The 144,179-nt window shown below is 39.3% G+C and overlaps 2 protein-coding genes across 2 annotated transcripts; one reads left to right on the top strand and one right to left on the bottom strand.

Annotated features, from left to right (window-relative positions):
• Positions 1 to 41,348: 41,348 nt before the first annotated feature.
• Positions 41,349 to 112,939, top strand: arhgef39 (Rho guanine nucleotide exchange factor (GEF) 39). The gene is made up of 11 exons (XM_053314198.1): positions 41,349 to 41,498; positions 45,031 to 45,125; positions 50,115 to 50,235; positions 56,572 to 56,690; positions 76,963 to 77,033; positions 86,371 to 86,499; positions 97,775 to 98,004; positions 108,904 to 108,992; positions 111,834 to 111,963; positions 112,598 to 112,695; positions 112,903 to 112,939. Exons 1-11 carry the CDS (start codon positions 41,349 to 41,351, stop codon positions 112,937 to 112,939), a joined length of 1,269 nt encoding a protein of 422 aa, XP_053170173.1.
• Positions 112,940 to 126,944: 14,005 nt separating this feature from the next.
• On the bottom strand, positions 126,945 to 134,713 carry rergla (RERG/RAS-like a). Its single transcript, XM_053314087.1, has 5 exons — positions 134,633 to 134,713; positions 134,451 to 134,507; positions 132,533 to 132,606; positions 130,844 to 130,992; positions 126,945 to 127,230 (listed from the first exon to the last, which is right to left on the bottom strand). The coding sequence occupies exons 1-5, from the start codon at positions 134,682 to 134,684 to the stop codon at positions 126,945 to 126,947; spliced, it is 618 nt and encodes a 205-aa protein (XP_053170062.1). The 5' UTR covers positions 134,685 to 134,713.
• Positions 134,714 to 144,179: the final 9,466 nt, after the last annotated feature.

Genomic DNA, 144,179 nt, shown 5'->3' with positions numbered 1-144,179 from the left:
TTGAATACTGTCTCAACTTGTTTTCTCCCAAGTTACCACATAAGTGCCAGATACAAACACAGAGGTAGGTGGTAATATTCACTACATTTACCTCATTACATGGATGTATTTATTTATTTTTATCATTATATTTTATTCGGTCTATTTTCTTTCTTTCTCAAACTTCAGAAGCTGGTCAACTCAAGAACCTAGGTGTGGTTTAACATTGGTAAAACATTTTTACTGGATGAACAGAGAAATATTCATTAATCTTAAAAAATCTAAATATTAGACTTCTATGTATCTGTCGATTTACTTTTCAAAGTAAATGGCATTATGTTTGTATGTATGTAAACTTTGGGCGCTATGTTTTAAAAGGGCTTTATCTCCCACATAGATCTTTCTATATTTATGTTAACCTACTAATAATTGAAGCAGAGATGTGGTGCTTTAAAGTCTGTGTAAAGTAAGAATAAATATGTGTTCTGAGTTTGACATACCACAGAAAAGTGCATTGTTAACCACCCTGACAAATTTTAATGAAAAGCGAAAAAATCGCCAAATATATGAAATTAGGCTTCAAAGTTGTGTAAAAAGCAACGGTGTGGGAGTGCCCGGCGAGTTCACTGAAACCCCGCCCCCTACCAAGTGTCACCTGTCAATCAAAGTCACCACCGCTACCAGAAACATGGACGCTACGTCTGAGAACTTTTAGCTGCTAACTCAGCGGCTAATTCGGGGGCTAAAAGCTGATTTATACTTCTGCGTCGAAGCAACGCTGTCGTTGTCCTTTTGAAGTTCTGCGTCGAGGGAACGTGTTGCTAGGGGTGACTGTGTGTGTGTGTGTGGTTTCAGAGGAGTCTCTATCTGTATCCTTGTTTATCTTCCGGTCACAGTAGCATGTAGCATTGCGCTATGTGCTCTAATAACAGAAAACACATATCTTTTGTTCATTATTAATAAATAAAGCAACTGCCAGAGGAACATTGATCATTACAGCTTTTAAAGAGTGACACTTCGGAAGCTGCTAAGTGAAGTCATGTCCTATTCTCTATCATATCAGTTCCTATGAGCCACACTGACTGGCCACTACATGAGTTATATTGAAAGGCCAATATCAGCACAGTGATAAATGGCTCCAACACTAGTTTGGATGGCCTGGCTGGCAGCTCATTTGGAAGAGGAGCTGCATACAAAGTTAAATCCCATCTGTCTCCAGCAGAGTTAAGAGTCAATGCTGCTGCCACAAACATTCATCCATGACATTTGCAGTCAGCTCTGAGACACAAATCATCCTGTGGGGAGTCTTATAATTAGGAGTGTTTTGCATGATTTAATCGATCAACACAAGAAAAAAAAAGAGAAATATCCACAAGGTATTAATTACTGGTCTGCACAATTTTCTGTATATCCGCAATTCACTCAAGTGGGACACATTTACACTCATAGTCTCTCTCTCCACAATGAAACATGACTGAGCATCCAGGGTGGTCCCGGCTTCTAACTATGCCCTGAGCCAATGCCATAGGCAAGGCGTTCCTCTGGCTCCTTTCTATACAACATCCCTCCAGCCAAGAACCAATGCCTTTTCAAGTGTGTTACACAAAGTGGAAATGTTGAATATGAGGAGGAAGGGGGACTGCACAAACACAGATACATGAATCAAAGGCCTGTTGGCGTCAGGGGAGGAGAATACACACCTTAATCAAGACAAGCTTGTATATTTTATTTATCGCCTATTTATTATTGAGTATATATCACTGTTAAATAATTCACAGACTTCTTCTTTCTTACCCGTAAGTTAGGTCTCAGTGCACAATACCTAGAGGGTAAATTTTCACATTCTTTTTTTTTTCCAAGTATCACTGCTAACATTTAGATCTCAACTTTCTTTTACTCCCCTCAAGGGACTTTGATTCATAATTCAGTCATTAATTCCTGCAAGGTGACAGAGGACTTCCACCAGTCTAGGTTTTGCTTTGGTAATGTAATTAGCCATTAAACAGACACTGAGACATTTTAAAGGTGACATGATCCGTCTATGTCAAACTTCATCACATCCACCCTTAAGGCTAACAATCAAACAGGGATATGTCCAAGTCAAATGATACACATTACCAGTGTAATCACAAGTGGTGTAGTGTTGGTGGTGCTGTCAATCAGCAGGCTGTAGTAAAGGATGTTATCAGGTGGAGCACGTGAGAAGTGAATAAACAAGCGCGGCTGGCCAAGCAGTCTGCCAGAGACGCTTTAATTAATACTGTGACATTGTATCATAAAAACCAGAAACCTAATCGTGATGGAATAAGTATAATGTAATTATCAGCCAGGTTATAAACAGCTTTAATTTCATGCTTTGAAGAAAATGAAATGGAAATGGCGTGGAGGGGAGGTGCATGAGTGAGTGTGTGTGTGTGCGTGCGTGTGTGTGTTAGTGTGTGTGTGTGTGAGGAGGTAGTTTACTGAGCTTGTCGCCACCCTCTGCCAGCGCCAAGAGACAGGAGCCAAATCCAATTTCTCCTCTCAGGTCACACGTCTGTCCACTCAGCCATCCTTCAAACTTCTCTCTGTCACCCTCCTCATCATCATCTTCACTGCAACATAATCCAGTGTGACTCTGAGGGGATCCAGGGTGGCCAGGAAGCCACCTGGCAGGCCAAAAAGTCCTGACAGTTTGTCACCTTCCCTTCCAGATGCTTGATGAATCCCACCTACACACTCACACAGAGGCGGTTGCATTCTAATTCACAGTACAAACTGAAACTAAATCCTTAATTACCTAAAGGAACACTGGGAGGTTTTAGGAGTTCTCACAGGTGAACTTAGACTGTAGTTGATGAGAACACTGTCATCAAAAGCCTATTTCACTTATGTTGCAGTTTTAGCAGGGCCTAAAAAAATCATGTTCATTTGGAGCCTTTTATACTGCAGTGTTTTTAAGTGTTTGAGTGTAGCCTACTGCATTTTTTGTGGCTCAGGAGGTAGAGCAGTCGTCCTTCAATTGGAAGATTGGCGGTTCGATTCCCGGTTCCTCCAGATCACATGTCGATGTGTCCTTGGGCAAGATACTTCACCCCCAATTACTCCTGTTGCTGCGCCAAAGAGAATGAGAATGAATGGTTAAATTCTCTCTAATGAGCAGGTTGGCACCCTGTGTGGTAGCTCTTGCCATCAGTGTATGAATGTGTGTGAATGAGATATAATGTAAAGCACTTTGAGTGGTCATAAAGACTAGAAAGGCGCTATATGAGTACAGACTATTTACCATTTACATATGTTGTATGCTAGTATGTCACCATAATTCAACTCAGTACACGCTAAATGTTATGTTAATATTAAGACTGTTATCTGAAAAACCAATTCACCATAGCTAACAGGCTGAGTCTGGTTTGGGACCTTTGTTGTTGCTTTCTCAGGATCTCATTTCCTCGTTTCATGTCCCTTTAAAAAGGTCATAACAGGGTGGAAGCAGAAATCTGAGACAAATATCTCAAAACTTGGACAAACCTATTTGTTATAAATATACAGAACCACATAGGGCAGAGGTCAGAGTGGATGGATGATTTTCTTATTCTTCTGCATTCAAAGATGTCAAAATATGACATTGATTCCATCAGCCCCTCTGCCAAGTTTGTCTCAAGATTAAATAGCTCAGTTTGTAAGTTATTCTTGATGTTTTTCCAGATAGGATGATCATGATCCCCAGTAGGTTTCTACATTTTAAATCACCCTTAACTAAAGTCTGCTTATATAGGGGCATATTTCAAAGATTAAGTATGAGGCCTCTGATGTGCTTTATTTTCACCCTTTCTCTAATTGAGAAAGTTCGTATCAGCTCAAGGTGTTTTTTCCACTTTACACCTGTTGTTATTTTCAATACAAGTTCTGAGTGGATTGTACATTGTACTGAAACGACAGATCCATACATCTTTCTGGATAACATTACAGACTGAAAAGCCATGTTTCACTATTCTCTTTGATTCAAAGTGTTATTGTGTTCTTAAAGTGTGTTTCAGTTGTACCTATAACCAAACCCAACAGTGATGTCACTATGTACTGACACACTCACTGCAGCAAGGAGAGCAGTTGCTTCTGATGAAGGTGTTAGATAGCAAAACACTTTGCTCATTTTGGAAGGCATTTTTTTGTTTCATTTGGAGGACTTGTTGCTCCCTTTTATTTAAAGTAGAAATACTGCAAATTCAATTCAACAAGGACATTGAAATCCTCCTTACTCACTGAGCCTTCAAACAAATGAGCAGCAACTAACAGCAATAGAAAAGAGTGAGATGAAAGCAGCACAAACAGCATTACTGATTGACTTGTGGGACGGTGGGAAGATAAAATTTATGAAGTAGGTTCACAGGTGTGAGAGGTGAAAACTAAACCACCTGAGATTCTACTGATCTGAAGGGTCCTTGAAGTACTCCTTAAGGAGCGCCAATAAAGGCAAGTGGGAGAGGACTACGCCAAGAAAAGACATGGCGGTCACATGGAGCCAAGAAGAGACTTCTCCTCTCAATAATGCACAAGCTGATGAGGTTTGATCATTGGAAAGTGAAGACTGAGAATGGTCTGAGCCTGCAGAAAAATATACACAGTGTTATAAGTTTGATGGTGTCTGGTCTGCAGTGACTATATTTGTATCAATGCTTCAAGTAGAAGTGCTTTGCTAAATGTCTACTTATCTGCCTCACTGTGGGAAAATTAAGTTTATGAAAATACAAAAAAACTATTCAGAACATGTCAAAGTGTAATTACAATCCAAACTCTACAACAGAGTCATTCATTTTACAGCTGCTTTTAAAGCAAGTATTTGAAAGACGGAGCAGTTAAAGTGAAAGTCTGCATCAGTATCAACAGTTAATAGAAAAGCTTCCAATGAAAAGAAGAGAGCAGAGAAGGCTATGCTTAGAGGGTGATAAACAGCACCAGGAAATAATTCTAGGCTTTCTCAACCTTCCACTATAAAATACCAAATGAATGGTGAGTCTTAATTACACCTGCAGTAATGGCCTACATATAGAGAAGACTGAATGAGCTCAGACCACACATAATGGTGAAGGACAAAGTCTTTTTTTTTCCTGTGTGGTGAAATCATAAAATGAAATTCCCAATGTCCATTTAAATGAAGCAGCTTATTATGTCCCAATTGCCAAAAGCTTGCTGATGATTAGAATGCCTCTAAAAATGGCAATTCCCTGCTTATGTTTATTTCAGCACAAACCCTTAAGTCTTATTTATACTTTGATTTTCTCTTTTTTCGCAGGCCTGCAATTTGCGTTTTATTGTGTCGTATTAATTTCCCCTGAAGTGACATTCTGATAGGAGCAGAACAGATGGAAATCCAGGATTGTCCTGGCAAAATTCATCATGAAAAATGCATCTGACACCTGTGTAATTTGCCTAATCATCTTTTCCTAATAAGCTCCCCCCATTAATTATGCACGACTTCCACAATGCAATCAAGATAAAAGTAAATCTGATGACTTAATACCCTTCAAAATAATTACCCCCTCCTCCCCCCTCACAGTGCTCCCCCAACCCCATCCCCCCTTCTCATCTCACCAGCCCACACCCATCTCTGGATTTTCTTTTGATATCTTCCTCCCCATCTCCTCCAGGATTTTAATTGGGATTAGAGAAGAGAAAATACCAAATGTGGCCTGTTGTTTGCTTCATTGGATTTCCCTGCAAACTTAAACTGAATGCACATTTGAACTTTTAACTATAACTTCTTATTTCCTTGCTGCATTGGAGGGTAAATATCCAATAAAATGGTATTCATGACAAAGGTATGAGTGAACAGTAAAATGCTGCTTGCACAAAACCAACCAGAGTTTGATTCAAAGTGACTAAAGAGAGCAGTTCTAAAACGCTCTGAGTAGTTTAAAAACATCAGCTCTTGTTGACCATATCACCAAGACTCCATCAGCAAACAGGATTCCAACGGTGTCATCACAGGCCTCAGTCACAAGTGGTCCTATATGGGGTGAGATGATAATCCCAAAAATCGTCTTTGATCTTTCTCCAGCCACACTGTTAATCCTAGTTAATGACCTTTGACCTCTTTCCAGTTCATATTTTGGATTTCTTTGAAATATTTGATGTTGTCTTTGGACAATGAGCCACAAGCCTTTATGTTGGTCTGAGGTCATTTACATTGCTTATTTGTCCTTATTATAGTGCTATATAAATAAAGTTTAATATTATTATTATAGCTTTGCATATGTAGAATCAGTATATTTGAGTTGTGCCTCCTCCTCTTGGCTGCAATCTATGTGTGGTCACAGGTAGCAGACCAAAGAAGATAATAGTTGAGCTAAAACATTTTTACTGAGCTCTACTGTCCAGAGGTTGTGTCTCCTCTGAAGGTTTCAGGTGTTTTCAGCTGGAGTATGATGAAGTTCAACTAGCAACACATGCCAAGAAGAGGAGTGTGGCAGAGCAATATTACGCTAAGAAGTTTCAGAAGCTTCCTGTAGACAATAACAAAGCAGATAACCATTCCATGTATAGAAATGTATAGTGCATTTAATGTGTGTTGTTCTGACATTTACTAAAGTCACTTGAAATAGAGGTAAACAGCTATAATATAGAGCTGTCTTTGTCTAATAATGGGTCAAAGAGCCAAAAAGACAATGAGGTTAAAATGAGGTTGATGGAAATATAGGCAAAATCAAAACAATGAGCTAAAAGAGGCTAAAAAGCGTTATTTCAACAGTTTCGGTAGAAGAAGGGGCTACTTTCACATTGCCAAGTAATTTGATCTATCATTAATGTTAGAATATTGATTTGTGCAGCATTAAGGCTGGAGCATTTTTGGGAATGAGGACTGACCTGTAAATAGAAACAACAACTGATATGAAAATCTTTCTAATCAGTTCAACCCAATTACTCTTAAATCCTGTCCATTGAAGATTGAAAAATAGACAGGAAAATAGTCATACGCAGCCAGCATGGCCCACATGGCTGCTCTCAGGATAACATTCTTACTTAAACACCTGCAGTTCACAAGTGATGCACTTCTGCTCTAAGTAGCTGTTCATGGGAGCTTTTACTTTGTTAATTTGGCAACTGCTGAAGTGTTAATCAATGCTGTTGCTGTGGCAACTGAGAAAACTGCAAAGTCCCCATTAACTGCGCTCTTTTGTTTCTAACACATACAAAGACAGAGACACAAATTGTGGAGAAACAAAGAACACAGTTTAGATCACCTGATATGTAGTTAAGACCACAAAGCAACATTTTCACATGTATTTTGGTCAGTGTGCTGACGTTCGGTGGGAGGTGTGCTACTGTGGGTCATTATTTACCTGCTGTACATTTAAACCTAGCATAGCTCCTAATCTTCCCCTGCTAGTTCCCAGGCAGCCATGTAACCATGGCGCTGTGTGACTGTCTGCTGGGACACAGGCCAGAACCAGCCTGCCAAGGGGCCCAATGCAATACACTGGATAACAAGGCTTCTGATCGGCCCCTGGACATCAAACATGAGATCATTGTCTTGCAATGTGATTCAGATTTGAAGGACAACTTTGCCTTGGTGGTCTTGGACACATTTGATCAGTAACTCTTACCAGGAAACACCACATTGACAACCCTGGCTGCAAAACCTTTGTGCATGTTTGGGACTATTTATATTTATATCAATATTATATCAAGCTTTTTCTGTGATGAGCATCAATAAAACAAGACTGTGTTCCACGCTCACACACAAGCATTTGAATGGTATTCTGAAACTAATATTGACGTACTTGTGAAGGCTAAGAGGTGCCAGGTTAAACTGTGAGTAGCCTGCTTCATGTTAAAGGCTGCTTCTGAGGTTTTTCCACTTTGATCTGTTTTTATTCTATTAATACATATTGTGGTCATATTTAAATCTTTCATAATGAACATCAGCAGCTTCTGTGCAAAATAAACTATAAAAGACTGAGACATAATGCTGTTGAAATTGTAAACATTAAGATATCTCATGCTGTTCATCTGTTTTGTAAATAGATATTTATTGTAGTCATGTTATAATATACATTTGTCATAGAATCGGTCTGCCTCCCCCAACCTATTAAATATGTTACAATTACAGTTTTTCTCTATTGCTTAAACACATTTCACGATACTGCCCTCACTTTTCACAAAACACTTTTCTAAAGCTACATACACTAAACCTCACAGTTTTTCAAAACCAACCCATCACACCAAAACAGTTGCTCATATGCTCAAAAGCAAACTCTGACACCAAAATACCACTCAAGGCCTGCAAAAATGTAAACACTACTGAGCATCATTAACCACATTACCAAAAAAAATTGAAAACACAATTTTCACAGTGTGAGACTGTTCTTTTTACAGTTTCACAACTGCCAGGATGCATTTGAGCAACCCTTATTTATTCTCAAATATGTTTTGGGCATTTACTATAGATTTGTGCATTTCATGGGAATAGTTACATAATGCAGAAAATGCAGTAATATCACAACTCAATGCAAAAATGAGTACTGTAAACTCCATGGAGGATCCATTACACACAATAGATACAGTACAGTAATAATTGAGAACACAATGTTCAGGGTGCGATTTCTTTTATTACAGTACGTTGAAAATTGACACAGTATGTTGTATGTTGACACCGAAATCATGGGGCGGCATCACGTCGTCGGGCTGGGTCGGGCCACAGGACCTCATCAACGGCACAGGCAATATTGTCCATAGCCAAACAACGTGGGAAGAATGCCCTGGCATGCCGCACCCAGCCTTGGAACGCCTCCACAGCCACATCATCACAGGCCAGGTCCATAGCCCTGAGAAGGTTCTCTCTGGTGTAAGGTTGGCGGTCATAGACCTTCCACCGCCATGATGAGAAGAACTCCTCTATTGGGTTTAGGAACAGAGAGTAGGGTGGCAGACACACATTAAATGAATTGCTGATTGATGTTAAACCACTCTCTGACCTGGATGCTGCGATGGGAGCTAACATTGTCCCAGAGGATGACGTATATGGGAAGATCAGCTGGCCCAGGAATCTGCTGGTCGTGGTGATCTGCTGGCCGAGCATTCAGGTGGTCATTGTCATGCAAAACATCTGAGCTCTCCTAGGAAGGTGAGGCGACGCTCAGTGTTGTAGGCACCAAGTTCAGCATGCCGGTGGAGAAGCCCTCTAGAACTCATGGCAGCGCAGAGAGTAATGTTTCCTCCACGTTGGCCGGGCACATCAACGATAGCTCTCCGTCCTATGATGTTACGGCCTCTCCTCCTCCTTTTTGTGAGGTTGAAGCCAGCCTCATCCACAAATATAAATTCATGGGGTCTGGCCATGGACTCCAACTGGAACATCCTCTGTGGAAACAAATAGCGTTTTCAGGTGTTCAGAAAGACAGTCAATACAGCACATTACAGTACGACAGTATAGTATTGTATGTAAAGTACTGTAGGCCATGGATTGTACTGTACTTACACATACTGGTGACGGAGGTGTTTTATTCTGTCAGAGTTGCGCTCAAAGGGTACCCTATAGGCCTTCATGCTTACTCTCTGGTGCTTGAGGACTCTGTCTATGGTTGTCAGGCTGACATTGTCAATGGTCGGAAAGTTCAAATTGTCACCAATGATCCTCTCCCGTATCTCCCGTAGTCTGATCACATTGTTCTCCCAAACCATATCCACAATGAGGACCTCTTGGGCTGGTGTGAATCTGGAAGCCCTCCCACCTGCAAATGGCAATCTTTCAACTCTAGAGAAACAAACATAGTCATTTGGTCAGAAATGGTCCTTGCAGTACACACTTTTACTGTAACCATGATTGCACTTGTCTGTATGTAGGTGCACTCCACTATACTACTGTATACTGTGAACATCTAGTGTAGAGACTAAAAAACTACTACATACAGTATCTGTTGTGTTCTCTGAAGGCCCAAATAATGGTGGCCACTGAGAATCTGCTGAGGTTTGGTTGGACTTGTTGTCCCGCTTCGGTCATTGTCATGCCGTGGACAATGACGTGGTCAATGACTGTTGCTCTCATTTCATCTGTAATGAAAATGCGTTGTCTTGCTTGCCCTCCTTCTCCTCTCCCTCCTTGGCCTGCTCCTCTTTGGACTGCTTCTCGCCCTCTTTGGCCCACTCCTCGGCCCGCTCCTCTCCCTCCTCGGCCCGCTCCTCGGCCCACTCCTCTCCCTCCTCGACTCCCTCCTCGACTCCCTCCTCGACCCGCTCCTCTCCCTCCTCTGCCTCCTCTGACACAAACTCCTCTTCTTCTGTCTTGGGCATCCATTTTTGTTTTTGAACCTTCAGCAAACTGCACTGACTTATATAGGTGTGGTCACATCATTTGCAATAGGTGTTTTCAATTATGAGTCGTTGTGTTTACTGATTGACACCAGGTATGTTCATTGTGTTCAAGTTTTGCTGATTGTGGGTAGCATTTTGCATCACATGAGCTTCACAATGCATATTGGAGCAGAGTTATATGCAAAATGTGTTTTAGCACGGCAAAATGTGTTTAGAGTTTTGAGAAAAAGGGGATGGGTTTTGTGAACAGTGTCTACAGGTGAATTGTGTTTGTGGTTGTGGCACGAGGGGGGTAGTTTTACTAAATGTGTTTAGGCAACTGGTCATTTGGTTTAGAGTACTGGGTTTTGTGTTTTGGCAATAGAGAAAAACTGTAAAGTAAACAGATAAGGTACATTCAAATATCATAAAATTAACACCACCACTGCAAAAATACAACATTACTCTTAAACATTACATCTCTGTTATCTAAAATTGTACTAATAAATTAGTAAGAGTAAGTAAATAACGTCATGATTTATTTTGTCTTATAATAACTGGTGAACTCTATTACTGGACCACACACCATTAGACAAACATGTCTTCACTAGATGTCTACCTGACAGTGCTAGAGCTAAATTTAAATCATTATTCCATCAGTCCTGAATTCAATGCCATGTCTCCATACAACAGAAGACTCTTATTGTAAAGGTTCCTGTCAAGCTTTTTTTGTTTCATGTTGTGTACCTACTTCCTCTTTTATTTTGTAATCCGTGTACCTTTGAGTTCCTGCCATTTTCCCCACACACCCGTACCTTGTTTAGTAATTAACCCTATCATACTTATATCCTTGTGTTACCTCCACTTTCTTGCCAGGTTGTCACTACTTTGTGTGTACATGTTTTCCAGACTTTTGTTCCTTGTGTTTGCCTGCCTGGTTTTTGTGCTCAATTCCTGAATGTGTTTAGCTTCCACTGCTAACTGCCTTTTTGTGTATGACCTGTGAGTACTCAAGTTAAAGTCTGTGTAAAGTAAGAATAAATATGTGTTCTGAGTTTGACATACCACAGAAAAGTGTGTTGTTAACCACTCTGCCAAATTTGAATGATCGCCAAATATATGAAATGAGGCTTCAAAGTTGTGTAAAAATTGGCCTCTGTCTCTGCTCCCAAACGCTGTGGGAGTGCCGGCCGAGTTCGCTGAAACCCTGCACTACGTTTGAGAGCTTTGTGCTGCTAACTCAGCTGCTACCTCGGTGGCTAACTCGGCTGCACCGTTAAAAGAGAATGAAACAAAAGAGGTTAGCTCCATGGTATAACTGCCAAACCTGCATATGAAAACATCTTTGGAAGGATATGGTATTCCACCAAACTGGAAGAATCTCTCTTAGTCTGGCAAGATAGTCTTAGCATAGGCTATATAGGAAGACTCTGTAATGCCAGAGTTTCACGAGCAAGGAACACATCACCAACGAGATACGTTTTAACAGATGTATTGACAGAATTTGAATGAATTGTGTATTCTTGATGCGGAGTGATTCTTGATACGGTGATTCTTGATGCGGTGTGGGGAGGTCGGACGAAGGATCCGCCGCTACACCCAGGCAGTGACGAACCCCTAGGAACCTGTGAGAGAGGAGAGAAGAACAGAAGAGAGGGCGGGGGGGAGGGAAACTCAAAAGCGAGAGTGAACGAGGGGGAAGCTGTTAGGTCTGTTTATATAGGAGCTGGAAGGGGTGTAATTGGTGTGTGTTCCCGCTCCTGAAACTGCTTATCAAGCTTCGATTCACGAGCAAGGAACACATCACCAATGAGATACGTTTTAACATATTTATTGACAGAATTTGAATGAATTGTGTATTCTTGATACGGTGATTCTTGATGCGGTGTGGGGAGGTCGGACGAAGGATCCGCCGCTGCACTCGGGCAGTGACGAACCCCCAAAAACCTCCAATTATTTGAGACGTGCTCGTGCGGATCTTAGATCGTTGAGTCTGAGCAGATATAGCGGTGATACGTTAATGAGGCGTTAATAGTGATAATTCGAAGATACAAGCAAGGCGGCACGGGTCGAAGTGCGATGGTGGCATGGCGAATTCTGAGCATCCAAGGAAACTGAAAAAATGCTAATATGAACATCGCTGAGCGAATTGTGTGTATGCAAGTGGTGACATCACTCAGGATCTCAAGGAGTATCGGATGACTGTACACCTGTTCGGCGCAAAGATTGTATAAAAGAAACGGACGTAACATCCGTGACGTCACCCATTGGTTTGTGGACTGCTGCTCGGAAGCCAATAGTATCGAATCTAGGTAGCGCCATCTTGAAAATACTTATATGGGCATGAGGCGGAGTCATGGACGGACGTATGGGCGGGACTAACGGCGGAGCGGGGAGGCTGCGATTGGTTGCGAGGGCTGGATCTCAAGGACATTGGTCAATCAACCTGTCAATCACAACGTAGCCACGTAGTCTGCTTTATCGTCAAATATAAAATCAGGAGGCCAAAATTTCACAAATGAACACCAGACTGCATTGAAGAAGGCTTTAAACTAGCGATTGAGACCATAAACACATTTTGAAAATGTTTACTGAGGTTAGAAATCAAGTGAGAAGTTGGTAAATTCTCCATTGACTTGTATAGAGACAGAAGTCCTTTTGACACCAAAACGATAATACTGACAAGTCTGAGTAGAATGAGTAGCGCAATATTACCTGGCCCCTGCCAGGGGGGGCTGTGGCCGTGGGGCTACAGGGCTCTGTGACGTCACGCGTGCCGATCCGGGCGATGATTGGCTTAGACGAAAACCCGGAAGGCGGGAGAGCCGGTGGCTATTGTTGACGCTGAGTAAACAATGAAGCTTTAGTTTAATGTGGCTGAGGTTGATAGGGAATGCATCCTATGCAGGAATCGTTGGCAGTTCGGTCGCTGATGTTGGGGTCCGTTTGTGGATGTAAAGGCGGCCGGATGGAGAGTGCGAGTTCGGTGTGGTGGAGAATTATCTGGACTGTTGAAGCGGCTGAGGAGGGGAGAGTTGAAGCTGCTGCTCCAGTGGCTTTGTCCGTTGCTTCCCTGGTTTTTTGCCCTCACTAGTGGAGGAGAGGAAGCCGCAGATCTACCGGGAGTGTCACATCAGGGGAGCGTGAGTTGAAGAGTCTGCGGGGCCGGCATTTGCCCCGCGGGACGCTTGGCTGCGGTCTGCTGCTGGGTGACAAGAGGAGAACCGGTGTTACAAATCAACTGGTTTTCACGTTAACTGGTTACCTTTGTTTGTAAACGTTGGGCCTCTGTCACTGCGACTGCAGATGTTCCAATCACGGAGAGAAAACGTAGCTGACCTCGCGAATGCCTGAATGTACTTCCATATATATATCTGATGATCTCTTGCTTCACCTGGTTAATCCAAGCATGATGCTTCATGTTGTGAAGTACAATTGTGGGATCTGAAATACTGGTCACCATATTCTGTATTCATCTCTAAATAAAAATAAATAAATAGAAAGTCACCGGACACGGGATTTGATACTGAGTGTGTCACCAACTGCAAAACACAACAGCGTAGTGTTTAACCATTACGCCACGCAACTACACGCCAACCAACTGTCACAAGGTCATATAACAACTGTTGAAGTAAAAATGATGTGTGCACAGCCACGATTTTCAAAACACCTTGGCCAAATTAACTTGTGACCACTGTTATTGCAATGACAGCCACCTTACAGGTCCAGCTTGTTGCACCATGGTTGCACCTCTGAAAAACATTTCGCGATAATCAAAGATCACGTCTGGTGAAGGTGGTCGGGGAAAAAAAGTAGAGCAGCCCTCAGAAATTCACAGAACACTGTGCATAGTGAATATTCTCACGTGATGCTAATCAGCCAATCAAATCTGTGTATTCAACCATGTGGAGAGACCTGACTGTCAGTGAGAAAAGACTTAATATGTGTTGAGATGCTTTGTTATAAAGTTATTAGATGTGAAATGATGTTTATGGTTTAAGTTTAATAGTAACAAAATGGATTCTTTTTTATTTTTCTAAAACTAAGCACTTTATTTAAGAAACAATCAAAAGTAATGCACTTTATTTTAAAATGCCATCTTTTATTTGATGTAAGAAAAGAAAATGTATTGATTTGAATCCTACAAGTTGAGCGTAAGTGTTATATGGGGTGCCGTTTGTAAAGCAGCTCACGCTGAAAATAACAGCAACATTTTGTCACATTTAGCTTCAAACAATGTTTAAAAAACTGGTGTGAATTTTTGAGTCAATTTTTTCCACATTTACAAAAATATTTGTCAATATTTTAAATATTTAAGTCCAACTGTTAAATGTTAAATTTAAATGTTAAATGTAAATCTAAATGTTAAATGTAAATCTAAATGTTAAATGTAAATCTAAATGTTAAATCTAAATCTAAATGTTAAATGTAAATCTAAATCTAAATGTTAAATCTAAATGTTAAATGTAAATCTAAATCTAAATGTTACATCTAAATGTTAAATCTAAATGTTACATCTAAATGTTAAATCTAAATCTAAATCTAAATGTTAAATCTAAATCTAAATCTAAATGTTAAATCTAAATCTAAATCTAAATGTTAAATCTAAATCTAAATGTTAAATCTAAATCTAAATGTTAAATCTAAATGTTTCGAGTGAAACTAAATATTTAGCTAATATGCAAATTCAAATGCCGGTAACAGGAAGTACCAAAATAAAAGCTCGAGGAGGTCAGAGTGTGTTTATAGTGGCAAATAATAAATAAATAAACCCCATCTTATCCGGGGAAATGGACTATTTGACATGGATTATCGTGATAATAACTACCTAAAATGACAAACACGGTTGGAGAAACTTTATTTGAAGACTACTGTGAGTTTTTAGTGTCACTTTTATGAAGGGTGCCGGACTTATGACCTGTAGCCACTACAGCCAGCCACAAGGGGGCTCACTATGACTGAGCTGTCATCTTACACCCTCGCTCCTCCACTGAGCACACTGTACTGTCGGCCATGATCGCGCCGCAAGCATGACTGATTCAGCCTTAGCTGAGAACATCGGCGACAGCAACTGCCACAGGGCCACCAAAACCTAAAGCATATTCAGTCATGTTTGCGGCACGATCATGGCCGACAGTACAGTGTACCGTCGGCAACCGCAGCGCCGCTCCTAGACAGGGACATCAGGCACCGGGATGCCTGCGACCCATGCGGTTTCTTACTCCAGCCACAGCATTTCGTTTAGACAGGGACATCAGGCACCGGTATGCCTGCGACCCATGCGGTTTCTTACTCCAGCCACAGCATTTCGTTTAGACCGGGACATCAGGCACTGGGATGCCTGCGACCCAATGCGGTTTTCTTTACTCCAGCCACAGTGTTCTGTTTAGACGGAACATCAGTCACAGTGATACCAGCAACCATGCCATTTCCTCAATACGACCGCAGCGCTTCGTTTAGACAGGGACATCAGGCACCGGGATGCCTGCGACCATGCTGTTTTCTAAATCCAACAGCAGCACTTCGCTTAGTCATCTACATCAGGCACCGGTATGCCTGCGACCTATGCGGTTTTCTTTACTCCAGCCACAGCATTTCGTTTAGACAGCATTTCGTTTAGACAGGGACATTAGGCACCGGGATGCCTGCGACCCATGTGGTTTTCTAACTCCAACCAGTGTTCCGCTTAGACGGGAACATCGGGCACAGTGATACCAGCAACCATGGCGTTTCCTCGCTACGACCCCAGCGCTTCGCTTAGACAGGGACATCAGGCACCGGGATGTCTGCGACCATGCTGTTTTCTAAATCCAACAGCAGCACTTCACTTAGTTGTGTACTTCAGGCATCGAGATGCCTGCGACCGATGCTGTTTCCTTAAATCCAACAGCAGCACAGCGCTTGTTTAGACAGAGACATCAGGCACTGGGATGCCTACGACCCATGCTATTTCCTTAAATCTAACAGCAGCACTTTGCTTAGTTATGGACATCAGGCACCGGGATGCCTGCAACCCATGCTGTTTATTTGTCCAACCACAGCACTTCGTTCCAACGGGAACATCGGGCACCGGGATGCCTACAACCCTTGCCGTCCCTTCATTCCAATCACAGCACTCAGCTTAGGCCAGAACATCAGCACCAGGATGCCAATGACCCCTGCTGTTTTTCACTACATCTGCATTACTTCAATTCGGCCAGGATGTTTGATGTCAGTGACCCCACCGTTTACTCAACCCAACCTTGGCTCGCCTAGTTCGACAGCAGGCAGCTTTTATCGTGGACATCCTGCTCTAGTTGCCACAGAAGCCTGCTCTAGTCAAGACTCCTGGCACCGAGAGCTGCCAGCACTCTGCATCAACCGAAACATCTGCCCCCGGGCTTCCAGCGCCCCACTGTCTCATCATCAAGGTACCAGGATAACCCATATTTGACTACACTGATCCCTGCAGCTCATTTCTCACGGGCAGTGACACCGGGATGTCATTGCCCCCAAGTGCTACTCCCGCAACTTCATCAGACAGAACCATGCATCGTTCTCCACCAAATGGCCAGCTGAGACCACCCCCTTTCACACGTTTAACGTAAACTACCTGTCGTTCTCTCTCGTCACTTCGACCATTTCATTATCAACGCCCCTTTCACATGTTTAACGTAACCTACACTTCATCCTATCTCATCACTTCTACCATTTCATTATCAATGCCCCTGTCACACGTTCAAAGTAACATATATATGTCGTCCTATTTCACCACCATAACTATTTCATTATCGACGCTCTATCGTATCGTCCTGTCGCTTCTGTCTTCCTTGTCACGGAACCAATCCTGTCTCGCCGAGCTTCGCTTGTGGTTCCATCTCCTCTCTAGCCGGAACGGTATCTCCTTCTTTTATGATGATCAGCTGACTAACTCCCTTGACATCCAGCTACACTGATGCCGCTCCTTCTGCTGATTTTGGGGGTTTCTACAACGGTAGATGGTTAGCATCAGAATGGCCCCCAAAACTCATGGACAATAGCCAGGTCGCTTCCTCCGCCTCTTCGAAATCTACCCCCGTAGTAGCCACCGCTGTTCTATGGGGACACGAATAGTCTAGTTAATCCATTCTTATACACTATGATAATCTCAGTCGTTGAAATCATTAACCAAGGTCGCTCCAACTCCTTTTCAATCACGCCATTCATGCGTCGCTCATGTGGCACTCCATCACTAACCAATATCCTCCGTGCGGCCTATGTCCCAGGCAACCATAATACCATCGCTGACTCTCATTTTATGTTCCAGAAGTTCAGAAACTGGCTCTGCACGCCAAACCGCTGCCGACTCCAGTTCCTCCATATTCTGCACTGACTTCAATCTGTAAATCCATCTTTAACACTACTGATCTTCGAATTCCAAACTACAATATTAACAGCTTATCTTCTACACTCTCCTCCTACTGGACAGCTTGGAATAAGTTCCAACACTTTCATGACCGACACAACATCATTTCTGTCGTCTGCTACATCACCTATGCTCATTCTGCCATGAACATAAAACACCTACTATCAAATCCTACCTCAGCGGTACTAGTTTTTCTCCAAACTAATCGCAGGTAATCCCAGTCCAGCCATAAACCATCCCCAAGTAAGTCACTTCTCGCTGGTCTCGTCAGCCAAGAACCAGCCAAACGGCTTTCTCTTACCGCCAATCTGCTGTCCACTTGCTTACACACCATTCGCTGAGGATACCAAACTCCTCACATCGCCCTGACCCTCAAAACGAGGTTCATATTCCATATTCCATATAGCATCTTCAGTTTCCTTGGATGCTCAGAATTCACTGTGTCACCATCACACTTCGACCCGTGCCGTCTTGCTTGTATCTTGGACTCTCACTATTAACGGTCATTAACGTATCACAGCTATATCTGCTCAGACTCAACGATCTAAGATCCACACGAGCACGTCTCAAAAAATTGGAGGTTTTTTGGGGGTTCGTCACTGCCCAGGCGCAGCGGCGGATCCTTCGTCCGACCTCCCCACACCGCATCAAGAATCGTTCCGCATCAAGAATACACAATTCATTCAAATTCTGTCAATAAAACTGTTAAAACGTATCTCGTTGGTGATGTGTTCCTTGCTCGTGAATCGAAGCTTGATAAGCGCAGTTTCGGAAGCGGGAACACACACCAATTACACCCCTTCCGGCTCCTATATAAACAGACCTAACAGCTTCCCCCTCGTTCACTCTCGCTTTCGAGTTTCCCTCCCCCCCGCCCTCTCTTCTGTTCTTCTCTCCTCTCTTATAGGTTCCTGGGGGTTCGTCACTGCCCGGGCGCAGCGGCGGATCCTTCGTCCGACCTCCCCACACCGCATCAAGAATCACCGTATCAAGAATCGTTCCGCATCAAGAATACACAATTCATTCAAATTCTGTCAATAAAACTGTTAAAACGTATCTCGTTGGTGATGTGTTCCTTGCTCGTGAAACATTGTTTGAAGCTAAATGTGACAAAATGTTGCTGTTATTTTCAGCGTGAGCTGCTTTACAAACGGCACCCCATAGTGTTATACTAATAAATGAATTGTACTGTATTTATGTGACAGTGTACAATCTAGCCACTAGACACAGATGCTGATGGAACTACAATGCTACTTCAAGCTACTGAACAATAACACACACACATGATGTTCTGGACCTTCACAAACTGGACCTCAGTGAATTTGAATTGAATACCTCTGGTCTAGTTGATTCCTACTGGATTCCCTCTATTACTCTCTGTAATTTACTGTCATTTTTCTCACACCTGAGTTTAGAAACTTAAATCTATTTAGTATTTTTTCATATCCTTTGTAAGTAACTAAAAAATAGTTTCATAACCAATTAGATTTACTTTCAATCTATTTATCTAACCCAATTGTGCCAATCATGCTACCTCATGGATATAAAAATGCTAATGTTATGTATGTGGGATATGAAAAATGCTACAAAGCTGTACAGAAAATGTCGAAGTTGTATGTGAAAAAAATCAATAGGACGTTTTAATGGGTTTTACGTGGGTAATGATAGAGGAGGTTAAGAGGCTAGGGCGCGGGTTAATGGCACTATCAGGACATAGACCAAGTTAAGTGCACAGGAAAGGTCTACCACCAGAGGTTAATTAACCTTTCTAAACCCAAGGTGTCTGAATGCACATACATATTGAATGGAAGCTGCCACAAAAAGCCTGTAGGTCACGACTAATACATTCCGCAAGTTACAATTAAAACATCATCAGACCAACGCCTGATCTCCATTTAAGAGCCATTTATGGAGCTGCAATTCAGGAGGCAATTTATTACAGTCAAAAGCCATTTGAATGGGGGGCAGTTAGGTTAGAAGACATGTAATTTCAGTCAATGCAAAAGCAGTGATTGGGAAAGAAAGGCCAGTGATGCAAGCAGTGAAGCATTCACTTCTTCCTTCTTTATGTTAGTGAATACAACAGTGAGAGAACATTCAGATAAGTTAGATGACAAGATCTTAAAAGTCCTCTGGCAGCTTTTCGACCTGTACATGTGAGGTTTGCTTGTTATTCATTAGAAAGGCATGTGTTAAATGTGCAACAGCAAAGATTTCATGCAGTAATATATTGACCATTAGATAAGTAACCAGCTTACACTTAGCTTTATGCAGAGAACTGATGTTCTGAACATCAGGTAGACCACAAACCACAGACCTGGACTCTGCAATCATGTATACACATACCTGCTTTTTCTGTTGGTATATGTGTATGGCAAAGATTCAAGCATTACTGTGACATGTGAGTGTCCGGATTAATGCAAGCATCATTACACACATGTGTCCTCATATTCAAATAATTGAATGCAGTAAAGAAAACTATTTGACCAGCAGGTCATAGGTGTAGAGCTTTCAGTTATTTCACATCATTTCCATCACTTTTCCATCTAATTTTCGATTTAATAAAACATTGTGATATGATTTTAAAAAACCCATTGTTTTCTCAGCTACTGTTTCTAAGATGAAGAATTCACTTTAAATTAATGCAAGACAGTTTTGTTGTGTAGTCTTAGCAGGAAGGGACATGTGTAGGTGTTTTAACAACCCAGAGTTGTAGTCCTACATACTACATGCTCTTCCATTACAACAGTTACCCACCCAAAACCCTATAGAAACAGTGTCTGCCCCGTGACCATTTAAATCAATTCAATCTGAAGTAAACTAAAGAGGAGTTATATATGAAAACTGGACTAGAACAACAAAGTTCAGATTCCTGGAGACACCATGGAGGTGGAGTTGCTGCCATGTTCAACTCAATTCTATGAATCAACCCTAGACCTAAACTTAATTATAGCTCATTTGAAAGTCTTAGTCTTTTAAACCCAACATGGAAATATGTATGCATGGCGGAAATTCATCCTGGTGACTATATTTTAGATTGCATGTGTCAATTCATGCATCAACTACATAAAACATCATAATTTTATGAATACATGGTTGAGGTCTTTAGGATGCAAATAGGAATACAAACTCTACACCATGTTTGAACTAGAAAGCATTTTGATTTGATTTAGCTGATGTACAGGGCTCAGTAAGACACATTAGAGGGCTGCACCATATGGAAAAATGATGGCATCTTGATATTGAAGCCAAATATCTCAGTATCAATACTATATGACTATGATTTCGCACTTGTTTGAAATTTAAAATGTAGCAACAGTGAAAACTAAGTATTCTTAAACAAAACAGCATAATAATAATGATAATACCAAAATTACAGTGCAGTTTCTCAGCATAATGGTTTATTAATAACCATAATAAGATGTATTTTAATAAAAAAATCTACATTTTTCTGCAACCTCTACTTTGCAACAATGCATTAACAATATTTTACATGTAACAACAGTGAAACTTAAGTCTTTGGCTGCATTAAAATAAATACATTGTACTTGGGCTGGACACACAATGATTGAGAGGTCTTTATGTCTAACAAATGTCTGGAGACATTTGATGACGTAAATATTGTTGCTTTATGTGATATTAATATGTTGCATGTTCATATCTAGATATAGATACAATAAGGATATATCGTTCAGCCCTACTACACATGATATACATCAACATGATGTATCATTAGTGTTCTCTAGTGCCACATATCACTTCATGTGTCCACGAAGTAATAGTTATCTCCTACATGCAATGTCCAATATTCATGAAAATCTATGCTGGTTGCTGGTAAATGTATTGCTGCATCATGTTGCTCTGTAATAATAGTGCTTCGATTGCACCCCAATGTGCACACAGGTGCAGGGGCCCGATCATTGCTGCTTGCAGCTTTAATTAGGGCCTATTCTATTACAAAGAATATTATTTAAAATAATATATTTTTAAAAGAGTGACTTAACAAAAGAGGAAAAATGTATGTATCAAATATATTCTGGGTGAGAAGAGCAGCTAAGAAGTTACAGTATGCTACACAGTACACAATGTGTAGTTAATAGTTGCAAAGATCACACATGTCACATAAAACAAGTGTTATTGCTTCAACTCGTTGACAGCTTACATGTGTGAGGACACGACAACTGGACGGTTCAGACACATGAGGTGCAATGAAGAATGAATAGCCATTTGGGGCATTTCATTGAATATTTAAAGGCACCTAAGGGGTGTTACAAGGGTTGGACTAGATGATTTCTAACATGCACCACATTTTGAGTTGACTGTGATTTATGAAGGGAAACTAGCATTGGTAACCACACTGTTATGATTTAGAAAATGTTTGTGTTTGTGGTTCATCTATACAAGACCTTTTTACCTGAATCCTCAACACAGTATAAATTAGCCGTGGGATTTAGGACATGCAAGTTTTGAGTCAAAGTCATAGCGCCAGCTACTGACTTATATTGCAAATATTGTCCAAACTTACATTACATTTCCATGGTGTTGTTCACAGATGATATATAGCACCATGACATGTTCTCTAGTGCTATATAAAGGACCCAGGAAGTGATATTTAACTACTGAATGCAATATCCATTATTAACTTGAAATTCATGTGAAGGGACCTCCACTAAATGTATTTCTACATACCACTTGTGTAGCACCTCCTATTAGCAGCAGAGAAGTGAAGCCTCATGTTGCAGTATTGCTTTGATTTACATGAAGTTTCAAATGTGTGGTCTACATTTGATACTCAGTAATATAATGTATTTAGTGCATGTTTTCAAGCACCATATGGTGGACACAGGAAGTGATAGTTACCTTCTACATGCAATGTCCCATATTCATTCAAATGTATATTCATGTCAGTTGCTCTCTGGTAAATAAGTTATTATTAATTTTATTTATTTATTTATTTTAATGTGCAATAATAAAAAACAAGGTTACAGTGCTGCAAGTCATTATTTGAATCATTTTTAAATAGTTTTTTTTACACAGAAATAGAGATGAGCAGCATGAGTGTGCACTGCTTTGCCATGTGTAATGGATCAGACACTGTCAGTTGTGATGGTCTGCATCAGTGTCCACTCCACGTTCTCCAATATTTTAGCTTAAATGTCAAAAATATATCAGAAATTACACTTTTTATTTTTTAAAACCCATCAGAAATGAACAAAAGTGTGTTCATTATCCACAATATTAAAGTAGAATGAGTCAATATATTTATGTCAGAAATAGATCAAAGGAACACCCCTTCCTACAAATATCTGAAGGCACAAACAAGGTTTAAACATTTAGGAGTATTCACTTAAAGCAGACCTGCTGCTGACTTCCTGTAAAGGAGCAAGTAGCAAAAAGCAAACCCCTACAAGATGAACCCAGCATAGTTTACACCAAAACCAGAAAAATAAGAGCTGCTGAGAGGTCAGATGGGCTTTTTCCAGAGCTGATTGATTTAATTCCATGTAGCAGTAAGCATACCTGTAGTTACAGATAGCTCCAACTAATTACATCCAGGCTCAGTAGCTAATACAACCCTAAAGCTATGGAGTAAGTCAAAATGAGATGCATGCACATGCCCAAAGTAACATTATCAAATGCAGCCTTCTCGTTCAACCTGCCAGTACAGCAGCTTCCATCATTCCCTCAGTGACTGGTATCCCTGTTGATGCCTCCTTGTGGGAGCGTTCCCTACAGGCAAACACTTCCAAAGGGAAGACACATTGGAAACATCTTGTTTCTAGGAAGCCTCTTTCAAAAGGAGCCACGTTGAATGGAGGATAACGGTTACTAAGATTACTTTTTTGAGTAATTAACACGTTAGGTCCACAGTTTAAGTACTCAGTCATTTAGTTACATTTTCAAAAAGGTAATCAGTTATATTTTAACCAACTACTGCTGTAACTTTTTGCCACAAGAAAAGAAAATGTGACACTAATTGACATCGTTTTTTGGCAGGCAGGCAGGCACCTGGCTACATGCCACGGTTCTATCACTGTGTGTGTACTGCAGCTCAGTGTGCAAGAAGGGACAGCATTCCTTTCAGTGAAATAATCACATTATTTTGATTTTATGGGAGGAAATAAGAGGAAGAACATTACAGTAACATGTTGTTGTGTTTGTAAAACCTATAGCCCATGTCGTTTAGAGAAGCCTTTTTAATACAATAATGCCATGTCATTCTTTCTATTAGTTTTACAGACTATGGGCCAGACGTGGCTGTGTGATGGTGGTACTGTCATTATATTTAAAGGAGGTCTGGACTAAAACAACATGGGAGAGGAATTACAAAGGGCTTTTCATTTTCAGTAACACAACAGTACTCTGAGTTACTGTTCTCAGAAAGTAATGTTGTAATGTAACTAGTTACTTTTTAATGGAAGTAACTTTCTAATGTAATTAGTTACTTTTAAATGTAACATTCCCCAACACTGATCAACATAAACCCCAAACACAGACAACAAAGCGATCCGCACTGGAGAGTGGTCCTTTTGGACTGTCTGACTGCTTACATACACACTCTCCTCTGCTTCCTTTCACACTCACTCACTCACACAAACACACACACATACCTTCCATACTCCATGATGTAATGAACCTGCAAGGCTTTCCCTTTTTTCCCACCCCACATACTGAGATCTTCTTTTTTCAGCTGCACTTTTGATTCACTTTCAGAGAGGAAGTTTTTAGAGTGAGCCCCACCCTCTCCTTGTAACATGTCTCACACACCCACCCCACCCTTTACCCCGCTTGTATTGAAACACAATGTTTGTGTACACACTGTACCTACTCTCTGGATGAGGCCTATTCCCTGGGCTCACTCTTTCCAAGTAATTGCCCTGTTTTTCAGCAACAGATTCCTGCGCCATACCAGTGCGCTGCTTTAATTTGCGGGTAAATAGGTTTTCTGCTGAGTTTAAAGGCACTGTGCCCATTGGGGGATTCAGCTTTGGGGAGATATTCTGAGGCTGAGAGAAATCTTTAGGAGAGTGAAGGGGGGGGGGGGCTCATGATGCAAAAAGGTAGTCAGTACTGACCTGACAAGGTTCCTCAACAACAGCTCACACTTTCACTTTGTTTTGTTGAAATTGTCAGAAATGCTTATCATTTTGACATTGGGCTGACAAAATCCTATTAATTACCAAAAAGTTATCTACAGCTGATACTAAATGGGTGGGAGTCATGACGCAAACAGATACACATATATGTAGTTTGGGTTCTTTTAGTGTTCAAACCCTGAAGGGGAAAAACCCTTCTGTTTGTACTGGTTTACTTTTAGTATCTGTTGTGTACCACAGCAGCTTAAATTCCTGTGAGCAAACTATAACATTTGGCCCTGGAAATGATGTACATGTGCTTCCCAAGAAATGTAAGCCAGATTGTGGCTTTGTAATTAAAGCCTTGTTGATTGTGGAGATGTTATCCTTAAAGAAAGTATCCCAGACTGTCAAACTCTGACTATTGCTGTGTTAAATGTTGCCTTTGGGATCTACAGAGACATCATATGTGAAATCTATCCAGATCGCAGATTTGAACAGACTCCGGGCTATGTTGTATGAGGACCTTCTCTTTATGAGTACTATAAATCTTTCTCTGCAAAAACAGTAATATACTAACTAAATAACTAACTAACTAAATAACTCAATCAATCAATCAATCAATCAATCAATCAATAAGGCCCTCTCTTGTGATAATCCTCCATATTCATATTTTGCTTAAATCCTGTCGGAATTGCAACTCACAAATATTGTGGGGAAAGTGTCTGATAATAGACCAGTCAGCCTCATTATGACAGTGCTCCAAGTATTAACAGCCTTATGCCTCTCACGCTGTTTGCTCTGTTGTATGCAACTAGTGATAATGCAATTCAGTTCATTAAGCAAGCAGGTGCATGGTTAGGCAAAGCAGATATAATCGAAGCTTGTGAAGTGCAGTTTCAGGAGCGGGAACACACCTCCTATAAACAAACCTAACCATCTTCGCCCTCGTTGGCTGTTTCCTGCATAGCATGCATTCCCTATCAACCTCAGCCACATTAAACTAAACCTTCATTGTTTATTCAGTGGCCGGATCTTCACGCATGACGTCACAGAGCCGTAGCCCCACAGCCACAGCCCCCCTGGCGGGGGCCAAGTGGTGTTCCGCTACTCATTCTACTCAGATTTCTCAGTATTTATACCAACGGCATGAGACATCAGTTCTACATCATACATTATCCATCTCCACTACTTTGTAGTAAAGAATTGATAATTAAGTCACTTCCTCTTTTTCTATTTACCAAGCTTCTCGTGCAGCTACTGTAACATCACTTTGCCATTGCACACCTTTACACGCACTTCCACATTACAAACACAGGGTTGCACATTGCTAGTACATCCCTGCCGTTTCCACACTCCAACTGCAGCATTTTGCTTAGACAGGGACATCGGGCACCACGATGCCTGCAGTCCCTGCCGTTTTCTTAAATCCAACAGCAGTGCAGCGCCTTGCTTAGACAGGGACATCAGGCACCGTGATGCCTGCAACCCATGCTGTTTATCTGTCCAACCACAGCATTTCATTCCAATGGGAACATCAGGCACCGGGATGCCCGTAACCCCTGCCGTCTCTTCACTACAATTACAGCACTTCGCTTAGACGTTGGCATAAGGATGCCAACAACCCCTGCCATACGGCCATACGGCCTCCCCACACCGCATCAAGAGCACAAACAATTCATTCAAATCTTGTTAATAAACTTGTCAAATGTATCTCATTGGTGGTGTGGCCCTTTCTCGTGAATGTCACCTTTAAGTTCATATTTCTCCATCATTCACAGTGTCACCATTTTGGTGTCAAATGGTGTAATAAAGTGTACTTTCAGTCAGTCCAACTTTCAGCTGTCGTAGTAGCCCCTGCACATTCTATACCCTTTCAGTAGCTTTTTGTTGGATTCTGCTGAATTACTGCACATTTCCATTTGTGTTGCACCTCTTAGTGTTCCTAGTGGTAGAGCACTAAAGAGCAGGACTGGGTGTCCCTCTGCTGAGAATACCCTGGGCCCTTTGACAAGGCCTGAATTTTAGGCATCACATTGGACAGCAACTTCATGCTAGCACCTGATCCACATTTGGGAAGCCATGAAAGGAGTGTTAGACGCAGTGTCTATTACTATACATGACTTGCTGTCTTTATTAGGTCTCCTAAACTTCAAATGAGAATGATTCACATTGATTCATTCATATCTATCATATATATCATATTCATGCTGGACCTGTCTTAGACTGTGGATACACTTCATGATCATGTTGCCTTAGATGAAGGAAAAAGATCTGAGCTATGATTTTGGTCATTGCTGTGCAGCAATTGGAATAACATATCTTTTTTTATAACACCATGTAGAAATGTCAGTCACTCTTAAATTTTTACAGATGTGGCTTCTTCCATTGTTGCTTCTTCATAGGCCAAACATCAGCAAACCATAGATCATTGTGGAACCCCCAAAACCAATGGGGTTAGGTATCTTGCCCAAGGACACATTGACATGTGGACTGGAGAAGCCAGGAATCTAACCGCCAATCTTCCAATTGGAAGGCGACCGCTCCACTGCCTGAGCCACAGCTGCCCAGTCTTTTGGTTCTTATGTAGATTTATTATTGTAAGTATTTTCCTCACTGCATTTTATGGTTTCCTCAGGTGTGGCAAATATACAACTAGCTCAGACTCTTTTGAGCCAAGTACAATCTCACCACTTCTGATTTAACCATAATCACTCATATGTATACCATCCACCTTAAACATTCAGAATCAGACAGGTGATTTTTGATCATAAATGCTGCATTTAAAAGTGGTTGGTTGGGGTTCATTGCTAACCTATGTTGTGTGACCTCTCCTGGGCTGCATGCTTACATCACTCTCAAAAGCAGTTGTTACAGCTGAGGTCTGCAGCATGCTTACTGCTACACATTGATAGTTCACACAACAGTAGGATGACCTCTTCAGGATGTATGCTTATATCATTATTCATTAATGAATTTCTGAGGTCTGCAGTATGCTTGCTGCTATACATAGATTTAATCCGTAGTCTAGCTGATGCTCAGCAGTTTTTGGGGGTTTTGCATTACACTCCCTGTTTTTAGCTAAGCATGCTGCTGGCTAATCCAGGGTACATCTTAGAGAGGAGCCTTCAGTGCCAAGTTAAACTGTAATTCCATTTGTTGCAATAAATGGTTGTTGAGTGTTCCTGACTGAAATGTATATCTGAAAGCTTGGTTTACAGAATTTCACCAAAATCGGTGTGCATGCTCTGTGTATGCACCCTTAAGTATTAACCACAATCAGAATAATATTTGTCCTTATTTTTTAGATATTTTCAAAGGGGAAAGTAGTCCCGATGAAAGCACATTGCTGTTGATGTTTGAAAATATAATTAAATAATAATTTCAATACTGGTTGCACCACAAACTACTCAAAATGTTATTCACCATCACTGTGTTAGAAAAACCTGGAAAAATGACAACAAAATGATTTGTTGGATGGATAATACCAGATTGGGGTGATTTATGTTGTTTGTTGTTGGTGTCATTTTTGTTTCTTTTGAAACATTCATTAGAGGTCATGGTGAACAGAAGTTCTGCCCCACTTTCAGGAGGTTTACAATTCACTAACCCTTATTCCACAATGTGTTAGTTTATGTATGTATTAAGTTGTGTTTAGATGTTAAGTAACAGAACACCATTTGCACATTGGAGGGTATAACTGTGATCATCCCTGACTGGCAATGTCAACATCTTTCAAACTCTATACCAGCAATTATTTTCCTGAACTTATCCTGAACCTTTGTTATAATGACACAATCTGTTCAACATAGCATACATTTTTGTTTTACTGTATTTACAAAGGTTTAATATGTTTGAGACAAATGTAAGACATTTTTTGCTCCTCAAAACACCCATATTATATTTTTATGATCACTATCAGTCACCACAAGTTACACCATTGATTTACCAAGATGATGATGGTCCGGGGGGCAGACACCCTCCCTACATTTAAGAGTAGGCTTAAAACTTTCCTTTTTGATAAAGCTTATAGTTAGGGCTCTTAGAGCTCTTAGCTTATGCTGCTATAGGCTTAGACTGCCTATAGCAGCATAAGCAGGTTATTGAATGCATACTATTAATGCATTCAATAACCTAAACTTCTTCCCCGGAGTTGTCTGTGCTTTCTCGTCGCACAGGTAATAGACGTCCGGATGACAGACTCCAGTTCCAGACCTTCTAGCTTCATTGTTGATTTTCATTGTTCTTCTCTCTTCTATCCTTCCTTTCTCTCCTCTCAACCCCAACCGGTCGAGGCTGATGTTCTCTCACATTGAGCCTGGTTCTACCTGAGGTTTCTTCCTGTTAAAAGGGAGTTTTCTTGCCACTGTTGCCAAGTGCTTGCTCATGTGGGAATGTTGGGTCTCTTTAAAATTAAAACCTGGACAGTTCGATTTAGAACCTCTAAAAGAAGCTCTATGTGTAAAGTGCCTTGAGATAACTCTGTTGTGATTTGGCGCTATACAAATAAAGATTTATTGATTGATTGATTGAGATGAGGATCTGTGCCTTTTCCTTCAGATATGTTTACCAGTTTTCCTCATCTTTGTAATACCTCTTTAGTGAGGATCCTCTTCTAAACCAGCACATGCAGTACAGCTGTGAGGCAATCAGAGGGTGGTAATTGCCTTCTAAATTACCAGGTTTCATTTGACAACCCCCACTTGAAAAGTAAAGTAAGTCCCTATTTTAAAAAAGTGATTCCCTTCCATGGCACCCTCAGTACTATTAATGTGCCTTAAGACACTGCTAAGGCTCTCAGAAATGATGTAATTATTAGCATACAGTGACAATGACACAAGAAATCAACATGGGACATCGGCCAAACTCATGATTGATTGCTGACTAATAATGACGATATTCTGTGATTATATCCTTAATCTGTCTTCTGAGCGTGAGTGCCATTCTAAAACAAATGTGCTTTATAAAACATAAGAAATAGAATCTTAAGTACAAAAACATTTGCCACACCTTGTAGAGTAGAGTGGGAAGAGAAGAGGGCCAAGGATTCTTGAGGAACAATAGTGGTTACCTGACATAACTTTGACACCTCTCCATGACACCCTGTAACCTCCTAGATATGTAGGAGTAAAACCAGCTGACCACACTCTCCATGATGCCAAAGAGTGTCTGAGGAGTCTGGTGGTTCAGTGTTGAAGTTAGCAGATCAAGCATAATGAGAACTGATGACCAATCAGTTGAATGAGGGTAGGAGGGAGAGGAAGTCGGCAGCTTGTGGTTCTCACTGGATCTGTGACAGCATAATACAGTATTCCTAGCAAGTATTGGAACAGGGAGAAGAGAAGTGTGAAATCAGCTGTGGTTTCTGGGCTAATCCAGGTTTCTGTGAGGGAGTGGTGAAGCCTGTGTGGCAAAGGCTTGGTGATGTCTACCTAGATGTCTGCCAGACTGGCAGTTCCATAAGCCGCCTGAGAAAGACGCGATGGGTGTGTTGACTCTGCAGGGGCCGCATGAACTGTACAGTTGGCATGAACTGGAAACACACATGGCCGAATGTTGATGTATTAACCATAATATGTTGTTGAATAATATGAATTGTTTCTATTTATTTATTTGATTTTACAGGCTTTGAGTTATTGTAAAGTGGTGTAAAAGATGTTTTAATCATAAGGTTTACAACTTACATACAAGTTAAATAAATATTTTGCAATATTGCAATATTTCTTTCAAAACCAAAACTGCCCAAATTATGATATAGCTAGAGGGAAACTCAGGAAATCAAAAATGATCATAAATAGCTGCATGTATTCATCATATATAGCAGAAAGCAGTTACTGTTTATTTGTTGCCTCATAAAATCATTCAGTACAACTTAACCAGTCGGAGGCCTTATCAACTCTTCACTAACAGCATTAAAAGAATACTGGTATTCATTGTAAGCCGCCTCATATGTAATAATTAAAACAAAGTGAGAGAGACATGGTCAGATGACCTGAGGCTTACAGATGATAGCTGTGAGTATGTTGGCTAAATCTCTAGGGCCTCTGATACCTTTATTGAAAAGCAATAGCTTTTTTTCTGAAGCATCAAATATGAAGTAATCTAACTGTCTGTTGTTAGATTCATTTGATGACAGCTGAATCATGGAATCTACAATAGATACATCAGGAGCAGTACTAATAATGTTTTTGGAGGAAATAAGCAATAACAGCATACTCAGGCTGCCTTTGTGGAGAATAAAATAAAAAGGGATTGGTTCTGAAAATAAAGAATATACCTCTGGAGAATAAACCAATTATAATGAGATAAAAGAATACTAAAAATAAGGTGGCTGTGAAGAGGATTGCTTCTTTTGTTTGTTCATCCTCAGTACTCATAGTGTGGCTTCAGTACATTATTCAAGGTTCATGTGAAAATGTCTGAAGCTCTACAATCAGAATCAGAAGCATGTTTATTGCCATGTATGTTTACATATGATTCAGTTTCAGTCTTAACCTGGAATAATGATTCTCCGTGGTGGTTGGTGAAAATGTAACCAACCCAGTATTGTTTTATACCAGCTAGAAGGTATCAGACAAATGCAAATAAATGTAATCCACACATGACTGTATTTATTTGCAGTCGTCAATTTGAACAAATCTACTCCAGTCAAATGTTTGAATATATTGACTTGCTATGATAGTTTCATTTAAAATGACTTTGTTGAAAACAAAAGACTTATATGTAGAATACAATTTGATTATATAGGCTAATTCAAATATTTCTGTGAAGGTTAATACTAAAAGAATTTTGTAAAAAATAGATAAATAAATAAATCTCAAGTAGTTGATCTCAACCCCAACCAGTCAAAGCAGATAGCCACCCACCTAGAGCCTGATTCTGCTCAACCTTCCTTCCCATTTAGGGGAGGTTTTCCTTCTCACAACATCTGTTGTAATTTGGGACTATATAAATGAAATTTATTTGACTTGATTCAAAGTTTTGATTTCAAATGGATTATAGAGAGATTTCATTGAATTATAGGAAGAGGCTGAAGACCTGAGTCTTGAGTAAATGTGTTTGTCATTAGGACATGGGATCAAAATGAAGACAGTAAAAGAAGTGCAAAAGAAATGGCCACAAGAACATATCAGCTACCTCTGTGCACACATGCAGCCCAGAGAAGCCTATTCTTTTGACAAAAATATAATACATTTTAGTCATTTGATTGTTGTTTGTTTTGGTAACACTTGATAATACAGCCAGTGATTCACAGTGTAATTACATTGTATGATGCAAGGCCTAATAAACTACTGTTACTAAAATGTAGGTATATAAGATCAGGAACACAGAAATACCAATTGGGAATTTTAGAAGGAATGGGAAATAAATAAACAGTATTTTTGTAAATACTGAGTACAGACAGAGGATTCTGTCCCTATACTGTAAGTGAACAGGCTGGGTCAGGGGTCACCACTATAACAACTACAGCAGTTTTCATAAGATGGACACCAGATTTTCTGTCGGGGGCAAACTTACCTACCTTTTTGTTGTATAAGTGCAGTACCTGTTCAAAATGTGCCTGTTTGGAATGGGATGATTGTTTGGCCTCCAGTCACTACTTTAATACATAGAAAAAGTAATACAGCTGATGTATGATGATGGTGTGAATGAGTATATACACCAATATACTAATTAGTACATATGCTCAACCATGTACAGTACCTGAATGCCTCACTGCTGATCTGCTAACATTAGTGCTGCTAACATTATGCTGTCTGTCTATACATGGGGCCAGACTGTTCATTCTTGATTAAAAGCTCTGTTTTCAGTGTGTACTCTTTTCTCTTTAGAGCACTTTACTCAGACTCTGGTCTGTACCTTACAAGCAGGAGTCAGTTAGCAGAGCTCTAAGGCTCCGCCCTGCTGCTGCACAGAGCGGAGTGACTCATTGATCACTGGGTGTAAAGTTGATTCATATTAAACATATTGAGTGTCCAAATTGCACCAAATTAGACACTCCCTTTTTCCCCAGCAATGCACCCACCAAGTGTGGAGTCAATATGATGAACTGTTTGAGAGATGTGTGAAGGACAAATATAAAGACAAGCAGACAGATAGATTCCTTTAAACCAGGTGCTGTTGGTGTTTTTTTTGTTTGACCCTAAACATTAAGTCTATTAGTATCTGTGGATCTTGTGAGTGGATTAATCCTTGATGTAGATTTGGATGACTTCCTCAGGCCACCATATCTGTCTTGGCAAAGGTCGAGGCTCACCTCTTCAGGCACCTTCATGTAGTTATTTGGTGCTAATTTAAAGGAGCAGGGCACAAAGACAGTGTACCATAATATCCTGGAGCCTTTCTTCAGACCTCAGACTTTGTGTGATAATTCAATACAAGCCCATTTTGCAGTTTGACGCTTGAGCGATAGCTTTTGAGTGAGTTAGTGTCCCTGACCGTCAATTAGGAGCAGACCTCATTGACACACATAAAAAAGCCTGCCATCCAGTGCTTTCAGTAATTGCGGGCATGACAGTTTATCATTATCCATGAAAACCAATGGGTTTTGCAAACACATGGTTGTTTTGATGGTCCTCCACCACTCGATTGTCACTCAATTTTGTGCAGCTGTTTGTTTCCATATGATTATTTTTTTCCCTCCCAAGGCCAAATGGTCATTTTGCTTTAATGAGCTCAACATTCTACCAAACACAAAGCAGCAGTGGAGTGTGTAGTGCCTGATTCTAAAGGCTGATTGAGTGTTTTAACCAGGGTCACTAAAGGTAGACAATGGGCAATTACAACTAATTGCTTTTGAACAATAATAAAAAAAAACCTGTTTTGTTTTGTATTTGTTCTCTTTAGATTTTTTGGTGATATTGTGTTTATTTAAAATGTTGGAATTTAATTTCCATGCTAATGCTTTACCCAGACTCCCTCAACCCAAGATTTAAACACCATTAAATATCTACAGCTGGGAAACTCTGAGGTTTGTTTAAGATAAGACTTATACTTATCTTCATTGAAAGAGCTTTGCCTTCTCATGACAAGAGTTCTCAAACAATTGCAGAAAAAACACATTACAAGCGCATTACAATTATGTCTTTCTGAGTAACCCAGAAGCCTGACTCAAGCGTCAACACTTGACGCCATGATTACCATTTGACAAAAACATTGTTAATTATAACTCAGAAGTTAAGTGAAGAGCTGGCGCTGAAGCATTAAAACATAAATGAAGCCTTTGCCCCCCTTCAGCAAAGGTAGATAATGGAATTCCACATCAATAAACACTTAAGAGATTTTTTCACATCAAGTGCTGGCTTCCCACAGAAAAAATACTATTTGACAGAAATATTTCCTTTGTACTGTATTCACTTAAGAGATTTCTGCCCAACAGTGCTCCTATTTATTTTGAAGTGACTTTTATTTGTTGTGGGGTTGTTGTTTTTTTGTTTAGTTTAGTTTTTTTCATTTAGAGCCAACTCATTTGATATCTCTTGGTCTTGCAACCTTGTTTCATATAACATCTTCCAGCTAAGGTAGCCTTGCCTCCTATGTGTTGAATAATTCATGATTTGCAATCCAATACTATTGGATTGGGGAGAGGGGGACTCAAAAGTTGAATTACAAAACATCACATTCTTTCATCTCATGAAGTTTTTTTGCAAAGTGCAGAGGTCAATTATGAGTCCTCTGGCAATAGCTGCTATGAATAATACACCGAAGGGCTCCAGAACCTTGGGAGAGTTCCTCCACTTGTGTAGATTATTGACGCTTTTACTTTTTTCTTCCTATCCTCAGGTTAAAAAATGGACCCTTTGTCTGTGGTCTCCTGCACTGTTCATGCCTCCATTGCCTCGAGGCAAAAGAGGCTTAATTTGCACCGGTCTGTTTTGGGGCCAATTATTATAATACCAAATGTACTGGAAACACAATAAAATTGAAAACAATAAAGAGCTGGACTACAAATATCATGCATTTTAATAATCCTCTCATTAAAGATGCATTTTATCTGTTCAGCAATTTGCAGACTTTTGCCTTACTCTCTTTAGACTCTCCACACATTACCTGCAGAACATGGACATCCTGCTCCTGGTGTGCAGAGAGCTGCTGGGAGGCATCATTTCTGCCTCAGTCTAAGTCTCCTTGCAGAAAATTCACAAGTAGAAAATAGCTTGTGAAAAGGAAATGTTTTTCAGAACTGACAAAAGCACATGATTAAGTAATGTGCAAATAGAAATGTTACATTTGATTACATTCCATTTTAATAACCCAGAGACCTTCTCTCAGTCTTTCTCTGGGTGATGAATGACGTGATAATATTCCATTCAAATTATTATTTTTCTCATAGCTGAAAGGTTAATCTGTATGTATTTAGATGAATATTTTCAGTGAAGGGTCTAAGACATATTTCATGTTAGCCATATCTTAAACATTCTGAGATTAATATAATAAGCATAGTATCGTGTTTTGTTTTGTTTTTTTAACAAATCCTTCAAATTAAATGACAAAAAACAATGTTAGTCCATCCCAAAATTATGGTTGATCTATTTGGTTGAGCCACTTTAATTGCCCATTTAATTAACTCCCTTAGTTTGTGTATTTTGTTGTGCATTTTGGTTAACCCATTTCTGTTGGTGTAACTCCCCTTTTTTGTATTTATCCTTCTCAGTTGCTGCAGGCTGGTGGTGGTGCTGGTGAGCTGGGTGTGACACACACACACACACACACACACACACACACACGCACACACACACACACACACACACACACACACACACACACACACACACACACACACACACACACACACACACACACGCACACACACACACACACACACACACACACACACACACACACACACACACACCCCTTTCTGTGTGCTGTGCTGTGTGTGTGACTGCCATGTGTGCTTGGGTGACCTTTGTTTATATTCTCTTTCCCACCAGTAGGCCTCAGCCCGATTAGGCTCCCTTCCCCTTTTTTTTTATATGAATGGTAATTTTTAAAAGAATATTTCTTTGTAATAAAGTGCACCCCTTTTTGTAACAACTTGGAACCAGGTCTCTTGCCTTTTGGGTGGGTGAGGGTTAGGAACCTGTGTGTCTTAATGGTGATATATAAAAGGTAAATCATTCTTTGGTTGAAATTCCTGTCTGGTAACCTGTTGGGCTTGTAAGGGTTACGCCCATCTAACCTTATTACTCTAAACCCTTGGAAGTGTAGACAGATGTAATAGCTCAAATTTACTTAGAGACCCTCCGCTCACCACAACCACACTGTAGTACTGTCTGATCTGATGTCTCTATCAGAATGAATTGGCTGATGACATTTTTCTGTGCCATACAAAACTGTTTAATGATGTGGAAATGCTATGGTTAACATCAGGTTAGGTTTACAGAAGGATCATGGCTTTGTTTAAAATAAAGTACTTAGTTAAGGTTAGGGGAACATTGTGGTTTATGTTCAAATTACCACTCATTTTTGGTTAAGAGACCTTTGTCATCACGGTTACAGTTATAGTCATGTGACTAAGGATGATCATGGTCTCCATTTAAGAAAACAAACAAAGCGTTGAAATGAACAGCAGTCACCTGTGTTTGATGACCTGCTACCTGTGCAGACTGTTTCAATATCAGTCAGTTATTATGGCTTCTATCACCACCATGTACCAACTCTACTGTAAGTACCATATCACTTGCATAAACAACTGATCATGTTATATTTTATATTCCACTGACAAGGCTTTGTGTCTTTGTATGTTACCTTGATGGTTGACTGTCACTGCAGCGGTAGTACTGCTGAAGTCTGGAGCTTGTATTTACCACTAAGAACAAGCCACAACATACTGTACACTAAATGTCTTCAGTTACTTCAACTAGGGAGCTAAAACACCTGACATATCCTGAACCCTGTCCTGCTTTCTGATCATCCACTTTATGTGTTCAGTAAATAGTTTTTAAACATTTTGTGCTCCATATGTTTTAAGATTTCACTGCATCTGCTCCATGAATTCACACCATTAACTGAAATACAATTCTTCTTTACTTTGGTCCTCACAATTCTTTTCAAGTCTTTTAAACATGCAAATTCCTCTCAACTGTTGGATACATTCAGTGGTTGACTTTTAGCTTTATACATAACTTGAACCATTTTAAAGTCAAATAATCTTGATCTTTTAGTTTAATAAACAAAACATTTGACTATTTTTGTAGTATCTTGTTTCAGTGTGGGATTCTTTAGATGCTCTCTGGACACTTGCCTCACAGACAGTAGACCTATGTTATTAGTCCAGCTTGTCTATTTTTAATATCATTCACTACTCTCCATGTGTTTTTAATATTACTTCTGTTGTCCTTCATATATAATCACTTTTGCTGTTTCTTACTCATCAGTTTGTTTTATGTCTTTATTTATCTATGTTCTTTTGTTCTGTATTTAAAAATTATTATTATATATTTTTATCATATTGTTTTATTTCATGCATTATTATGCTCTTAGTTAATCATGGTTTTTCAGCAAATTTCAGTTTCACTACTTTCTTCACAAACAGAAAATAACAGAAATGTCTCACAGGATTCTACATCCACATAGATCTTATTCCCTTCTTTAAAATAATTCATTCACCTTCTGTCTTGTGTCGTATGAATTAGTTAGTTATAACTTCCATTATTGATCTTGGTAAATAGTCAATTATGTAAATTATAGGTACTTACTACTACTTCCCTATCAATACTATTGTTGAATATGTTGTCAATGAATGAAACATTGTGTTGATATTCTATATGTTTTATATGTAGTTGTATATGTATTAAGTATAACTGCCTTTCCTTAAGGCATGTCTCAGGGAGGAGTTATCACAGTCTCAACAAAGGCAGTCATACTGTACATTATTTTTTAACATATTTCTAGTTATTCTGTATAATTGTGTTCATATTTTTATACCACCTGTCTTTTGTGGTAGTTGTATTTTTCTCACTTTGTATAGATGCTTGTTTTTTGTCTTACCTTCAGTTTTTTTATTATGTGCCACAATACCAAGACAAATCCCTTGTATGTGTAAACTTACTTGGCAATAAATCTGATTTTCAGATTGTGATCTGCAGCATGCTCCTTTATGTGTTCATACTCCTGCTCTCTCTCCTAGCATTTGTTGTCAGACAGGCTCATATTGTATATGACCCGCCTCTTGAAGCTTGTCAACCAATCAGGGATGTCAAATGACGAGCTGTGACTGTGACAGTATAATGTAAAATATTATTTTTCATGAAAAAGGGAAGAGAGAAACATGGGGCCTGACTGTGAGTTTATCTGACTGCAACACAGTTTAACTGGCAAATACAGTGTGTAGTAATCCTGACTTTAACCATACAGGTTGTTTGATGTTATTTTTGAAAGAAATATTAATATGCTTAGCCCCATATGTCTTTATTCCACACTATGCATTATTATTTCCAAACCTCAGAAGGTCATTGTGGAATAAAGTGTCAAACTGTATCACCTGATTTGATTTTATGAGTGTATGTGCTTTCAGATATTGAATGAAGTGAGATACCTCAGGCTGTTCAGTGTTTCATGTGCATGTAGAGATGACTCCTCCTGAGTTGTGTCCTGTCTTTGCAGCAGGACTTGGCCTCTATCAGCACTAGATGTCAGTGTTCTTGCTGCTCTGTGAACTGCAGCCTGGGATACGCTCCAGAAAAATGCATCTTATTTTTCACTTGGAAGTGGTCAGTCCTCATGGATTTTATGCTATAGCCTCTTGCTTCACGGCCTGATTACTGAGGGCATCACTTTTATCTCATAATGAGCTGCAAACTGCTGAGCAGCATTTTCTTCTCAAGGAGCCACTCTCATATCAACCAGTGCACCAGGTCTCATCACTTGTTGCCAGTTCTGTTATATGTTTAATTAAAAAAAGAAGTAACTTCACACATCTAGAGTAAAATGTATTGAAGATGTGAGAATACATTAGAGAAGGACACAGACAGAAAGAAAAAGAAAGAATGCTGATTTAATTGAAAGTTGGTTTAGGGATATGCACCACTTAGGTAGAATAAATGGTCTCTGTGTCAAAATCTAGTTTTGAAACTTCATTTCAGCTTTATTCTTGTATGTTGCATATGTCTATATCAATATGTGAAATCAAATGACCGAACAGTGTGATGGAAAAGTGATTTCCACAACACCAATTTTGATCACCTCTTGCAAATGTGTCATCAAGAAGAAGCAGGGCCCCAAAACGGGTTAATCCACATACCCATGGCATAAAAGTACACATTTATTTTCCCAATTGAATATTTGATTTTTGTTGTTTTTATGAAAAGGACATTTTGTTTTGTTGTTAAAATGAAAAATACATTTTATAGTTGAGTCATATATTCTATTTTTCTACTAGACACCACTGTATTGTTAAGTTGGTTGGTGGTAGATAGATTGATTTGTTGTGTAATAAACGAACCTTTGACTCATTGAAAACATTTTTGTGGACCTTCAAGATTTGTATTTGAGGAACACTGAAATAGGTGATAGGCTGCGTCTGCTTGAACCAATCAACATGGTACTTCAGGTTTTGGTTAATACTCACCCAGAGAATGAACTAATAACCCAGAGCATGTGCACCAATATATGTGAAATTCAGGTTTTTAGATAGGCCTACACATGTATGGCACCCTATGGGTGTGTGGCTCAAATTGCTTTGGTAAATATGTTTCCAATCATGGACTAAATTTACATACCAACATTTTTTGTTATTTGAAAAATGATTAATGAGTTAAGGCCAATATTTTCTAAGCCCAGCCCTTTGCAAAAATATTTTGATGATAACCATGATTTTTCAGCTGATCTCACTAATTTCAATTTATGCAAATCAACTTTTATGGTTTATTTTAAAGAGCATATTGAGCTGGGCTTATGTGTCATATTTCAAGTCATTTGGACTTATGGTGTGGGGGTGTGGCTTCTCCAGAACTGAATTTTTGGACTTTAATTAGTATGCCACCATCTGGCTGGTTGGACTTATATTTATTGTGAAGCACATGCACATCATTTCAAGTTCTTGTGTCAAGTTTCATGGTTTTCACCATGTAAAAATATAAGTTATGTTGTATTGGATTGCATAAGATTGCACAGGCGTTCCTAATTAAGTGCACTTCTCACTGGGTATATGGTGCAAAAAACAACAACTTCTAATTTGGGGTGGGGGTCCATGGTGGGGTTGGGCTGGACAATCTGGACTCAGCATTTCTAAACTCATAAAGCATTTGAAGCAGCAAAGTATTTTGCTCAAGGAAATGGAACATAGTTGAGAGTCTGTGACTCAGAGGGTTATACCAGATATCAATAAGCTATGATGAGTGGAGGCGGGCATGTCAAACGGATGTAACTGTTGCAGTCCAGGGAGGGATTTCCTGTTCCAGCCCGGAAGAAGGAAGCTCAACAAGAAAAGAGCGCCTTGATTAAAAGTGAGACGTTAGCTGAAGGTAAGCCTGTTACTATTCTAACACACCGTGTTAAACAGTGTCTGTATTACTACACTAACCTTACTGTAACAAACAACATCTGCTGCTGAAAACATAGAAGAGTTTTATTTAGTGAAGGAAGTTAAGCGACACAATTATGACGTTGACATTTATTGCTGCGACATTGTTAGATACACTGTTTTGCACAATAGTAGGTCTATATTATATGTTTAGTATTGTTTTAACGTTAGTAGAGCTACCGTAGTCTTATCATGAGCATGAGAACCGGGTCAGACTGATACATGTCAGTAACGTGATGTGGGAACGTCAGTAGTGTGTCTGTAGTCTAGCTAGTGTTTAGTATGTTCTACCTGAGACAGTCCTGTCATTATAAACTGCTAGCATCCTGACCTTCTTTACGTGAAATTAAATGTAGAAATAAACCTGATCGTTGTAAAACAACAGAATGTAAAACCACGCCTTAAATGTTGCTCACTCTTTTTAAACTGTCCTTGCAATCAGTCATCACTGAGCTGTTTAACCCTGACTGAAACATTTCAAACACTTGAAATATATATTACATGTTACCTTAAATTCTGTCAGACCTATCAATCAGTTAGAGAGTGACAGGAAGTTCCAAGTTTGTGATTCAAGTTAAATAATGAATTGTGTTGTTAGGAGTACAATCAGTAAGGTTAGTGGAAAAAAGTACTGATATCTTTGTAACATAATGAACTAATACTCTACTACAATACTGAAGTAAAAGAAGTCATTTTACAAACTTGCCCCATTCAATGTTATATTTCTATTCCTATTATTTGACTATTAATACTGATTCATTGTTGTCAGTATGTAAGCAGCATCAAGGTGGGGCTAAATTTAACAATGTATAAGTCTGCTACTTTAATCTCTAACAATGCATCTTATATAAAACTGATCATATGTTTTACATAGAAAATAGTTACCAGAAAAGTAACTAGTACCTATAGCTGTGCATTAAATGTAATGTTTAACGTTTTAATGTAGTGGAGAAGAAGCCTGAGGTAGCATGAAATAGAAATGCTCAAGTAAATAATAAATAATAATAATAACAACAACAACAACAATAATTATAATAACCAAGACTATAAATATACATGTTTCTTAATGTAATATGTTTGATTGTGTCTCTGCAGTTTTCTCATCGATACTCTGACAATGAGTTTCTCCCCCTGTCCATCCGAGCCCCTCGGGTGTAGCAGTATCCAGGAGCAGAGGGACCGCTGGGAGAGAAAACGCAGCCGAACAGCCAGAGAGTTGGTACAGACTGAACAACGTTACTGCCAACAGCTGGAGCTAGTCACCACTGTACGTACTGGATAGGTGTAGTTGTAATAAATGTGATAGACTGAAATGTCTCAATAGATTATTTAGATAACTAATGTACATGAAGGAAAGATAGCGCCATATTTCCAAAGAAGAGCAGACTGTGATTTGCACTTGTAAAACTGTAATTCACAATTTGTGAAAACGCATCTTAGAGTTTGTAATTGTAACTTTTGATCTCCAAACCTGCAAAAAAACAAATTGCAAGTAATTCACAACTTGTGAAAGCGCACCTAAGAGTTTTCACTTGTAACTTCTGATCTGCAAAACTGCACCAAAGGGTTTGCATTGAGTCTTCCTTTTTGCCCACTCATCTTTCTTTCTTTCTGCCATAGAAAAAAAGTGAAGAGGAAATACAAACTAGCACAGGCACAGCCCATTTTTAATTACTTCATTAAACAAATGAATGTATTATGTTGCATGCATTCTGGTCTTAGTGACAGCTCTTTATATTATTATCATATTTTCCTCCATCGGTTAGGGCCGCTCATTGGGTGCTAATCCCTTACAGTTCTACACGTTACATCATAATATGCTCTTCTTTGGATGTATGGCACTATCCTTTCTTTCAGTTCTACTGCTCTACTGTTACTGTTATATATAAACATTACATATCCGCCATTAGAGAGCAGTTCTACTGCTCTACTGTTACTAATGTGCACCGCGGATGTCGCGCGTGGCGCATGTGTCTTTGTTAGTTTCCCCCGGCGCAGTTGTCATTTTCTCTTCCTGCGCCCACGTTGTCTAAATAGCAAATGCACTTGCACCAGTCTGTGCGCCTATGGGTGTGTTGGTCTCAAAATGAGGTGTGGTCAGGCACATTGGTCAGGCTATTTTGAGGCAAAGGAAAGCGATTGCGCTACTGACCAAAAAAAACTGGCACATATGTTACTCTTATTTAAGGGGCGCATCATCAAGACTCCAATATGCTCCTTTATAGGCGGGTATATAGGCGCAGACACTGTGCTTGTTACCACACGGATGCGCAGCAGCACACAAAACAAAACATTACAAATAAAATCATCAGCTGATTTAATAAGCAGTGAGTGGCTGTGCGTAATGGTCCTGCGCTCTGTGCAGCATCTCAGAGGCTACAGACTTTCATAGGTTGTTATGACTGTCCACAACGGCGCTCTCCATTTTTTACAATTAATTAATTCTGATAAATATTATGACATGCATTTTTAATATGTTGATGTACATCATAATACGAATTCACATTGTGGTCCTTTTATTTGTAATGTTTTGCATGTTTGTGTGCTGCTGCGCGTCCATGTGTGTGTGTAACAAGCACAGTGTATGTGCGCACCCGCCTGTATAGGAGCATATTGGACTCTTGATGATGCGCCCCTTAAATAACAGTAACATATGTGCCAGTTTTTTTTGGTCAGTAGCGCAATCGCTTTCCTTTGCCTCAAAATAGCAACGCCTGACCAATGTGCCTGACCACACCTCATTTTGAGACCAACACACCCATAGGCGCACAGACTGGTGCAAGTGCATTTGCTATTTAGACAACGTGGGCGCAGGAAGAGAAAATGACAACTGCGCCGGGGGAAACTAACAAAGACACATGCGCCATCCGCTGTGCGCCGACCGCAAGATAGGGCCCAATGAAATTAATGAGCATTTAGAACAGGTATTGCTTGAGGATAAAAACTGTTTTTGCACCTGCTTGTCCGTGTTTTAACTGTCCTGTAACGTCTGCCTGAGGGCAGCAGTTCAAACAGAGTGTGACCCTAGTGGGAGGGGTCTATGAGACAGCAGGAGCTGTAGAGATCTTCCAGGGAGGGAAGAGGCCAGCTGATGATCTTCCTCTCTGCTACTGTGCAGCTAATAAAGCACACACAGATACAGAAGGTCAGAACGCTCTCTATGGAGCAGCTGTAGAAGGACACAAGCACTTCCTGAGAGAGATGGTACTTCCTGATGATCTTCAGGAAGTAGAGTCTTTGCTGTGCTTTCTTAACCACTACTGTAGTGTTAGCGCTCCAGGTCAGGTCTTCCTCTATCTGAGACTCTGCACTGCAATGTGAGCATGGACAGTTCTGCATCAATTCACAAATGTCAAAAACTAGATGTTGTAAATGTTAATGACATGATAGTGACAGAGTGTCATCTGTGAGGGCAGAGCAGCACCCACACACAGTTATCTGTCATTTATCCTAAAAACAACAACTAATGATTACAAGTATGTTTTGATTTAAGCTCTAAATAATTACCATTGCTAGATGAATGTAAAGTATATTGTAAACTTTTGTTATGCCCCCTAAGGGAGTCTGAGACACAACATGAATCTTGGACCCCATCTTCCCCAAGCCCAAGCACAGACACGCAGATTAAAGTTAGAGCAAATAACTTGAATTTATTTACAGAAGAGAATAATGAATAAATAACTAAGTTAAACAAAGTTACCTTCAGGGTGGAAAAAGGCCAAAATAATTAACACAACAAACTTAAAGACAGTGTAAAGTGAATTCAGAAATATTCTTCGAAACACATTAAATAGGTCATAAATGTATGACTTTAAGAATGAAGCACTATAACCTAACCCAAAACAAAAGAAACCAAATCACAGACTCTAACCTCCCTAACTAACAGAACCAGGAGAAAACTGAATAACAGAAGCATTCCACCCAAACTAAAACTACAGACTGGATGAACTCAGGAGTACTAACTACTGTGGCTGGTTGGAAGAAGGAGGAGATGAGGATTGAGCCCCTGCTGCCACACCGCTGCCATGTTGAGTCTTTTGTAGATTTTGGTCCCGGTGAGCCAGCCAATCTGACGCCAGCCTGGCCCAGTCCCCCAATCGGTGCGCCACATCTAATCACCAAGTCAACCAACTGTCCTCTGACTCTGGCTCAAACTCATTTGCATAAAAATGAGAAGAGAAAGAAGTCTTAAAACAAACTATGACTCCAGTCACTTTCTAAACCACACACTGCAGCATTCAACAACTTAAACCAATATGAGCTGAAGAAAACAACTCAGTGCTCATTCTGTTTCACATCAACAACTGCACATACTCAGCTTGTTGGACAGTGAGTTTCCCAGAGCTGACAAATGAGAGACATAATGTTAATAACACAGCAGAATACACACTTCCCCCTCACTGTGTTATTATCATACAGGCAGGACACTGTAAGATGCTTCCATATTCATTCATTCATTAATGCAGTTAACTTAAAACAAAAAGCAGCAGACCATTTATCTTATGTAAGTGAATGGTTTGGCCCCCTTCTCTATTCATTGAACTAATACATGTGTTTTCTGTTATTGTAACAACAATTCCCCTCTGTGATTGTACCTCATGCTCCAGTCATTGTGGGCTGTAGGGCAGAAACCATCAACCTCTGTCCCTGATGTGTTACTGCTGTTGGTATTTCGGTTGCCCTCAGTGTGGGAGAGTAATGGAGATGTTAATAGTACAGCACACATTTATCTTAATGATATATGCTCAGAAATAAGTAATCATGTAAGTTTGTGTCCTTGTGTGTTTTGTTTCTCATAGTACTTTGTGGAGATCTTGAAGGCCAAAGGAACCCTGAAACAGGACATTAGAGAAAGCATCTTCAGTTCAATTAAAGCCATTCATTCAGTAAACCAGTAAGTATCCTCTGAATAATTAAAATAATATCTTCACTTTGAAGAGGATGAGGAGAGACTATATAATGGGATGAGGATTAGTAGTTTGTTTCTTATATAAGAATGCAGTCAAGATACACTGTTAGTTTATTAAAGTGTAGTCCTTATCTTCACCGTTAACAGGAGTCAGTGATTATGTGCTGCAGTGTAGATGTTCTGTTTAGCTCATGGATACATTATTGTATATCTGCTATAATTATTCCAGGTGATATCGCCTGTGAACAGCATTATTGTTTCCATGGAAAATTCATGAATTCTCACTGCCTACCTGAACTGCTGTGTAGGATCTCAGGGGGCATAAGCGGCCAATTGGAGGTCAGAGCTGAGAGAAGCTGATCTCACTATTCCTGGATGTCAGATTGATGTGGCTGATGAGACTTGGTTAGGTAAAAAGAGGGTTGATGGATTCAGCCATTATGATTCAAAAATAGTTTGTTAGCAAAACTGATACTTTTTAAAAAAAGTTTAGGTCCAAGCTTTATATTTAGTCCTCTGTGGATTGTTTTCTAGCCAGTTACGGAAAAACAGTGTTTGGAGCAAATTTACAGCCTTATCACATCCACTGTTGTGTCACTCTCCTTTGTCTCTGCTGCATCACTGAGCTAGTATTTCAAACCACTCTGGCTCTGAGGCACTGTCTGGTCTCTCACTGAAAGTGGACATTAGGGTTGGGGGGCTGAAGTCACTGTTAGCAGGGATTCAGACTGAAAACAGCCCTCTGTTAAATCAATGCAAAGACTGATGTATTCAGGTACTGGTGGAACAATGGAATATGATCCAGGAAGTCTTGTTGGAGCTACAGAGTCATGAGTTTAAAGGCTTATCAGATGCTAAAAGACTGCAGGATGCTAGGCCATGACCTTACCTTAGTTTATTACAAGGCTGTAGATATTAAAAGAGTTACATGTAAGCAGCAACAGTTGTATGAACTTTGGATGTGCTGTATAAAAGGGCTCGGGCACTTTTCAGGTCCTAATAATGATTATGAAGTTTAACAAAATAATGTTAAGATTGAATTGAAATGTTCAAATCTATTAACAGAATGTAATAGTTTTGAAATGGGATGTAAAACTAGAAATGAAATATTGACTGTACAAAAGAAATACAGACTGCTATAGACAAAAAAGTGTATGAAATATACGAGCAGAAAGTAAATGTGATATGTGCTAAAATAATTACTTATGTAACAGTGGAGGTTGAATGCAATGAACTATGTAAAGTCCAGTTTGATTAAATATAAGAAAGTCACAAGTGCAGGAATGAAATGAGTCGTGAAATGTAAAGTGGCTCCATTTTGAAATGGAATGAAGCCCAACGACAGCAGACAACCCAAAACAGTAGTGGAATAAATAAAACTGATGGCCCTTAAATGATCTATAGTATTGGTGAGTTATCAAGGACACTTGATTTTTTGTGTTGAGAAATATTAAAAATCATTATAAGAAAACGTTAACATGGGGACAGTGAGAAAACTATGGGTCCTCCAATCAGTCACATGCAAAACTTCAAGTTCTATATTTTAAATTCAGCTAATCCCTGAGACACTTTTTTATTGAAATAACATTATCAAACAGTTACATAAAGTAACACAAATAACAACACTCTGATAAGTCAAGTAACACACAACTACACAGCAGTGATTGACAGTCTGAAAAAATCATTCATTCACAAGACTATGAAAATAAAATGCACATTTATTGCTAGAAATGTTGTCAAAACACATTTAAATGTTGAAACTATCTTAAAATATCAACTTTTTCACTGAGAATGGAATATCAGCTTCTTATTATTTGGGGACAGAGGTTTGACAGACATCTGACATGGACACGAGCCAATAGAAAAGAAACAAAAACAAAAGCAGGCATCTCATAAATTAAGAGTCAGTATTGAGAAACTAATACGTTTTGCAGTGTGGACCATCGTATGTAGCTATTACACATTTTGATATGAGAGTGGATTGGCACAGCTTGACAAGCAGTGCAGTGAGTGTGTGGGATACCTTTGATTGGGAATTCCATTTCCAGACTAAATAATGAGTGTGAGTTCCCTCAGGCCCTCATCCTCTGCAGAGTGACAGGCTTTCTTGTTGAGGGTGCTACAATGAAGATTGAAGTATGAATTACACAGCCTGATGTATTGGATAAATGGTTCCGCAGTTCCCATACATCTTCATTATGAGCCCCTTATTGAATCAATGGTTGAAACATAATGGCATGCACTCCATTTAAAAACCGCTCCGTGGAGAGACAGTGTGTTAGTGCTAGACTGATTTACCACTGCTAAGTGATCGATTCTATATTTTCCCATAGTGTTTTCACTCTCTTTGACTCTGACATTTGGTATATTGAATATCTGTGTGACAGTGCCAAGAATAATTGATAACAACAGTGGTGATAATTAGCTCTCATAGATGGATCTATGGGTGACTTTCTCATCCATCTGTCACACATGAAACAACAAGTATGATACTGTATAAATATCTTAATGTATTAAACAGGTTGCATATGATGAGTGGGCCTGGCTTCTATCAACCAGTGTCTGAGTCAGATGCTATGCTGGGAATGAAAAGACGCAAATGTATCTTTAGTAATAAGTATCAAATATCTGCTCAGATTCTAAATCTGGTTTCCGTTTTCTTTGATAAGATCGCTCCTGATTAAAATAGATTTGTTTTAATGCCAGTGGAATTTAGGCAATGTTCTTGTATTTAGACAATATGCAACATTTGATACTTTGGTTTCTTTTGCCAAAGAAAAAACAAAACAAACAAACAGTGAATTAGCTATAAACAGTCGGCTAATCTGCCTGCTAGCCAGACGGTGTAGCTGGTGTAGCTAGCTAGTTAGCTATCTGTTGTCACTAATAGTTAGCCACGCTGCTACTCAGTAAAATCATTTCAGTGATTTTAAAATTTGGTTTAGCAGGCAAACGTAATAAAATTATGCACATTAAAGTTCAGTTAACTTGACACAAGATACTGAATGTTTCTCTTGACATAAGATGGCAGAATATTCCATATATACTTTCCTATTTACTGAAAGACATATTAAATATTATATAATATATAATATTATATTATATAATATTCCATAAAAGTAGACACACAGTAACACACAGCTCTAAATCTAAGCCAGGTGATCCTTTCATTTGGTACACTAATTCTCATTACTTATATGAATTCATAAGTTAGGACTGCGGCTGTTACATTGCAATTTAATTATATTAATAATAGCGGTATCCCTTAGACTAATGTGTGGTGGTGTGGTGGAGTCTACCTTCAGGAAGTATTATTTTTCATGTCTTATATATAGTGGCACATGTCTGAAACCGTGCTGGTGTGGGGGAGCAGGGGGGGAGGGTTATAATGAGAAGAGGTGTAGAGGTGTATCAGACATGCAGTGACATGAATCACTGTGTCAACATGTGATCAACAAAATGCTGCTTTATTGCTTTGTTTCTTCTCATTGATTCATGAGTTTATTTATTTTTTATCATTAATTATTTGTTTATGTTTAGCAGATGCTCACACTATGGCCTAACAATTACTATCTCTCTGTTCAAGCCCCCCCGCAAATGAAGGCGCTTCAGCCTGAGTTGTTTGGTCGAGGTTGTATCCACCCCAGATGTCGCAACTGCTCGGAATTAATGTGGATTAATGTGACACACATGGAATGCTAATGTTATCTCCATCCTGCTGCTGATGGCCAGACAATTTAATTGCTGTGAAAAAAGTATAAAAAATGAAATCCATAATTTCATATTTATCATAATAGCCTCTGGCAGTAAGAGTGGAAAAAAAACGGAAACACAGCTTTTCCCGCCCTTTGCCCTCGTTAGAACTCTCTCGGCTGCTCCTGCATCTCCTTATTATGAACAGAGGCTACCTTGGTGTGCAACTTCATTAAAATCTATTTAAATCAACTTCAACGGCAAAGTGCTCCTTCTTACAGCATGTACGAACAAAAATCTCTGGCAACATCATTAGAGAGAAGGATTGTGTGTGTTTGTGTGTACGTGTGCATGTGTGGTACTTCCTCTAAGTTTGGATAACAAGCTCCTTCACAAGTGTCAACACCCCCAACCAATTGCGTCCGTGTTACTGTAATGTGCCTGACAGGCTGAACGACTGCTTTGCCTCTGCCTTGATCCACTTGTTTAGTTCCTGAGTTCAGCGGGCGTATTCTCACTACAAAGTGGCCCTTGGTGCCCTGAAGGTAGACCCCACCGTCTGGGCCCCAGTAAATACGTCACCCACTGGGAGAGGCCTTCAAATGACACCGCAGAGCCTCGACTGCTAAACCTCCCATTAACAGGGAAGCAATCCTCTGAACTTTGCTCAACCTCCGCACTTTCTCTAAACATGTGTGCCTTTGCTGAAAATGATGCTTCAGATGTGATCTCGCCTTATTTGAGCTCCTTCTTTCCACTGATGCAGAGCAGCAGTGCATTCTCAGGCAGTAATGTGCACTAACTCAAAGTCCAATGCGGTTTGACTGGAGGCTAAATGCGCACTAGGGGAGCACTTTGAAATGAATGTGTCAAAGGTCTATGATGCACAAAATATATGCAGCACTTATTGAAATAGTTACTTCCGCCATGTCCTGTGTTGGAGGTAAGGGTGTTGTTGTTACTCAGTAATGATGTGTGCCTGCTTGTTTGCATGCCCTAAAAAATGAGTGACAGTGACCTGATGAATTATGTTAGCTAGGGTGGTTCCATATACAAGTCTATAGTGGATTTGATTTAGGGCTGCACCATTTGTGGAAAATATCTAATTATGTCGAACATTCAACTGTGACTATTTTTAATATTTTAAACTACAGGCCAGTTTTTTTATTATTTATTATTCTATACCTAATTTTTGATTGTTTAGACTGAAATCTTAGAAAGTAGTTATATATTATTATTATTATTATATACAATTAACTTTTCTTTTTCTTTTTTTTTCAGATCTCTGCTGGTTCATTTGGAGAACGGTTACTTTGGCCGAGGCTTGGACCAGTTCTGTCCACATCTGCACCACTACAACACATATGTGGACAACATCTACAATGCTAGAAAAGTGCTCGGGGTAGGACTACACACCCAGTCATGTCTGTGTCCTACTGCACTCATGACAATTTTACAAGCTATTCATTACATTCGATTTTCATCACTCCTGTGGGGAAATTGACCTATGTACACCTGAGTTATTGGACTGAATACACAATAACAAATGCGCATGTGGTTATTGGATTCTTTGTTTCTGATATTCCACTGCTCAATTCCACCACTGTCAGTGCTGCCACTGCTGCCATGGCAATACCTTCATTGATAAATAACTTCTGATTTGATCCATGATAGACGTGACTTTTGTCTATGCAGTGAGCATGAAGCTTAATCTGGTAGCAGATGTGTGAAAATTGTTAAGTGTAAAGTTTTCTGTGGATGATTGTAACTGAACTTCTACATAATCCTCAGAGAAAAGAATAGAAAAAGAGTTGTTTGTATTCTCCTTCATTTGAGGAGGAAAAGTTAGTGTATTGATCAATGACTGAATATAAATATGGATGATATGTCTTCACTACCTAGCGCTATGTGAAGTGAAGCCAAAATATCTCCTTTCCGGGAGCTGCCATCTTGTTTGTGTGATGTCATTTGGAGCCAGATTCTGCACAGTAGTGTCGGGTAGAGTTCCTCAGCCATCCTGCCACCCGGTGGACAGGAGTGGCTGCCACAGCTGTTAATCATAAAGTCACCCACTTTTAAATAATCAGATAACTAATTTAAAGCAAACTTATCAGAACAATGAGCACTTTGAAAGTACATGTCCCATTTATTCTTGACGTATATTATTTATTTATGACCTATACTGAAGCCAGCCACTAGGAGGCGATCGAGATGTTTTGGCTTCACTTTTGGGGAGGTGTCATCACGTCCATCTTTATATACAGTTAATGGTATTGCTACAAGCTAAGCATGACAGGGAGCAGTGGAAACCTAGTGAATAAATCAGGACACATCTTATACCACCCAACTCCTACTATTGGCATCACACTAATGGTTAGAAACATCAAATTCATTTTCTTTTGCTGATTTTTCTGGAAATTCAGCTGTGGTGCAGTAGTTCAAGCTGATTTGTCTTGATGAAATTGATCGTAGTAAGTGTTATCTGCTGTGTGTTAACAGTTAAATTCATACCACAAGAGCTTAGTGCTGCTCTACACACCTTTTCAAAATGACTAACACGCACCAGCAGAGCTGAAGCTGACCAGGGAGGAAGAACGTGTGTGATGCAGGATGAGTTTGTCTCTCACAGAATGTTAAGCCTAAGCACCCGAAAACTATCTGTGCTTCACTTTGAAGACTAATGTTCAGGGCCTGAAATTCATTTTTTAAAATAGGGGAAAATTCCCCCCTTAAATGCTTCATATAGGGGGGATTTTACTTTGTTGGGGGGGACTATAGGTTGCACCTTGTCCTATTCTTACAGCAGATTGTATTTTGTCACTTTCCTTCAATTTAAGGAACTATAAGGAACTACTACTATTATATAGTAATTACGTAGTTATTTAGTAAACACTTTAGTAGTTTTATTCTCTGAACTACAGTCACCTGCAACTTCATTAGGAACACATGTGCAATATAATTCAATCCAATACAACAGCTCTGCTATAAATTCTGCTTTGTTTGGAGTTTATATATTTTCAGTTTTTGTTGACATTGTCAAAAAAATGATAATTCTACTTTGATTATTACTGAGTGGTGGTGTGACTCCTCATGTATGTTAATGGAGTGGACACAGTATTAGGAACACCTTTCAGTATAATTCACCCTAATACACCACAATCACTCAATAATGAACATAAAGCAGAATTGTCACCTTCTTGTCAAAAAATGTATAAACTTCATAAATGTAGAATTTATAGCAGAGCTGCTGTATTGGATTAAATTAGATTGGAAGCCAGTGAGTCTATTTTATATAGTTAACTTATTCTCTGAGCTATATTTTATAGTAATTACAAGTTATATAGGTAGTATTATACAGTTAAGTAGTTATATTCAGCTTCAGTAGCATCACGTTTTTGTTGAATCTGCCTCACTCTCTCTCTTCAGGTCTGTTGAATGAGAAACATCTGAATGACTTAAAGTTGACGTTTTGTAACATCAGCTGATAAAACGCGCAGCACCGCAACATTTTACACATAGCGCCGTTAATATCACCTGTTTAGATGGAGCCGTTCATTTACTCTGAGCCGGTTAGCCTGAATCTTGTTACTATAGTAACGTCACAGTTACCTGTCTGGGGATTAACGTTGTTAATGTTGACATCACATGGCGCTGTTTTCATTAGTTTTTCAGGCTCTGCTGTTTTTTTCTGAGCAGTATTACCTGCACATTTCTAGTGATAACAGAGATACAGGCAACAGGTAAAGTGAAAGAGAGGACGACAACCCCAAGCCCCCCCCCCCCCCGGAAAAAAAATTCCATATATGGTTGACCTTTTTTATTCACATGATTCTTTGTCAACATGATTTTCAGTAAACATGTGATTGGATGCTATAATGGACTTACAGGAAGTGGTTCTGGAATGGTTGCTAGATGTAAAGATAACATTGTCTTATTTAAGATTAAGGACAAGTCTGCAGAACATTGACTAATGGCAATGATTATGGACTGAGCACTGTTAGTTTGCATTGATTATCAGGTGATCAGTCTACTAAACAGTTGCTCACTTAATGAGAGCAACCTATACATGACATTTGTCTCATGTTTTCAAGATAAATTGATTATTAAATACTTCTGCATGAATGTTGTGTAGATCAGTTCTGACTAGAACATGCATTTCCTGTGGAAAATGTGCTGAATGCTGGGAGCTGAATTAAATGACAATGCATCGCAAACAATGCTACACATTTGTTCATCATCCCAGTCTGTAAAACTTTGCTTCATTTGGTATCATCAATATTACATTTAAGAGATATTGCAGCAGATAAGTAGTATGGATGACTGGCTGGAACCGCTGTGTCCGACTGTCTGACTTCAACCCTGATCACACCTGTAGCTCTCTGCACCTCCCGCTAGCATAACACAGAGAAGCTAACAGTGATATTAAGTTTAAGGAAACAAACACAGACCGCTGGTTAAAACATAAATCTACATCATCTGAGGCAGAATCTGCTCAGACAAAAACTAATGAAAACAGCGCCATGTGATGTCAACATTAACAACGTTAATCCCCAGACAGGTAACTGTGACGTTACTATAGTAACAAGTTTCAAGCTAACCGGCTCAGAGTATTTTAACACAGTGATATTAACGGCGCTATGTGTAAAATGTTGCGGTGCTGCGCGTTTTATCAGCTGATGTTACAAAACGTCAACTTTAAGTCACTCAGATGTTTCTCATTCAACAGACCTGAAGAGAGAGAGTGAGGCAGATTCAACAAAAACGTGATGCTACTGAAGCTGAATATAACTACTTAACTATAATACTACCTATATAACTTGTAATTAGGCTACTATAAAATATAGTTCAGATAATAAATTAACTACATAAGATAGACTCACTGGCTTCCAATCTAATTTAATCCAATACAGCAGCTCTGCTATAAATTCTACATTTATGAAGTTTATACATTTTTTGACAAGAAGGTGACAATTCTGCTTTATGTTCATTATTGAGTGATTGTGGTGTATTAGGGTGAATTATATTGAATGGTGTTCCTAATATTTTGTCCACTCCATTAACATAGGCTACATGAGGATGGCAACATATTAAGAACACCATTCAATGTAATGCACAGTACACCACCACCACTTAGTACAACCTCAGTAATAAACAAAGTAGAATTATCACTTTTTTGACAATGTCAACAAAAACTGAAAATATATAAACTAAAAAAAAAAAATGTATAGCAGAGCTGTTGTATTGGATTGAATTATATTGCACATGTGTTCCTAATGAAGTTGCAGGTGACTGTAGTTCAGAGAATAAAACTACTCAAGTGTTTACTAAATAACTTATAATTACTATAATATAGTTCAGAGAATACCTTAAATTGAAGGAAAGTGACAAAATACAATCTGCTGTAAGAATAGGACAAGGTGCGACCTACAGTCCCCCCTAACAAAGTAAAATCCCCCCTATATGAAGCATTTAAGGGGGGAATTCCCCCCATTTTAAAAAAGGAATTTCAGGCCTTGAATAATAAGCAAGACAGACTTTTATATTTAGACTTGTAATTGCATTGAATATTATGGCTGTACCACTGACATTCGTATAGTAATAAAGGAGCTGTAGTCACACAGTATGATGGTACACAATAAATATATAAAGCAGGTTTGTTCTTATCCAGGAAAATGTTTTTGTATAAATTGAGATCTGAAAAATCCTGTATAAGCCCTCACTTCAGAAATAAATAACTCCAAAAGTACAAAATGTATCATAACACAGTATGATAACCTTGATTCAAAGTTTGGTGAACATGTTTAAATGTGTCTGTCGGATAAGACATGTGTGAGCAGTTGAGTCTCAAAGTGACAAAGGTTCACACTCAGTTCATTACTATTATACATTTGAATCATTTAAAAATATATATAAAATCACTGAAACATGCTACAGTAAAGAAAAGCCATGCATACATCCTCTGAAAATGTATGTTTTGTTGCGTAAACGTTAGATGCCAAAAAGTGTTGAAATAAATAAAGAGTGAGGATAAGATAGTGTGAGCTGCACCTCTCACACTATAATAAGCTTTGAACAACAAAAATGTGAATACTGAAGCAAAAGTAAGTTTTGTAATTTAGATCACTACATGATTATTATTTACTTCTCAGTGTGTGTCTGGAGGGCATGCTCTATTACTAAAGGAGCTGGCCGTGAAACGAGTGAAAGCAATTAAAAGCCAAACAAATATGCTATCTGATGAAGTAAGCATTGTGTCCTGAAGTTATCCTGCACATTGTCATTAGTGAGTGTACTGCACTGTAAAATAACATAAAACGAGGTTTACAGTGAAAGGACCTGAAATGTGATTGTCACCTGTAGCCTGGAACCAGCAGCCAGCTCACTGACTTACTGCAGCAATATTTATTTCATTTCCATCCCACTGAGAGGAATCGATGTCAGTATACAGGGCTCTCAACATAACTTTATTCTGTTTTTTCTTCTAATGTTAGAGAATAGATGTGTTATTGTAGTGAAGGAACATGTCACCTAGTGCAACAGTGTGACTCATTGCTGTGTTTTAAATAGTTTTTGTCACAGAGGAATAATATATATCAGACTTTTTAGTCAAGTTCATTCATTGTTGGTTTGTGTTGGCTCATGAGTTTTGTTCACAATGAAAAAAAAGTTTTGTTACAATTTCAGATTTTTATTTTTGACCTTTTGCCTTTATTGGAGAGTCAGTGTAGATCAGGTATCCAAACTATTCCATGAAGCACCATGTAGCTGCAGGTTTTCATTCCAACCAAACAGGAACACACCATTCTTGACTCATTTAATCAGCTGATCTCAGCCTTCAGACAGATGATTGGTTGGAATAAGAACCTGCAGGCACACAGCCTTCGTTGGAATAGTTTGGCCATACTTGATGCAGACAGACAGGAAACATAGAGGGCTTCAACACTAAATCCAAACTGTCAACTCTTTAAGGTGTTTGACTTCCTCTACTACTACACCTCCTTAACTTAATAAGTGATTCCTCTCACATTGCCTCCATCATTCTACTGACTCACCACCTGTCTGCTAACCCTAGCTGCCACAGGCATAATGACCAGCTGAACCGCTGTATGTTAGCAGCACACACCACAGAGGGCATCTGAAGTCAAGTGGCATACACTGATGTTTTTAAAGCTATGAAAGAAGATAGAGCTGTTCTTAGGTCTATTTAAATATAGCAGCCATGTTTATTTTAATGATTGACGAGAGTGACAAGATAAGGCTTTTTGTCATCCAAGTGTTGACTCATACTCATACTGACATGATGTGCAAATGCATACTTAATGGCACCTACAGCCCCCCTCTCTCCCCCTCTGCCTCCTCATACCTCAGCCACTGCAGCTCAGCATAATGAGTGACAACAAGATGGTTTTGGAGGTTTGTCAGGGGGAATATGCATCTAGGACATGACATGAGATTCAGGGATCGTCACTGCTTGTGTCATGGATGTTGTGTCAGAGCACACGCATAGGTGTAAAGAGGGTTTTCATTTTGTAGTTTCATGATGTTAACAGTGGGAATATATTATCTGAAGCCTTCTTGGATAGGGAGGGTAGTTTTAATATTGCATGTGCTAATCAAAGATTTTTATCCCAATATAATCCCAAAAAAGTGGCTAACCCAGATAAAACCTCACTTTTCTGCTGTTATATAAGCATGTGTGACTCTGAGAGTAACTTAACAGTCTTGTCTGTTGTCCTAGATCCAGCTGAAGAAAAATAAGGCCTTCAGACGTTTCAAGACACTCCAGGAAGCTCGAGCAGAGTTCAACAACCTTAAGCTTGAGGACTTACTTCATCTTCCCATCCAGCGGATTGACCAGTAAGATTTCTGCCTTCTTCTGTTCAAATATAAAAAAAGTCAGGATTTACTTTTCTTTTTCTTAGACTACATCAACCTTATGTTTCACCAAAAGTTAGTTATTTTCACTGAGGAATAGTACCTGGCATTCATTAACAGAGTGGTACAGGGCCATTTGCTGTTCTGTGTCTGAGACATATGTGCACCTGTTGTGTTCTGTGTTGAAAGCAGGAATCTTTTTCTTGTTGCTGCTGTAGACAGATTCCTCTTACACAGGGAAGGATGGCTCTCTAGTGCATTATACCTTCCCAGTAAACATGGGGAGGTGGAGAACAGACATGAAACCATATGTTACATGTAGCACATGATGATGTACAGTCTGCTCAGAGCAACAGTAGAGTTAGTAAATTCAGAGCACTTAACATTGCCCTCACATGTCCTTTTACATGAATCCTACTGCTGAGGAGATCACACACTTTTGTAAGGATGGGAGCATGACAAAGATCCGTAGAAGATGAAAACATTAAAGTGATACATTGATGGAATATTAAATGGCTGGTGAAATGGTAAATGGACTGCATTTACACTTTTATCCTAAGCACTTTACAGTTTGCTGCTCATTCACCCACTCACACACTTCTGGCAGTTAGTTACCATGCAAGGTGTTGGTCTAACCATTGGGAGCAACTCAGGGTTGAGTGTCTGGCATCTGGCAAGAGGGTGAAATGACATGTGTACATGTAAAATAATGCATGTACATTTCCTTCCACAAAGTCATGTCACACTTCCCGTCCTTTAGATTTTTAGTAATTAATTACTGCTACTTTGTAGTTTTTTATTTTTGCTTCATGTTTTCATATTAATAGTTTTTCCAATGCTCAAAAGTCACAGGATCCCCCTTCATGTTTTTAATGCACCTTGAAATATGCATTATACTAAATGTATCAAGACAACAGGAAAACATGGAGGAATTTTCAAGTTTGATTTAACAATCAGCATCAACAGCAAATTAAAACTGAAATCAGAATATAGGAAACTGTCTTATTAAAATGCAATAAATCAAACCGTTTAGAGCAATTAGAAATGAAAGCGCGATGAATCTCTTTTTCTCTGTTTTTCTTTCTCTCTTTGAAATGAATAAAGTCTTTGGCCATTATTTTGAAATGTATGTTAATTGTCAACTGGCAAGTAATGTCTCCTTCCCAGCAGTGCTGTAAACCCTCTTTTGAATTAGAATGACCAGCTCTCTCCCCTTCAACCTAATCTCTACTTTATCTCTATTGTTCTTTCCACCTACAGACTGTATATATACAACACAGAGCACTTCAAAGGCACTCCCTAATAATCACAGATGATCATGAACTGATATCTGACAGTGTTCAATAGTGTACAATGCTTCCTGTAAATCTTTAAATGTCTTGATGCTCAACTTATATAAAATGTTTTTCCTCACAGTTTAGGTGTGTTTGTGGATGTTTTCTGGTGTTGTTCCATCATAGCAAGAGCACTGCTGTAGATGGGTCACACATTTCACGCTTGAGTTCTTTTTTTGCGGTTTAGTTGTTTTCTTTTCACCAATCACTCACTGCATTGCACAATCTATAGTCTCTGTGACAGATGTAATTATTATTATTTGATGTAGCGCCTGTAGAAGTACTCAGACTGTCCAGAAACTGTCAAAATCTCTTTTGTTAAGCACCCGTTTTTGTTGGCTGTAATTTCATGCGGTCTTGATCTTTCTTGTTAATTAGTGGAACAAGAGGAGAAATGGGCTGAAACGTGCTTTCCAATGCAGCAGATATCATGACACTGGTTTATCAAGCTGCTTGCTTGTATCTTAATTAGGCCCTTCTCATCTTCTCATCTCTCCAGATGTACAATCAAGCACTTGAAATGTTACATTCATCCATCACACAAGAGAGAAGTTTTCTGTAAGATGAGCTGATCCTTCACCTTAACATCTGAGACAGTTTACTGTACGTCTCATTTATGTTCAGTCTCCTCCAGCAAACACTCGCCTTCTCTTCATTTATCCTCCGTTGCCACATATTCTAGATCATTTGGAACTCTTTGTTATGCACCCTTTCTGTCCTGACACTGACATCTCAACTCAGGTTACTGACAACACCAGTTGTATTGTATATTGTATAATCTGTATACCTTCTTGCATGGACCTCATGGGAGTCATTTATATGTAAGGAAAGGATGAGGCCAGGGATTGCTGTAGTAGTAAAAATGATATTTGGCCACCATTATTAAACATAACTGATATATAAATGATCAACGTGAGCCTTTAAGGGAGAGGTGGAAAGATTCACCTGTAAAACATCAGAAAACTTCAGAAATGAAAAAATAAATCACTAAATAAAAAAAGGCTATGAACGCTGTATCAGGTGCAGCAAGCATTATCAAGCTACATGAATGAAATGGCCTGTTACTCCTTAGAACAGCAAAATTTGGTGTTTTTGCACACAACGCAGCACACACACACATGCATACACAAAACACGGTGGCGCTGAGTTAGGCAGTGGTTGTTGACATTTCTCTAGAGAGTTACAACCATCAGTAATTTAGTTGTTGTTATTATACTCATCTGTCTGAATAATGAATGTCTGAATATTATAATGTAACCAGAGCAGAGTGTTGAGCAGCAGTTGACAGTTCCTGCACACCACAGTGAAGGTAGAAGTTCTTCAGTGAATCAGGTCGTTGTTGCTGGAGAATCCACCATCAGCATTTTTGTCAGATCAAGCACACAACAACTGGCTCTTACAATGTGAAATCAAATGCAGGGCCTAAAATTCATTTTTTAAAATAGAGGGGAATTAAATGCTTCATATAGGGGGGATTTTACTTTGTTAGGGGGGACTGTAGGTCGCACCTTGTCCTATTCTTACAGCAGATTGAATTTTGTCACTTTCCTTCAATTTAAGGTATTCTCTGAACTATATTATAGTAATTATAAGTTATTTAGTAAACACTTGAGTAGTTTTATTCTCTGAACTACAGTCACCTGCAACTTCATTAGGAACACATGTGCAATATAATTCAATCCAATACAACAGCTCTGCTATACATTTTTTTTTTAGTTTATATATTTTCAGTTTTTGTTGACATTGTCAAAAAAGTGATAATTCTACTTTGATTATTACTGAGGTTGTACTAAGTGGTGGTGGTGTACTGTGCATTACATTGAATGGTGTTCTTAATATGTTGCCATCCTCATGTAGCCTATGTTAACGGAGTGGACAAAATATTAGGAACACCATTCAATATAATTCACCCTAATACACCACAATCACTCAATAATGAACATAAAGCAGAATTGTCACCTTCTTGTCAAAAAATGTATAAACTTCATAAATGTAGAATTTATAGCAGAGCTGCTGTATTGGATTAAATTAGATTGGAAGCCAGTGAGTCTATCTTATGTAGTTAATTTATTATCTGAACTATATTTTATAGTAGCCTAATTACAAGTTATATAGGTAGTATTATACAGTTAAGTAGTTATATTCAGCTTCAGTAGCATCATGTTTTTGTTGAATCTGCCTCACTCTCTCTCTTCAGGTCTGTTGAATGAGAAACATCTGAGTGACTTAAAGTTGACGTTTTGTAACATCAGCTGATAAAACGCGCAGCACCGCAACATTTTACACATAGCGCCGTTAATATCACTGTGTTAAAATACTCTGAGCCGGTTAGCTTGAAACTTGTTACTATAGTAACGTCACAGTTACCTGTCTGAGGATTAACGTTGTTAATGTTGACATCACATGGCGCTGTTTTCATTAGTTTTTGTCTGAGCAGGTTCTGCCTCAGATGATGTAGATTTATGTTTTAACCAGCGGTCTGTGTTTGTTTCCTTAAACTTAATATCACTGTTAGCTTCTCTGTGATTTTGCTTAAACTTAATATCACTGTTAGCTTCTCTGTGTTATGCTAGCGGGAGGTGCAGAGAGCTACAGGTGTGATCAGGGTTGAAGTCAGACAGTCGGACATAGCAGCAGGGGGGCATTATAGTTTAATTTAGGGCTGGGCAAGTACTCGACTTAATCTTGCTCATGTCAATTAATTGTGTTGTTCACTGTTGCCATGACAGTAAAGGTTGCATATCTTTAAGGTATTTAAAACTTGTCTCCAGTGATCATTTGAACCCAAACCATGATCTTTACATAGTTCTAATCAAGTAAACTAGACATTAACCACAGCAGCACACCTTAAAACATCATTACTTCCACTCCCTAAAGATCCTCATGTGTGAGGGCAGCAGTGGAAAATACTAAACTAAAGAAACTGTGAAAACACATCATTGTTCATCAAGGCTGGAGATAATCGTTCATTAATCGTAATCGGGGTTAAAAGTTCAATTAATCGTGATTTTGATTTTTGCCATAATCACCCAGCCCTTGTTTAAATACAGTGCATATTTTTTGAGACAGTCTCTCCTGGAAGGCAGTTATGTTGTTCCATAGATGGAACTATTACCACAGTGTGAAAAGCATGACTTCCAACAGCCACCTTTAGCATGTTCATGGATGGTGAATTTATTTTTATAACATCTTCCAACAAAAAGGCAATTTAATGCACTTCATATAAAACATAAAAGGCATCAAGACAAGATGTAAAAGAAGACTTTATAAATCACACATTCAACAAAACAGACAGCTTCATTTCCTGTTTCCAACCATGAGTCAAGACTGTTTTTTAATGCGAAATATGTCTGTGGATCATGCTGGGAATGATTTCTTTATAAGAGTCTTGTTTAGTTTTAATGTAACCCTCTATCCCACATATGAGTATGCTGACCACTGTTGTATTTAACTCTGACACATAATCAGTGGGTCTCATTCTCTCCAGCTCAACTCTCTCTCTCTCTCAGTGCATTTTTTAATGTGCACTTCCCATCATCGTCATTGATTCGTCTGTCGCTCTCAGTGAAACTCGGGAGACTCGAGGGATGTGTCTAATTGTACGATGATTTTAAGTGGAATGGTTAGATAATCGTCCATGGCTGGCGCCTTAACTTACTCTGCCTCCGTGGCTGGGAATAGCAGGAAATTGTTGTCACTTATCACCATTCAAGGATGATGGATGGCGAGCAGGGCCTGGAGTGTTGGATACTTATGTTGCAGCTGGGGGAGGAATAAAATCATTGCTTTTATTAAGTGCCATTCACTAGAGCCGGCTGGAGCAGTCATCGGCGTCCTCCCCACTGAGCTCACCATTATGACAGTGATGGGGTCTCGAGTTGATTGTGGCAGTGAATAGCATCCCTCTCTGCCTGTATTGGCCGTGTTTGTGTCAATAATAGAGATGTGGCTCTCATAGAGATGGCAGCAATTGGAGGCCTTGGGATGTATCTGCTCTAAGCTGAACAACATTTAGTGTAACAAGGGAATGGCCCAGTGGTGGACTCACTGTAGAGAACAAGCATGCTCTATGTAAAGATCCTACAACTCCCAGGGTCTCTGGGTCATTGCCATTCTTTGCTAAGCATGGAGAAGTTTGTTCCTGTGCACTGTACTGGCCATGCTTATTATTGTCTTTCACTTGTCGAGATGGGATTTCAAATTGACTGCTTTATGTGTTCACGTCGTTCCATCATCTCCTACAGCCTAACACAGTAGAGTTCTTCAACACAAGGTCAGAGATTTGATTCATTTCTTTGAAAGAATAGTGAGAGATGAAGCCTTTAAGTGGCTGCGCTGTGTGGGCTACAGGTACCAAGTTGTATTTCAGTTCATAATTAGTGTTACATTGTCTGTCTGTTGACCCTGTAGTTCATTGCCAATTTTGAAGTGAGTCTTTTAATGAAACAAAGTGCCTCAATTATGGTTTGAGACAGGGTTTAGTTGTAAATCATTAGTTGATTCTGTTGACCTTGAATATAGAGACCATACTTCACAGATGAAGAATCAGAGTATTTAATATGAGCTATTCATATTCAAATGACCCATACAAACATTAACAGTGATTTACTGTTGGGTTGTACCATGGTCAGAACATAGGGGATATAGAGCTTCACCTCATAATGTAGCATTTATAGTGGACAAGTCAGAACAATGATGTAAGACTTTTCACCTTTTCACTGTTAACTCTTTCAAATAAAGCTGAGCACACAGCTATAATCAAAAACAGTATAGTGTAGGTAATCATAGAGAGCAGGAAGGGTTGAGCTGAGACTGATCAACTTCTTAAGGCCCAGTTATGCTCAACGTTAAATACGGATCCGGATACAGACGGAGCTTTCTGTCCGTGCTCTGCGTTAATTTCGTCCGTATTTCTGCACGTTTCCATAAAGCTTACGGATACAGACCAAACGGAGCAGTACCACCGGAAACCATGGGGGCAGTGTTGCTGTCACTACTCGATATGTAGCTCTAGTGAGACACGAAGAAGAAGAAATAACAATAGCGGACCTTTTTGAGGAAAGGTTGTGTGAGTTGGTTAGAAACTTTAAACATATAGTTTTTGTCTTTTATGCAAGAGGAACATTATCAATATCTCCTCCACAGTCACAGTTTGTTTTTGAGTTTGTTGTTGTCATAAACTTTTGACTCTGTGCTGCCCCCTGGTGGATGTATTGGTTAACATCCATGCCAACGTACAGGATGCATGGAAGTATGTGAACAGTGATGGTAACATCGTTTGACAAGGACGTATACATTTTCATACGTACGTTGAGCATAAATGGGCCTTTAGGCCTCTCTGTCTCACTCCTTAACGGATGTTTTCTTATGATGCACTAATACTGCAATGACCAATAAATACCAGGACTTATTTCCATTCACAAATGAATTTCAGGCCTCAGAGACATGAGCAGCTCCTGTAAAAATAAACCTTGCATGTAAAGAGAGCCGTTGGTCCTAGGCCTAGAATGGAACGCAGCCATACCTAGACCATACCTGGACATTGTGACTCAGTTAAAGGTTTATAGCCTGTCATGACCTCTCTCCTATGTTGCTGCATGTGCAATGATGCAGGGAAATAACTACCTGAGATTCCAATTGGAGGCTCTGCGAGTGATGATTCCAATCATTGAAGTTTATGGGGCAGCCCCAATTTTTTTTCTCTGCAATATTTTCACTTAAAACCCCAATTCCAATTCTCTCACTGAATCAAATTGACTCATGCAGCAGCACAAAGTAATGAAAGCACTGGTCATTCTGACATGTGATTGAACAATGTCTTCTGATGTCTACATTTACATCTCTTTGAGTAAATTGCTGTTAGTCACCCTTTCAGACGGAGATAAAACATTCTTCACAATCACTTCATATTACATTTTAATTGCTCAAGTTTGGTAAGTGGAGTATTTCTAGTCCTGCGTTTACCAGGGATGTGCATTTCTTTCCTTTTATGCTATTAAAGTTGAGTAATTACCCACAAGCCCATGCCATGTTCACTAACCCATGCAGAAGCCTGCCAGTGCCTCTTGTCTCTTAATTACAAATTTGAATCCTTAATGCATGTATGGGAAGCAAAATAATTAGACAGATATTTCCTCTTTCTCTTTTTTCTTTTCTTTACTGACGCGTGTGCAAATGCCCAAATGACCTGACATGTTCTGCCAGGAGAGAGTGAGAAAAAAGCCTGTATATCATCTGCATATTACAAAGGAATTAACAGCCCCAGCTGCAGGGGTGGTGGGCTCATCCCGTCACCAGCGCATTGCTTTCTAAAACTGCATTCTTCATTAGAATATCTGAAATATTATAAATCTGGTTCAGATTACGTTATTGTCTCATTATCTTTTCTTTGCTTTGCTGCTAATGAGCGGGACAGGGCAGCTAAACGAGCCAGTTCCGTTTACATTATTTGAAATGTGCCGTAATAATGCTCATTAGAGTGTTCCCTTTTTGTTACACAGTTGCTTTAATTAGATTTTCATCTCCACTCCCTAATAAGAACGAGGACATCCATCGCCAATAATGCCTGTAATGTATTTGTTATTACAAGATGAGACAAGACGAGAAAGAAGTGAAATTATTTCTCTTTTTAAGTGTCTCTTAATTGAAATAGGCTTAATTGGAGCTTGTTAGGCTTCCGTTTCATTTACAATGAGTAATCAACTACAAGAAGAATGCTGTCCTCCTCCTCCTCCACCCACAGACCCGTCAGTGTGCTAACCTGCTGTTCCTGTACATTCATACAGAACACACACACTTGACAAGGTGAGTTTCAGGCCAAGCTTTCAGCAAAATGTCATGGCCTTCCTCAGAGTTGATCAGCGGCCATGAAGATGGATTAGATCATGTGATAACAGGTGGCTGTGTATGGGTGTGTTTGTTTAAAGATGTTCTCTGGCATCAAATGTGAATGTCAAATGTGACTTTCTATTGCTTTTGACCTCTTGTTTACACGGACAAGATGATGTCTGTGTAGGAGGGTCTTCACCTCTTCATCACTTTGTATTGTAAGTGCTGGTTATTGTTCAGTTTGAGAGATTTACTCAGATTAATGAGAGGATAATGGAGGGTTCATTTCCATCCCTCTGATCAGTATTCCACTTTTGTGAGCATAATGCATACAGTCTGACAGTAGCTGATGTAGTTAGAAGCTCACTGTCCATGTTTACATGACCTTTGTGATTATACTGTTAAAATAGTTAAAACAGTTCATTCTTGACACTAGAAACAGCTGCTGAAATAACAAACTCAAACCTCATTGCTTGTTCAGGAACTTTCAACTGTGTTACAGTCTCTTCACAAATTGTATTGCTCAGTCTCTGGAAATGCAACCTTTTTGTAAATCTGAGCACCTCATGTTGCGCCACAAGAACAGATTTTCCTGTTTCTTCAAATTAAGAGTTCCCACTTCCCCCTATCACAGGATAACAACTGATTTAGGCAATTATTATTATTTAACAATGATATAATAATATTAAGCATATTAATACTTGGAGCCTTTGGTGCCAAAATATTTCTAATACCCCACCTCTTACAGTTCCCCTTTTAGTTAACTGGTCCAACCTCACAGGATTACTGCATAATGAAGTCCTTCATTCAGTCAAGCTAGCACTTTTCCAAGTGTAGTTTAAAGAATCACCATTCTGTTGTTATTTAATACATCCACTCTATCACAGCATCACTTGTCTCATCCCACTCATGCCACCAAATGGACCAGTAGCAGGTGGTCTGCTAGCATCACTAATGGCCTCTCTCAGTGGCACCACAATGTCTCTAAAACAAGCCCAGACTGCACAAAGACAGGGCTGCAAAGCTAGAGACAGACACGATGGAAATCAATGTCAATTGTCAATGCACTTCAAGGTCACATTATCCCAGTAAAAAGGATAAAGATTTGTCAGGAAGCTGCTGCTCTTCACTACTGTTACTTCTGATGAAGACTGAAAGTAGCATTTCACCACAAATGGATGGTATTTTCTTAAGTGTGTAACGGATTATATATATATATCTTAAAGATATTGAAAATAGCTCTCGTAATAAGGGGCACCACCTTCGTATGAAGGAAAAGATTTTTCTTAATTGGTTGTTTGATTAGCCAATTAATAAATCAATAAATCATAATAATTAATAAATCAATACATTTCTGAATCAGTCAAATATCTAAAGTTCGTGGCTCTACGGTTCAATAGATCCCCTGTATCACTTCAAAGAATAGACATACACCATTGATTGAGTTTTATGGGTTTTATTAACTACACACTACTAATAAATGATGGATAAATAAATGTAATGATACAATGCAATATGAATTCAAGAGATTACTTGATATAGCAACATGAATGAAAGATGATGATGATGAATGATGAATTTAAATGAAAGATATGTAATTATGTGGAAACTAAGAAAACTTAGCCTATAATTTTTACTGAGCCTTACTTTTAAAGGAAATTTGAATTACTTGATCTGACATCAACCCTTGATTAATGCAATATTTGGATCCTACTTTCATCGATGGAGGGTCTCAGCTGTCCAGAACCGCGCGTACGCACACCAAGTGGAAGATCAGAGCATCGCCGGTCCTGGCGGGGAAGATGATCCGGGTCGGCTGGCCTTCGTCAGACTGCCTTGTTCCGGTCGTTGTCCGCTGGAAGACTTTGTTCCTCTCAGTTATGATGAGTCTTAGGGTTGACAGACGTTTGTCTGCTCAAAAGTTCTCTCAGGTTGATGAAAGATGGAGGAAACGTCTAATTTAACTAGTTCTCTTTCTGGAGAGATCTCAGCGTCAAAATCATCAAAAATGTCAAAAACAGGCTGAATGCAAAACTTAATGACGTGTTTACTTAAAGGGCCTTTTCTCTAGACGTTGCTGGTGAAAGTTACAAGATTACGAAACTTAAGAAAACTTAGATAAAGAATAACTAAAGATTAAGCTAAGTGTGTGAGGGGAAAAAAAGAAAAGATGGACAGAGCAAGACCGCTGGTTCGGGTCATGCTGAGTCCGCAAGCCTAAGTAGAGAGGGCAGAGAGAGGTAAGAGACAAGAGAATGGGTGCAGCTGGGTTTTGTCCCTGGGGAGGGCTGTTGTGTCAGCCAATCAGATTCATCACAGCTACTCTGGGGATCTATTTTCCAGCTTTTTACCATGTAACTTTTCATCATCATCATTGATTCAGTATTTAATCCTGATTATAAAATGCATACTATAATCTATTGACACAGAACACAGGATGTATTATTCTGTTATTAATATGACATCAGCTTGATTCATCAAGCTGCCATTCATTAAAACCTGAAGAGGATTAATATGATCAAACATAACACATAGTTATTCTACTTATTCCATGATAGATAATTGATTATCACCAAAATGTAAGCATAACATCAGTGTAACACTTTCTCACATTAAACAAACATTTTCATACCAAAATTTAGTAAGTAAGTAAACTAAAGTAAGTAAGAAAGTATAATCACAGTTCTCCAAATACACATTTATCTATGATCGCTGTAATAGCTGTTACAGTGGAGGTTTAGGTAATTGATAATCATATAAGTAATTGGTATTGTTTAAACCATACTTTTCACTAAGATGTTCTTATTTAAGTATTTAACACTAATTTTCTCACTTTCAAGCTCTGTGTGGTTTCAGGAGACACAGAGGGGGGGAGGTCAGGAATTTGTCTTTTAGTTTATGACCGTTGTCTGTGTGGCTCTTCTCTGATGACGTGGGTAGTCAGAAGACCCCCACTCCGGGCCTGGGGTTAAACTTTATGACCAGAAGAATGGGAAGAGGGGACAAACTGGCTCATTCTTACAAAGTGAATTATCACTTAACGGTCCCTCTGTGATTAGCTCAAAGCCTTCCATATGGACCGATTCTGTCCCATGGAATGATAAGGGATCTTTGTTTGTCCAAGAGAAGGACCCTGTTTGTCTCTATATCAAACCTGGTTAGATTTCCTCATCTGAGGGTCAAAGGTGACTCTGACCAGAGGATGTTCTAAGCCGTCCTGATGCTGTGTTCACTACAAGTGTATACTTTGAGCCTGATTTACTGAGATAATAAAGGGTAGTAAACTGTGTGCACAGTGCAATAGATTGAGCATGCATTTATTGTTTGTTTTGCAGATGATCTAATAAGAATAACTGTAAATGAAAACAGGTGCAACAGGTGCAGACAGCAGTATTTAAATGAGGTTTTGTGTCTTAATGGAAAGTTTGGACGAGCAGAAAGCTGCAAGAACAAAATGAAATGTGATCAGGTTCTAGTGGAAGAGGTTAACTAATATATTGAGTTATAACAAAAACTAATATTACCAGAAAAAACGACAAACGGGAGAGTATTAGTGACAAAGTCAATGTTGTTAGTAAAACCAAAAATATTAACACAGGTGTAAAAATGGATCCTGTGTGTATTCTGTCATTATGCCTCCGTCTCCTCCTCTCTACAGTAACAGCAGCCATATGTGTGCAGTGTGCAGCAGGTTAATACCTGTCCTTCAAAGGTTTTATTTATACACACACTTACTGTCAGAAAAATTACCTCTGAGTTTGTTAAATCACAATGTGTGTGATGAATACACCCTGTATTTTACACACTGGGGTTAAAACGCCTCATATTACATATTCATTATGACAAACGTGCTAAATGGACAGTGTGTATAAGTCTCAGTTTAGTAAATCAGATTGCACATTTTTTGTGAGTGATACCAATTTGCACATGTTTTTACACGCAGAGACCTTTAGTAAATCAGGTCCTTTGAGTAATGTTAATGTTTATGTGTTGTTTTGTTTTGTTTTGCGTCACTTTTTTTTATTCACACTTCTAATCAATGACTGATGTATCATCCCATTGACAGGTAGTGCTACTAAGAGCAGCTAATGTTTCTCACATGGTCTGACTCAGAATCATGTAAGCAGCATTTAAGTGCTATTAAAGCGTTCTATGTATTCAGTTCACATGGACTGACCTGTGTTCAGCATCTCTGTCAGCAGCAGATCATTGGGAGCTGAGAGGACAGCAGCCAAACTGTCTTCATCAGGCTGACTGACAGTAGAAATGTACTGAACCAAAATGGTTTTAATGTGGGCTCCACAGGAGCCAGCCAGTGTTTGTATTTATTGATTCATTGATTTCATTTCCCCGCCTACTGTAGCAGGCAAGGTGAATCTGCCTGTAGTGAAACCGATAAGCTCACAGGCAGACTGGGAGCCGGTCAATCAATACAGATACCGTTAATAAGTTCAAAACATAAAAACAGCAGGAGATTTGTGTGACTGTAAAGAGTTGTCTGTAGAGATTATGCTCCACTACATCTGTCACAGGTGAAGAAAATGACTGCTTTAAAAAGTGCAGTGGGATTGAGGGTGATGCGCGTTTTTTGGACGTTGTGGATTGATACATTCAGTATAATGGTTCTATGTGAGATGTATAAGACTCTGTGTAGTGTTCTCATCGTCTCCTGTTGCCAGCCAGTGGACTTCATATCAAATTCCTGCTCCAGAAAGATTCTGTTCACTGTAGTTTAAAGGACTATTCATGAATCTCGTGCAGTTACAGATGTAGAGTTTTATATATATATTTTTAAATCCACCTAAAGGTGTGCATTGCTAACTAGCTTAGGCTACAGATGCTGTGGTATGTAGCATACATTCATGCTACTTACTTGTCTCTATAGAAGTAAACATTAAACAAGTCTTAATGTGGCGATATTTTTTATTGTGCAACACATAGTACGTTTTCTGCCAAGTAATCTTTGTGGGACTGAAGAGCAGCCAGTGCAGATTAGAGATGCAATGGTACTCTGTAAAATATTGAACCGTTCAGTCTCTGCACAGAACAATATGTGTATCTGTGTGTGTCTGTGTGTCTGTGTGTGTGTCCACCCACTCACCCCCTCTTACACAGTTGTAACTAGAGCCGGGTTCAAAGTGCAGCTCACACACTGAACAAAGAGGCATGGCCAGCACTAGCAGAGGAGTTGAGAGAGAAAAGTTTGAAGAAGCATCGGCTTCATTGAAATTTCCGGTGTGGGTTCATTTTGGTTTCACTGTTGAATACAACGATAAGGGAGTGAAAACTGCAAACGCAGACATCCCAACTCTCCCCAAAGTTCTGTGAGTGTCCCGCATACTGCTAGCAGCTCCCTGACACCCGCAAATAAAACACAATCTCCTGGAATCTGGAGCGAACAAGCTAAAGCACGCGCTAGAGTGTGTGTGTGTGTGTGTGTGTGTGTGAGTGAGTGTGAGTGTGAGTGTGTGAGTGTGAGTGTGTGAGTGTGTGAGTGAGTGAGTATCAATCAATGCAGCGCGTGTGAGAGCACAACGTCCTTATATAAGGCCATAAGGGCCGACCAACACTGATCGCCCACCCTCCCCTCCCCTGACACCCAGTGTTTTAATTTTTTATACATATGAAAGTGTTGTCCTTAGTAACTGTTAACTTGAGAGCAAAGTGTTCTATTATTCAGTACAGCAGTGATACTGGAATGTGTTTACTGTGAAAGCTAAATAAAGAGATCATTTTTGGAGAAAAAAAGTTTACGCACAAAATATGTACCGAAACTGTGGCCCAAAAACGGAGGTAGGGACCGTACTGTGGGTTACTGTACCATTACACCTTTGCTGATCTTCATCAGTCAGAGGTTGTCATCAACACTACTTCAAAGATTATCTTGCCCCCCCCCCCCCAATCTGCATCAAAACAAACTGCATGTCATTCTTGTCTGGCCTGTTATACAAAGCATTTTGGATACCATGGATCCAGTTGGGATCTATGGGGTGCCGTTTGTCAAGCGGCTCACGCTGAAAATAACAGCAACATTTTGTCACATTTAGCTTCAAACAATGTTTAAAAAACTGGCGTGAATTTTTGAGAGTCACTTTTTTGCACATTTACAACAATATTTGTCAACTTAGAGATATTTTAAATATTTAAATCCAAATGTTAAATGTTAAATTTAAATGTAAAATCTAAATGTTACATTTAAATGTTAAATCTAAATGTAAAATCTAAATGTTACATTTAAATGTTAAATCTAAATCTAAATCTAAATGTTACATTTAAGTGTTAAATCTAAATCTAAATGTTAAATCTAAATGTTTCGAGTGAAACTAAATATTTAGCTAATATGCAAATTCAAATGCCGGTAACAGGAAGTACCAAAATAAAAGCTCGAGGAGGTCAAAGTGTGTTTATAGTGGCAAATAATGAATAAACCCCATCTTATCCGGGGAAATGGACTATTGGACATGGATTATCGTGATAATAACTACCTAAAATAACAAACACGGTTGGAGAAACTTTATTTGAAGAGTATTGTGAGTTTTGTGACCATAGACTGTATATAAGAAATGGACGTAACATCCGTGACCTCACCCATTGGTTTGTGGACTGCTGCTGGGAAGCCAATAGTATCGAATCTAGGCAGCGCCATCTTGAAAATTTCAGGTGCATGCCGGGAAAAAATGAACACGGATTCTACTTATATGGGTATGAGGCGGGGTCATGGACGGACGTATGGGCGGGACCAACGGCGGAGCGGGGAGGCTGCGATTGGTTGCAAGGGCTGGATCTCAAGGACATTGGTCAATCAACCTGTCAATCACAACGTAGCCACGTAGCCTGCTTTATCGTCAAATATAAAATCAGGGAGGCCAAAATTTCACAAATGAACACCAGACTGCATTGAAGAAGCATTGGCTTCTTTTCAGAGGACAGGAACTCCCCGCCTGCTTATGACCTGTAGCCACTACAGCTATCCACAAGGGGACTCACTATGACTGATCTGTCATCCTACAACCTCGCTCCTCCACCCGGTACACTGTACTGTCGGCTATGGTCGCACCGCAAACATGACTATGGTCTATGGTCCTATGTTTCCCGCTTTCCCCCACTGTTGCCGGTCGATGAACAAACCGGGTAATCTCTCTCTCTCTCTCTCAATTAAAGAGCAGCTGCTGACGTCTTGCCCTTTAAATTGAGAGCTGCAGTGCGCACAGCTAGCAGCAATATCGTTGTGTCTTTTACTCGGCTGCTTTGCCATATAAAACCATCAGGCCAAGCTGTTACATAATCATATGTGATGAATGATGAGCCCAATAGTTGTGTTCAGATGGTTACATACAGTAGCTTTGTTGATCATGCGTAATGTGAATACCTACGTTATGGCTCATCTCATTGGGCACACACATATATATATATATATATATATATATATATATATATATATATATATATATATATATATATATAGTTATGCTTTTGCAATGTTTTTTTGAGAACACACATAAAGGGCCGGGTCTACTAAAGGTTTGCATGTATAAAAACGTGTGCAAACTTCGAGGATTGCGTCTCTCAAACGGGCAAAATTGCACGTGCAATCCATTTAGTGTGTTTGCAAATATGAAAATATGGGTGTTTCTGCCAGAACGAACAAAATATTGGTAAATAGAATTATTTCGCGCACGCAGTGTGATTTACCAAACCTGAAACAGATTGCTGGGGACGAGCGTCTTTATTTAGCACGTTTGAAAGTCAAGTCTTAACTGGCACAGCTTTGCCACAAATGACTGCGGTTACTGAATTAATACCTTCCAGGGCAAAAGCTCTTATATCTCTGCATTTCCTTGCGTCTGGGTCATTCCAGCGAACTGTAGCAGTTTTTCAGGGCTGTTAAAAGTCCCTTAAGTGCCGTTACGCACGCCGCACCTCTCTCGTCCAGTGCTCTCCTCTCCTCTCCTCCCTCTCCAGTACCTGGCTGCTCAGCTCTGGGACCGGGACTGAGAGACGTGGCCACTGCCTTCAGTCCGTCTTTGATCCCTCTGGTCAGGGCGTTTAGACCCGAGTGTGGCCTGAGTGTCCCACCTGGGCTCTGTGCCATAGCGTGCACCTCCATATGTGTGGATGTTTAGCTGCAAACTACTGTTGACTATAAGAGCAGTTGCTAACAGCTTTTTTTAAACTCAGCGTTGCATATAGATTAGAAGATAAGTATGATCATACAGGTTTGCCAAATTATGCGACTATTAAACCCAAGTTATCAGTCTGTGTCTGACGCTATTATTGAGAGTGAATAACACATGGTTTGTTATTACTGATGAGAACACACACAACGTATAGGCATAGACCTACGTCTCACATTGCAACAGTTATGGAAATTATGGTTGGAAAAAATAATCCTTTAATAGCTTTTATTGGACCTGTTAAGGAAAAGCGGGGAACATAGGATTTTTTTTTTTTTTCTTTAAAAAGGTCCTATGTTCCCCGGTTTGTTCATCAACCGGCAACAGCGGGGAACATAGGACCCTTTCTTAGAAAAAAGGTCCTATGTCCTATGAAAGAAAACATGGCAACAGTTGTTGATGATATGTTATAATGTATTACAATAGAAATCTGTATGGGAAAAAATGTAATTGTCTGTATAACTACATAGATCTTAGATACAGTGGGGCAAAAACGTATTTAGTCAGCCACCAATTGTGCAAGTTCTCCCACTTAAAAAGATGAGATGGGCCTGTAATTTTCATCATAGGTACACAAATAGAGAGAGAGACAGAATGGGGGGAACAAATCCAGGAAATCACATTGTAGGATTTTTAATGAATTAATTGGTAAATTCCTCTGTAAAATAAGTATTTGGTCACCTACAAACAAGCAAGATTTCTGGCTCTCACAGACCTGTAACTTCTTCTTTAAGAGGCTCCTCTGTCCTCCACTCGTTACCTGTATTAATGGCACCTGTTTGAACTTATCAGTATAAAAGACACCTGTCCACAACCTCAAACAGTCACACTCCAAACTCCACTATGGCCAAGACCAAAGAGCTGTCAAAGGACACCAGAAACAAAATTGTAGACCTGCACCAGGCTGGGAAGCCTGAATCTGCAATAGGTAAGCAGCTTGGTGTGAAGAAATCAACTGTGGGAGCAATTATTAGAAAATGGAAGACATACAAGACCTCCCTCGATCTGGGGGTCCACGCAAGATCTCACCCCGTGGGGTCAAAATGATCACAAGAACGGTGAGCAAAAATCCCAGAACCACACGGGGGGACCTAGTGAATGACCTGCAGAGAGCTGGGACCAAAGTAACAAAGGCTACCATCAGTAACACACTATGCCGCCAGGGACTCAAATCCTGCAGTGCCAGACGTGCCCCCCTGCTTAAGCCAGTACATGTCCAGGCCCGTCTGAAGTTTGCTATATTTATGGATTTGATGGGGGAAAAAATTGCAAAAACAATTGTTTATTTACAAACATTATGAAAGACAGTACAGTGGACAGGCTTTTATGAAAAGACATCAGTGATTATTTATCAGTTGTATTCTCTGATTGTAATTATATCAAGTAACTTAAAATATAAGAGTGAGAATAGAGGAATCCATGAATACACTCAAAAAGGAATATCCAACACAACTTTTGAAAATAATAGACTAATGCTGTTCAAAGTAACCGCTGTCAAACAATCAGAAAATAACATTTTATTGATCTGATTCATCAGCTTTCTTACTGTCAGCGCTCTCTCTCTTCAGTCACTCTCTACCTCGCTCGACCACAGCTGCTAATAACAGCATCCTGTAGCTACTTACTGAAGGAGCAACCCTGTCCTCCATTCAGTGTCTGGACCTTTAATACTAAAGTAGTAGTATTCCTGTACTGAACAGTGAGGAGGAATAAAGTAGTAGTATTCCTGTACTGAACAGTGAGGAGGAATAAAGTAGTAGTATTCCTGTACTGAACAGAGAGGAGGAATAAAGTAGTAGTATTCCTGTACTGAACAGTGAAGAGGAATAAAGTAGTAGTATTCCTGTACTGAACAGAGAGGAGGAATAAAGTAGTAGTATTCCTGTACTGAACAGTGAGGAGGAATAAAGTAGTAGTATTCCTGTACTGAACAGTGAAGAGGAGAGGAGCAGAGGAGAGCAACATGATGAGACACACAAAAGAAGATAACTCGTCCTATATCTCGTTTGAAAATACGTTTCACGATATGTCTAAACTCAATATACCGCTCAGCCCTAAAACAATAACATTTTGGAGAGTGTACAGATGTGTTCAGCTCACTGTGAGATTGTGGAGACACAAATAAGACTATGGCAGGCCGCCACAGTCTATATCATTAATGGGAAACACTGAAACTGGGGATAGACACTATTTTGCAAATGACAGGCGTGTATTTCTCAGTCCTCCTTACTGAAAGACTAGAAATCCATTGAGAAGCACAAATTGACAACAATTGACAGTCAGCAAGGATTCAAAATGAACAGATCAACCTATTTGACGCCAATTGAATAATTGAAGAAATGACTAAATGCATAGAAAAAGCATGCAGTAACAGTTTTTACTGATTAAAAAACTTTTGATACTAATAACCTTGGTAGCAAGAGACAATGGCAATACCAGAGAGAAACAAGGCACTCAGGCATTCTGGATCAATAAGTGCTATACGCTCTACATTTTTATTCTTATATGTGTATCTGGAGGTATGGGTTAACACCTACAAAAGTAATATACTTTGAAATTCATGCATCTGGTAGAATTCAACACAGCACAAATAATGTATAAAGCAAGAAATAATCGACTAGCAGGTAATATGCAAAGATGTTCTCAGAGAGATAGAAACATTTTAATGGAAAGTCTGTGTTCACACCACTGTGAAGAGTTCATGGGTGAATTTGTGGTATGGTCTCAATGTGGAGTTAAAACATTACAACCCTTAGTAAGAGTACTTGAAGTTTATTACGTATGCTTGAGTGTAAGTATAAGTATAGCAAGTATACTATGGACCATGTACTTGTAGTGTACTAGAAAGTATACTAATTTAATAACTCTTTGGACTAAATTGGAACATTTTAAGTTTACAAAAGTACACCTTCAAGTATACAACAAGTACCCTCATCTATATACTACTAGTGTACTAGGTATATACTGTACTTCTAGTCCACATTTTAGTTTATTGAAGTATACTTAAAGTATAGCACAAGTACACTCTTCTATATAGTGCCATTGTACTAGTTCTATACTATATGATCTTATAACAGGGGTAATACCTCAAAGCTAATGTGTGCAGTGAAAAACATTTTTATTCTGCTAAATGAAATGTAAGCACGAGTCAATGACTTGACCTTATTCTGTACTTGGATCAAGATATACTAAGTATTAGTACTTTGTGGCAGAAAGAAGTAAAAAGTATACTAAAGTACAAGTATAAGCTTTAGTATTAAAGTATAATGTAAGTCTTAGTATTAATGTACTTAGTCTCAGACTTTTCTTTAGACTTTTCAGTATAAGCCAAGTATACTTCACTATACCATTCTTAAGTATATAAAATATAGTATATAAAAAGTAAAGTTCAAGTATACTGCCTCAGTTTTAGTATAAAATAAGTATACTCATAGTACACTTGAATAAACTACTTTTTGCTAAGGGAAACATTAAAGCAGTTCAAGAAGATATATACAAATGTAGTTTTTAGGAGGTACATGGATGAGGAAGGTTGATTTTATTGACACTGGGTAAACTTGGGTTGTACATTGAATTGGGATAGCTGTTTATGAGTAGTTGAGAAAGTGACAGGAATAAATGCTGCTTTTCCAACTATTCCAACATGTAATATTTGTATTTGTGTTGTTTATGAGGAGTTTGTTGTAGAGATTTATAGTTTATTTCATTTGATGTTATTCTTGTTGCGTATATGTTTGAAATAAAAATAGACTAATAAAGCAGCTGTTTACTCTGATAGTGGATGGTTCAGATGAGTAATGTTGGATGGAAACAACAGTGTGTTGTTTTAGTTCACTACCTGTAACACTTTTCATCCTACAGTGATACTTTGTGACAGTGAGCACACTGTGACGCTGTTTATTTCCTGTTTCCTCACAGGTATAAGCATTTCCTACAAGACCTGGCTGCTAACACAACTCCAGAAAACCCAGAGTTCCAACAGCTTTCAAGTAAGTGTCTTTTCTGATTGTGCTGCTGCATCAATGATCATTTTGCTGCATCTCAAGGAAAATATCTCTGCTTTAACCCTGAGTGCTTTTATTGTGAAGCAAAGTGCCTACAACTGCACGCTCACATTTGCACATGTGTGAAGTTGAGGTTGATGCTGTTGTCACCTCTTCTTCTTCTTCTTCTTCTTCTTCCACTCTGTCAGGATTGTTGAGTTTTGTCAGCAGCAACCTAACAACAAGTGATGAGTGTGTGATGATGTGCTTTGCATCGCTAGTCAACAAAGACTCATAGTGGAACTCTTCCTACCTGTGACAAGCTGTTTGGAGCACAGGAATGTTCAAGAAAGCTGTACAATTATAGAATACAAGGCTAGCAAGAGTAAGAAACCAAGTCCTGAAGACTTTCATGGCTGCAGCCAGACAGCGTCACAGTGAAAGACAGCACTCATTGCTTCATTTGAGGAACAAAAGAAAGTACTCTCTCTCCTTTCATTTCTCATTTGTTGTTATTGTCACAGCAGCACTTGGCTAGTACAGAAATGAAAGTGAGGCGAAGCTCAATATGCGTGTAAGTTGGAGTTTGATGTGGATTTTGACATAATTAATTGGGAGCGGATCAGAGGATATTAAGCTGGAGCTATATTAATAAATAAAATCTTCAACATCAACACGAATCCCGATAATGACTAATTTCAGTCGTCAAATAAACAGCGAATCTGACTGAAGTGCGAATGTACACAAGGAATTATTTATGTGTATCAATTAAAATCTCATTGCTGGTGTGCTGCCTTTGCTTACAAATTAAAACAGCCTCTGACTCTAAGATGAAGGTACATATCTAAATGTGCTCCACCATTGCCCCTTCCTCTTCTCATTAGTGATCCTTTTTTTAAACTCTGCTGCTTTTTATTGGGGGGTTGGGGTGTGTGTGTGTGTGTGTGTGTGTGTGTGTGTGTGTGTGTGGAAGAAACTTCCTGTAGTCAGCCTGGTTGTATTGTAAAGGGAATTATTTAAAAAAGAAATTCCAGACAAATCACATTGTATCTGATTAAGCAAACTAGCAGATAGAATCACAAGAGGCTTTGTTGTTGTTGTTTTCTCCTGTTGTGCTGCTCTGTGTCGGTTTGCTTTTCCTCTTTGTCTCTTTTCTTTTTTTCCCCCCAAGCTTCCTTTTTTTCCCCTCGCAGTGCATTCAGGCTGGATTTAATTGCTGTAATTGAAGCGCTTCAGGAGTTTTCATCAGCCTGCTTTAATATGACACACCAATGCTCGACTATGCTGCAGTAACCTTAACTAAGTCTGACCTGACTAGAAGCAACACTCCAGCTCTGACAGATATTCAACATAAAAAGTTAACAGTTATCGTCCCGTGGTCAAACAGTCTAAACAGTAAATAAATGGAATGAAAAAGTGGAAGATGTCTTCAGAATGTGTAATGAGCTAGATGTATTATTAATGCCGCGGCCAGAACTCAGCCCAAAAATACTGTAATTAGGAGTTGTTGTTTTTCTAAAGCAGGCAATAGAAGATATTCCAAACACGTACAACAAAGGGAAAAAGTCTACATGGATGCCTTGTTTGGTTTACAATGTAATTGTTGTGAAGTTAAGCGAGCCAATTAGGCTGTGATTATTTTAGTGTAGACAAGATGAGTTTCAGCGCTCCGAACAAAAGCAGGAAAGTTGAACTTGAAATTAGAATCTATCTGCTTGTTGTCATTTTGGATGCGTTAATGATATAGTTCTAAATGTTTACAGCTATTATTTATTGCTGGCACACCGTAACTGGGTGATTCTGTCTATTTTGATGATTTGTCTGTTTGTTCTGGGGCAAAGATTGAAAAGCTTTCTATAAAAAGTAAGTGAGGTAGTTTTACAGTTTATCCATCAACAGCAGATTTGATGAAATTACACTGAAATGATATTCAGTTGGTATGACTGGTAATTGTTCCTCAGGACTTTGTGAATACTGGCTTAACTGTGTCCAAATGAATCAAACTTTTGTTTAGTTTTTGATGTGTAAAATGTCTGTTAGTTATTACAAATAGCACAAGAAGATAGTTTTTACTCTAAAAGTAATGTTTACAGTAGTTGGCTACTTTGGCTGTCAGTCCAGTAAACTGTGACTGTATTTACACCTGTCACAGTTTATGGGGCTATAGTGATTCCGGATGTGTAGCTGGCTTTGGCTGCTTCATGGTGAATTTGTGTTTGTTAGTGAGATGTTTGCTCTTGTTATAAGAGATGATTTACATTGTCAGAAAGGTGATAATTGTGCCTCATGTTTATTATAAAGGTCAGAGTGAGTGGTAATGGTGTACTGGAGTGGATTATATTAAAAAGTCTAATATTTAGACTTTATATATTATAAAGTCTAATAGTTTTTTTTTTAAATGATCTGCTTTAAATGCCCTTGTATGTGTCTAGAGCTTGCTTGGAGTCTACCTGTGGCAAATTGGATTAATTGAACACAGTTTAGAAAGGCACACACCTGTTTATTGACCAACATCTTTCACTTCCTGGTTGACAACTGGCGGGTGATTTGAATTGCAGAGATTGCATAGATCTGAGTAAGGATGTAACAATATTTCTTAAGTGTTGAGAATTCCCAGGAGCACAGTGGACTTCATATTTATACAATGGAAGAAGTTTGGAACCACCAGGACTCTTCATAGAGTCCTGCCAAAATGAGTAACAGTCAAGGAGGGCATTGGTCAGGGAGGTGACCAAGAACCCACTGGTCACTCTAACAGAGTTTAAGAAGTCCTTTGTAGATATGGCAAAACCTGCCAGAAGGAAGCACTCCATCAGTCAGCCTGCTTGGAGTTTGTTGAAAAACATTCTCCGGTCTGATGAGAGATTGACTACATCTGGAAAATGTTTAATGGGTAGGCAAATGCAAAATGTGAAGGGGACTTAGTACTTTTATAATTCACTCCATACTTTGTCTGTAGGTGTGTGTCTATTCATATTGATGTGTCTGTATGTGCAGGTCAGAGTGGATTATGAGTTCAGACAGTCTTTAATAAGAAGATGACCTGATGAATTGTCTCACCACTTTGTAAACAGATCCAGCAGTTATTGTTCTGCTCCAGCCATGCTTTCTACCCCCACTGCATGTGTGTGAAGGAAACAGTCGGAATCTGTTTTATCTTAGTGCACATCAGATAACAGCAGGTGATACCAGAACTAAAATCTGTTGGATAAAGTAGTTATTTTTCCAGTAAATCTACTCAATATTAGCTAGTCTCATGTATATTAATCATCAATGTCTAAACCAGCAGGATATTTTACAGGAACTGAGTTGGAAATGGTCTGAGTTGTAGTAAACAATTAGCAGGAAATGGCTTTATTTAACCAAATGAGCTGTGCTTATGGAGGGCTGCTGTTGTTTACATTCAATTACAGACTGACAGCTCAGCTGATTTGCAGGGGAGCAATGCATTATAGTGCTACAAGGGCCCCTGTGGTGGAGACTAGCATCCCTCTAATTAATATGACCATGCTTAGGAGTCCCTATAAACACATTCAAACACAACACATAGCCCACCCTGACCCACTCAGCAGACCATCAAGCCCAATCAGGACTGTTTGGATATTTTAATTTGCACAGCTCGGTTTAGTTCTCTGCAAGAGCTCACTGATGAAATCAAGCAAAATCAGGCCACGATGCTGAGTATGCCTCCAAAACAAGGCTTCACATGTCTGTGTGCACGTGAAGCATTTGGTAGGCAGTAGGCTTCAGTGTGTTACCACCCAACCATTTGTCATAGAGAAATACAAAATTATGGTGACATTGATATTCAGATCTTACATTTTCAATTGTTTTCTTAATTGAAGAAAATTGCATAGTAGAGAGGTGACAGAAAATCTGACAAAAGAGGAATGACCTGCAACAAATGTGTGCAGGTTATGCTCCACAACTTAACCCCTATACTGTACCACCAGGGTGCTCCAAGCTGGGTGGACCTTTATTTTCCTCTATGATATTATTGGTCTTTTACATTCTGTCTACATTAGAGGCCAACCAATAACCGCTCCTTGCTGAGTCTGACTGTGGTGCAGCGAAAGTTGAGTTTTTGCCAGAGTCCTCTGTGTTTGCCTGTCACATGTACTGTCAGTACTGGACTCATTCACATTAATGTGAGAGCTATGTTTTTTCATGCGGTAATGTCAGTCCAACCACCGCCATAAAGGTGCAGTATGTAGAATATAGTGATATCTAGCAGAAAGGACTTGGTAAAAATGTAATATAATATTCATAAGTGTGTTTTAATTCGTGTTTAATCAAATAAAGAAACGGGTGGTTGTGTTGTGTATTATTTGAGAAATAGCATTTTAATCTACATAGGAGCAGGTGCCATGCTGGCAGCGCCTACAGAAACATGCTGTCAATATATGAAATGTCTATAAGCAGCATAACGGTACTCCAGTTGTCATCCCCAGGTTTAGCCAAATACTGTAATGTCATCCCTTTACTGTCTGTAAATGCTCAAAAAGCTTCTAGGCAGTATTAGGTCCACACAATCCGCATGATCCTGGTCACAGCATTTCCTCTCCTGGTCTGTAGGAATGTCCACACAGTTACTGTAAGTACACCATGACACTCCTGGTACTCAAGTGAAAGGTGAGGCAGAATGTCTACACTGATGCATCATCGTGAGATCGAAAATTAATCCTGGCTGAGTTCACCTGTGCTACTCCAAGATCATGCCTCGAAGAAGTGTCTGTAAAAATAACACAAAGGAAAACCACATAAGGTTTCCTCAGTTATAAGTTTCATGATATTATGTTGGAAATATGGTAATATCAGTGCAGAATATGGACTGGGCTGTCCAGCGTTTTCCAACATGTCTACAACAATCATTTTGATACTGGTCCTACATGGTATTTATATAATCATTCAGTAGTTTAGCTGATGTTTACAATGACTCAAGTTACACTGTTAACACGTCAAATAGACTACAGTAATGTAAAGCACAGAGCTGCTATCGTGCAGGATGGATACTGTAGGAATATAATTATATAACGTTACAAACCTCAGTCACGTCTCTCCGGTCCCTCTGGAGGATTTCCAGCCTCCACTTCTTCCTTTGCTGCCTGTGGCGGTGTTTGCTCTCCTCCCTGTCCTGCCTCTCCTGGTCCTGCCTGTAGTCACACCTCTATCTGTCCTCTACCTGTCCCTCTTCCTCTATCTGTCCTCTACCTGTCCCTCTTCCTCTTCCTCTATCTGTCCTCTACCTGTCCCTGTCCCTCTTCCCTAAACGTGTATCCTGCCAATGCTATCATGCTACAACACAAAACCTTACAATAAAATAATCGTTAGCTTTGTTTAGCATTGTGTTGCTAGCACAATCAAACACTCATAATTGCTATCTTACGTGAGCTATAACTTTTAGCATTATACACTGAATAACTAAATACATCTTCACCTCATCACTTGACAAATTAGAGATGCTGGAAGCCTGAGCATGTGTCATGCTCATCCGTGAGCTTCTGACAAATAACTTCTTGTCCCCAAAGGCCAAAATGGCTTCAAAGAGTTTTGGGAAAGGGAGGGGTGAGCTAGATACGTGTACCTTTTAAAGGTATCTTCCAGAAGCAACCCAAACAAGCAGAATTCTTGTAATGTATATGCAGACTAAAAACTAGTCTGATTCTGAAAATCAATGTTAAATTATATGAAAGAAAATGTGTATATGTGTGATTACTATAAATATGGCCAGACTGATGTTTTATCTGAACTAAAATCATATATCCTGGTTGTGTGTGTTACAACCCAGCTTGCTAGGGAAAAGGAAGCAACATAAAACCAGATGTTAAGGTTGAAATATACATTTTTTTGCCAAAGTTTAAACCAAATGAGAATAATACAAAATGGAGGATGTTGAAAACCAACGTGTGTGTGTGTGTGTGTGTGTGTGTGTGTGTGTGTGTGTGTGTGATATCAGTAGCAAATCAACTAACCCTGGCCCAATGCCCCGACACAAGCCACAAGACAGAGTGTCTAACCAGCCAAATCAAGCCAGGCTAACTAGCTACTGGGATCCAGCCCCCCGACTGACAGGCTGACAGATCATTTAAAAGTTCACTCACTGATTGCTGACTTGGGACTGGAGTGCCTGCACCGGACAGAGTCGCACCAATCAGGAACTGCCACTGGAACCCGAGAAGTGGGAGGAGCTGGAGACGGAGGGTTACTGAACGGGAGAGGGAAAACAAAACAAAAAAGACGAAACACACACATGCAGGGTCGTAACAACAAGCAGGCTTCCAGATAGTCAGGCTGTGGTCACAGTGAATTCCCTGGTGATCCCTGTTCAGTTTCCCTTCTACACTACACTCCAAATAACATGATGCCACACAGCAGCTCTGCTTTGACTAATGTATTCAGCCACTGCTCAGCCCAGTGATTTGTGTATATATACAGTACACATGTGGAGGGAAATAAGCTCATGTTTGTATAAAGGGGAAATAGCAAGAATTATCACGCTCAACCCAGTTTAAGATTTTACATCTAATTATTACAAAGCTATTTGCTTTTATTTATTTTTGGTTTTTATTACCAATGGGTATTAACGTAACTTATAGAATTAGATATTACCCAACTTTGACGGTTGTGTATATCAGCATCTTGGAGCATCCTGGGACGGGAATCCACCGAATGTGACGTTTTGCACACTCTTGAGTGCCTTGCATCACTCCTGCTAATGTCAGCAGATAACCTGCATAACCACAGTCCAACACAGAAGCGTCTTATGAGGCTCACCTAGTGTTATCTGTGGACTCATGTTATGTTCAGTATTATGGTCACATGGAGACTGCTTCACAATGTAAGTGGCCATTTTAGAAAATTGATGTCTGAAAAATGATTGTTAAAGTCTGTGTAAATTAAGAATAAATGTGTTCTGAGTTTGACATACCACAGAAAAGTGTGTTGTTAACCACCCTGCCAAATTTGAATGATTAAAAAAATCGCCAAATATATGAAATTAGGCTTCAAAGTTGTGTAAAAATCTGGCTCTGTCTCTGCTCCCAAATGCTGTGGGCGTGGCCGCTGAGTTCGCTGAAACTCCGCCCCCAACAAAGCGTCACCTGTCAATCAAAGTCACCACCTCTACCAGAAACATGGACGACATTTCTGAGAGCTTTCTGCTGCTAACTCAGCTGCTAGCTCGGCGACTGACTCGGTGGCTAACTCAGCTAACTGGCTAACTGTAGACTGTAGTAGTAGTAGTGTGTGCTGAATGTATTTATACCTCTACAGCAGCAGGGGCGGGTTTATGATTTTCAGACCCACCCACTAAATCCTGAAAACAGAAATGTTGAAACACAGTTTGTGAAGCCTAGCTCCACAATTCAAATCTAAATGGCTGAAATGCTTTTTACACCTTTTTTTAGAAATACATTTATGACCTATTTAATGTGTTTAGAAGGAAATTTCTGAATTCACTTTACACAGTCTTTAAAGACCTGCTGTGACTTCATTTTATACGCGGCACAAACAAATAAACAATGGAGGACATGGAGGCGATGGTGTACTTGCTGCTGTATGTGGCTTTCTGTCACACACAAAGCAAGAGAAGAGAAGCAAATCGCTGTAACGCTGTTGATGGTATTTAAAAATGCTGGGTTTAATTCTTGTGTGGAACAGCTCATGACTCTTCCAGTGAAGACACTCTGACCAATCAGTGGCCGGCAGTCTGTTGACGTCACATTTAGTATCGGCTCGGCTCGCTTGGACCCTCACCAGAGCAGGTACTAAAATGTAGCAGGTACCAGGTACTATCCCTAGTGGAAACACAAAAAAAACTGAGTGGAGTCATGCTAGAACTGTCTAGTGGAAAAGCGCAAAAGTGGTGCCCCCCCCCCCCCCCCCCCCCCCCCCCAATTCCCAAGAGTGGTATTAGCTGTGTGTGGGTGAATGGGACAGAGATGTCTATAATGGTTTGAACTTTTGTCACTCTTTGAAGCACAACTCCACAACCCAGCTTTCTAAATCCTGTTTATAGATGTTTGCTTGATGAGGCCGATAAAACCAGTGGGTTGCCATAACTGTGGGGAACTAGCAGCCTGACTAGCAGGTTCAATGCTACTGTCTACAAATAAATCATGGCAAACACAACCATGGTGTGATGATTCGTGTGCAGGGTGGACCCAAAAGACAGGAGACCAGGGAGCAGTTTAAACAGCGGTTTATTTACAAAAACCAAAACTCAAGGAGCCGCTGGAAGCAGCGGTATAGGGGGGTCGGGCTGGGCTTCCTCACAGGGGAAGAAACAACTCAAAACGGGCCACTTCAGGCAGTGGTGCAGGCAGTGGTAGCTGGAGGCTGGAGGCTGGCTGACCGTGAGGCTCGGTGACTGAAATCTTCTGGCAGTGGTATGGAGGTGAACCAGGCTTTTATGGAGGTGTGAGGTGATGGCTGGATTGAACCCAGGTGTGCTCCTTGCTCCTCTGGAAAGTAGGTCAGCCCCGCCCGTGAGCCACCACCTGCCCTGCAGGAGAGACAGGAAAAAAAGGGAAACAAACATAACCACAGCCATAACCTATATGAAAACAGAACAAAACCGACCCCAGTCCATAACACATGGGAACTTGATATTAGTTGGGGTATTCACAGTTTGGTAGTTTGTGCATCTTTGAATCTCCAGAGATGAGTATTCAGCTGCCAGGCTAAGGATAACCTGCTAATTTACTTTTCCATTCATTTCCATCAGTGTTAAATGACTGTTTCATCACTAGTAGTGCTATGGAGCAGTGATTTTGTAAGTAGGCCCCATTTTGTCTGTCATGCATGCAGATGAGACTCACTCACATGCAGGAGCTGGTTTCATTGATAGTTGGTGGCAGAATGTGCTAAGAAACCTAGCATTGCCAACAAGAGCAGTAAAGAAGAATACTGCATCTAGTAATCATAGATGTAAACAATACAGTTGAGAAATATTTAAAAATCTGCTTGGTAAATGTTTTATGAGGAAGGAATTGCAACATGTTTGTGCCTATTGGCGGGAAAAAAACTTTCAATAAAACTACTCACTAGAAAGAGGAGAGGATTGTGCCCTGTGGGACATAATAGAAGACTTTTTCAATTGAAACATCAGGAAGTGTCGAGTTTCATTGAAAGTAGCTACTGTACCAGCGATCATATAAATGGAAATGTGAAAAATATTAGATTTAAATAGTCAGTGAGAACAGCAGTTGTGTTTAGAAAGATAGACTCTTAGAAAAAAGTTAATGGATATGGGTTATTTATGATTTCTGGTCTGAAATGATTTCATCAATAAGGATCCTCACATGTATGATAACACAAATGTTTGTGTGTGTTTTTGCTGTAGGAGCAGTAACTGCAGTGTGTGAAGTGTCCCAGCGTATCCAGAACAACACCCGCTGCCACCAGAACCACCTGCAGCTTTGCCGAGTGCAGAAACTCCTGAAAGGACGAAAGACCAAGGTGTTGGCTTCAGGTTAGAGCTTCTAATCACATATTCCTTTCATCTCATCCAAGAAGCACCTCCAACCAAACCCTTTCTGCATGTATTGCTCTGTGCCCTTTGGGACACATGGGGGGGGGGCAAGGAGGAAGCAAGAGGAGTATGGATAAACTGAAGGGAAATTAGTTAAGTACAGAGACATTCTAAAGACACATCTCTGGATTGCTTTTAATCGATGGAATTCGTTAGATGTTCAGCAGGGAACTGTAGAATTTTGCACACCACACTGCACTGATTTTATTAATAGAGCATTACTGCTAACTGGCGGAGAGTGAATGTGCTTTTTCCCTTCATCCTACATTCCCTCTCGCACATTTATTTCCTCCTCTTCTGTTGTGGTTCCCTCTCTACTTGTGGAGCGGTGGCCCTTTTTCTTCCTGCCACTCCCCCCTCCTGTTGTTTGTCTCTAGAGAATCTGGCCTTCTCGTTGCTCCACTCACCCTGCCAATCTCCCCCAGGACCAATTAGATCCCAGCCTCATCTCACAGACCAGCAGATAAAAAGGAAGCCAAAGTGTGTTTGTGTGTGCATGTTTACTAGATATGAGAGAATTCATGTGTGCATGAAGTCATGTGTGTGTATGTGTTTGTTTGCTTGGCTATGCAGGCTTGTTTTATGTGTGTATTTGCTGGGTGTGTTGGTGCAGGCTGGGAGCGAGCACTGAATAGCAGCTCATCTCTCTAATGCCGATGTGGGAAGTTTCAAAAGCTTCCTCTCATCCAAGTTCTCAGGCCCTTGCAACTCTGCCGGCTTCCTTTCCAGCCAATAAAGCTCTGGTCCCACCAGACAGACTTCAGAGCAGCAACAGCTCCACCCCACCTCACAACCCCACGTCAACCCATTCTCCTTCCTCTCCAACACCACCTCTAATGTGGGTAAAAGAGAAGCTCTGCCTTTTACAGATGAGAAGCGTCAGAGCCCCTCAAACATATTAAGTAGCTCTGTAGGAGATGAGGAGAGCGATTGTGAGATTCAAAGCCTCAATCAATGGGACATTGATACAGCAGACAGCCTGATTCACTGAGAGGCAGCAGATTTGTGTCTGCCTGCTTGTTCCTTCAATTTAAAACAAAGATATCTCACATTTTATATCATGTTTCACATTGATTTTTTTCTTATTTGTGTCACTGTTGCACATCTTTTTTTTCTACTTTTTTTTCATTTTTATGTGTTTTTCTTGCTGTGGTTTCTCTTGAAAAGACAAGGTTAGCCGATTAAATAAAATATTATAGTAAGTAATAAAAAACAAAACCAAGTGTTTCCTCTGAAAATGCTCCTCCTACACAGATTCTCTTTTTTGTGCCGAAACAGTCGATTTATCATTTAGTTGATCCACTGGCAGCTTTTCTTTCTTACTAATTATGATTTAAACGTATCAAACAAAAGTGATTTGTTTGCAATCTAATGTTATAATGTAAGGCTGGGCAATTAATCGAAAAATAATGGAAACCGACATTTAGAAACTGTAATCGACTTAATCTTGCTCATGTCAATTAATGGTGGTGTTCACTGTTGCCATGACAGTAAAGGTTGCATATCTTTAAGGAATTTAAAACTTGTCTCCAGTGATCATTTGAACCCAAACATGATCTTTACATAGTTCTAATCAAGTAAACTAGACATTAACCACAGCAGCACACCTTAAAACATCATTACTTCCACTCCCTAAAGATCCTCATGTGTGAGGGCAGCAGTGTAAAATACAAAACTAAAGAAACTGTGAAAATACATCATTGTTCATCAAGGGTGGAGATAATTGTTTATTAATCGTAATCGAGGTTAAAAGTTCAATTAATCATGATTTAGATTTTTGCCATAATCACCCAGCACTAATATAATGCATTATGTCAACTGCCACACCAACAATCCTAAACTGTCTGACACTCACCATGCATTACTCACTAAACTCCTGACTTACTCTTCACCTCACTTCCTGGGTGAGTGTCATCCTTCTGAATGGTGTTTTTACAATAACTTGTATGTGGGTGCATCTCTTAAATAAAACAGCACATAGCTTCATTCATTTTCTTCAACTTGGAGGAGTTTGTACTCTTAATGCTAGCATTGCTTTTCTTTGGCAGACAGTTCCTCTGTGTAACCATCAGTGCATGCATTGCTTTCATAAACAGTAGAAAGGTTTGTGTTGACATGGGCATATTTTATAACACATAGTTGTTTATGTTCACACACACATACAGAGTTACTTGGAAATTATTCCTCTGGCCTCAGACACATCAGGAGGAATAGGACCCTTTGTAGATAAGCCTTTATTTCCTGCCCCACCTTCCTCAGCCCCCCACCTGGCCCAGCCCAAAAGACTTTGTAGTAGAGCAGAGGTGCTCTTTGACAAGGAAAACTGAAAGGCCTGTACATGGAGAGGAGTGCTTGGCACTTCCTGCTCTTTGAACCTGCTGCTCCCTCAAAGCACTGTGGATGGTCAGAAGAAGGCAGGGGGTCTGAGGAGTACCTGCTCCACAAAGAGACTCATCTTCACACATCATATCCAACCTCTCTGACTGTCAACTTTGTCTATCAGGGGGCCGATAGGGCATGTCTGAAAAAAGCCATAAAGGTCATGAAATCCACAGTTTGTTTTCCAAAGTAATACTTCATTTTGTGTTAATGAATAATAAAACAGTTAAGTACATGTACACATACTGGAATTAATTTGTAGTTATTGTGTCTACAGACAATGACTGTCATGTATTTAGATACTTAGTCATTTTTCATGTTATTTCACCCAGTGAACTAAAGTCAGCACCTCAGCATCCTGAAAGCATCCTCCAGACCACAGGAGATGGAGATGGAGAGCTTTAGCACACATTTGTGGTCAGACATATGCATAGTGTGAATAGTGAAAGGAGCATAAGGAGATCTCAGCACGTCTGAATCAACACACTTGATGTCTGCTGAAATGCATCAGTTTCAGCACATCGAACACTGGCAGCATTCTGATGCTTGAGCAAACATGTAACACATTACTGCTCATGCATGAATTAAAAAGGATAACATATTCTGTTATCACTGAATGATGCGTTATGATGTACCTCTACATTTATTAAGACTGTGCACCCATGCAATGAGACATGATTCCTTACTATTTTAAATACAGTATTAGTGTCATGCTGCTAATCAAATATCCATGTTTATAATCAACTGTGTAAAATGTATTCATTAGCAGTGACATAGTGTGTGTAACATACAAACTTACAGGACATTTCCAATATTTGGAGTGAGGTTATAAAGTATCAGAATCAATTTCTGCAAACAGATGCATAATGTTTGAGAGTAGTCATGTATAATAATATTCATAATATAAAGCAGTTACAGTCTGTCAGAATACAGTTTGAAAGACGTGGGCAGTTGTCAGGCACTGAAGGTCTAATAAACTGGTGCTTGTTGGGGGGGGGGGGGGGGGGGCTGGGTGTGGTCTTCTCCTTTCTGTATTCCCATTTCTAATTGTATATTATGAATCTTCATATTCATAATATTCGTATAGATTTATGTTCTGAAAGCCATTTTTTATCATTTCAACTTTGTGTCGGAAATGGAAAAAGTAGCCAGTCAGAGCCACAAATGAGAGCAGTGAATTCAAAACATAGCATCATAGTTGTTGAATTTAACCAAAACTGACCCAGAATTCAAAACTTAAGTGATTTCAGATACAGATTATACTGTTCTCTAACAATCATAATATTTAGCTTTAACCTGCAACATATGCAACAAAATTTTAAGCTCAGTGATTGGATGTGTCTTGCAGAAATGCACTCTGGGAGAGGTTGTTAGTTTTGGTTATTATTAATGACAAATTATTATCCTAAATAATTATTCATTATTAACAAGAAATTAAAGAATAATCACTGAAAATTACCAAACTGTCTGATGAGCCTCAATCAGTCAGAAGTAGAAAATGTGAAGGTGTAAACTGAGTCTATTTTGATCAGTCACTTATCACAATAACATAATGCTTCTCTTTAAAGCTATAACAATTTATTAACAAATTATTAATCAACAAGTTGACCAATGAAAAGTTATAAATTGTACTACCACTATAACTAATAAACAAACAACAATAGATGTGTATGACTGTACAAATAAACGTGTGTGTGTGTGTGTGTGTGTGTGTGTGTGTGTGTGTGTGTGTGTGTGTGTGTGTGTGTGTGTGTGTGTGTGTGTGTGTGTGTGTGTGTGTGTGTGTGTGTGTTCAGTAGCATGGGGGGGTTCGATCTGACGGACTCCAGTCTTGTCACACAAGAACAGGAAGTTGAGTGCACGCACGTGTGTGCGTGTGGTTAGTAAGAAGAAGAGAGAAAGAAAGAAATGGCGATCAAGAGAGAGAGAAAGTAGCAAAGCTTGGTACACAGATAAACGCGCTCAGCTTGTAGGCTATGGACGTGTATCACCTGATACTGGCCGACTAAGCTTGTTGTTTCTCTTGCTCAAGATGGCGCTAACCCACGAACAAACTAACTTGCTAACACAGTTAGAGACGTGATTCTGAAGGAATACAGCAGCTGGTCTGCTCACAGATATTAACGAGCCACAGCGGGGCCCGTGGAGGCTTTATCTGGTCTTTCCACACAACAGGGCCACTTATTCCTTTTCATAGCACACAAAGTTTTGGCGGGCTAACAGAAACAATTCAGCATATCACAATGGCAACTGTAAACAAAGGCTCCATCAGAGTCAAACAAAGCATATGAGGGCAGAGAGGTCCCAAACACTCTACTCGGATCGGCTCAACTCGACTCTGGTTTTTATCATTAGGGATAGTACCTGGTACCTGGTGTTTTTTTTGGAACCACTAGGGGGAGCTGTTTCCAGCAGCCCTGGTTCTGGAAGTAAGCATTGCAATCATTTTTCCAATGGTCCTATTGGAGCTCTTATGGGGCTTTTCCATTACTTCATAGTACCTCCTCAACGTGGGCAGGGTACCTTTGAGCAGTGCCAAGAAAATTGTTATATACGCCACTTCTGTTTCAGATACATTACAGCAATAGGAGAAAGTATATATGCAGCTGGACAGTGGAGTGCTCCGCCAACACTTGATGTTACTGTTTTTCAGGACTGTATTGTTGGTATGAGAATCCCAAAACTGAGCTACTGTATGTTATTCTGTGGATACTATCAATAGCTTAATGCTAATAGAGTCACCTCTGGGAAGCTGATGTCAGCAATGGCATGAGGAGTGAGGGAGGACTTCCCTCCGTTTAACACTGTAAAAAGACTGACAGAAGCTAATACATGTTTGAAGTTGTTTGTGGAGATTAAGAGGCACGGCCTCACTAGCAAGTTAAAGAATCAGAGAAAAGGTAGGTCCAAACATACCATTAGAGCTATCATCTGCGATGGCACATTTCAGTATAAATAGAAACCCAGAGTCTGCTTGGTAAAATACAAAGACCAGACATAGATGCCGTAAAAAATACACATTGTCTAATATTCCTTCACCACAGTGTAAGGATCACAGGGTTATTCAGATTAATTTTCGTTATCAGTAATAATTAATAATTGACTATTAAGAATAGGATTTAATTCACATTAAATCCACCTTGGGGGCACCACCCTGGAAGACAGGGAAATGATAACCAATTCACTGACTCATTCTCATCAATGATTCATCTCAAATTTTTATCCTAATTAGTAATTTGATTTTCAAAATAAACGAGGAAAAAAATTATAATACCCAAATTCAGTCATACCATCATTATAGTTGAGTTTGTAGCATCTCTGTCTATTAAAGGACATAATCTGTCTGTCTGTCCATGTGTATGTTTGTCCATCGATTTTTCTCTTGAACCATTCATCTGATCGACTCCACATTTGGCAGATGCATTGCTGGGGAGTGTCGCAACAAATTTGGTGCAGTTTGGACATGTGATTCGTTTAGTATTCATAAACTGCATATACCAGCTGTCAGTGACCCACTCTGATCTGGGCAGGGTGGAGCTTCAGGGCTCTGCAGACTGAGTCCTGCATGTCAGGGAGAGAACAGAGACGAGGCGCGACACAAGTTGACCGTGTCTGCATTTAACATCACAACATAAGCATGTCACATTAAAGCATAACAGGTAGCATGAAATATAAGCGTATCAAAGCATCAGCATTTAGCCTTCGATAACACAGTTTTATAACTAGGTCTGGCTAGATGACAGCCCTTACTTGATTTAAAACAAAAATGTATCTGTCCTTTTTTCATTGAACTGTGTCACGCAAGTCCAGCAGTGTGGCAGAGTTGGTGGTCCCATTATCCTGAGCTCGTCTGCAGGTCAGGATCCATCTCTGCTTGGATCCATGTGTGCAGCAGTGGATAGATAGCCTTTATTGTCCCATGGGGAAATTGGTTTTCACAAGGAGGGAAAAGCAGAGATGTCTCTGAAGTAATAGGGAATTGATAATCTATTACTTCTTAAAGAAAACAAAACTGCGTGACTTGCAGTAAAAATCAACTGGTTGTAAACTAGTAATTACACGAGTATTGAACAGAGCTTAAGTGAAATCTTACTCTAAACCGTGGCCAGATGGTAAGGGTAAGAAACACATGGAGGCCTTGTCTGATAAGCTTAGCTCTATCAGCTCTGCAGATGGCAGCCCAGAGAGTCCATGTGGAGGGTGTTCATGGCTTTTACTGATAAGATAGGTCATAGGTCACAGGCCACAGTGGGTGTGACACACAGGTGTGAGATACCTGGAGGATTGGGGAACTGAGACCAGGCCTGAGTCCCTACAACAGCAGCAACAGAGACACTGTCTTCCTGACATCCAGCAGCTGCTAGTTTAGCTGTTCCTTACTGCCTCAGCATTAGTGTTGCTTTCGTCAATGAAAATTATGACGAAATATCTTCGTCAACGAAACTTTATCATGTGACGAAAACGAGACGAGACGCAACAAAAATGCTGGTCACGTGACAATAACAATAATAAAATGTGTAATCCCATTTTGTTGACGAATAAAAACGAGACGAAAATGTGTTTGTTTGTTTTTTTTGTTTTTATTGTAGCTTATTAAAATGCAAGATATTTTTTCTGACTGATTTATTGCCCAATATCGCCGTGTATCTCGCTTCTTTCCCCCGCCCTCCCCCCTTGTCTTTGTTGTCACTTTGTTGTCACTTTGTAGCTGCTCCACAGAGGGCACATGGCTAATTAATATGCACGTGCTGACCATATATGGTTGTGTCCAGGCGTTCCGGGGGCGCAGTATGAGGTGTGTTTACGCACCATTCTTGGGTCCGGTGTGATTTATCAATGGAAAATTGCGGAGTTGTGCGTAAATATTTTGGGTGTACGCCATTTTTGTCTTTTCGTCGTATACAAAAATGTAGTAGCAGTTTTACACCCTTTTTGATAAATGAGGCCCCAGATTTGTAAGTATATATTTACAATGACCAGTTACCCTCACTCATGTAAACCTATCAGTGGGTGTTGTTGTTTGCTTTCTAAAGATAACAATATGTGTACTGATTTTTTGTTGTTGTTGTGTTGTTTGTGACAACCAGTCTTAAAATAACACCTCCAGGAGGTTACAGTTTATGTGTTTGCTGTTGAGACTGATGGTTATTTGATGTCAAAAATGTGTAATGTAGGATATTCCAAGAAGGTGGTTAAGTGGCAAACCTGGCTAAGTAAACTCGTGAGAAGGGGTAAATTCACTAATAGATGAACCCTTTGGCTTTGTTTACCTAATATATTGAAGCCACTGGGGTCTTCTATTATCAGAGTTACCTCTCCCTCTAGGTTAACTAACCCAGGTTTGTCACTTAACCACTTTTATGGAATACCTCTCTGGACTATTGTTTTTGTTGTTGTTTGTGACAACCAGTCTTAAAATAACACCTCCAGGAGGTTACAGTTTCATCTCTCTACCACTAAGTACTTATACTATATTGACGGGGTTAGATAGAATAACATTACTGAAAAGAGATTAATACAGTTTTCTTTGACTAAAACTAGACTAAAATAGTCAGGGACAATTCTGACTAAAACTAGACTAAAATGCTCAGACTTTTCGTCAACTAAAACTTGACTAGACTAAAAGGAGTATGAACATGACTAAAACTAATAAAAACTAAAATGACCGCTTGACACAAAGACTAGACTAAAACTAAAAGTAAAATAGGCCGCCAAAAACAACACTACTCAGCATCATGGCTCCCTAACAAAGTGTTAAGAGCAGTTCAAATTTTGACTTATTGGACTCATTTCTCCAAGTGTACACCTCAAGTCCAGCACTACAGCACTCTATTAATGAGGTAAAATCACAAATCATCTCTAAGCTGATTGTTCAAACAGGATTTATTTATATAATATTTAATAGAACAATCACAACCACTGGTCCAATCTCCACACAACACCTGAGAAAGTCATGGTGGGTCTCTTGACTGTTTTTTTTTTTCGTTTCAGACCCATGGCATTTTAAAAGCAATTTGACCCCCGCTTGGCCCCGCCACTTAATCTCAGTGGGCTTGTCTGTAGCTGAAAATGTCCTCTGTGAGCCCCAGAGGCACAGCTCAGGCCACTCAGGCTAGCTGCAATCACAGGCTACTGGCTGGGGCAATTACAAAAACACCCTGGACCCAGACTGAATTTTCATCTTATCTATCCAAATGTCAGCCTCTTGCTTATTAGCTATCATCATGCTGCTGTCAATCATGGTGAAAGAGATGAGAGCTTTCCTCAGCAGCCACACCCCTACATGCCAACCTCCCAACCTCCCACTGAGTTTTACAGTTTCTCTAGTCTTCTTTTCTCCCTTCAAACAGCCCTCATTTATCTTATCAATTCAGCATGATTGGTTGTCTGAGTTCTTCAGTTTGATGGTGAGGACCACCTTTACACAGACATAATGAAGCCTGTTCAACTTCCATTGGTGGTCAGTCTGACTGGATTAATAGTTATTTAGAGTTGGGATTCAATAACCTTTATGAAATCCAAATCCACACCAGTTATAATGAGCTCAAATTCAATGCCCACTAAACACAGTTTGCAGAAGATATGAAACAACTTCAACAATTTGCCCCCACCATCACAACCCCCCCCCACCCCGACCCGTTGTTGGTCTGAACACAACTTAATGAATCTGGTTAGTTTGCCAACCATGAAACTGGCAACTGAGCCTAACAGAAGCATTGTCCAACCTGACTTTTTGACCCTGATCAGGATCTGGCATAGAGCAGCATGTAAACACAGCACACATATCACTACTCTGGCCGGTCAGCAGCAGGGGGTGTTAGTACTTGTGCATAGGACAGGGGGAAGTCATCAGAGCAGCTGTCTGTGTGAGGACATGACAGTGTGACCTGTTGGTGAGAGGGAGGCTGTGGCCAATTCACTTACAAAGTATTTTCTCATGGACAGATACACTTTCATTTTGTTAAATGGATCAATCTACATGGACACTTTTTTTTTAATGCTCAGGTTAGGGATGGGAATCAAAAACTGGTTCCAATTTCAAACCAGTTCCAAGTTTTCCAAAGCATCAGAATTGCCAGTATGCCTCTGTGAGCTTATTGATTCCTCTTGTCGATGTGTAATGTTGACAGAACGGAAAAGATGGAACTGATCTGTGAGGGCAGTGCAGCCTCCAGACTGTTTACAGTGCATCATGTTAAAGTTATCTTCAGATATCTTGTAGTTCATCTTCAAAAATGTCAGCAGTTGCAAGCATGTATGTAAATTAAAGACTAAATAATTAACTTTGTGAGACAAACATAAAGTTTACTGTGAACTTTCTACACGGTTAGCATGCTAACTCTAACCTTAGCAGAGTAGAGCAGCTGAACACCACACACTGCAGCATTAAACAACTTAAACCAGCTATGAGATGAAGAAAACAACTGTGTGTTCAGTCTGTGTCACATCAACAACCCTGCAGCTACTCAGCGTGTTGGACAGTGATTTCTTTCCCAGAGCTAACAGTGCTACTCTCTAATCTGCTCTCTTAATGTTAATGTATAACGTTAACGTTAATACCAGCGAAGCACTGTGCTTCCCCTCATTTTGTCATTCTCATACAGACAGGAGACTGTAAGATGCTTTCAGATTCATTAATTAATGCAGTTAACTTGTGGATGCGGACCATTTATCTTATGTTTCATGTATTCATCAGCATGCAAGGTCACTGATAAGGACACAAATAATTGATCAGGAATTGATAAGGGGATTAATACAGAATCAGACCAATAAGTAGAATCGATAATGGCATTGGTATCAATAAAATCTTATCAATTCCCATCCCTATTTACTCTATCAGTGAATCAGTAAATAGAAATATTTGTTCCCATGGAGTTGACATGCAGACTATTTTGATTGAGTAAGTTTGTGCAGTCAGTCAGTCTGGTGAAGACAGTTTGTCCTCTCAGCTCTGCAGGAGCTGCAGTTGACAGACAAACTGGACACAGGTGGAGTGAGAAGTGTGAAGAGAAGAGAGCACAGAGTGTGGATGGACTATGGGCTCACATTATTCATGAATTTGGAGGGATGCATCTTGTGAGCGGGTATGGGAGAGTTTATTTGTTTGAATGTTATACAGGTGTTTGATAAAGAATGTGCATTCATTATATTGATTAAAAGTGTAATCCCAGCTTCATTATGTAATTGTAAATCATAGTATATAAAAGTAATATGAAAAAAATGAATTTGTTGGAGGCTACTGGTGGACATTACTGGTTAACTAAATGTTTATTTGTGCCCAGATTGTCTGAAATGTGTTGTAATGCAAGTAAGAAGCATCTGATTATACTTGAATTAAATGTAGTTCAAACCAATTAAATGTTTGCTGAATAGAAGCCACAAGTAACACCTGGAGAAAAGTCATGAAATCAGTAACTGACTGTGTAATGACATTTACACCTCAACATCTTAACAGCAGGTACAAGTCAAGGCCACAGTCAAAGGGGCTATATAGGCAGAGTGAAGAACCTGCTTCCACAGAGAGGGGAGTGAAGTGATGAATTGTATCGTCTAAGATATTCATAGTTGTAAGATATTATCACTTTGAAGTTGTGAGGAAAAGTGTGAAGAGGTGAAGCAAGCAGCTGTTTCTTGTTCCTGGTCTCTGCATGTTCTCTGTGTTCTGCGAGCTTCTTCTTCCTACAGCCAGGTGGACTGTAAACTTTACATTTACAATGAGCACAAAAAGCAGCATCACTTTCTGATAGGCTGTCTCTTTGCATGCTGGGACTGGGCCAGCTCCCTTAACCCAGACAGGAAGTGAAATGATTGTGTCTCTTCCTCCCTTCTCCTGCAGGGAGGTGGTACATCCGTGAGGGTTGGCTGAAGGTGGTTCCTCCTAAAGGTGCAGAAGCTAAACCCAAGATGTTCTTCCTGTTCTCTGACATGCTGCTGCAGGCCAAGCGCTGCAGTCCACTGCATCCCACCCATGGAGACAAGTTCACAGGCCAGCATGCCTTCCCCCTGCAGGACTGCACCATGGACAAGGTGTTTGGCCATACCAGGAGCCAAGGAGGCCTGCTCAGTGTGAGTGTCTGACCAACACACACACACACACACACACACACACACACACACACACACCTGCCTGTCTGACTAGTTATCATTGGGGGTGTGACGATACACTCAGCTCACGAGACGAGACGAGACACGATATTGGGTTCATGAGATCGAGACGAGACGAGATTTTAACTATTTTAAGAAAATTTCAATGAGGAAATATTACTTTTCTTTTATTTGAAATTCACAAAATGGAAATTGAATTGAAATGTTTTAACAATCATATTGTAATGAATCACTTTAGTTCTACTTTCTAAATATATAATTATCATGCAGTATGCAGCACTGTAAAAGGTTTCCCCATATAGATATTTTATAGATGGATAATTTTGGTATTTATGTAATTAACAACCATAAATACAAAAGTTAGATACAATCACAAATACTAAATAGTAAATTGTAGAGTAGAAACAATTCTAATATATAAATATAAATTAAATAAAGAATCCAATTATCACAAATTATAACATATTGCTAATAAAAAAAACACAGAAATAAAAGTAAATTGCACAAATCCTGTATCTACGGTGGCCGAGAAGGGTCATAACACATGCAAATGCCAAAACACCTGCATATTCAGAAAACACCTGCAAACTCAGAAAACACCTTCATCGATGTTAAAAATATTCACAACACGAGCAAATAGGGAAACGAACTGCAAACTAGATGAAAATGAACAGCAAACTAGGTGAAAATGGAAATGTTTCCAGGGGGACCATAATCAGCGACGGACCCACATCCTGTTTCCGAAAACAAAGAAACACAGAATTGTTTCCAAAGAGGTAAGTGTAATGTGTAATTCCAACATATTAAGTACTCAGTAATTGTAAAACGTTCAAAACGGTGTGTCATATGACTATATTCGTTTTTAATTTGTAGGGGGCGCTGTTGCCCCCGCGTGGGTCCGTCACTGATTATGGTCCCACATCCCACATTTCCGTTTTCACCTAGTTTGCTGTTCGTTTTCATCTAGTTTGCAGTTCGTTTCCCTATTTGCTCTTGTTGTGAATATTTTTAACATCGATGAAGGTGTTTTCTGAATATGCAGGTGTTTTGGCATTTGCAGCAAAGCGTTTTCTGAATATGCAGGTGTTTTGGCATTTGCATGTGTTATGACCCTTCTCGGCCACCGTATGTATCACATAAATACACAAGTCGAACAACACATAAATTGTGTTATAATTTGGTAGTCTGACTCATTTTACTTTTGGCATCATTAGGCTTCCATAGCTGTGCTAGATTCCTCTACTCCTCCTACTTCAGTCTCAGTGTAGAGACCTGAGGTTAACCTGCTGCTCTCCTCATCTCATACTTCTGTGAGATCTTCTCAGCAGGTAGAAGCTACAACAAGGTTAATGATCCACACGTGACATTATAAAAAGAAGACCTGACGTGCGAATGAGCGATAGAAAACCGATCATCTTTTTTTTTTTTTTTTTTTGGTGTGCCCCTTAATTATAGCTTTGCGAGACAATATTCACTTTGACGAGAAATATCGTCGCCTTTTCATCTCGCGGTGGTGCGAGATCTCGTGGTACGAGATCTCGTCACACCCCTAGTTATCATGTGACAAGTTTCTCTCCAAAATATGAGGTAGGGGTCAGGTAGGGCTGGGCAATTATGGGAAAAATCTAAATCATGATTAATTGAACTTTTAACCTCGATTACGATTAATGAAGGATTATCTCCACACTTGATGAACAATGATGTATTTTCAAAGTTTCTTTAGTTTTGTATTTTCCACTGCTGCCCTCACACATGAGTATCTTTAGGGAGTGGAAGTAATGATGTTTTAATGTGTGCTGCTGTGGTTAATGTCTAGTTTACTTGATTAGAACTATGTAAAGATCATGGTTTGGGTTCAAATGATCACTGGAGACAAGTTTTAAATTCCTTACAGATATGCAACCTTTACTGTCATGGCAACAGTGAACACCACCATTAATTGACATGAGCAAGATTAAGTCAATTATAGTTTCTAAATGTTGGTTTCCATTATTTTTTTATTAATTGCCAAGTCCTAGTGTCAAGATGTTTCTGGAATATTGTAAAATACTGAATAGACATTTCTACAGCAGCTACCATACAGCAAAATAGAAAAGAGTATTTTCTATCATGTTTCATGCTTGTATTAAATATAGTGTTCCGCTTAATTGGAGTGGGAACCAGACTGAAAGACATTAACAAACCAGAAAGGAAAAAAAATTAATGGAACTTCTGATTTATGAATAAACAGTAGCAGATACGTCAGCAAAAGGAGTCATTACACAAGGGAAATGACAGTTTTTCTCAAAGTTTTGTCCAAATAAATAGATTTTTTTTCAAGCTAGTACAATACTCACATGAAATGTATACACTGAAAGAGTCATTAGAAGTAGTTATTGGTCACTGTAGTTATTCCTCCTCTCCATACTGGTTGATCCACAGTTAGTTGGTATAGTTATTTGCTTTAGTGACATCAGTAGTTGCGTTAAACGTTCTCATTGTCATAATTCCATCATAATCTATTATTACTCATCATTTAATTGTCTTTTTTTATTTTAACTAGACATATTTAATAGCTTTTTTTCATCCATTACTTTTCATCTTTTGATAATTGGTGCTGATGCAGCTTTCTGTGATCCATAATGAGATGCGTTAAGTCCAATATGTTGTCTACTACGGAGGGAATCTTTTTGATAGTTAGTTTCCTCCGTGATGTACTCTGTGTGAAAAATGTAAAAGGTTTGCATGTCTGCCTGTGTGAGCTTGATGTCACACAACTTTCTGTCATGTAAAGCCTCGTTGAATTTCGTCTCTGCAGTGTAATCTGTCTTCAGATGTTTCCATCACCCATATTTGGGTAACGTGTAGGGGTGTAACCATTCATCTACAACATCGATCTATCGATTTATATTCCTATGATCCAACTACATCGATCTGTGCTCGGCAAGTTGGCCTTCCGGACGACATATATCAATCTAACCCCGTTTTAAAATGCAAACAATCGATTGTATCAATACTAGGAAATAACAGACTTTATATGGATGTGTTTTTTTCTTAGCACTTTTAATGATAAAGGCATTAGACGTTACTCGCTTCAGTCTGCCTATCTGTGACGTCATCGCCACGCGCCAGCAGCAGCACAAATTTAGAAGACAACAAAACATAGCATGGCGAAATTATCAAGCCACCATTGCGGTCCAGTGTGTGGAAACACTTTGGCTTTTGCAAAGATGGAGATGTTCTAAATAAGTCGCTGGCTGTTTGTAGGATTTGTAAAGGTCAAGTAAAGTACAACAGCAACACGACAAATCTCTCCAACCACATACTAGGGTTAGGCACCATGGGGTTAGGGTTAGAGTTAGGCTCCATGGGGTTAGGGTTGGGGTTGGGGTTCAGGGGTTGTGGAGGAACATTGGGTGCACAGACCTGGGCTATCCATGTCCTTATACGGTGTGGTGTGGGATGTTAGAAGCCATATGATTAAATGATTCTGTGGTGCAGGTGTACCTGCACCGACCGTCGTCTGGGGCAGCAGGGTTCGAACCCCGGCGCTGGCACCCCAGGTCTCCCACACACAGGGAAGCAGCCAACACGGCCACCCAGGAGTACATTAACCTCTGTAAATTTGCTTTTTTGTCCTTTGGTTTCCCAGAAGTTTATAGGGGTAAAAAATTGGTTGTTGGGATGTGCAGTGTAAAACCATATCCATCATTATATAATTATAAAATATATAAAATAAAATATATAAATATAATAATGGATAATAGAAAAAATAAATACTAGATGAAAAGTTCCTAAAAATTAATTCATGTGATGTATGTGGGTGAACAGAAGTGGGAGGATAAACATGCATGGTAAAAGAGAAAAATATAATGTATAATAATATAAGAGACACATAATATAGGCACCATGAGGTTAGGGTTAGAGTTGGGCACCATTAGGGTTAGGGTTAGGCACCAACAGTACTACTGTATTTTCATTGAAGATGAGAGCAGAAAAGGTTAACTTCCTGTTCATTCAACCTTAAGTGTTGGTTGCACTTTATTCAAATAAAATATGAATGCCTTTGCCATTAATTGTTGTTTACCTGTTTGTTTATATCCATAATTAATCTATTGCATGAATTTATACCTGATTCCCTTACAAGAAACAACAGGAATCTAGGTAACTTCACCTGCAGTGTCCAGTATCTAGGTATTTATTTCAGTCACACTGGTTGAATCGAATTGTTGTTGAAAGTTACACCCCTTGTAACGTGACCTCTTAGTGAGGTTACTATACCAGACACCACATGCAGTAGTTTCACACTCTCAGGTCAGTGTAAGGAAAGTTGTAGAAGTTGAACATTAGAATGAAATGCTCAGAGTGTTTGTTGGGCAGCAGGTGGGGAGACATCTGTTCATTGATTTGAGTGTACACATGAGTGAATCCTTTGCAGAGGCATTATTTAATTTCCACTTTTGATGCATGTTGCTTTGATTTGTCTTACTTATGGCCTTGACGGTTGCTGTTGTATAATCTGCAATACAGAGGTACCTGAATGTTTTCCAGCCTCTCACTATGAAAATGTCATTTAGTTCTGCTTGTCTGATGAGGCCTGCCTGTGTTCCCTCGCCTCCTCTTCTCCCTAATCACTTCAAACCCTTGTTGAAGTAGCCCAAAAGTTGAACTTTTAATATGTCCCTCCTCTCATTCTCATCCGTCTCCCAGGTCTCAGTACAGCTGCTGGCTGACAAATTGTGACTAAATGATGTAGATGCTGTCATGAAACATTCAAAGGAACGAGTCGCGCGTCATTGAGCAAGTAACCAAAGCGTTTATGCAGCGAGTGTTTAGTGCCAATGCTGCATGGTATCAATATTCATTTCAGCTGATACACTCATGCTCAAAGAGCTCTTTATGTTGTGCTGCTAATGTGCTACCCTGTGATGCACACTGGTTATGTAGAGCTTTGAACTCCACTGACTGCTGTCTGTTGCCAGCATTTCTGGCATTCAGAAGAAAAAAGTCATCAATGACAATTCATATGTTTTTTATCTGGTCATTTATTAAATGAAAAAGACATCCTTGATATAAAACTGATAAATCTACTGTAGCACATTTTTACCTTTGATATTTTTATCTAATTGTCACAGTATGTGAGTCATTTAACCAGAAATTGTTTTCATTATTGATTAATCTATAAACCTTTTTTTTTGGTCTATAAAATGTCAGAAGAAAATAGTGAAAATGCCCATTTCAACTTCTAACAATCCTTCTTCTTCAAATGTCTTTGTCTAAGCAACAGTACAAAATCCAAAGATATTCACTTCACTTTGATATTAAACAGAGAAAAGCAGCAAATCCTCACACTGGAGAAGATGAAAACACAGAATATTTACCATTTTTGCTTGACAGCTTTGAACAACTGTAATGATTAATAGACTATCCAAATTGTTGCTGCTTAATTTTCTGTCAGTCAACCAATCGATTAATGAAATACTTGTTACAGCTCTAATTTAAAACCATCACCGGTAATGAAAGCAATCCATTGTTTCAGCAGTAAATTGTGTTCTTAATAAGATTTTTTTTTGTTTAAATCCATCCAAATTTCACTTAACACAGAAATCATCTGATATCATGTCAATCATTGAAGGACTTTTTTTCTCAGTCTGTTTTCAAGACTGGGTATTATTTGAAATGTTTCCATACTAATGATAATAAGATACTTGTCTTTCAGTATTAATACCAAAATGATACTTTTTAGAATACCTCACTTTTAGGAAAATGTTGGGTTTTTTTTCATTTAACAATAGAAGCTTATATGTTCTCAAATATAAAATGTTGTCTAAACACAAGCCTGAGTAAAAGTACAGCTAATAACTGTTTTTATAACTGATTCATCTGTCAATTATTTTACTAATAATCAACTAATCATGTGGTCTATAGCATGAAAGAACATAGTGAAGAAAACCCCTTACAATGTTCTGGACTCTGAAGGGATGTCTTCCCATCTCCACAATGGTTGAAAACAACGATATTCAATTTCTGAAGCACATTTTGATGTGTTTGATAAATTACTAGAATTATTCATTGTTTGAAATTGTTGATTAATTTTCTGTTGACTGACTAATTAAATAATCAACTTATTGTTTCAGCTCTAAGTATAATACAGAAAGGAAAGTTCCACATTTTTCATATATAAATCAAAACACCACACAAATGTACTTCTAAAACTGAATGAGGTTGATATTGTTGTTTATTCTGTAGCTGCCTATGAGAGATCACTTCCCAACACAATTCCAATTAATGTTATATAGAAGTATTGAAATTCAATATAGAGTTCTGGAAAACATGAGAAAGAGCTGAAAGAGCTGTCATAGCACGCTGCTGTAGATTAAACCAGTTTACCTCAGACATTAACTTCTGGTACATTTCAGAAACGTGTGTATGTGTGTGTGTGTGTGTGTGTGTGTGTGTGTGTGTGTGTGTGTGTGCGTGTGCGTGCGCGTGCGTGTGCGTGTGCGTGTGCGTGTGCGTGCTGCAGTGTGATCTTCTTGGTAGGTCCAGTGACGTATTGTCATGACCGGGCCTGTGTGACTTCATTTGTTGAAGGCAGTCTGAATTAAAAGAATCCTTCAAGTGACTAATGAAAAGGCTGCTGAGCGTGCGTACGTGCGTGTGTGTGTGTTAACAGCTGAGGAGTGTAGTGATGGCTGCCTGCTGTAACAGAATCTCTCAGTTGCTGGATCAGATTAGGCTGCAGATCCATCTCTTCCGGCCCTCCAGTAAATACATCTTCCTCAAGCTTGTCGCCACTCTCCGCCAGCCCGCTGCACGTTATCTAATGGCAGAAATGGCATTTCATTAGCCTCTTATCCCACCGAGGCCCAAATGCATACTCAATAGCATTACACGTAATTTCTCATAAGGACACATTATTGATCTCGGGCCCCTACCTGAGCTCAAGGAAAAGGGCTATCAGCACTCCAGGGCCCTCCTCATCCAGGGCCATGAAGAATTAAAGCCAAATTAAATTTGACAGCTGTAAATGCCATGGCAATCTATATGCAAAGTTTGAAAAAAAAGAAGCTTTTATTAAAATTTCCGGTGTGTGTGTTTTATTTATTTATTTTTTCTGAGCACACGTTTGTTGAGAGCTGGCATTTTTTTTATTTCACCCATTGTTTTTCTCTTCATCTTCTGTCTTCTCCTTTCCTTCCGTCTGTCTCGACCTTCCTTCTTCTCTCCTCTCTATCTGAAGTCTTCCTCCTCCTAATATCCCCTCGCTACTTGAATATTTTCCCACATCCCTGACAGATTCTCTTTGATGTATAAATAATCAAGCTAAATTATGTGCAGCAATGAGGCTCCGTGCTCTGCCGTTCTTATTATACAAAGTAATTTCTACCTAAGAGGGTCAGATTTCCTGACAAATCCCTAATTACCGCATTGCAATAGAAGTGGAATCTATTTGTGCATAAATCAACTGCCGTCCCCCAAGTGGCGAGTGCCTAATATCATGCGCCACTCAATTCGGCCCCACTCACTGAACTCTATAATTAGATAATACTTGTGATGATGGTACATTTGAAATCTTAATCTATTTAATGTATAATGAGAGACACTTCCCTCCCCCTGTGTAAAAACATCATTATGTTAGATGGGCTATCTGCTCCTCTGTACCAGCGTAAAGTTCTATCCAAATACTCGTGGAAATGATCGATATGCCACTGCTCAACAAGCTAGCTTCCTGTGTGGAGGCTGCAGCCGCAGGTAAATGTGAAAGGTCATTTAATATGGTGAAGGCCTAATTTTGATCCTCTGTAATAGCTTTCCCAGTGTAATTATGCTGCTCTAAAAGCCCCTTTTGTTTGGACTTGGACATCTCCAATTGGTTTGTTTGACAAGTACAATCTGAGGCTGGTTTTAGCAATGTGAATGAGAGAGCTGATAATTACTGTTGACTCAAAGGACGAGGACCCTGTCACTCTGTAGACCTGAGAGGAGTCTACTACACATTTCTGTGTAGCTTCTTAGTTTCCTTGTAAATGTGACCTGAATGCAACAGATTTACTTCACTCGAATTTACTTTCTCCGTCTTTCTCCAGAATTCAGTCAGTTTTCACACCAATAAATGCCTGTGAGGAGCAGCAGTGGGTTTTTCTGTATGATGAGCTGACAGGATGGGAGCTTTTTACTTGATCTAGCCTGCCTCCTACTGTTTTTATAATGCTATTGCAGTTTCAGTCCTCCTTTAGTGAGGCCTCTGATGACAAACTAATGATGAGCCTACAGTACTATACAACCAGAGGTGGATAAATAGAATGTTTTATGTCAACACTGTTACATCCTGGAAAATGTAGAAAGTTTAAATGCATCTCTTAAGTCTTAAGAATCATCCTGAAAAATGACAAAATAGACAAAAATGCCTGGAAAATGTTTAATGTGCAACAAACATATATTATGCAAAAAGACTGTCTTAAACCTTAATCTTAAATTCCCTTGTAACAGTTGGCAACTGAAATCAGATGTCAGTTTACAGTCAGATTCCAGTGAAGAAAAAACAATTCTTTCTATTTGTTATATCCTTCTTTCCACTGCCTATTTGTGAACAAAGCTAAAGTGCACATGAGTTGAAAAGTCTGCCAAAATGCAGAGACATCAAATGCAGAATTCCCTTTTATTTTAATATATATCTATGAATTTGTTCTTGTTTTGTTGGGAGCCATTGATTTCTGGGATTCACCAATGTTTTCTTATTTTCACTCTTCTGTTAGGTAAGAGAAGATTTTACTAGCAGTGGAGCACTTACTTGTACCAAGATAAGAAAAAAACACCTTGTTTTCACAGTTCAAAATAATATAAGAACATAAAAACCCCATGAATCAAAGTTAGATTGTGTTTCAGAGTAGTTATAATAATTGTATTATTAAATGTGTGGACTAAAGAAATACTATTAGTCAATTGATCCCAATTAGAGCTATAGTAAGTTTAAGTTTATTTAACAGTAAATCAATCTCATTACTACTAAAGTCCATCTTCCTCTGGCTGTATTTAGAGGCATCTCTGTGATTTGTGGTCATGTGCCAGAGTGTACCTGCTCTTATATAGGGTTTATGGGGTATTACCTATGTTAATAGCAAACAATTGGCCACACGCCTTCAATTTAAGATTAAGTGGGATTCAACATTTAGCACAGTTGGGTGAGTGTAGATTTGGGTGGTTAAGAACATTTGGTGCATTTGGAGTTGACTTCTTTAAATGAAAGAGAATGTTTATGCATGAGGCCCAATGACTGAACTTTACATTAAAAATCAATAATACATGTGAAGGTTGAGGACAGCTTGAGCCACTGTGTCTCTGAGTTGTTCTTTTGTCTTTAATATCACAACACAGGAAACAAGGTGAAGAAGTGTATTTCATTACAGTGTCAGTTTGTACAGCTTCCTGCCATCAGCGTGTGTGGCATAGACTACAGCCGTCTCCAAAATGGTTTTATTTATTTATTTAATTCATTTAACCAGTAGTAAAAAGACTCATTGAGATTAAAAATGTATTTATCAACAGTGCGCTTACCAAGACTGACAGGAGCACAGATAACATGGTTGCTGACATAAAACATATAACAATTTAAAATGAAAACAGAAAAAATTGCACTACAGAATTATAAAATATTTTTAAAAAACCCATGAATGATGATTCAGAACATCTACAGTCAGATGTGCCTGCTTCCAAGCCATTTAAAGTCTCATTAAATGTGTAAACAGACTTTAGGGACAGTTAGTGGGAATAAGTTCTGAGAGCAAAGACAAGAACTTCCAATGTGTTTTATGGATGTAGGTCTGTCGCTTGGAAGGAAGCAGTCCAAGAATAGCCTTATAAATAACAATCTGCTAGTGGTGAAATGTAACAACAGTTAACCTGTGTGCTCCCTGGTAAACAGTATCCAGTGTATGTAGGCACTGCAAAGATGCATGTATAGAACATCACCATAGTCCAGCCTGACTGAATAATATAAACCCAATTTTGACTTCAGCTTTTTCACTTGTTGCTAAATATGAGGCTTAAATGAGAAGCATCAGTTATAATTCTAAGATACCTGCATTGAGAAAAAGGGCCCTATTCTAACTGCTAGTGCACAGACTTTGTGGGCATGTCTACTGATATTTTGGTTCATGTGTTTGTGTATATTTTTACACACTCTTGCACTTGTGCTCTCTGCTGGTCACCAAAATACAACACAGTGTGCTGGTCACCAAAATACAACACAGTGTCAAAGGATAGGACATTTTTTTTTATTACTATGAACCTTCACTGTGTCCTGAATACAGTTTGATTGACTGATTGATGGTGGATTGGAGGTTCAGTGGCTTTAATTTTTCATTTGAAAACAACATGAGTTTTGTTTTGTCAGCATTCAAAATAGTGCTGAGCAATAAAATGATCTCTACACGTGATTGCAATAAAAGTTATGTCTGTAACAATGATAAACTTTTAACATTTTTTACTCAATACACTTAGGATAATGTAACAAGTGTAGTTGATTGTTGTCAAATCAACCTGGTACATTTTCTCTCCTCTTCTCCTCTCAGCCTTCCCCACAGTGAAACAGAAGAGAGGAGAGAATATCATATATTTGACTTGACCACAACTACAGTTGGCATTTTAAATCTTCCATAGACTGTAGAGCTGTGGAAGGTTAATCACAGCACCAATCATGTTGTTCTCTGAGTAGGTAAGCAGTATAGTTCTCACTGCAGTATAGTTCTCTTACCTGCTCTGTATGTATCTGGATGATGTTCCACTGCACTGTTGAACATCACACCACATAAAACACCTTGCACCCATCCATACTGCTGAAAATAATCCTAACTACTCTCCTCTTCCTCCTTCTTCCAGCTGACTTTCCCCAAAGCCAAACTGCTGCTGATGTCCAGCAACCAGGAGGATCTGAATGACTGGTACCAAAGCCTGAGCTCAGCTATCAGGTACATGCAACACACAAACACACACAAAGTGATGGTTCGTTTTCAAGAAGTCATGAAATGAATTGTCAGTATGTCAATTTCAAGCCTTCATTAAAATACTGTATAAAATAAAACCACGTGGCAGCTTTTCAACTCAGGAAACACAGCTTAGAAAAGTAGTCTAAAAATAAACTCTTGATCTACTTCCATTTGGGATTAGTGTCTGCATCCAGTGTTTCTTTATATGGTGTCATCTGTAGATTCTGTTTGAGTTTTTAATGCTGATTCTGAATGAATTATTCAAATCCACAGTGCCTCATACTTTATGTCTGCACCGTTCCATCAAATGGGAAGATTGTTAATGTTTTACATCTTTGTATAAATATTTCCACAAAATTCTGCCTGACATACAGAGTTTGGTGTCTTTGGAAACTCTGCTGTATATTTCTTCTTGCCAGATCCAAACCAACAGTGTGTTGATCTGTCTCTCAATACGTTGTGATCTAGTAGCTCTAAGCCCACTGCTTCCTGCTGAAGACAAAGAGCCACTTTAAAAATGACTCATAATATATAGTTTCATTTTGTGTAAAGCTTCAGTGATTTCAGCTGCTCACTGTAGTTTTTAACAAGCATGAGTCAAACAGGATGACATTTGATGGGGTCTCTTTTCAGATTTGGTTGTGAGTGTTTGTGGCAGCAGGACAATGTGTGTGGGATTGAGTCAAAGTAAACTACAATGTATGTGTTCATGCTAATGACTCATTGATGTGTTTTAGTAGTTTTTTGGACAACAATGGAGCTCTACAGCACAGATGAATAAGATATATGTCTGAGTTATTGATGAGTACTTCACATTAATTGATTTATTTATATTTTTAAAAGATAGTGTGCTGCATTATGTATATTATGTCTCTGAGGGTAAAAAATCAGACTTGCATCGACTTGTAGAATTGAAGTTGTTTATTACAAGGGAGCCAAGGAATCCATCGTACATCTCATATTTATACATTTATATATTATTTGTCACACATATAAATATTGTCCTCATTAAATGACACGTCTTTTCACGCCTTCACCAAATGAGTGAGTACTTCATAGTCTCACCTGTGTGTGTGTGTGTGTGTGTGTGTGTGTGTGTGTTTGTGTGTGTTCAATACATATATTAGTCTGGGAGCATTTCAAATGTGAGGACAGTGATACATAGAGATGCTACTCAATGAGTCTGAGCAGAAGTTTGACAAAGGTTGATGGTGAGGCTCAGACAGACTCAATGCCTCTCAGCATTGATCAACCAGACCTCAGGAACTGTACTCCCAGTCCACCTGGCCCCAGCTCCCTGGAGGAAGATCCTGGTCAGCCCTGTTATATGAAGGGGCCTGTCTATGCTGAGGGCCTCGACCCCGGCGTGCCCAACCAGGCTAATTAGTTTATCACTTTGTCAGAGAGGAGAGAGAGGAGGCTGTCAAAGACTTCAGACCACCCAGCAGATGGGGTCCGAGGCTGCAGGCTGACGGCTCTAAACTCCAGAGAGCGTAATTAAGTGTAGTGGAGGAGTGAGGAGAGGACAGGCTGAGAGGACCAGGGGTCAGCAGCACTCACACCACTGGGGAGGGGTGCAGGGCTGAAGGGTGTGTGCGTGTGTCCACACTTAACTGAATTATTGATTTAACAAAGAATACACACTGCCTGTACTGGCGTCTCTGGATATGTTGGATGTTGCTGTCAGTGATTATCAAAAAATGATTTACATTGATTGGTCGTATCAGATTGATATTACTTCATCACTTTCATTGTTTCTGATTGCAAAGTCACACATATTACACACAGATACCACACACACCATACTAGTTATACACAGTTATCTTTTGTTCCACTTAAAGTGTGTTTGCCTTTGTTTAAAAAAAAATATTAATACCTACACACACACACACTCTCTCTTTCTCTCTCTCCCTCTCTCTCTCTCACACACACACACACACACACACACACACACACACACACACACACACACACAGCTCCTAGCCAAGGGACTTAATTATATGTGGATCAATGCTTGGTGACAGTAAGTGAACGGTGAGGTAGACTGGGGCCTGGCCAGCAGAACACAATTGAACTCTCACTTACCTTTTCATTTGCAACTTATGACCCTTCCCTCCTCTTAAGGTTGACCTCACATGATACATGTATAATATATGTAGTATGCAGGGCTGGAAACATTTACATATCATCATTTATCTTGTCTACATGTCACTGTTTCACAAAATCCTGCTTTTAAAAGAGTATTTGTTTGTAGAAAAATATACAGTCCAGATAAAAAATGATCCCAAGTTCACATCTGGAAATATGTTTTGTCAGATGTAATGCATTACAGCTGAACACAGTTTATTACCCTGAACCTCAGTTAATGTTAAATGTGATTTTGCATTTTCCATATTTTGATTTATATTGATGTTGCAAAATATTCTCCTCCTCCTCTAGAATGTTTCTCCTCCTTTTATTTCTACTCATGTTAAATGGATTGTACTTATGTACTATCTATGTTGCAAATGTTTGAACCTCTACTCTCCTCAGAGACTCAGACCTCCAGCTTCACTGTCCTAAACTGCCAGTGACGGCCGATAACAGCAGCAATGTGTGTTTGGGTGGTGTTAGCCTGATGTCTTCTACTATCCTCTATTACAGCACACACACAATAACAGTGACAGTGATATTCAGGCTGATACGAACATGTGTTACTATGATAAATATGAATAAAGTCATGAGGTATGAATGACAGAAAATATAGGAATGTTTTAAAATACAATGTTGAATGTTGACCTTTTGTGTGTGTGTGTGTGTGTGTGTGTGTGTGTGTGTGTGTAGGAAGTTGCAGTCTAAGCAGACAGTAGTCTATCAAAGAGATGAGTTGTGCAGGAGACCTCTCCACTCATCTGCTGACAGCCATGACACACCAAACAGCAGCGGCAACAATCCCAGCAGGAAGAGGAACATGGTGAGCTACACACACACAAACTGTTAAACATTCCTATACTTCACTTTAACTTTCACATTTGCCACTTTTAGACGAATAAGAAAAGCAAATGAGCAGAGAATGACTGATTCAAACCATGTACTCTACATCAGTGTGTGTGTGTGTGTGTGTGTGTGTGTGTGTGTGTGTGTGTGTGTGTGCTCAGTGGAATCACAGCTTTTCCCCTAAGTTCCAAGCTGAATATAAAGTACTGACCTTAAAATGTGTTTGTTCCCACATTTTCTAGAAATGAATTTCCAGTTCTAAAAATATAAAACCTGCTGGAACAAATGTCTCCATATTGTGCAGCCCTCATAACATCAGATGACAATGTGTGATGTAATGAGAGAGAGAGAGAGAGAGAGAGAGAGAGAGAGAGAGAGAGAGAGAGAGAGAGAGAGAGAGAGAATCAGACATTGTCTTTACTGCTTGTTCAGCTGCTTCCAAATGACTTAAATTAATGAATACAACTTAAAAATAGCTACTAAATAAAACATGTCACTTTCTTTGTTTAGTTTGTCCACACCTTGGAACAAAACACAGATGTGCTTTAACACTAAAACTAACTTAAACACAAAAATGTTTCTATATAAAGTGTCTCTGCCTCTCTATTCAGGTGAACAGTGAACAAAGTGAGCATGCTCAGACGCCTGCAGTTCAGTGGGAGAGCAGCGCCCCCAAAAGGATGAAACAGTCTGATGCTGCAGGGGAGAGGTGGGATCATTTAGTCTTTCATTAGACTTTCTATCAGCAGCAGATATTCAGAGTGTGGATATACCTTTAGAGCGATGATTGTGTACTGATTTCTTTTCGATATTACTCAACACCTTTTATGGTTTATTTGAGGTGTTGATTAAATAACTATGTTTCCAGTCTGAGGTGTAGTTTTAAAGTGTTTTTATGTATGTGTGTGTCCATCAGCTCAGAGGCGTCTGCATCCAGCTGTGTGATCCTCTGATTGAAGTGTGTGAGACGACGCTGGATCCTGCAGTGTCTTCACTCCACGTTGACTTTTGTGTTCCAACTCATTTTGACAAACATGACACACATGTGACTGTCTTCTTTTCTTTTTCTTTTTTGTTCAACATGAACTAACAGCAGCTCCAGCTTCTGCTCATCCTGTGCAATATAAACTACTCTGATGTGCTGCTTTAAAGAACAAATATCTGCCAAATGTTTAACTGTGAGCGGTATGTTGCTGCTGAACTCCAGCTGAGATTAATATACTTATACCAACACTGTATAAGTTACTATATTCGCTGCATTATGTTTAGTGTATCACTGGTGGGTACATCCCATTAAAAAGCATGTTAGGAAAAGGAAAGGTAATAGAGGAGGAGCAATGAGACAGCTGTGCTGACTGTTTTTAATTGCATGCAATCTTACAGTCATGTTCAGTATGTGGAATTTTCCATAATTACCATGCTCAGCTTTGTGACCATCAGTGTAACATCTTCTCCACTCATTCTTAATGAATGTTCTGTTTTTTTCAACTTGATGCTAGAAGTGTGTGAAAAGATACAAACATCATACAAGTTAACAAACCTTTGGGTTCATTCTTGACCCTGTGAACTATAATCTGATGGAAACGTTTTAACACAGAGATCCAAGTGCCTTATGTCACAGTTGGTGTTACAGAATCAGCTGCTGAGAGTGCAGTACTTCTGCACCTAACACTCAAATAGTGATCATGTCACTATGAAGGAAACCAACCAAATAGTTGGAGTCTTTTTATGGGATTTGTTGAAAATAAGAAAATATAGATCATTATGGGATTTAAATCAATGATAATACTATTGATTATGTGTGCACAGCACTTTTCACTGTATGCCTTATCACACTGCCAACTGCCATCTGCTGTTCAGCAGTGGCTCCTAATCATCTGATATGTATCTGCTGCTCAGCAGGTTTCACTACACCGGGAACACACCGTAGAGCGGCGAACTTCGCCGCCACCGCTGTATTCCGCAGCGAGTTTCCATAGAGATTGCATGGCAACCCGCTGCAGGACGCTTTCCGCCGCTCTTTGGTGTGTTCCCGCCATTACACTCCTTCAAACTGCTTTACTGCCTCACACAATCATGAATATTCAATTGAAAGTTCAAATTCTTGGGATGTCTGATTTGATTGTTGATTTATTGCAAGATATAGTGACTAATAGTTTTTAAATGGGAGACTGATGAATTATGGTTTATGGTGTATTGTAATTGACTGATTGCATTGAAGCATTTGCACTGTACTGTAGTAATGACAGTCTGTGTTCTATAAAATCCATTCATGCATCCAGGTGAGAAAACCTGGTTAACATATGAATTTTATATGCTGACTATCTACGTTTTTATTATCATATATTTTATCCTTTACTATATATTATCAACAAATCAAATATGTGCTACTCTCCTGTATAATGTTCATCGTATTTTATTGACACTATTTAGCATTTTTAAGTTTTCAACATATTTTACAAATATATATTGCATTATCCTGTTTTACTACTAACATGCTACAGCTGTTACACTGGTTATGAATCACATCCAAGAAATGGAAATGAGGGTGACTTTCCAATAAAACTCTTAAATGAAATTGTTTTTTTTTCAGTTCTTGTATTTACTAAATATATCCACTAGGTGGGGACAGAAATAGGTTTACTTCCACACTTTAGTACACATAAGTTGTTTGTAATGATATATTTTGTGGATTTGCATTAAAGACTACACAACCAAAACCAGCATCAATGGTCAACAGAGCATCCATAGAATAATGAAAGAGTTATTCAGAGTGTAATGTACAGACATCTGAAATACATGCAGTTTCAAATTTTGAATGAAACCATTATATTCATTTGTTCATTTGGCATCACAAGGCCTGTGTGCACAGTCCATCATCATGAGAGAAACATAAAAATCTTTGAAATAATGTGATTAAAAACTTGATCTCACTGTGACTCTGTCGCATGTCCACCAATGGACCAAACTCTGACATGTCCCAAATTTCACAGTGTGACAATTGTGTTGGTGTTTTTATGACCCATGTCCACAAACCAACCAGTCTAAAATGACAAATATCCAGAATCACTAGCAGAAACAACTCTTTGTTTTTTCTATTAAACAAAGCACAATTCACACATTCATCACATCAGCATGGTTTATTCTGTACAGTCTAATACAGTTTGCAGCCAACATTTTATTAAACCTTTTAGGGCTGCAACAATAAGTCTATTAGTCGATTCATTAATTAGTTGCCAGCAATACATCTATTTCCACCAACTATTTTGATGATTGATTAATTGTTTTGAGTCAATTCCTCATTCCAGCTCATTAAATATGATTTTTTTATTTTTTGGTTTATTTAGTCTCTACATTAAACTGAATATCTACACACTGTGAACTATAAAAGAAGGCATTTGATGTCTCCTTGGGATTTGGAAAACAGTGATGGACATTTTTCACAATTTTAAAGACCAAATAAAGAAAATAATTGATAATGAATATAGTTGTGAGTTGCAGCCTTCAAACCCATGCAGCAGTGCTTGACATGCAGTGACACTTTAGAATGTTTCATAAGTGGAGTTTATCAAAAAGACCATGTACTTTACATGTAGACCATCATCCCTCTCTCTCTTCTATTATTCCCTGGCAGCTGTCTACACTATCTAATAAAGATCTAACATGTTGTCTTACAGAGTATAGGGGCCTCAAGTAACATATCTCTGACAGCTGTATCTAGAGTAATGATCCTGTCCAGCTACAGATCCAAACCACACTGATCCACTCCATGTTTTAAGTGGTTCTCACATTTAAAGGCACTTGGTGTTGAGCTGTATCTTTCACAGAATCTTGAGTCTGACACAGATTTGGATGTTCACTCTCCCTACTGAAGCAGGGCTGCTGTAATGCTGATGAAGACATTTTAAATATTCAGCACTTCTATATGCGGTGTGCAGAAAGAGTGAGAGTGATTAGGTTTCTATTTTAGAGAGCAGATGATGGGTGGTCACTGCAAAATCTACATTAAAGCTCCATCACAATGGCCTGTTTCTCAACACATATTAACAGCAGATCAAATCTAACATTACAGTTCAGTCACTGCTAGTTCTCAAACTGCAGTTCTGTATTATTACCACTAGATGGAAGCAAACACAAGTGTACCATCCTTTTCACATTTTACTGTTTAATCCCAGGAACACAGAATTTTACTTTGTAAATCCCAGGAACAGTGCACAAAGTATCGGGAATGTATGTATATTACAGATTTATATAGTTGCAGATTATTTTACACATAAAATTGTTTATTGTATATAATATTTTATTTTACTTTATTTTATTTATTTTGATACCTTACCTTACCTTACCTTACCTTACCTTACCTTACCTTACCACAAATGGGCTCTGGTTCTCTAACTAAAATATTTGTTCCTGTTATGAAAGCTGAAATCTTCCCTTTTGTAGATTACAGCAAATCATTTCTATGCCTCATTATAATCTACAGAAGATAACAATACAAACATTATCCCAATACAAATCCCAATAACTATGATATTGTAACCTCTTGAAAACAGCATATGAAGAACACAGGCACATAACATCATTTTGCTTTCCTTACCAGAACTGATTTGTGTCAATAATGGCACTTTGCCTCAAGCATACATGATGCAGCACACTGTTAACTGTTATCTCAATTACATATCTCTTCTCATTTATTTTTATGTATATGAATCATTTTTCACTAAATAATTGTTGCTGTGACTCTGCCGTCAGAAACAACCCCAAAACTTCTATCAATCAATGGTATTACTGAATGAATAAAATAACACATAATAATATTCACATTAATAAACAGACATGGTGTTTTCATACAGCACCAGCTGCTCCTTCTTCTGTTTAATTTGAACCTTTTCTTGTTCCTTTGCCGTTCTTCGCCCTATTTATTTATTCACTAACCCTTCCCTAGCATTATTATTATGATCAGTATTTTTTCTTGCAATATTTTCTGTGGCGGCTGTGGTTCAGGAGGTAGAGCGGTCGTTCTCCAATTGGAAGATTGGCTCCTCCAGTCCACATGTCGATGTGTCCTTGGGCAAGATACTTAACCCCAAATTGCTCTTATTGCTGCTGTGAATGAGAATGAATGGTTAGTTTCCTCCTGATGGGCAGGTTGGCAGGTTGTGTGGTAGCTCCTGTCATCAGTGTATGAATGTGTGTGAATGAGTGAATGACATGTAGCATAAAAGCGCTTTGAGTGGTCGTAAAGACTAGAAAAGTGCTATATAAGTACAGTCTATTTACCTTTTTTTTCTCTCTTTTTGACTTATAACTACTAGCCCACATTGCTCCTCTGCACTCACGCCTACTCTACCCACACAATATTTTTTCTTTCCTGCTGTTCCTGCTGTACATCCTCAGTGTGTGTCTTGTCGTATTATGTTCTGTCTTTTCTTGTCTCATCTCTCTAAAAAAGATCATTCTGAATTATTAGTGTTTTAATGACAACTTTATGACTGCATCACTCATATTGTCCTTTTTAGAGAATTAGAACATTAATTCTCACAAACACCCATAACTTTCACATAGGTATCCTTCCTCCTCACACAAGCAGCTCTATCTCCATCTTACTGTTCACCCCTGTGTTCATTCAGGCAGCAGTATTCATTGTCACTGCATCATATTCAGCCTGTGACTCCTGCAGAGAGACAACACATGCCTGGAATGCATGTTCTCTGTGTATGAAGTGAATACATCATCATTGATTCACTCAGAGCATCCAATTCATCTTTATTTGTTTCTAGATTAAACTGTTGTGTTCTGACCACGGCTACATCAGTGAGGCCAAGAGTCACATGTGACACAATTAGGTGGCACAATGATACAAAACTTAGCAGACATTCTAGATTTTCTCACAGCAGAATGACTCAAAGAAATGCTGCTGTGACTAATAAAAGCATCAGATTTGTTCATTATTAAGACAAACTGAGTAAAATAAAACTAAATGACACTTGCATTGTGTTCTTGCATACAGCACCATACATAGCTCTGTCTTTTATCCTCGCTTTTCACAGTTATGATTGATGTGACCAACCATCTGTGCGTGGTTACTGAAAACACCCTCCTATCTGTCATGATTACATTTGTGTTCACCCTTATTTTTTTTATCTGCTTGTACTGGAGGCATGTATGCACCCCTTAAAGCCCTTTCTATATGTGTTATTTATTTATTTATTTATGAAGGAATTATATAAGCAGGTAAGAAGGATGTGGTTGAAAGTTGATGGGAAGTATCTTGTACTTGAAGCCGTTTGTGTTCATTCTCCACATGACTAATCTCTTATGTAATTGACACATACATTAAAAATTCTTTAGTTATCCAAACTGAAAGCATGAAGACCTTGTAAATACTGGTGTGCAGGTCTCATGTCCTACGGGTTAATTTTTAGTTTCAGTTATGGTGCTGAAGTTTGCTTTGCTAGCTTAAACACATTATTTACATTCAGTCATATGAATTCAAGGCACAACTGGAATGCAGCTTTATACAGATGTAGACAGGAGACAGGTAGTTAGCTGTGGTTTAGTTCTCTTTTATGTTTCTACAGGACTAAAACATGCATTTGGTTATTTGTAGTCCTCACAATATTACTGAGAGAGCTACCATACAAGGCACTGACCTCATCATCAGGAGTTCATAGGGCCAGCTGCAAAATAACACAGCACTTACAACTGCTGTGTTCCCTTTATGGACAAATACTGACCTTCCATTTGCTGTAGTCTCTTCTCTTTGGGACACTCTATAGATGATATTGATAGCTGATGATGATGATAGCTAATGAAAATAGACCAGTTACTTCTCTATGTTGTACGGAAAAATAAAAAATAAAAGCCTTTACCATAGACTGTAAAAAGAATGGACGTAGCACCCGTGACGTCACCCATTGGTTTGGGGGAGTGTGTTTTGTGCCTGTACTACGGGCATTAGGACTGCGCCATCTTGGATTTTAGTGGGCGTGTACTTTCCATATTTGGAGGAGAGGCGATAACTCTACGGGTCAGCCGGGGTCAGCCGGCCGAGATCCCGCCCACTGAACTCGAATTAACCGCGCAGAACTGAGCTAGCCTGAGGCTAATCAGCTAGGCTAGGCTAACAAGCAGCTACTGGCAGCAGCTACACGGCAGTCCAGCCTCCAGCACAGCGACCTGACAGCGACCGACTCGACCGCAGGTAACATTAAGTTCCTTATAAAACAAATCTAACGCCGCAGCACTTGAAATAATGATTAATGTTTTATTGAGATTATACTACATAAGAAATAAAGTTAAATAAGTCCGCTGGGGACCAAAACTCATCTTAACCCTCAGATCCTGTTAGGAATGACTAACGTCCTGTTGTTTTCAAACACACACCATGATAAAGTTAAAATAGGTATTACAATATATATATTTTTGTTGCTTAGGGTTAGGTGTCTTCTAATAAATGATGTGTAATTTTATCAATATTTTTTATAATTTAACCCTTTCATGGCCTGATTTAGTGAGGGACCGCTAATATCCGTCATAAAAAATGTTGAAAAACTGCAATAAAATAAAAAATAATTTTGTTTCCTCCAACTATTATGAGAACAGTCATATGTCTGCCTTTGAACAGGGCCAACATTGATTTGTTTGCTTATAGTTCGCTGGAGCATTTTTTTAATTTTATATGGCCATGTACCGTACAGTTTTTTGTGACATGTCGGCTAAAAGGTATGATCATATGCCTTTCTGTGTAAAAAACATGACATCATAATACATATATGCCTAGAGGAGAGTTAAAAGACCATCATACTTTTTACTGGACCTCAATCGACCAAGGGAAAGTGGTATAATCTGATATTTTAGATCGGAGTTTTGAAAAAAGCGCCAAATCTCGCAGCCGTCTCCCTCACGTATTTTACCCGGGTGGCGACGCACCATTCTCGGGGAGCGCTTCTGGGACTGGTTTTCGTTTTACAGTTTTTTTTACGGCAAATTTTGATAAAATTTTAAATCTGGTGAAAATCAGAGACAAAATCACTTTCATCAGCCCGATGAAATCCCTCAGCTCGATCCCCCCCAGCGCGCCTCAGTTGCGGCTCTGGGGGCGTTGAGTCCCCTGGGGGCAGCGCGAGTAGCTTTAGCTACCCCGGGAGCCGCGATAAACAGATAATTATTAGGTGCGGACCATGGTGCATCTTTTAGGATCATGATGTACCTTGCTAAAGCCACCTCTCTGCAACCTATGAACATTATAGCATGATCACAGCCAAATGAAAAATCTGATGGTCCATAAAATGTGGCAACAGGATCTGAGGGTTAAACGTTACTACTCTGTGAAATTACTATGTAGAATAATGTAAAGAACGTTTGTTAAGCAATTTATACACTTAAATATTTTTTTTTAAAAGAAGTGAGATACAGGGTTCTCACATGACAGGGATAGATAGATAAATCGACTCAATATATATTAATATATTTAATTGTTAAATTGTGCTAAACTTAAACAGCCTCAGCAGTAAAATGCATTATATGCATTGATTCATCAGTGATATCAATCCACAAACATTCTATAACAGTAAAACAGAAAGGGACTGTTTACTGCACAAATACTGTTTTTACTTTTATACTTAATTGCATTTTGCAGATAAAACTTAATGTTAACACTTTCACAAAAGTGAGGTTTTGAATTCAGGTCTTTGTAGTGGAGTATTTTCACAGTGTGGTATTAGTAGGCTACTTTTACCAAAGTCCTTCTAAGGCAAGTCGTCTCACTCAGCGGGAAAATTGGCCACGCCTCCGGGCAGCTATTTGGCCATAGGAAGACCAACCGGCTATCTAAATGAATAGGGAGAGAGCTGTATCTCCATTTTCCGAGGTCTAAGGGACATAAAAAACATATGTTTTGAAATCACAATGAAAATCAAACTATAATCGCTGAAAGGGTTTGATGGTTTGGTATCAAATTAACGTTTTAAAAGCCTTTTTCCTTACAGGCAATCTTGGACTGCACATGCGCAATACTTCACGACAGTCTTCATTTACGGCAGGCACTGACAGCAAGACATCATCTTACGCTCACAGCAGAGACAGAAGTTTGCTCACAGTCAACTTTCCCAGATCATGCCACAATTTTGGATAAAGCATTACAAAATATATGTACACAAAGTAGTATAAACTGCTGATCATGTGTTTTAAAATGTCGCTGTTGAAAATGACTTCCAAGTGTCGCAAAAAACGTGACCGCGTAGGACCAGCAAAATGATTGGAGCAACGGCACCGGAAGAGGCGGGACATGTGCAAACACCGGCCATCTTGGTGTTACGAAGTTTCCCTATGCATTTCAATGGGCGATTTTTTCAGTGATATGTCTCCTCTTATTATAATGTCTCTGCTTTTACTGAAGTAAGGCATTTCAATACTTTGTACACCACTGGTTACAAGATGTTTGTCTTTCTTTATATTTAGAAAATGGAAAAGAAAGCCGCCCAGGCCCCAGACCAGGCCCCGGCTGGCCGGCCAGGCGCCCAGGCCCCGTCCAGCCTCTGCCGGTTGCCCAGACCAGGCCCCAGCCAGGTTCCACGCCCGGACCGCCCGCAGCAAGGACTACAGCCTCACATGGGGTGGGCGCTCCACCAACTGAGCCAAACACCGCCCCTGTTTTTTATTTTATTTTAAAATTCTATTTATTATTTATTATATATACTGATTGTTTTGTTTGTTCATTGTCTGTTCATTTAAAGAGTACCTCATGTTCAAATAAATTATTTTCATAATTGCACTCCTTTTGTCTTCTACACTTATTGAAAATGTTAAAAATGTCGTAGTCAGTTAAAAAGAATATCAACTTAAACACAAATATTAAGCATTAAAACTCAAGTTTTTAGTCAAGTTTTACTAAAAATTGTAAAAATTCTCACAACAGTGTTTCTGTTTTCTGACCTTTCCAGGGTGCACATGGAACCTTAGAAAGTCTTTACCAGTAATTTTTTTTTCTAATGTGCTAAATCATATGTCTATGTCTTACTTTTACTAACAGTGGAACTCTAATATGTAGATAATTACCTACTTGCATGAGAAATCTCTCCACATGATTAACTGATTTTAATAAAGTTTAAGATGCATGTTATACATCTAGTTTTAAGAAAGTCAGAAAAAAGAACATTTCTGAGTATCTGTGACAACAGGTGGCAGGAAGACGCTGAGTTCATGCTCAATACAGATTTTATTGACAGCACAGGGGAGGATTGGGGCTGGAGAGCAGGGTCCAGTTCTGTCTCCTCATGCTGACGACTCACTTGTCCAGCCTGTCCGGATCACCTAGAGGGAAACTTTAAAATGACACATATAGGTGCTCAGCAACTTATAGATCAGAGGTCATAAACCTTTTTGATACTAAGAGCTATTTGAGGATATGGAGTAATAAAAAGGGCTTTGCTTGATAAAAAGTTCCTTAATAACAAAGTTACACAGTTCACCTTTAATAATAATACCAACAATGAATATAATAAGAAATATATATTGTATTTATTTATGGGTGCTCTGATCTTGATTTTGAACATGATTAACGATTTCTGAAATCAGTATCGCCGATACAATACAGATCACACATTCTCTGGATTAGAAGCTTGCTTTTTGCAGTGTGGCATTAATTAGGCTATTCATTTATTCATTTAAGTTACTCTTGACAATGTATATAAGTATTATTAAATGAAAGATAATAATAATAATAATATTAAATGAAAGATAATACAGAACATTATGTATATTCTATATTATTCTATATAATATCCCGCATTAAACGGACTGAGAGCACAAAACACCGCAACAGCAGCTAACATTAGCTGCTCTGGTCATCTGTCTGTATCAGCAGAGACCATGAGTCGGTAATAAAGTCATTATACAGTGCCAAAATCCAGGTAAAATATATTTTATACAGTCTATGGGTAAAATAGTACTACGGTTTACTCACTGAAAAAACTGCAACACAGAATCCTTTGTCGGTCGGTGAGTACAATCAACAGCACAACACGCCATATTGCCAGCAAAAAACTACCCGAAAATAGGCAAACAAACACGGACACCGCAGCGCCTGTCAACTGCTGGATGTAGCCTCGGACCTCTGGGGGTAGCCTAGCCTAGCCCAGCCGATGCTTTAGCATAGAGCTAACTGCTGGCAACTGTCTGTGAACCTGTCACTCAACGTAACCACGCCCTAATTTATGCCAGAATTTTAAGCCTAAATGACACTTAAACGGTTGTGATACAAAACACCCCCCCCCCCCCACACACACACACACACACACAGTGTTCACTGAGGTGGAAACTATCGGTAAAGACCAAAAAAATAAAAGGCACCAGGCTTTAAATATGTTTTTTTAAGCTGTAAAGTCGGCTATTTTAACATGGGGCTCAATGGGAAATTGCTCCCTTCTGGCACCACCCCCAGAGACCGCGGGGAGGACTGCAGCTTTTTGAACACGGAAGTGGTCTTCACTCGGAGAACACACAACTCCCCCTTGGCCTTTACCAATGTCAGGTGACATAATGTTGGTCATCTTTAGGCTGGGGTTGGGTCTGTGCTCTGTCTTACATAAGAGTGAAACATCCACAGTCACTCACAGAGGGTTCAATGAGATGAAGCCATCAGTTGTTTCATACAGTCAGGTACTGAGTCATGGTCTTGTTGTCAGGTTTAGTTTTTGGCCACTTGGGGTCCCTATAAAAGTAGTGAACTCAACATTGTCATGTCACTTTTTTGGTAAATGTGTTGATCTTGTTTGCAAACGGTTGTTAATTTATACTTGTTATTAATGTATTCACTCTCTTTCAACTTTATTTTTACTTTCTAACAACTCCTGAGAGAAATATCTGGGTCTTTAGCTGCCAAATGCTCCACTATCTTCATTTTTCTCTGATGCTATGAGAGACCTGACAGTGAACCGAAGCAGTTAAGTTGCAGCCCAAGGTGCAGAGTCACTGGTAATTCTCTGTAAATTCATCACTACAAGACACAAATATATTACACACTGACAGAATGCAATAGTTTTTAACATCACATCAAGTACGAAAGTGTGTCACATGGCGGTTAAGTTTTATCCTTTCGTACCACAAAGTGAGATGTTTGAAGGATTTGCAGATACCATCATGTTTTCATGCTAGTTAAATCACATTGAGGATTGCATGTACTGACACAGAGAACAATCTATGTGCAATATGCTCAAGGTGTTTTTCATCCAGCTGTCAGTCAGGCTGATCTGTAATGTGAGAGAAAGTTAGAGGGATTTCTAATGGATGGAATGGATTATGAGCCACCATTCACTGTTCTGGTGATAACTCCACTGTCATAACACGAAAGGATCAGTCAGTCGGCTGGTGGACCCGCCTGTCCTCAACAAACCCTAACCAGAGCCATATGTTGGCTATCATGCTCTTTGCTACATCAAACAGATTCCATTCCTCTGAAGCAGGCAGAGCCCTCTGACCTTCTCCTGGATCCAGCCAGGATTTGGATATGCTCTGCTGCATGTACAGCCCTCCCAGACCTCTCCCACACACAGCCATGGAAAACACCACTGGCTGACAATCTCTGATGCTTTCAGCTTGTTTGATTGTTGAATGTCAGAGCCTGGAAATAAACCTCCAGTCACTGAATGTGACACCAGAAACTTATATTTCCAACAGCAGGTCAGAAATAAAGTAATGCAGTTGAAAACACATTAAACACATCTTACCTTCATGACTGAAGGCTGCTGACTCACTACAGGTTGACGCCCCAGTGTTGCCAATCATGCTTTATTAAAAGTCCCTTTCTTTACTTCCCTGTAGCACATAGTTGTGTATCTGTACAATGTGTTCTGGAGACTGCAGCAGGAATAGTGTTAGGAATAGGAGTACTGTTTTTTTTCCATCCCAGTGATTCATGTGTCTCTTAGCAGCTTCTGTGCTGGAAGAACACTTCTAAAGACATCAGACCCAGAGGCCTGTTCCAGGAAGCAGGTTTATTGAGTTATCTAACTTTTAATCTAGAACATGAACTGGTCTGACCTGCATGTTTTCCTCAGCTTAGTCAACCAGATAACTGCGTAAACCCCCTTCTTGGATCTTCAGATTTACTGTTGAGTTTACAGGCTGATGCAGGGATCAGATGGGAGGTCTATCAGCTTTGGAGAAGTGATGAGATGCTCTGAAAATGATTCATTTAGTTTTTGGGCTAATGGGAGTTTTTACTTAACAGTGAGTCATGAGTTCTCTGTATCCATCCAACTATGACCAAATCACTGATGATGATCGACAGTATTGTCAATCCTCACACACATATTATCAGATCAGCTTATTCCAGATGGCGTTAGCTGTGAGGCTGAGGTAGCAGGGCAAGTTTCCACAGCATTAAAGGCAACACCACACACTGTAAATGTATGTACTCATCACAAGGATTATGCATAGTTATATAGATTGCAGAGTTAGGAAAGTGTCTCAGGTCTTGGCTCTGAAGGTAAATAAGGTATATGGTGGCTGAGAAAGCTCAAAACACTGCAACTTAAACAGCAGCAAATAAAGAAAATACAAGCAGATACACAGGGTATGTTTATTGCCATTTGAATGTTTTAATCAGAGGAAGTGGGTTTTACATGTGACCAAATCAGATGGTAACATGATTTAATAAACTGAGGCATCATCTGTCTGTCTGCTGGTCTGCACTGACCAACCCACATACAGTATAACATACTATTTTGGCTGGACTGCAGGGACCTGCCCTATGAATGTGAATGTCTGTCCCTGAGACACGGACTCACTTGGGCTGCCTTTGTCTGACCAATGTAGTAACTTCACCACTTGCTTCAGTCAGGTGTTGCTACTAGAGCTGCCGGAGCCACATTACACAGAGTCTAGCTGAGCACCACTGAGTGAGCGGCTCAAGTGATGGAACAACAGCTATTCTCTCAGTTTTGACATAAAGAATGACAATCAATATTCCTGCTGTAAAGTCGGCCTCTTAATGACATCACTGGAATAAAGAGACAGTTAGACTATAGAGATTATAAGGAATAAAGGAATACATTTTTGATCACTTTTAAGATCCTGGTAGGCGAGTGTTTATGTATCCTATGATGTAAGTTATACTCAAAAAGTGTTGTTCAATCATAGAATGAAAAACGTTCCCACACACCGGCTCTCTGCCAGGGGCGCCACCAGGGGATTTTGGGCCCCATGAAATGATATCACATTGGGCGCCACCACCACATACAGATCACACCAACCATACGCAATTTCTGTACCAACACCTCTACCTGTGAAGGCTTGCAACTCTCTTGTAGTCTAATACTAACTGTACAATATCTACTGACACTGAGCTGTGATAATATACCACTGTGTAGACATGCATACAAATAAAACACACATTTAGTGTGTACATTCTATTAATGATGATAAGCACTGCCCAATTTCTATCTGTGGACGTGTTGCTGCGGTGTTTTATGCACAAAATACAGTGAAATGTGTTTTTATCAACTGGTGTTGCTATCAGAGGCTAACCTGGCTAAAACTGGTTTTCTGACTTTTGAACTGGAATGACACAAACTCAGGTGTGATGTCATTCCCAGCTCTGACTTCCAACGTCTGAGGTAAATGGTACACAGTCATATAATACAGATTTAATACAAGACATACAGTAATGCTTATGAAGCTTAGATTTTGTGTGTTGGTCTACAGGATGAAATGTCACCAACTTTACAACATTTGGGTTGGTAGTTTTAAGAAAACGTCTCTCATCTTCCAGTGATGTCAAAGAGCAAAAGTATGAAGTAAGCAGGGTCGGTGCTATGTACTACTGTATCACTGTATCATAATAACACCTCTTCATACACATACATCTCAATGCTAATCAATAGCAACACTAAACACAATAAAAGATACAGAGCAGAGTCTCAGTCCAACAGCCCTGATGAAGCTCTGACCGACACCTCACACTGATTTCCTCCTCTTGCCAAAGACGTTGTTGATGAGTTTGGCCATTGACTTAGAGCCACTGGGGCGTCTCCTACGCTCCTTGGCTTTGCTGCCCATGCTGGCGTTGTGCACCATCTTGGAGAATATGATTGCCACCTCCTGGTAATGCTCAGCCGCCGACAGCTCGTAGAACTGGCAGTGAGATTCGACAGCCAGACACTGACCTTCTTCATGCCGTACCTCTCTCATGTGGCACAGGTCCTGTTTGTTGCCCACCAGAAATATAATAGACTCCACGTCCCTGAAGGTGACAGAGCAGAGCAGGAGCACACAGTGAATACACCGCTCTGACTTTGTAGCTACAATGGCAGTGGTTTTCACTAGTTCTGTTTACGTGCACACATTATAGATGTTTACATAAGCCAGTGTGCCAGAGTTTACCTCCATGTTAAAATGGTTTCAATTTCCAAAAGCTAGTAAGTGGACCTTGAGTTTACATTATTAAAGACCGTGTAAAGTGAATTCAGACATTAAATAGGTCATAAATGTATTTCTAAAGAAGTTGTAAAAAGCATTTCAACCATTTAGATTTGAATTGTGGAGCTAGGCTTCACAAACTGTGTTTCAAGATTTCTGTGTTCAGGATTTAGTTGGCGGGTCTGAAAATCTGTAGCGGTATAAATACATTCAGCGCACACTACTACTACTACAGTCTACAGTTAGCCACCGACTTAGCGGCTGAGCTAGCAGCCAAGCTAGCCGCCGAGCTAGCAGCTGAGTTAGCAGCAGAAAGTTCTCAGACCTATCATCCATGTTTCCGGTAGAGGTGGTGACTTTGATTGACAGGTGACACTTGGTAGGGGGCGGGGTTTCAGTGAACTCAGCAGGCACTCCCACAGCGTTTGGGAGCAGAGAAAGAGGCTGAGTTTTACAAAACTTTGAAGCCTAATTTCATATATTTGGCGATTTTTTTAATCATTCAAATTTGGCAGGGTGGTTAACAACACACTTTTCTGTGGTATGTCAAACTCAGAACACATATTTATTCTTACTTTACATGGACTTTAAGGTCAAGTTACTATGCTGTCTGAGTCTGCGGGTTTTCATACAAACTACACTGATCACTGCAGGCTGCTATGATATTGAGTTTATTCCCCATCTTAATTCAAGAGCATATTAAATGGATTTGACAGTAGTATTTATTGATTTCATGCTCAGATTTTGTGATATTTTTTCTCAAAACTCTGCTCTCGCACTCAAATTAGCTCTGTGCATGCTCACAGTGTGTCCTCACACTCGGTTACAACACTGCTTGCGCAGATTTCCTGCACTCAAACTCAAGTTCTTCCTCTCACGCTCAGGGAACTTGTGCTTGCAGATCTCTGCTCTGCTCTCGGATTTTTTGTGGATCAAAGCTGTCAACCAATAGAAGGCCGGCTAGTATTGACCAATCAGACTGTCCCTGTTTGTTTATGGGTGTGCTCGCTGTTCTTTGAGGAGCGTCGCATACGGGCGGGCACTCTTTCAACCGGGTTTATTCCACTCCTGACCTCCGGTGCTGTAATAAATGTGGTTTTCTTTCATTTTTTGGACCACTGTTGGTCAGTGTTTTGGTTTATGGTTTTGGTTCACTGTCAGTGCTCAGCTGTTTTAAGAGAGAAAGCTCTAAAAATCCACTCTACAAAAACTCAAAATATTGAACTGTTAATTATGTTTGAGGAGAATTTAGCAGCTAAAGAGCTGAATATTTCCCTCAGGATTTGTTAGAGAGCAAAAACAAAGAGAAAAGAGAGTGAATATTGGACGTACAGTCACCGGTGTCCAGGCCCGTCACAACAGGACAGGCAAACCAAGCAATTGCTTGGGCCCCGAGCTGGCCGGGGGAACCCAGACAACGACTGGTTTTGAATTGAATGCAACGACAAACTGTGTGCGCGTCCCTTTAATGCTGTGATGGTCAATGCAGGAAAGTGCAGCGACACTGTTATCGGAATCCCCCTCAAGGGGGCCCCCCACACTGTACCTATGTTCCCCGGGTCCTATGTTCCTAGTTTCTAGTTGCTAGCTCAGCGGCTAACTCCGCTGTTAGCTAGGCGGCTAACTCGGCGGCTAATTCGGCTGCTAGCTCGGCGGCTAATTCGGCGGCTAGCTCGGCGGCTAACTCATCTGCTAGCTGGGCTACTAACTCGGCGGCTAACTGAGCTAACAGGCTAACTGTAGACGGGATCATCCCTATGTTCCCCGGTCACATACAAAGCGGAGAACATAGGACCCGGGGGAACATAGGGATGATCCCTGTTTATGTTAGCTACCTACTGACTCTCCCTGTGACTGTGGCCTCAGGTGAGAGGAGCTTTTCAGCTTTGAAGCTGATAAAGATATGAGGTCCACCATGAGCCAAGAGAGGCTCACAGGACTGGCCGTTATGTCAATTGAGCGTGATGTTCACCGGTCTTTGGACATGGAGGACATTGTGGTTGCCTTTGCTGAAGCTAAGGCTCGCAAACAGCAGATATAGATATTTTGCATATTTTTTAACGGTTATTCTTATATGTGTGTGTGTGTGTACTTTTATCTATGTTGGATTTTATATTTAATACTGAATTTGCACTTTGTTTATATGTTGATTGCAAATGTTCAAATAAAATAAGTAAACATACTATGTGTGCAGTAGCCTATATGCAACATTTGTAAGCAGTATTTGCACTATTAAGAAATATTTTATTGATATAATGTGTGGTTGAACTTCAACAGTGTGTCTATGCTGTGGTTCCTGTAGGCTTTGGGCGGGCGGGGTGGGATGGTGAGGCGTAGGTTTTTTTGCTGTGGTCCAGGGGGTGTCGGCGTCGGTGGGCTGTGGTGGTGGGGGGGCCTCCAAGTCCATTTTGCTTGGGGCCCCCAAATTCCAAATTCCGTGTCATGACTCCAAATGAATGATAATGTTGATCATTTACTGCTGATGTGAAAATAAACAAGTGTTTTATATGACACAGATGATTGTTTTGTGTTTGAACAGGTTAGAAGGGTCCAAGAACAGCGAACACACCCGTAAACAAACAGGGACAGTCTGATTGGTCAATACTAGCTGGCCTTCTATTGGTTGACAGCTTTGATCCACAAAAAATCCGAGAGCAGAGCAGAGATCCGCGAGCACAAGTTCCCTGAGCGCGAGAGGAAGAACTTGAGTTTGAGTGCAGGAAATCTGCGCCAGCAGCGTTGTAACCGAGTGTGAGGACGGAGTGCGAGCATGCACAGAGCTAATTTGAGTGCGAGAGCAGAGTTTTGAGAGAAAATATCACAAAATCTGAGCATGAAATCAATAAATACTGCTGTCAAATCCATTTAATATGCTCTTGAATTAAGCTAAGGAATAAACTCCATATTATGAAAACCTGCAGTTTTGACGTCCATGACTCATTATTGAACACTGTCATAATTAATAAAGTTATTTCATGTCTGTGAAATGTTTCTTTTCAGCCCTAAAACAGAGATTTCACATTGCAACATATCACATCACCATGGCAACACATGGGTAAATAACAGATGAATAAGAGACAGACTGAAGAATATTTTGATAAGTTGATGAAAGTTAGCTCATTGTTAGGAAATTTAATTACTCATATGAATAATAATGATTAATAGATTCAAATTATATTTAATGTATGCATGATTGGATGATAGATAACTGTGTTGTAATAACTTGCATGTCTTTTTATTATTCTCATACCAATACATTTTTATTTGAGACATTCTGGGATAATGCTATAACATAATTTTGGTGGTGCTGAAAAATATGACAACATTTTATTAATGAACCACCTCATCCACTACCCCAGATGCAGTATTTATTTATTTATTTGTCTTGTGCTGTGTGCTGAAAAAATGGATCAAACTGTATTATAGTGACCTCATACCTTTTGGCAGTTCCCAGCTGTAGATCTCTGATTAGGTGTACAATGGCTTTGGCAGTGAGGAAGGAGGAGTGGTCACTGATATCATAGACCACAATGAAACCGTCAGCCCAGTGGATCTGGTCATTTAAGGTAGACTTGCCATCACAGGCCTGAAAAACAGGAAATGACCAGTTAAAGACAGCTGCATAAAGAGCTTTGTCACCACTATCAGAACCCTCCCCATACATGTTTGATGTTTAGTCCTCCAGTACTGACATATACAGTATGTTACAATACCTCACATCCAATGTGGGCTTTATACACACAGTTTAGAGTGTATGGTGCTGAGGTGATGCTGGGAAGCAGCTGCATCCTTGACTGGCTCTGCAAACTAAGATGGATGATGCTGACTAGATTTTGCTTTATACTCATTAATATTTGTTATGTTTCCCCTCAGTGATAAACACAATCCATGATAGCACACGTGGCTGCAGAACATGATGAAGTGGCCGAAAAAATGAAATAACATCAGAATCACAAATGTTATCATCTACAAATCCCAAAACTAAATTTTTACATCAGTAATAAAGTTATAAGCTATGATGACAGAATGAAAAGATTAACGTGGAGTTCAGCACATACAATATAAAGTTATTTTGTATCTTGAAAGAAGTAAAGGGTTTAAGCACATTTTGGATTTAATAGCTTAATAATTTGCTTTGTGAGATAAAAGTGAACTATTTTTGAATCAGAACAGTAAATGACACTTGACACACTTTTCTGCTTTTGTCTCTTTGATCTTCATCAAGACCTTTCAGTGGACTAAAAACAGAGTGTATGGTTTGACACTGCACTGATAGTGGCACCCACTTGTCTATTTATTAAATCAAGGACTGGTTATGAATAGAGAATACAGTCTGTATCAAATCATGAGATTTCTGAAGATTCCCACCCATAAGAACATGCTCACGCACAAAATGAAGCTGCTCTGTGCTCACAGTGTACCAGTGAGCATAGAAAACACAATTCATGTCTATGATTATGAATGCGTCTGAACAACGCTGTCACATCACAGCTATTAACACTGCATCAACAAACATATGCAGACAAGATGACAGACAACATTCAATAAGAACACAGTAGAGTCATGTTTAACTTTACATTCATTTGTTGATGTTGGTGATGATTTCATGAGTGGATCAGGTGAGTTAGATATGGTTAGTAAGTACCATACAATGTCACTGTGGTATAGGAATAACATGACATGATAAGATGATTCTTAGTATAAATTACCATTACTGTGTGACATGATATAATAAGATGTAATATGATATTTTTTAATGTGAAATGCTCATGATGTTACTAATTGTAGCACATGATCAGATGTTGATCCAGACCACCACTTGGATCATCTGCAGCTCAGTTCATACTGACACACTGAGGCAGGTCACATGCTTCTTGGCTTTAGTGACCAGGCTGGCATTGCTACTACAGTAGGAATGGCAATATTCCCTAATTCCCTAACCCATGTTTAAATATCATTTAACCAACTCATCTAAAATCTGAGGGAGAGAGAGAAATAGAAGTCCAGGAATGTGGGTGATTACGTCAAGGACTGCATCACCACCATGACACCTCTTTATTCTGAAAAGGTTTGATAATATTGATGATAACATCTTATTATTATTTCTCCCTCTATTGCAAACTCACCTGAGAGCAGGGCTCATAGAGCTCCAGACTAATCTGCCTCCCATTCACAGACAGACGCTTGCTGTACATGCACTCTGTGGAAGAGAGAGTATATCAATAAGTATATTAATCAATATACTTAAGTAATAAATCAATAAGTAATTATATAACAGATTGTGGGGCAAAAGCACAGGATTAAAAGTAGACAATATAATACTGAACCGATAGATATGACATTATTGTTTTCTGTGAAACGAATGGTTAATGTTCAGAACATTTGCATTTTACCAAATGAATTGTATAGTGTATAATAGTGTTTAATTTTATAATGGTTTGTTGTGTTACTTTTCAGTGCAGAATATTTCTAATTACTAATGATGAACTAATGCTATATTTCAGTATCACTGTATTGCTGATTAGAGTGTAGTCACATTTTAGCTTCTTACAGTCTGTGTGTGCACATTTTTGAAACTTTGTTAAGAGCTGATCATTAAAATGTATCATGGAGCTATTCCTCTCTGCTGAGCTCATCTGGTCACAAGCCAAACAGTGGCATGCTGAAAGTGAACAGACTCAGATGAAACTAGATTATTCTTGGGGGACACAAAGGTCTATTGAGCTGCTATCAGAGATGTATGTGAGTCATTCTCCTTGCAGGTCAGGAAACCTTTCAGGAATCCTGCAGAATATCATGATTATAGTCTGGCTCTTCAGACCAGATGGTGGCCAACAATCTTCAAAATTACACTACATATAAAGCCATGCTCTTAATATTGAATTTGAATAATCTATAAGTATAAAATGTAAATATGTCACATGCATAGTTGCACTGTCCACCTGTTGTAAAACACCTGGCAGCAGTATTAGAAAGTGAGATAAGAGGGCTTAGATTGAAGGTAGCAGGTGGAGAAAGATAAACAGTGTATAGAAACTAGAAACTAGCCAACACACATAATCTAGATTCTAGATAGTGACATTTTACAGGACAGTGATATAAACAGAAGTGAAGTTGAACATACAGTGTGTATGCAGAAAGAAAGGGCTTACAATATAGAATATTTCTATTCATGACAGGGCTGGGTATTATCTGTCATAGTGCAGATATGAAGTGACATCAAAATAATGTCTGCTGATTCCTTTCCTTAAGGAATATACTTTACTTTGGGATTGAATATTTAATATATATAATATTTAGTGTAAACATCATACTGTGTGCTAGAGTGAAAAACTCTAACACGTTTTATATAAAACACATTATACATGAACAGTATGTAAGGGTTAACCCTTACATTACTTGTTGTCTTGTGGTGACATAGCCTACTTGCAGTATGTTCCAGTCTAAGAATCTCCTCATTAAAAGTGTTTATACCAAATGTTGAAGCACAGATGTGTTTAGAAAGCATCAATAGTTGATCTGACTGATCAATAAATGTGATTAAACCTTGATTCATGTTTCAGAGAGCAGAGAGAGTGTATTTTTTTCATTTATGGAGAAAAAACAGCTCCTATCACACAATATCATGTCCTATTTGACCTAAGACATGAAAATATAACATAGCAATAATGATGTAAATGTATTTAATGTAAAGGTAAAATGATCAGAACTTTATGGAAGTGTGGGGTTTATTGTAGAACCATTAGAGCCATCAGTCTTCACTGCTACATCATAAAAACTACTATCTTATTAAAACTATTAACTATTCATTTCACTAAAACACATGGCAATAAATACAGAATAGCCTCAATGGACAAAAATATGTAGCACCTATACAAAAGTATAATATTTTAAAATATTTTCATCTTCAGCATTTTGGGAAAAGTAATCAGATTTCAGACTATATATTAATGCCATTTGGGGTGTTTTTACAGCTGTTTAAGTATGTAAGGCTTAATACAAGTCCACTGGCTGCACACACAGAGGCAGCCGGCCAATAATTACCTGAAGAAGACGCATACTCGCCAATAAAACGCCGCGTGAGGAAACGGACGATCAGAGCTGCAAAGTGCACACACACAAAGAGAGAGAGAAATGGGGAAGGGGGGGGGGGGGGCTTTAGGTGATTCAGAGGCAACACTTTGTTTATCTATGACGCACAGCAACTTGCTCCACAGATCTCCTACCTGATTTCCCGACGCCTTCGCTGCCCAGTACAGCGATCTTCATCTCATTCATGTTCTCTGTAGAAATAAGACAAGGCTCCAGTAAAGAAATATCCTTCACACATCACATATGATGCTCTGCAAAGCCGATGTGAGAGAGTGCAGGGTGACAGTGAGCGACAGAGCTGATGAGCAGCCAGGTGACACCGCCTCTACAGATGGGTGGGCGGTGCTTCAGGAGGCTGGGAGGACCTCCACACATCCATCCATCCATGGATACATGCCTTAACTATACTATACTATACTATACTATAAAAGACATCAGAAAACTTAGCAATAAAACATGAACTTTGAACAGAATAATAGAAAAATAAAGGTAAAGAGGCTAACTGTGATATTGGTCTCATAAGTCATTACAGTGTACATGTAAGTGTCTCTTTGACATGTGAGGCCAGATCTAAACAGGCTGCTGACTGCCATCAAACTGAGTACTTCACTGACCATGAGACTGTCCCAATGCCCATATTTGCAGTATTTGCAAGAAGTCAAGTGCATACTCTATGACGTAATGCCAGTAACCTCCAACAGTGCCTGAGTGCCTGTCCTTACTGCAGAATATGGAGATTTATCAGAAGGCACACTTGGTTAAGGTGTCTTTCTGTGTCTCACTAAAATACAATCAAGTTCAGAAGCTTTGTTGGTTTTATTAAATGCCCACATTATCAACATGAATGTTGGGTCAACCATAAATCATTGCAGTTGCAATCCCAATCCAGTAAAAAGTATGTCTGTCTATTGTATCTATATGTTTCTTAACAATATATTAATGATGGGGAGCTAGACTGATACAAAGCTTTTAAAACATATAGAACTACATTGAAGTAGAATATCACTGTTGCTGACAGCCACAACCTACACACACACACACACACACACACACACACACACACACACACACACACACACACACACACACACACACACACAATGTAATGACTCACTGTTCATTGCACTTAATCAGTGTTGTATCAATCACTGATTAAGCAGGCAGTCCATCACTAATCCCTCAAAAATGAAAACAACAAACAAAACATCATAACAGTCAATCAATCAATCAATCAATCAGTCAATCAATCTTTATTTGTATAGCGCCAAATCACAACAAAAGTCATCTCAAGACACTTTACACATAGAGCAGGTCTAAACCGTACTCTTTCATTTCATTTAAAGAGACCCAACATTCCCACATGAGCAAGCAGGACTGAAGCTTATAAAATATATGACATTTGTGATGTTGGTTGATAATGTTGGGAACCAGAGCCTAGTGAAAAGGAACACTTTCACAATATTTATTATTTATGTTGACATTTCTCAGTCTGTAGAAGAATGTTGATCATAAATGATAACCAGCTGTGGAGGTTCTACCATACCTGTCTAATGTTTGGACATGACTGTATCCACAATACTTTTTTATTCTAAAGGAAATTGAACATGTCATCAACTTCATCTTCTAATGTCTATTGATTTACCCTAAAACCAGCTGATAAAACTTACCTCTGACCTGGTGATGTGTGAACATGCATTTTAGTGTAAGTACAGTTTCCCTATATTGTATACTGTGATCACTAACAGTACAGTAGTGTTCAGTGGAAGTGGTTCCTGTGGGGAGAGACATCTGACCTCATCTTATTTCTTTTGTTGTTTTATATCCTCTGAAGCAACTGTTGTGTTGCATTCACAGTTTCTCATTTGAGCTTGGTTCTCTGGATGAAATGTGTACATGTAAATCAGCCAAATAACTGCAGACCTCTGACCTCTACAGACCCTCCTCTAAAATGTAAATCCATATCTTATGTAATGTTCTGATAAGCTACATGTTTGCATCAGCTGTAAACACATCTGTCCGCAACAGTTGATCTGCCCGGATTCATTTTTCACTGGATCACAATCTTTCTGAAATCTCTGGAATTTCAGGAGAGGACTTCCTGAAGGATTTGATGCCTTCTGCTTCAGCTGCTGTACAGATGAAGGATAACCATTCAAGGTGCAAAGACTGAGAAAAATATCATGTACTTTTGAAACTGGATAATATCAACCATACCCTTTAACTACTAAAGAAACAAGGCCAAAGAGACAGAAATATAATGTACCCATGAGATACAAATTCCTGTCAGTCACAGGGTCAAAGGTCACTAATCTCAACCCCAACTGCTATATCCTGGCCTCAAGAAAAATATGTATGTCAGACAGATGTGACTTTTGAAAAATAGATTTGGCCATCAATGTCATATCATCATTGTCCATTTGAACAGGAAAGTTACAAAAATACATTTAAAGACTGTGTAAAGTGAAATCAGACATTTTCTTCTAAACACATTAAATAGGTCATAAATGTATTTCTAAAAAAGGTGTAAAAAGCATTTCAACCATTTAGATTTGAATTGCGGAGCTAGGCTTCACAAACTGTGTTTCAAGATTTCTGTGTTCAGGATTTAGTGGGCGGGTCTGAAAATCATAAACCCACCCCTGCTGCTGTAGAGGTGTAAATACATTCAGCACACACTACTACTACAGTCTACAGTTAGCCAGTTAACTGAGTTAGCCACCGAGCTAACAGCTGAATTAGCAGCAGAAAGCTCTTGGACGTAGCGTCCATGTTTCTGGTAGAGGTGGTGACTTTGATTGACAGGTGACACTTGGTGGACACTCCCACAGTGTTTGGGAGCAGAGGTTTTGTGAGTTTTACACAACTTTGAAGCCTAATTTCATATATTTGGCGATTTTTTTAATCATTCAGAATTTGGCAGGGTGGTAAACAACACACTTTTCTGTGGTATGTCAAACTCAGAACACATATTCATTATTACTTTACATGGACTTTAAGACTATTTAGCAGTAAACTTAATGACAAAACACATATATAACTAACCTTATAACAAAACTATATTTTAAATGTACAAGAAGTAAATTCTTCTTCTATATTTCTAAGCAATGAACATATTTTGAAGCCACCTCCTTTAGCCACATTAGGACACTGGAGTAGAAACACAGCTGGGTCTTTGTGGTGATGCAGATGTTCAAGTACACTGTGTTTCTTCAGTCTAGTGAAGGGCTCATGGGTAGAATATGCTCTCAATCCAAAATATAAGGTGCAAGTTGCCCTTAAAAATTTTAAGACATGTAAGCACACCTATACTTTAGTTTTGACCACTAAATCCTATTTTTTAGTGGCTCACTGTTACTTTTTTCTCATTTTTGGAAGATATTAATATAAAAATATTGATACAACTTTATTTTAACCATGACCACAAAGGTGCCCCAAGTTGTTTTTTAAAACATCTAAGCAAAGTTTTTGTGACTACATCTAACTAACTGTACCATGTTCAGGTAGGACGCAGCTTGACAGTGTGGGTGACTGAGTGAAACAGACAGATACAGAATACCACAATATTATGATTGTGTTCAATTTCAGCCAGCACCCACACAGCAACATTTCACAGCTTAAACTGCCTCCCTGTTCTGAGCCTGGCTAATAAAAGCAAGTGTGATTATGATTCTGACTGTGAGGGACTGATTTTAAGGATGAATGATTACATTATTGGTGCCATGTGTACTGATTATTATACATCTTATCACGGAATGTAAATCAACAGCATCCTGGCATAAATAAATAATACTAAACTAGCTGAAACAGATTTAAAATGCACTTTGGCAGGTTACCTTCTGTCAAAGTGGTGTATTCTGTTCAATGTTATGAGAGATATGCTCTCTGCTGTTCAGGACCATTTAAGGGGTAAAATACCAGTCAAGACCTCCAGTGTACTTTGTCATCTTAGTGCATGTAATGTAACATAACAGACAGGATCTCACATGCTCGCTTTTCTCTCATGACACAGAGTGGGAGCTCGTAGGCAGTTCAGAGATGAGTTTATTTTTATTCATTGAGGCTCTTCAGTCTGTCCATTCTCTCCTTCCTGTTTCTCATGACACACTCACATTATGAGTGATCACAGCTAACATGTTTCTTGTGAAGGCGGATGGTGTATCATTCTAATATTGGCCTCTGCCACTGTGTTGTTTTTACTGGCATTTAATACTTTACATTACATTACATATACACATATATTATTTTCATTCTCTTGCACTACAGTCTCCATCTTACAATTTACATTGTCTTTGCACTACTGTCCTGTCAGTCTATATAGTTAGGCCTGCATAGGCAGGCACAGTCTTTTCATCCCAAATATATTGTATACTTTTATATGGATGAGTTGTAATGTGATGTGTTAATGTGTTAACCTCATGATCACTGTGATGAATAATAAAACAGTAACCGTCATGATCATTTTCCAGAGTTGTGAAATCCTGTCTGTAAGTATTATAAACTGCTGTGCACTGGTTTGGAGTTTGATAAACCTTTAAATACATGAATCTGTAGGTCCAACCCAACTTCCTTGACTGTATTTCATTGTTTCACCTGCATTACAGTGCTAATGTAGGTCTGAAAGTTGTTTCTCAAAACCACCAGAAATAACCATGAACTAATGAGCATCTTCGAGCCATTCTACAAGCTCTGCAACCTGCAGAGGAAACCATCACCTACATGTTTTACTAAACTTTTGTTTTTTGTTCATATAGGCACAGTTACACTGGGTGACTTGTTCCTTCATTATGAAGGTTTTGGTCACATAAGTTTGTTTAGAAATGGCTCCAAACACTAATAACACGTTTTCTCAATTCACTTCATCTAATGTTGCAGTTGGTGAGTGTGATCTATAAAGGTTATAAATAGGAAGCAAGTAAGGTGGATCTTTGGATAATTCTGGAATGAAAAAGGAGATGCCAGTTTTCTCCTCTGTTACACCTGACATAACCAGAATGAATGCTGGTGGTGCACAGTGGAGCAATTAACTAATAAGAGAGGAAATTAGATAATAGATAAATGTGTGTGACTATCCACTGTACACTGTGGAGACACTGTGCTTGTGGGGAAAACATAATCTGCCAGGATCTCAAGAAGGTTGAGCAGAGGATGTACTCCCTGCTGCAGCTGAAGAGATTCAACCTGCCAAACCAATGATGGTGCACTTCTACACATCCACTGAGTCCATCCTCACCTCCTTCATTACCATCTGATAAACTGCAGCATATAGTATCACCCGCTGTTCTGGGAAGCTGATCATCTGCAACCTGACGTACCTCCAAGACCAGCACTCCTCCAGGACCCTAAGCTCCCCTCTGAGGCAAGAGGCTGAGGTCTGTCAACACCAAAACTCTACACCAGAGGTATTCAATTCAAATTCACTGAGGTCCACTTTGTGAAGGTCCAGAACATCATGTGTGTGTTATTGTTCAGTAGCTTGAAATAGCATTGTAGTTCCATCAGCATCTGTGTCTAGTGGCTAGATTGTACACTGTCACATAAATAATCAAATAAAGATAAATACATTTAATAAATAAGAATTAAAAAAAAGAATAAGATTAATAAATGATCAAATACATTTAAAAATAAAGTGTGTTCTTCGACCATGCCAGAGAAATAGCTTCCTCTCATCTGCCAACTCTCTGTCTCTCCACATGTCTTAATGCACGGGTTTGATTGGCTGATCAGTGTCACGTGAGGGCCGCTACACTTTTACTGTAATGGATGGAGATGCTGTGCCTGTTAAAACAGAAACCCTCAGACCAAACTTAACAATCCTTAATATTTCATCGGTTACAGGTCTGGGTCTGGATAGGACGGTGTCTGGGTCTGGATAGGACGGTGTCTGGGTCTGGATAGGACTGTGTCTGGGTCTAGATAGGACAGTGTCTGGGTCCAGATCCAGACTGTGGTGACTCTGCACTATGCCATAAGGGCAGTTTCTTCCCGTCTGCAACTGGCCTAATCAATTTCCACATTCCTGGTTAATATTTTGAACATTTAGAGCCAACTCCACAAAGAATGGATTGGTTTCTTCTAGATTTTCCAAATGTGATCAGATTAGACCCAATTCTGATATTCTGTGAAATTAGTCATTTAGTCTTAGTTTAGTCTTGGTTGTGATGCAGATTAACAGCTTTTCTGTCACAATGTGAGTCTATGGGAAAAAGGCTTTTTGGGCCTAATAGCATCACGTGAAATTGTAATTACACAATTTGGCCGCTATTTTAAATCGGCTTCAAAGCACAGCAGTGTTTCTGTGGCTCTGAGAAATAGCAGCCAGCAGTTTTCATTAAGAAATGACAGTGAGTATTGTGAATTGTGTATTTTAATAAACTTTAGTATTTTGGTCGTGCTCACATTGTTGTTCTAGCATAACCAGCGTGCTTCAGCTTATCATTCAGCTCATTGTCTTATGAAACTACAGACAGTTCAGTGGTCACATGTTGTAATGTCTATGCAAATCCAATCTTTCCTAAACAGATCATTTCATATTTCAGGTCAAATTTTTCTTTGCTACATGAGTACATTATTTTTTCATTACTTTTTCTGCTTCATATGCCCAATTTGCACAAAAGGACGAATGAGTTTTCATCTTCATTTGACTTTTAATCGTAGTGTTTTTGGGTAGAATGGAGGCGGTGTAGTAGCAGCCCATTCTTCTCCATTAACTCACTGCGGACAACACGTTCAGCTGTAAAATAGGGAGGACAGATGGAGGCCGAGGGCTGCAGATATGGGTCAGCTCTGATGGATAGCAGACAGACTTCATGGCTATTAATGGAATGGTCTGTACGCCCTGCAGATACCCTGAAAACAATAGTCACAGATTTAGAATAAGAAGAGAGAGAAGAGGATAAACAACGATAGAAAGCTACTGGAGTGATTATGCAACAGGTCCCAGAATATTTTCTGATATCAAACATCTTTATGCAGAGTTACTCCACTGACATCAGCCCTCTGTTACACAGGAACAAAAGGGCACAAGGGTAATGAAGACAGATGTGCTCTGCTCACGAAACATGAAGCAAACACAGAGCTGAAAAGTTCAAATGAAATGGTATAAACCTGCTTGGTTTTAATTTAGTCTGTAACTGTAACAAAAGAGTACCAGTGCTCTAAACCTGCAGAGATGTATGTGTAGTCCTAATCCTGAGTTATAGGATACTTCATTTAATCTAACTCTAAATCTGTATCCTCTGATCATCATCCTAACCCAACGACAGAGGGCAGCATGACAACAGGAAACCTCTACACAAGACTACTACTCTGGCTAATAATCACTCTTTGCAAAACATTTATATAGAAGGTCAAAGTTGAAGCAGGAAGTGTCTGCTTTGATATATAATCAGGTCAGTTTCATCATTGTGTTTTTATTTAATTTGGAAGTTTGTCTCCAACCTAAGTTAAGTTAAGTTAAGTTAAGTTCACAATCTCAGCTTAAACAGGGAGTGAGATTTTATTTTATTAATATGAGAATATATCCTTTCATTAGCTTTTCAACCACTCAAACCTTCAGGTACCACAGAGAATCTGACATGGTCCACACACACACACACACACACACACACACACACACACACACACACACACACACACACACACACACACACACACACACACACACACACACACACACACACACACACACACACACACATCTGGACTCAGGACTTACAGTACAGCCACCTCCTCTGTAGCCCACATAGAGACTCAGAAAAAGCTTCTTCCATCAGATCATCAAGATGATGAACTCTATCCAAAGCATCTGCCTCTGAGTGTGTACAATCATTTATTACATATTCTATTCCATACTGAAAATATGCATGAACACATTCCATACTTATTTATATACAGTATATCTTCAGAATTGTACAGTGCCTTTTATATTTCTTTTTTACAGAGGAGTAGACTGAAAAGTGTAGAGACATTAATACACACTAATGTTTTGATCCCATCTGTACACAAAGGTATGATGGTAGCGTGCTACAATTTATCATCCAGTATTTCCAGTTCTCATGTACCACAGTGAATTGTACTAAAGCTTTCAAGTCTGACAGCTTATTATAAAATCAGATAGCTGCTCCATGTCCTGCATGTTGTCACTGACTGTCCACATTCTGACTTCTCCTGAAAAGAAGCTTCATCTTATCTTTGGTAGGTCTAATCTCTGCCACTGCTGCTGAAACATCAGTACACACACCTGGACTCAGTGAAGGCAGCCCTCATCAAACTCAGTCACACTATCCTCATTTGATATCAGCCATAAGCATTGTGCAGCTCGGGCCCCTATGGGGAAGCCCCCGCTCTGCTGCAGCAGCACACTGACCCGAGACTGTTACTGAGCCTTCACTTTCTACCTGTCAGCTGGCTTTGTTTCTGACCCCAGCTGCTATACGCTCTCTGCAGACTGAAGGTGCTTCAGGTGTGACAGATGACACTGTCAGCTGCAGGTGTCAGAGAGTACAGAGGTATGAGGGATTCCTTTGTGCTTTGATTTACTGATGGTTGGTTAATAATCCTGACAGAGGATGTTAAAGGATCATTCTAATTTACTACAACATGTGTTTTATCTGTCTTGTGTCTGGCAGTTATGACAACATTAAACTCACCTGAGATCTAGGAAGATGATGACTAAAAAGCTAATCAAGAATTTAAAAAAAAACAAGCAGAAAGAAACTAACCAACACTTTATTTAGTCAATCATTTTAATTTTACTGTTAGCCAAATATAATAGCTTTTATTTATATAGAACATTTCATATACAGGGGAAACTCAGTGTTATTTACATAAAACCAAAATATCAGGGGATGATTAAACAGTAAAAACTGAAAACATTAAAACATACAATTTAAAAAAACATAACTACAATAAAAAGAAAACAAAGCACAGAAAAAGAGAAAGAAAACAAAAACCTAGAATACTATAGAGCATAAAATATGAGAATGCAACATAAAGTAATGATTAACTTTAAAATGATTAAAAGAACATACCGTGCAAATGAAAGATGAAACTGTACTGTAGTGTAAAGTGCTTTAAAAGAGTTCAATCATAAGCACATGAAAAGAGAAATGTTTTTAACCTAAACCATTCAGTGATTTGTAGACCAGTAGCAGAGCTTTGAAATCTATTCTCTGGCTGACTGGGAGCCAGTGTAAAGACTTTAGAACTGGAGTAATGTGCCTCTTTGTTTTAGTCAAAACTCAAGCTGCTGCTGTTTCATCTCTTTTTGGAGAGTCAGTCTACTGGAGGTGAAAGCATGGATATGGATATGTTCTTAAGCTGACAGAAGGCTGGTTTGGTGATTTGATGTCTGCTGAAGGTCTGATCTGAGTACAGTAAATATGGTACGTACTGGTCCTTTAAATAGTGTTTCACGTCAACATCCAGATTGTAATAACTTTAAGCAAACTTTGATTTTTCCCTGAAGGCTTGAATTTACCCAGCATGGCATTACATAATACAGAAGTACCTGAAAATCTCCTTACATCAGCCAACGCAGAGTTACTGTCATACTTCACCACAGTGGCTTTGAACAGACCCCAACTCTGAGGAACTCCAATAAAACAGTTAGTTGTATAAACTCCTTGATAAACAGGCTAACAGGATAACACTGCTACACTGGACATTAAACACATCACATCT

This window comes from Scomber japonicus, chromosome 23 (genome assembly GCF_027409825.1).
Source record: "Scomber japonicus isolate fScoJap1 chromosome 23, fScoJap1.pri, whole genome shotgun sequence".
NCBI classification, from domain to species: domain Eukaryota; kingdom Metazoa; phylum Chordata; class Actinopteri; order Scombriformes; family Scombridae; genus Scomber; species Scomber japonicus.
Note: the sequence above shows the minus strand (reverse complement) of the source record. Positions and strands in the feature narration are given on the sequence as shown.

Bases quoted from the DNA above. Each gene is read 5' to 3' on its own strand.
- arhgef39 (XM_053314198.1), top strand. From the start codon at position 41,349: ATGAGTTTCTCCCCCTGTCCATCCGAGCCCCTCGGGTGTAGCAGTATC. The intron at 56,691-76,962 runs GTAAGATTTCTG...GTTTCCTCACAG, and splicing joins CCCATCCAGCGGATTGACCA to GTATAAGCATTTCCTACAAG. The intron at 77,034-86,370 runs GTAAGTGTCTTT...TTTTTGCTGTAG, and splicing joins AGAGTTCCAACAGCTTTCAA to GAGCAGTAACTGCAGTGTGT.
- rergla (XM_053314087.1), bottom strand. From the start codon at position 134,684: ATGAATGAGATGAAGATCGCTGTACTGGGCAGCGAAGGCGTCGGGAAA. The intron at 134,508-134,632 runs GTAGGAGATCTG...TGCACTTTGCAG, and splicing joins CGAAGGCGTCGGGAAATCAG to CTCTGATCGTCCGTTTCCTC. The intron at 127,231-130,843 runs GTATGAGGTCAC...TGTCACCTTCAG, and splicing joins CAGCTGGGAACTGCCAAAAG to GGACGTGGAGTCTATTATAT.